This window comes from Gopherus flavomarginatus, chromosome 6, assembly GCF_025201925.1.
Source record: "Gopherus flavomarginatus isolate rGopFla2 chromosome 6, rGopFla2.mat.asm, whole genome shotgun sequence".
NCBI lineage: Eukaryota > Metazoa > Chordata > Testudines > Testudinidae > Gopherus > Gopherus flavomarginatus.
In genome coordinates, this window is record NC_066622.1 from 135,811,194 (window position 1) to 135,955,372 (window position 144,179).

At 43.6% G+C, this 144,179-nt stretch overlaps 3 protein-coding genes and 1 non-coding gene across 8 annotated transcripts in view; 1 reads left to right on the top strand and 3 right to left on the bottom strand.

The window, feature by feature from the left end:
• Positions 1-1,119, bottom strand: part of INA (internexin neuronal intermediate filament protein alpha) — a 13,280-nt gene extending 12,161 nt beyond the window's left edge. The window contains exon 1 of the mRNA XM_050958158.1: positions 142-1,119. Coding sequence (XP_050814115.1) covers positions 142-1,119 — 978 coding nt within the window. The remainder of the gene's footprint in view (positions 1-141) is intronic.
• Positions 1,120-13,935: 12,816 nt separating this feature from the next.
• On the top strand, positions 13,936-102,142 carry NT5C2 (5'-nucleotidase, cytosolic II). Of its 5 annotated transcripts, XM_050958129.1 has the most exons (18): positions 13,936-13,973; positions 41,430-41,550; positions 55,350-55,423; positions 80,046-80,163; positions 82,547-82,642; positions 86,252-86,343; positions 86,600-86,657; positions 88,719-88,812; positions 89,834-89,887; positions 91,130-91,213; positions 92,034-92,075; positions 95,461-95,568; positions 95,952-96,018; positions 96,835-97,005; positions 98,676-98,727; positions 99,118-99,178; positions 99,960-100,136; positions 101,100-102,142. In XM_050958129.1, the coding sequence occupies exons 2-18, from the start codon at positions 41,450-41,452 to the stop codon at positions 101,340-101,342; spliced, it is 1,692 nt and encodes a 563-aa protein (XP_050814086.1). In that variant the 5' UTR covers positions 13,936-13,973; positions 41,430-41,449; the 3' UTR covers positions 101,343-102,142. The 5 variants fall into 5 exon arrangements, with proteins under 5 accessions (XP_050814086.1, XP_050814087.1, XP_050814088.1 ...); XM_050958130.1 differs by lacking the exons at positions 13,936-13,973; positions 41,430-41,550 and adding an exon at positions 49,073-49,170; XM_050958131.1 differs by lacking the exons at positions 13,936-13,973; positions 41,430-41,550 and adding an exon at positions 53,776-53,919.
• TRNAQ-CUG (transfer RNA glutamine (anticodon CUG)) lies at positions 38,807-38,878 on the bottom strand. The gene has a single exon. It is a non-coding gene; the product is annotated as a tRNA-Gln (tRNA).
• An 18,890-nt stretch (positions 102,143-121,032) lies between the features above and the next one.
• CNNM2 (cyclin and CBS domain divalent metal cation transport mediator 2) overlaps positions 121,033-144,179 on the bottom strand; it is a 182,736-nt gene continuing 159,589 nt past the window's right edge. The window contains exons 2-9 of the mRNA XM_050958004.1: positions 143,229-143,372; positions 141,219-141,356; positions 138,945-139,114; positions 135,468-135,561; positions 131,856-131,921; positions 127,132-127,316; positions 123,069-124,956; positions 121,033-123,034 (exon numbers count right to left, since the gene is read on the bottom strand). Coding sequence (XP_050813961.1) covers positions 124,747-124,956; positions 127,132-127,316; positions 131,856-131,921; positions 135,468-135,561; positions 138,945-139,114; positions 141,219-141,356; positions 143,229-143,372 — 1,007 coding nt within the window. The 3' untranslated portion in view covers positions 121,033-123,034; positions 123,069-124,746. The remainder of the gene's footprint in view (positions 123,035-123,068; positions 124,957-127,131; positions 127,317-131,855; positions 131,922-135,467; positions 135,562-138,944; positions 139,115-141,218; positions 141,357-143,228; positions 143,373-144,179) is intronic.

The following is a 144,179-nucleotide window of genomic DNA, read 5'->3' on the forward strand; positions in this document are numbered from 1 at the left end:
TGCCACATGGGGACCAAGGGCCCTGCACGGGGTGGAGGTGCGAGGTGCTGCCCAGGGCGGAGGTGCCCGGCGCTGCACGGGACTGCGGTGCCCGGCGCTGCCCGAGTCAGGGGTGCCCGGCGCTGCACGGGGCTGCCTCACCTGCAACCCGCCCACCTCGGCGCCGTGCCTCTCCTCCATCTCCTGGATCTGCCGCTCCAGGGACTCGTTGGCGCCCCGCAGGCTCTCCACCTCCACGGTGCGGGCCTGCAGCTGGCGGCGGTACTCGTGGATCTCCTCGCGGCTGGCCCGGATGGCCTGGCTGCTGCGCGCCGCCTGCTCGTTGAGGTTGGCGAACTTGGAGCGGTACCACTCCTCGGCCGCCTGCAGGTTCTTGGCCGCCAGCGACTCGTACTGGGCGCGGATCTCCCGCAGCGCCGAGCTCAGGTCCGGCTTGGCCAGGTCCGGCTCCACCGAGACCTGGGCAGCCTGGAGCGCGGCCGCCAGCTCGGCCAGCTCCTCCTCGTGCACCTGGCGCAGGAAGGCGAGCTCCTCCCGCAGCGCCGCCACCTTCTTCTCCAGCCCCAGCCGGGCCCGCGCCGCGCCGTCCGCCTCCTGCTGCTGCGCCCGGGCGCGCTGCTCCGCCTCGGCCCGGCCCCGCGCCTCCTCCTCGCAGCGCGCCCGCAGGCGCTGCACCTCCCCGGCCAGCTGCTCCCGCTCCCGCGCCGCCTGCGCCTGCCCCGCCCCGGCCTCCTCCAGCTGGGCCCGCAGCTGCCGCAGCTCGCCCCGGAAGAGCTCGCCCAGGCGGGAGGGCTCGGCCTGGCGCTGCCGCAGGGCGCCCAGCTCGGCCTCCAGCAGCCGGTTCTGCTGCTCCAGCTGCCGCACCCGCTCGATGTAGCCGGCGAAGCGCTCGTTCAGCCCCTGCAGCTGCTGCTTCTCGCCGCCGCGGCCCAGCGCGGACGCCTGGCCCAGGTCCAGCCACGCCTCGGCCCGGCGCGGGGCGCCCAGCGGGAGCCCATGGCTGCGGGGCAGCGAGGGGCCCCGGGCGCTGCCCGGGCGGGAGGCGGCGGCGGGCCGCCGAGGGGGCTCCCCGAAGATCTTGCGGTAGGAGGAGGCCAGGTAGTGGGGCTCCGAGCTCATGCTGCAGGCTGGGGGGAGGCCGGGCGCGCCCCTGCCTTATACAGCGGGACGGGGCGGGGCGCGGCGGCTGCAGTCCCCCGGGCGCGGCGGAGGCTGGCTGCGGCGCTGCGGGGCCCGGAGCGGGAGGTGTCCGTTTTGCCGCAGTGCTGATGTCAGCCCCGCGCCCGGACTCCCGAGCTGGGGCAGGCTGCGAGAGGCACCAGCTGCTTCGCTCGCAGGGGAAGAGAGCCGGGCGGCCTGACAGACAGATCCACCCCCGTGAAGCACAAACCGCCCGGGGGATTCCCAGGGAAACCGTGACCCCTTCCCTCCACCCTTCGGCTGCACCTCCACCCGGGCTGGTTTACTGCGGTCACCCGCAGCTTTGCATTCCCCTTGTCCCAGTGCGACTTTAACGCAGGGTTTCAAGATCACCCGAGGAAAAAAGCAATCGAAAGACACGCCCTGATCAACTTTAGCAACGGGTAGGAAATGCGGGGTTTGGGGGACAAGGGGAGGTTAGGTGGATGCGCGAATACATCATTAATAGAGCAGATAGAACAAGTGAGTAGCTACTAGATGATTAAATTGGTTTGGATTCGATCAGACTCTGGACTCTGTTAACTGTGTAACTCCTGCATTAGTAAGTTATAAGCACATATAAAAGAAGCACGTTAAAAATCACCTTTGCCATCATCCATGTACGCTGATCAACAGCTGGAATTTTTCCAGAATCGTTGCTTAGTGTTGCACACACATATTGTGCTGAATTCATTCTTGGCAGCACCCCACGGAAGTCAATGGAGTTAAAACCCGTGATGAATTTGGCTCCATGTTGCTTGTAGGAGTTAAAGGGTGGAAAGTGTCCATTCAATGTAAAAACTGTAGCTGATGCCAATGAGCAAATCTGTGTTTTCTACAGAATATTCTTGTAAGGATTTTTCTATAATAAACAGGATTGACTGAGGAGGGAGTGGCAGACAAGCGTTCTGACAGGTGAATCTCCCATATAGGAATTCTTTCTTCCATTATATATAGTGCTAAAATAATATGTAGTTACTTAGTAGGTAGCAACAACAACAGATAGATGTATGTATATCTGGGTGGTAGATGTAGAAATATCAATAGGTATGTGACATGTCTGAATCTGAGGAGGAAACAATTTCAAAAGTGTTACTTATCTTTGCAATCTGGAGAAAGAAATATGTTAAAATGCACAGCTGAAATCTTACAAATTAAGGTCTATGCAGAAGAGATAGGACCTTCAGTTTCCCCTGAAACTTTTATAGGGTAGTGGTTTGCATTGTTGTACCTGACCAAAATTTCCCCTTCCCCCCTTCTCCTCCCTTTTGTGCAATGTGCCAGTCACAGCCTTCCACCCCAGTGGTGGCTGCATTTTACTGGCATTGTATGGATTTAAGTCCCAACCCTGTAATTAGATCATCCAGCATGGATACCACAAGTGGGGGGAGATATGATAGAGGTCTATAAATCATGAATGGTGTGGAGACAGTGAATAAGGATGTGTTATTTACTCCTTTACATAACACAAGAACCAGGAGTCACTCAATTAAATTATTAGGCAGCAGGTTTAAAACAAACATGAGGAAATACTTCCTCATACAACGCAAAGTCAACCTGTGGAACTCATTGCCAAGGAATGTTGTGAAGGCCAGAAGTATAACTCAGTTCAGGAAAGAATTAGATAAATTCCTGGAGGATAGGTCCATCAGTGGCTATTAGACAAGATGTTCAAGGACCCTAAACCTCTGACAGCCAGAAGCTGGTACTGGATGGCAGGGGATGGATCACACAATAATTGCCTTGTTCTGTTCATTCCCTCTGAAACCTCTGGCACCAGCCACTGTCAGAAGACAGGTTATGGGGCTAGATGGACCATTAGTCTGACCCAGTATGGCCATTCTTATGTTCACACACTGAGCTCCACTGATTTAAATGGCAGCAGGGGTCCACACTAATGGATATAATTGCAGGAGCAGGATCACAATACATGTATAAAGTGCTTTGGGATGGAAGGTGCTAGAACAATAGCAGCATAGTTTGTAATGGAAAACAAGCTACTGGTTCTTCTAAGCTCAGAGTCCAAGTGTGAAAAGCTCAGATCATCTTTGAGATCCCCACATAAAAGCTGCCTAATGTTATTATTGTTATTTGTTTGTATTGCAGCAAGGACAGGGGATTCATTGCACTAGGCACTGTCCATACATGTAACGATAAGAAGGTCCCTGTGCCAAAGCGCTAATATGAGCAAAGCGTTATTGGAAACTTTAGAGGAAGGTAGTGAATACTGGCTATAGCCTCAGCAATTGTGGGCCATACCCTGGTGTTACCTCCATAGACACAGATGGTCCCAAACTCCGGGGAAAGCCTATCACTACTGCCCGGAATAGTCAGTCTGGGGAGAGCTGGATCATGGAGCACAGCTCAGCAGCAGTCTGTACACAGGAGGGATGAGGAGGTGTGATGGGACAGGCTGGAAGCATGGCTGGTGGGTCTGTGAACCATGCAGAGGGTAACAGTGGCTTGTGGCTGCTACTTCTACCTTTCCCATCCAGCTGCTGTGGGCTGGGGCTGAGGACTCCATTGCTCAGCCCCATGTGCATATAGATGATCCCACAACCCAGTTACTTAGGCTTCGGGCTCTTTCCCTGGATTTCTCCTTTGCTGAATAACTGCTACCTTCTGAGCTTCACAGGCTGACTTATTCCTGATTTGAATTGCTTGCTGATAACATCTCTTTGCAAATAAATCTATTTGTCCTTCTGTAGCCCATCTGAAGATCTCCCGGCAGTAACTAGCTGAGCTTCACAATACCCCAGTGAGGGCGGGAAGTGATACGCATTATAAATGGATCCACCCACCACTGAAATGCAGCTGTTTCTGGGGTGGACGACAGCAGCTATTAGCTGAAATGGAGGTAAGAGTTGGGAATGGATTGCAGATCCATTGGGCCAGAGATCTCTTTGGTGAGTGACATAGTCCTTTCCCAACATTCTCACCCACCATGGCATCCAAAAGTATATTTTTGGACACCTGTCCTTCCCCCTTTCCTCTATGCTAGTCTGCACCAAAGTGAACACAAAGCAGCTTCCTGCTCTTATAGCCGAATCCTAGAGATTTAAAGGTGCAATATGCATAGAACAATGGTATAACCATTATCTTGCTAAATACACTGGAGAGATTTGTTGAGTTGCACCAGGGATGGAATTGGTCTCATCTCTTTTGGACCTCACAATGCAGAAACAAGATGTAGCTTAAATCTTTATGATCCTCATTGTACAAGGTCCACCTGTTAAACTGTTTGTCCTACTAGCTGCAATCCATCTGGCTCTGCTCAGTGTCTGGTTTTGTGATGAAAAGACAACCTGCCTCTTAGCTACGTATACCACAAACGGGACATGCTTGTCTCATACAATTTTCAGCACACCATTAAACAAATGCTCTAGGTACATGTTTCACCACCTGGCTTCAGTGCAGAAGAGTCACGTGGGAAGGGAATGCCTCCCCTGGTTGCAGAACTGGCGAGCGATGAAGGCAGAAAGTGTCTGCTCAGCTGCTGCCAGCAGCTTTCCAGTGGCTCAGATAGAAGTGAGCAACACCATTTGGAAAAGAAAGGTTGGGGTTTGTCTTTAAGAGAAGCAAAACCTTTAGTGCCTCGGTGATACTGGAAACAAAGAGAAGTATAACACAAATGAACACACAAAATGACAAACACACACATATACAAACACACTGTTATAGATACATTGTTAAACACACAGGCTTACATAGGCACTGATTGTCGCATACAAAGATGCACAAAGCCATGCAGACACAAACAAAAGCTCACAGGCACATTCACAAGCACACAAAGGGGCAGGCACACAAACATAGACACACAGAAACTTGCAGATGCACACACCCAGAGTCGCACACACCAAATCACACGTATACACAATTGCTCATCTGCCCCACAGGTTCTCTTGTGTGGGGTTGTGTCTTAAGGTTCATTCTGTCTCCCCTTCTGTTCCACATGGAGGTGAGACAACTAAATTAGTTGGTGCAGTGCTCTGGCGTTTGTGTGGATGACCTGCAATGCTATGCCTGCTTTCCTTGTTATCCCAATGACGCAGCTTCCTTGCTGTCCCATGGTGTATACCATGGAGTCCTCTGAGGATTGCAAAGGGTGGGAAGTCTGGGATGTTTGGACCTGTAGGTCAGCCAGGGCCTGCAGCATTTGAGTTTGCTGCCTGAGAAGACCCATTATGTTCAGGTGCATCTCCCCTTCCTTTCCCTGGGCCTTTCTCTTGTCTGCTGTCTCCTTCTCCATGCTGACATGTCGGCCCCCCAGGCCCTTTGGTCGCAGTCTGATGCAGCACCAGCTTGCAGGATCTCACTGAACACGTCATCCTGAGTTCCTATTCTTTCTCCTCCCCAGGGTCAGGTATTCTGCAGGGGTGGAGGAGGCACCCTGCAGAGCTGCAGCATCAGCCTCAGATGATAAAATCAGACAGATGTATCACTGGATTTATAGTCACAGGAGAAAGAGAAAGACAAGTTTCAAAACTCCCTTTGCATATTCCTATCAAACTTTTAATAAGACATGCTTGTTAACGTGAGAGCTTTGGAGTGCCATGACACAGCATCCCTCTCTAGCCCCAGCCATGGTGAGTACAGTGAGCCAGGGGCAGGGTGGTGGTGGGAAGGAATTTCAGTTGCATGGCAGTGAACTTTGGCACTGTTTGCACCGGCAATGGCTATTTGAGCTTATATCTTACTCCGGAGGATAACCAGGACACAGAAAGCTCACTACTGTGGGCGTCTCAAAGCTGCCCAGGCCCGTATGTTGCTAGCCTGTTTACTGCAATGATGCCATCTGAATTCAATGCAAAGTGGCATGGGAAAGTACCCTACTGAGGAGGAAAGAATAAGGCGGCCATCCGTAGAAACCTTCGGGAGAGGACTGCAGAGTGTCTCCATGAAAGTTTCATCAAGATCTCTCAGAAGGTTTCAAGGGACAGCCCTGTGTACATAAACAAACTGCTCCGCATGGCCTCCCCGCTCCCTGCCAAAGGAGGGAATGGAAAGCAGATAACGCTACCTCAGTTTGTTGTACCGCTACTTCTTGTAAGAGTAAAACAAGGAAAAGTCAATACCTATGATACCTATGTCTTGTTAGCCTGGGGGTGGGCTAGGCGCTGTCTCTAAATTTAAACATTGTAAAGAAAAATGCATTCACATGCTTACCTAAGGCTCCTTCAAGCCCAAGCCCTGTGGGTCGCAGGACATCACAGTGGCCAATCATGATGCTGGGGAAGGCACCTCTGGTGAGTATACAGTTACAATCAAAGTCCAGTTAAACTCCCCTGTGCTTGCTGCTGGAATTGACTAGACTGCAGAAGATTCTCAAACAGGTCGTGGCTTGTGGCACCCCCACCCCGCTGCCCTCCTTCCTCCCCCTCCGCTGTTCATGGCAGGGGTCTCTGTCTCAGGCTCCAGGGAAGTATCCACTGTAGTCTGTGAGGTGCTTGGAGGGGTCTTTGCTAAGTATTTCATGCACCATGTTGTGAAAGCGGCAGGTCTGGGGCTCAGTGTTTATTACTACAACAACAAAAACAGTTGAAAATGGGTGCAAAAAACTATTAATTTTTCTGGGTAAATATTAGGGTTTATTTTAGTGGACGGAAGGACAGATTTTCATTTTCTTCCCATTTTAGTGTGTCAAATCTTTAAACCGTTATCTGCTAACAGCTTGAAATGTGTACATAGTGGGCATGAGATTCATCAGTATGTTCAGATGTGCATGCACTTCAGAGCTTGCATGTGTCCCTGTTTGTTTATTGTGTGTATCTTCTAGACTAATACATAGCCTTACTTCAACAGGCAGCTTTGCATATACCCAGACTAAAGTATCATCGTAATACAGATATCTCATGCAATGCATTGTATTTTCCCAATAAAACAAGTTTTTGATATTTATTTTAATGATACAAATGTAGGATGAAAATTGGAGAAAAAATAACTTTTTGTAAAACGTGGGATTTTTTTTCAGTAAAAATCAGTTAAAACTGAAAACAAAGGGGTACAGCTCAGGGGAGAGATTCTAGTGGTTAGACAGCTTTGCCACACACACAGGATTCCCCTCTGTCTTTTAGTGCCCTGTGATTTCCTGTTTCACTTCCTTTGCTTGCACCAGCCTCACTCTCCCACACTAGTGAGGCCTGGTCTACACTAAAAAGTTAGGTCGAAGAAAGCCACCTTACATCAACGTGTTAATGTATGTGTCTACACTACCAGATCCTTTACGCCGACCTAAGTCACCTCTAATGTCAACTTCTGTAATACACCTTTGTGAGAGGTGTAGCTCTTAATTTGATTTTCATGGGTCGACTGCGAGGTAGTGCAGACGCAGCGTTGGATAATTCGACTTAATTGGCCTCCAGGTAGTGTCCCACAATGCTTATCTGTGACCGCTCAGCAGATTGTTCTCAAGTCTGCTGCACGGCAGCCAGGCACACAGGAAACAGCTCCTCCCCTGCTAAAGCTCCAGGAATTTTGGATTTCCCATTTCCTGTTTGATCAGCATTGGGAACATGCCAGCTTGAGCATAGCTGATCATGGAGACTACACGCCCTAAACGTGCTCCATATCACTGTGTGGGGAGAAGAGTCTGTGCAGGCAGAGCTCCTATCCGGCAGAAGAAACATTCACATCTATGCAAAGTTCGCTCGCGAAATGGGGAAGAAGGGCTATATGAGGGACACACAGCAGTGCCATGTGAAAATAAAATAACTTCGCCAAGCGTACCAGAAAGCAAGGGAGGTGAACAGTCATTCTGGTAGCTGAACCCCACACATGCCGGTTCTTCAACGAGCTGCATGCAATTCTTGGGGACAACCCTACCAGCACCCCCACGAGCAACATGGATACCTCATAGATGTGTTAGTCTAGGGACAACAAGGACGACGATTTGGTGGATGAGGAAGAGAATGGGAGACAGGTGAGCGATGGATCCATTCTCTTCAAGAGCAAGGAAATATTTTTAACCCTGGAGCCCTGTGGGTCGCAGGACGTCACAGTGGCCGATCGTGATGCTGGGGAAGGCATCTCTGGTGAGTATACAGTTACAATCAAAGTCCAGTTAAACTTTAGCGGGCACCCACATTCGGTGGTATTTCATATTTACTGTGAAGAAAAAGCTGTGGTTCTCTGCTTATAAGAGGCTGCTCCAGCTATGCAGAGGGTGGCCCCCAGAAAAAACTGTTTATGTGGACTGGGATATCCATGGAGGATTCCCAGGCTATCTCTAGGAAACTTTCATGGAGGTACTCTGCAGTCCTTTGCAAAAGGTTTCTGGGCAGGACAGTCTTATTTCTTTCACTATGGTAGGACACTTTCCCATGCAACTCCCAAATTAATTCTGCGAGCATCATTGCAGTACACGGCATAGCAGCATAAGGACCAGGTCTATACCCAGATGCTTGCAGCATCTCCTTCCTTTCGCCTCTGTTACCTTCAGGAGACTGATATCACATAGGGTCGCCTTGAGGAAGTTCTCATTAAAAGTGCTCTTACAAGAAAAAAAGGGTATGTAGACCCACCCAGCCCCCCACATTCCAGATCGCCAAACCACGCGGCTGCTAATGTGTCTTTACTGTGCTTGGAATGGGTCATCAAGTAGTTTAAAGTGGCTGATAGGGGACTGGGGCCCCATATGAGAGAGTCCACAATTTGGGAGTGAAAACATTCCCCCCCCCCGGCCCCATTTGTGGTGCTATGGGGAAGGGCTGTTATTCGACTAGCTACCTCTGCTCCTGACATGAGCCTGCCATAAACTTCATTAAAAGTGCAATCATCCATTGTGATGTTGCCCTCCATATGATTTTATTATAATATGCTAATGAGTGTGAATATAATGTAACTGGAATATACTTCATGCAAAAGGTCTCTTGTAAGGTACCATTACAAAGCTTATAATCTACTGAGTGTGGTCATCCTATTTGTATAAATGTATCATTCTTGTATCTGAAACTAGAAATATGAAATATAATTCTGAGGTCCTATTGTAATTATGCAAAGTGTGGGCCATTAATGGTGGTTTGGAATCTTGATGGCTCCCATTAACCAGGACAATTGACTATGGATGGCTCTGTTTGCTTGCAAGCCTTCCTGTGATTCAGGCCGGGAAGAATGAAGGCTTGGGGTCTCACAGGACATGTGATCATGTCATCTGATACTGGAATCCATCTTAAACCTGGGGCTTTTCCATTTAGAAGGAGGGATGGGGACTAAGAGAGACAAAAGATTCCCACCTTGTGCCAAAAGCTATATAAGGGAGTGAAGCAGAACAAAGGAGGCTGCAGCCGTGAGAAATCTAGCTACCACCTGAACTGGAGCAAGGACTGTACCAGGGGAAAGGATTGGGCCCAGATGAGAAAGGAGTCTAGTCTGTGAAAGATGCTTATTGGAACATCTCTGAGGGTGAGATTTACCTGGATTCAGTTTCTTAAATGTATTAGGCTTAGACTTGCATGCTTTTGTTTTATTTTGCTTGGCAACTTACTTTGTTCTGTCTGTTATTACTTGGAACCACTTAAATCCTACTTTTTACATTTAATAAAATCATTTTTGTTTATTAATTAACCCAGAGTAAGTGATTAATACCTAGGAGCAAACAGCTGTGCATATCTCGCTATCAGTGTTATAGAGAGTGGACAATTTATGAGTTTACCCTGTATAAGCTTTATACACAGTAAAACGGATTTATTTGGGGTTTGGCTCCCATTGGGAACTGGGTGTCTGGTTGCTAGAGACAGCAGCACTTCTTAAGCTGTTTTCAATGACGTCTGTAGCTTGTGGGGGACGTGGTTCATACCTGGGTCTGTGTTTGCAGCAGGATAGCATGTCTGTCTCAACAAAACAGGGTACTGAAGTACCAAGCTGGCAGTTAAAAGAGGCTTAGAGGTACTCTCAGTGCATCAGGTGGCAGTCCCAAGGGGGTTCCTGTGACCAAACCCGTCACATCCATGACCCGGGGAGGCCTACTCACGATGGCTGTGAAAGCAGCAAAGAATCCTGTGGCACCTTATAGACTAACAGACGTTTTGGAGCATGAGCAGCAAAGAATCCTGTGGCACCTTATAGACTAACAGACGTTTTGGAGCATGAGCTTTCGTGGGTGAATACTCATGCTCCAAAACGTCGGTTAGTCTATAAGGTGCCACAGGATTCTTTGCTGCTTTCACAGATCCAGACTAACATGGCTACCCCTCTGATACTTGTCACCATGGCTGGAGGAGGAAAATGGCACAATGAAGAGTTACATTCTGATTATGTTACGGCTTGCACCTAGTGTAATAAGGATTTGTTGTTTTTTTTAATTAAAAAGGCCTTGCTATGGAAACATTTTATTAATGTACAATGGCTCCTTATATTTTTTCCCAGACTGACAGCTGCAGATGTGTCCTTCGGCATGTCATCAACACCTGAAAGCAGACTTTTGCTGATTAGAAGGAGGAGAAAGAGAACTTGGGAGGATAATGTTCACTGGGATAATGAATGCCTCTGGGACAGCTGACACAGAGCTGAAAGCATGGGGGATTTAATTGTCCGAGAAGTTAGACATGGACATGAAGAGCAGGAAAGCTTCCAATGAGCAAGAGTGTGCAGCACAGGATGAGATGCTTCGGCTTATGAGGGACCAAGCGGACATGTTGAGGTGTCCGGTTGAACTGCAGGAACAGAAGCAGGAGGGTAGAGTCCCTCTGCAGACCCTGGTGGATAGCCAGCCAGCATTGCCCGGCAGAGAATAGCAGCACCGGGACCATAGCAGGTATAAGGAACAGAAGGCACCATTCACAGACCTTTGATGGTCTGGAATGCGGTGTTATGTTACACAGCTGAAAATGTTTCTCCCGTTCCAACTTTACAACCTCTTTTCCCCAAGGTTACCTTTTTTTTCTCTGTCCCCCCTCTTTTCTTATGTTTGTTAAATAAAGTAAATGGATTTGAGAAATAAATGTTCTTTACTGAGTAGAAGCAGTGGGCTTGGGCAGGGGGTTGGCTTTACAGGGACAATGATACAAGGCAGATGAAGGTTTGGGAAAGCACCATGCAGACAAGCAGCTCACATTACTGTGACTCATTATTGAAATGGGTTTTCAAAGCCTTGGGATACACAGCACTCCTTGCTGTGCTCTTCTTCTTGCCCCGGTGTCTGGCTGCTCCAAAGTGGCTGCCGTGCGATCTGCCTCAATTGCCCACCTCTGCGGAAAATTTCCCTCCTTTTTTCCACAGATATTATGGAGCACACAGCAGGCAGCTATAATAACCACATTCTCTTCACTAAGGTGCAGCCTTGTTAGTAAACTTCTCCAGTGCCCTTTCAAATGACCAAAGGCACATTCAACCACCATTCTGCACTTGCTGAGCCTATAGTTGAACCATTCCTTACTGCTGTCCAGACAGCTAGTGTATGACTTCATGAGCCATGGGGGCAAGAGGTAGGCTGGGTCCCCCAGGATAACTATTAGGTATCCCAGTGTTGTCAATGTTCATTTTGTGGTCTGGAAAGAAAGTCCCAGATTTCAGCTTTTTTAACAGATCCGAGCTCCTAAAGATGCGAGCATCAGGATCCTTTCCCGACCATCCCACGTTGATGTCAGTGAAATGCCCCAAGTGATCTGCCAGCGCTTGCAACACCATTGAAAAGTATCCCTTTCAGTTTATGTACTTTTTGGCAAGCTGATCTAGTGCCAAGATGGGGATAAGCGTGCCATCTATTGCCCCACTTCTATTAGGGAACCCCATTGCGGCAAAACCATTCACTATGTCCAGCACATTTCCCAGACTCACTACCCTTCATAGCAGAAGTTGATTAATGGCCCTGCACACTTGGAGCACAGCAGTTCCCACAGTTCATTTAACTACTCCAAATTGATTCCCCCCTGACCAGTAACTGTCTATCATTGCAAGCTTCCAAACAGTGATTGCCACACCTTTTTTCACTGTCAGAGCAGCTCTAATTTTTGTGTTGCTGAACTGCAGTGCAGGGGAAAGCTCTGCACAAAGTCCCTGGAAGGTGGCCTTCCACATTCAAAATTTTTGCAGCCATTGCTCGTCATCCCATACTTGCAAAACAATGCGGTCCCACCAGTCAGTGTTTGTTTCACAGGACCAGAAATGGCACTCAGCAGTGTGCAGCTGCTCTGTGATTGCCAGCAGTAACTGTGAATTTTTTTATTCAATGGCTTGCAGGACATCGCTATGTTCTGCGCGGCGGACCCTACTTCGGCTCTGGAAATACTGCAGGAGAAGGCGCGTGATGTTTGAGATGCTCATAGCAAGTGTGCATAACTGAGCAGGCTCCATGCTACTGGGGTTATGGCATATGTGCAGCGGTTTTAAGGCACGAAAACCACTGGGTTGTTTGCCATCGAGCACAGTGCAACACGGGATGCCGACGCAATGTTCCCCTTCTCCCCAGAGACAATGTTTTGATCCTAAGAGGCATTGCACAAACTTCCCAAAACACACTGTGGGAAGTTGCACTTTGGGATAGCTACCCATGATGCACTGCTTTGTGCATCGATGCAGGCATTGCTAGTGAGGCCACACTCCATGGAGACAATGAGCATAGTGTGGCCACGTACAATCGACTTAATTAATTTGGAGGCTCAAGGTCGAATTAGATAAAGTCGACTTAATTTTGTAGTGTAGTCAAGCCCTCAGATAAACATATAGCCACCCCCTGTGCTAACCAACCCTATCAGCTACTTCTCTACTTACCCCATGCTACTGTGTCATCTATTCCCCCATAATCACTCCAACAGGCAGCTGCATCTTTCATCCAGGCCAGAGATCGTGCAGCTTTTGATATTTTACAGCATCTCTCATGCACAAAAGAACCAACCAGCTCTACAGCTGCTTGGCGAAATGATTGTCCCTGATTCCAGTGCAATGGGGCGGCCAGCCTGGCACCATCAGCCCTGGTTGCAAAGCCATTGGGACGGGGAGACTGGTATCGCCAGCTCTGATTGTTAGTGTCACTGAGAAGGGGCACCCTGCACTACCACTCCTGTTGCAGTTATGGGAGGGGAGGAGCATCCATTGCAAGGAGCAAAGACTATTCAGCAGACGCTGAGCAAAAGACTAATCAACCTGCAGAGGTGTAGTGGCACCTTTAGTCCGGGTGGAGTGCTCCAAGCACTGTGTGAACCAAGGGTGTGATTGTTGCAAAGGGCTGAATGCATTACATTGTCTTCTGCACATAGCCCCCAACCCCCCATTCACTTTGGGGCTGATCCTGGCGCCACTCCCTAGATCACCCTCCAGGTGTCTCCAGGAGACGTGCTGGAACAATTTGTATAGCGGGGGTGTTGAGAGCCATTGGATCAAACTGCAGATGCTGTAGATGATGGAAACCACTTTCCAGAGGGTGGCAGAATCCGTATGTGGCTGTATTGGGGCGTTGCACACTCTCCCCGGTCCCTGGCAGGATCCTTGTGCGGCTGTGTTGGGGCGTTGCACACTCTCCCCGGTCCCTGGCAGGATCCTTGTGCGGCTGTGCTGGGGGGTTGCACACTCTCCCGGTCCCTGGCAGGATCCTTGTGCGGCTGTGTTGGGGGCTTTCACACTCTCCCCGGTCCCTGGCAGGATCCTTGTGCGGCTGTGTTGGGGGGTTGCACACTCTCCCCGGTCCCTGGCAGGATCCTTGTGCGGCTGTGTTGGGGGGTTGCACACTCTCCCCGGTCCCTGGCACACTGCCCCCTGTCCCGGGTCTATTGGCTAAGGGGCGGGGAGTATCTCGCGCTTGCGCAGTGTAGCGGGCCCCGCGCTGCAGTTGTGCGGTTTATTTCTTCGCAGAGCGGCGGAAGGTGAGTGTGGCTGGGGGGAGCTCGGAGTGGGGAACCCGCCGCTGCGAGAACCTGCCCCCCGGGAGTGTCCGCGGGCAGCTCCCCCACGCCCCCGCGCGGGCAGCGCCCCAGGGCAGGACCCCCCCATCCCACCCCCCTCGCGCGGGCAGCGCCCCAGGGCAGGACCCCCCCACGTCTCCCCCCATCCCACCCCCCCTCGCGCGGGCAGCGCCCCAGGGCAGGACCCCCCACGTCTCCCCCCATCCCCCTCGCGTGGGCAGCGCCCCAGGGCAGGACCCCCCCCACGTCTCCCCCCATCCCCCCCGCGCGGGCAGCGCCTCAGGGCAGGACCCCCCCACCCCCCCCCCCCCGCGCGGGCAGTGCCTCAGGGCAGGACCCCCTCACACGCCCCCCCTCGGGCCGGCAGGACCCCCACGTTCCCCCTTTTGCGTGGGCAGCCCCCCCTGCTGTCCTGGGGGTGCCCCCTTTTGCCCCAGTCAAGCTGCTCCCTTGTGCTATCGCTGAGGAGATCCTTGCTCCCCACAGGTGACCGGGGGTTCTTCTCAGGGTGGTTACTGAGTGGGGCCCCCCACCTCAGGAGAGGTGCCCCCTTTCCCAGGCAGTGACTGGCTAGAGACCAGCCTAGGACCGTCCTCCCTGAGGCTGTCTTCCCTGCACCCTCCAGGCCTGGGTGAAGAGTGGGCCCCTTGGCTGAGCTGGGCGAACACCCTGTGGTTTATTTCCTCTCATGGATGTTGTGCTGAGCACCCCAGCAAACCAGACTGTGGCTGGACAATTCATCCTCGCTTCGTCCTGGGGCTGGGGATTGAGCAGGGTAATACCCTGTAGAGAGGAAAGCAATTGGCCTGGCAGGATTCAAAGTGTTTTCAAGGTAGCCTTGCCTCAGAAATCTGTTCACTATCACTCGCTTTATTTGAACGGAGTTGGCCTTGGCAAATGGGTCTGTGTCAGGCTTGAACTGATAACCCAGATGGGGCAGGTGGGAACCAAATTAAAATCAGGTTTGCTGTCATTTTACCTGCAGCTTTTTTGAAAGCTGCTACTTCTGACAATGTTGCATTGCAAAATGTACACCGGGGAAACTGTTCTGCCTTAGCTACTGAAATACTAAAGGATTTAATAGGTCCCGTCCATCTCTCTTTTATCTGGTTAAGGCTGTTATAAAAATATGGAGATGATGAAATCCTCCAAAGGTGTTTACATTTAATTGGTTCTAATGTGGATGCTCCAGGATGGTACTTGGCCTGTTCATTCTGGGTTTCATGTTAATGACTATGTAAAAATGGCACCTTCTTTCTCAACCCCACTTGAAGTGAAAAATATATCTTGTCATTAACTAAAATATATTTTGCTGCTTCTTACACCTGTTAGCTCTGGGAGAGGGAGTTATGTTCTATTCTGGGTCATGTATTATGGTGCTCATCTTACTAGGATTGTTAACTAAGGGCCTGATCCTTCAAATACTTATTCACATTACTCATATGAGTAATGTTAAATGTGTATAAATGTTTGCAGGGTTATGGCATATGTTCTGATTTTCAGGATCTTTGTTGTTTGTGATTATTGTAAGCTAGAAAGAGAATGTAGCTTGATTTTTTTTTTTTTGACTTCCATATTGAGTTTGCAGTGGAGTTTACTGTATTTTCAACTGAGCACTTTTGCTCTGGAAATCTTTGAGAAACAATCCTAATAGTTATGTTCTAGAGCAGAACTCCATTGTAGCTAGTCTTGAGGTCAAAAGATCAGCTGGGAATTTATAACAAAAGTTGGAGTTGTCCGAGCGTAGATGTAATTCTGTTATGTACTACAGTACAACTTTTATTTGTATACTATCATCTAAATACACTGTATTCCAAAATGCTCCATGGAGTTGCATACAATTACAAAGATAAACAGTGGTGAAAAATTTTGATTAAGAGAAACATTTTCAGCTGAGGTTTGAGATCAGAAATTGTGCTAATATATTTGCTTTTCTAGCATTACTATTATAAGGCATTTGCTAAAAATCAATTTGAGTTGAAATTTGTCAGGCAGCTTTTCAGTTTAAAAGCAATTTTTTAAAATAAAGCTTGTTTACATAAAGTGTGAAGGATGTCTTCAAATTTAGGATTCAACTCAAATTTAGGTTTTGGAAAAATAAGATTTATAAAACCTAAAACCACTAGAAATATTTACACTGGGCTATTTTCAAACTTCAACTTTAAGTTTTCTTTAAAAAAAAAAAAAAAAAGTCGCCCTTAATGTTTGGAACCTGAACATTGAAGCATTATGCTCTTTGGGAAAACCTCAAAAGTAAGCTTTATTTAAAAAATCAGAAGAAACAAAAGTGAAAATAAATCAGTTTTCATGTCTGTGGTGAGACAAATGAAATGTATTGGGGAGACAATCTCAAATAACATGGAAAAGGAAATGTGGGCTTGTTAAATATGATTTTTAATCTGATTAATAAAATGTAGCTTGTAATAGAAACTACTGTCTAGGGAAGAGCTGGCTCAGGGGATTGGTTATAGCGGTAGCTCTCAACCTTCCAGATTACTGTACCCCTTTCAGGGGTCTGATTTGTCTTGTGTACCCCCAACTTTCACCTCACTTAAAAACTACTTGCTTACAAAATCAGATATAAAAATGCAAAAGTGTCACAGCAAACTGTTACTGAAAAAATGCTTACTTTCTCACTGTTACCATATAATTATAAAGTAAATGGATTGGAATATAAATATTGTACTTACATTTCGAATGTATGTAGAGCAGGTATAGACAAGTCATTGTTTGAAATTTTAATTTATACTGATTTTGCTATTGCTTTTTATGTAGCCTATTGTAAAATTAGGCAAATATCAACATGAATTGATATACCCCTGGAAGACATCTGTGTACCCCCAAGGGGTATGTGTACCCCTGGTTGAGAACCACTGAGTTATGGAGTAGGTTTGTAGTGCTCACAAGTTAGTTTTCAGGTTCAGGCTCAGCTTAAGTTTTGAATTACAGGAGTAACAGATAAACTGCTCCAGAATATGTGCATGGGAGAAAGGTTGACTGTTGGCAGCTCTTCCCTGATTGATGATTTGCAATGGGAGCTAAATTGCCTAGTCAGTTCTGCGGCCTTGTATCATAGAGTGCTGTGGGACATGAGTGATCTGATACAGCAGAGCCTACTGCTACTTGACCATCAATTAAAATCTAGCAGAGCTGTGTAATGACCCAAAGCTGCAAAGAGTCCTGTGGCACCTTATAGACTAACAGACATTTTGGAGCATGAGCCTCATCCTGCCTGATTGAACTAACCTCGTTATCTCTAGCCTGCTTCTTGCTTGCATATATATACCTGCCCCTGGAAATTTCCACTACATGCACCTGATGAAGTGGGTATTCACCTACGAAAGCTCGTGCTCCAAAACGTTTGTTAGTCTATAAGGTGCCACAGGACTCTTTGCTGCTTTTACAGATCCAGACTAACACAGCTACCCCTCTGATACTTGACCCAAAGCTGTTATCATCTGGCAGCTCTTTGGCCTTCCCAGAAGTGAATGATGAGTGGTTTTAGCCCAGTTTCCCATGGCAAGTTCCACATCCTAACAGGCTCCCTGCTTGGCTGTGTTAAAGAGAACAAGGATTGAATGGGCTTTGGGACTGATCTCCTGTCACACTCCTCAGTGTCTTCACTCTCTGTTAGATCTGAGACACATCAGTAAGGCAGTGTCGGGGAGTTTCCACTTTGTCTGCCCTGTATCTGTTCTTCCCCTAATTTGTGATGGTGTGAATTATCAGCATAAAGCTCACTTTAAAAATACTTGAATTACTGGCATCTTTTAAGAAATCCAAAGTATTAGTCTTTGATAATTGGCTACTCTGTGTCTAGGCATAACTTGTTCTTTGGATATCTCCATATTATGAATTTTCATGTAAATTTTTCTTATGTAAAAGACCCACTCTGTGCTACTGAAAAAAACATTATTATGCATTGTGGCTAAGATCCAAGTATTAGTGGCTTGTATTATTTTAATGTTATGGGTAACAATTCATAGGAATGATTCCTAAAATGTTAGGCTATGTCCTGCCAATAGAGAGCACTCAACACAAGTTTATTTTTCTTTTCTTTTATTACCACAAAGGAAGTTCAGAATGTACAATAAATAGAACTGATGCAATATCTGCAAAAAGTTCAGTGTTGTTATTTAAGGTGGCTGCCGTGAGCAATTTATTATCTAAATATGGCTAAATTAGGGTAACCACTCTGCCCTAAACTCCTCATTTTCAGACTGTATGTTGAAGGGTCAGACTGGTACTATGCAAAATATTTTAGCACAGCGGGCTAAGTTAAGGACTGTACATATATCGGCAGTGATATCTTGCCTCAAATGATAGGCTTCTGTCTTACCCTGCCTAAGTCATTCTGCCCATCTGCGAAGCACCATAATCACTTTTATATAGACAGACTTATGACTACCATATTATGTAGTAGAATGTATAACTCTATAATACATTCTGTAGTAGATTTCCTGTGCATTGTCCTGAGTATTAGTTCCCTGACACTTAGTCAGTGCACCCAATTATTTAAGTATAGTACTGAATGTCTCTGTGCCTGAGCAAAGCCTTCTACTGCCATGTCACTTGTTAAAATCTGACATACATTGGCAGTGACTAAAAGTTCTTGCTAGTTTAGACTCATAGATTCATAGACTCTAGGACTGGAAGGGACCTTGAGAGCTCATCGAGTCCAGTCCCTTGCCCTCATGGCAGGACCAAATACTGTCTAGACCATCCCTGATAGACGTTTATCTAACCTACTCTTAAATATCTCCAGAAATGGAGATTCCACATACCCTCCCTAGGCAATTTATTCCAGTGTTTAACCACCCTGACAGTTAGGAACTTTTTCCTAATGTCCAACCTAAATCTCCCTTGCTGCAGTTTAAGCCCATTGCTTCTTGTTCTATCATTAGAGGCTAAGGTGAACAAGTTTTCTCCCTCCTCCTTATGACACCCTTTTAGATATCTGAAAACTGCTATCATGTCCCCTCTCAGTCTTCTCTTTTCCAAACTAAATAAACCCAGTTCTTTCAGCCTTCCTTCATAGGTCATGTTCTCAAGACCTTTAATCATTCTTGTTGCTCTTCTCTGGACCCTCTCCAATTTCTCCACATCTTTCTTGAAATGCGGTGCCCAGAACTGGACACAATACTCCAGTTGAGGCCTAACCAGTGCAGAGTAGAGCGAAGAATGACTTCTCATGTCTTGTTTACAACACACCTGTTAATGCATCCCAGAATCACGTTTGCTTTTTTTGCAACAGTATCACACTGTTGACTCATATTAAGCTTGTGGTCCACTATGACCCTTAGATCTCTTTCTGCCATATTCCTTCCTAGACAGTCTCTTCCCATTCTGTATGTGTGAAACTGATTGTTCCTTCCTAAGTGGAGCACTTTGCATTTGTCTTTATTGAACTTCATCCGGTTTACCTCAGACCATTTCGTCAATTTGTCCAGATCATTTTGAATTTTGACCCTGTCCTCCAAAGCAGTTGCAATCCCTCCCAGTTTGGTATCGTCTGCAAACTTAATAAGCGTACTTTCTATGCCAACATCTAAGTCGTTGATGAAGATATTCAACAGATATTGACAGTCTTAGGGTATGTCTACATTACAGGATTATTCCGATTTTACATAAACCGGTTTTGTAAAACAGATTGTATAAAGTCGAGTGCACGTGGCCGCACAAAGCACAATAATTCAGCAGTGTGCGTCCATGTACCGAGGCTAGCGTTGATTTCTGGAGCGTTGCACTGTGGGTAGCTATCCCATAGCTATCCCATAGTTCCTGCAGTTTCCCCCGCCCACTGAAATTCTGGGTTGAGATCCCAATGCATGATGGTGCAAAAACAGTGTCGCGAGTGATTCTGGGTAAATGTTGTCACTCATTCCTTCCTCCGTGAAAGCAATGGCAGACAATCATTTTGCGCCCTTTTTCCCTGGATTGCCCTGGCAGATGCCATGGCATGGCAACCATGGAGCCCGTTTTGCCTTTTGTCACTGTCACCGTAAGTGTACTGGATGCTGCTGACAGAGGCAGTACTGCAGTGCTACACAGCAGCATTCATTTGCCTTTGCAAGGTAGCAGAGACGGTTTCCATCCCTATTGTACCGTCTGCCATGCAATTGTAAATTGGCGATGAGATGACGGTTATCAGTCGTTCTGTACCGTCTGTTACTATCATGGGTGCTCCTGGCTGGCCCTCGCTGAGGGTGGCTGGGGACGCAAAGACAAAAATGGGAATGACTCCCTGGGTCATTCCCTCCTTTGTTTTATCTAAAAATAGTCAGTCCTGCCTAGAATATGGGGCAAGTGTACTAGAGAACCAGTGTACCAGAGAACCAGAGAGCACAGCCGCTCCGTGTCAGATCCCACAGAAATTATGAGCTGTGTGCCATTCTAGGAGGTGCTCCTTCAACAACCTCACCCGTTGCTTCCCTCCTCCCCCAGCCCTCCTGGGCTACTGTTGCAGTGTCCCCCCATTTGTGTGATGAAGTAATAAAGAATGCAGGAATAAGAAACACTGACTTTTTAGTGAGATAAAATGAGGGGGAGGCAGCCTCCAGCTGCTATGATAGTCCAGGCAGTACAGAAACTTTTCTTTAAACATGAAAGGGAGGGGGGCTGATGGAGCTCAGCCCGCAGTTGCCATGATGAAGACGGTTACCAGCTGTTCTGTACCATCTGCTGGGAATGACTGGGAGTCATTCCTATTTTTACCCAGGGTCTCCTGGCTGACCTCACCGAGGCCAACCAGGAACACTCACAGGATGATGAGGACGGCTATCAGTCATTTTATACTGTACCATCTGCCGGAGGGGAGGGGAGAGGATGCTGCTGCTCAGTGCCGCAGCACCGTGTCTACCGGCAGCATGCAGTAGACATACGGTGACATAGAAAAAAGTCAAGAAATGATTTTTTTCCCTTTTCTTTCACGGGGGAGGGAGGGGGTAAATTGACAAGATATACCCTGAACCACCCTGGACAACGTGTTTGACCCTACAGGCTTTGGGAGCTCAGCCAAGAATGCAAATGCTTTTCGGAGACTGCGGGGACTGTGGGATAGCTGGAGTCCTCAGGACCCCCTCCCTCCCTCCATGAGCACCCATTTGATTCTTTGGTTTTCCGTTACGCTTGTCACGCAGCACTGTGCTGTGGCCTCTGTCTGTCATAGCCTGGAGATTTTTTCAAATGCTTTGTCGTTTCGTCTTCTGTAACGGAGCTGTGATAGAACAGATTTGTCTCCCCATACAGCGATCAGATCCAGTATCTCCTGTACGGTTCATGCTGGAGCTCTTTTTGGATTTGGGACTGCATCGCCACCCGTGCTGATCAGAGCTCCATGCTGGGCAAACAGGAAATGAAATTCAAAAGTTTTCAGGGCTTTTCCTGTCTGCCTGGCCAGTGCATCTGAGTTCAGATCGCTTTCCAGAGCGGTCACAATGGTGCAGTGTGGGATACCGCCCGGAGGCCAATACCATTGATTTGCGGCCACACTAACCCTAATCCGACATGGCAATACCGATTTCAGCGATACTCCTCTCGTCGGGGAGCAGTACAGAAACCAGTTTAAAGAGCCCTTTATATCGATATAAAGGGCCTCGTTGTGTGAACGGGTGCAGGGGTAAATTGGTTTAATGCTGATAAATTCGGTTTAAACACGTAGTGTAGACCAGGCCTTAGTCAAGTTTCTTCTATATAGGTACATCTGTTGCAAAACTCACTGTCACAATTGCTGATATGTAACGTAAGAACGGCCCTACTGGGTCAGACCGAAGGTCCATCTAGCCCAATATCCTGTCTTCCAACAGTGGCCAGTGCCAGGTGCCTCAGAGGGAATGAGCAGAACAGGTAATCGTCAAGTGAGCCATCCCCTGTCGCTCATTCCCAGCTTCTGGCAAACAGAGGCTAGAGACACTATTCCTGCCCATGCTAGCTAACAGCCATTGATGGACGTATCCTCCATGAGTTTTTGAACCCTATTAGTGTTTGGCCTTCACAGCATTCTCTGACAAGGAGTTCCACAGGTTGACTGTGCACTGTGTGAGGAAATGCTTCCCTTTTTGGTAGAGACCAAAGACTAAACGGGTCATTAATCCTTTCTCCCCTATATTTGTTTATACAGTGCTGCTGATGCGCACCTAGGCCATTAAAATTAAAGGTCCTTAGCTTGTGGATCTTACCAGCTAGATCAGACTTAACACAGCAAAGATACGAATAAACAAAGGTGGAGGAAGAGATATGGGGGAATGAAGGTTACAGTAGTGAAATATTGGTAGATGTAATATTGCTATTTGCGCATTTTGTTTCGGTTTTTAAATCAAACATATGAATGTTTGAGCACAGCTTCTCTAACTTGGGGTGGGAATCAGGTAGAAGGCAAAGGCACAAGCTTTGAAGAGCCCGGAAGATGTTCTTTCCAGAACCAGCATGACGGACTTGGGTCTAGTGTGTGGATTCTTGCACTAATACTGCCTGTGCTTTACCCATTCTGTGGCTAAACAGATAACTTCAGCCTCCCAAACTGCCAATCTGGTGCCTTTTGCCGGTACAAATTCATTTGAAAAAAAAGAAGGGGATGGGATGTTCCATTGTGTCCAGCTGTGTCCTGAAGTCATTTCACAGTCAGGTGTAACTTAGTTATCTAACCACAGGAATAATATTTACAGCTCCCAGTTATGCTCAGAATATTTCAAAACAGAGACTTCTTATGCTGAGTGTGTACTTAATAGGAAGATTGTAGGGTGGGGAAAGGAAAAATAAAGATGTAGCTTTCCTTAGGCGCTCCTACAGAATGCTGTGAAATAGTCTCATTTTTCACTGTTTGCTTAAGAGAGCAAAAAGAGCAGGCCCTTGAATTAGCTGGCGTTGGCCTAGATGTTTGTAGTTCTCCACACTGACATCTGTGTAATGTGTGGAACACTTTATATATGAAAACATTCCTAGAGGGTTTAATGAAGTGGAAAAAAATGGAACCCTCAAGTGAAGACATGCTGTGAAAGTGCTATCCATAACAATCGCAGTGAGGTAATTGATCCATCCAGCTCCATTAATTACTAGCAAAAATAACTCAGTTTTGCGGTCAGTTTTTTAAACTCAACTGATAGTTTAGCATATATCATAATCCCTAAACCCAGGTGAGTCTAGTTGGTGTGTTCTGGGTTGACTCAGTCAGCGAACCAGCCCCAGAAGTTCCCAGGGAAAGGGGGCAGAGCAGATCATGTGACAGTCTAGCCCACCAATGACTGAAAAAACAGATCAGAAAATAAAATAAATTAATGGTGCTCGCTTTATCTATAGAAACAAAATGCTGTAACTGCAGTTAAACACAGATATGAATGTCACTTTACCTGTTTCCTCATCTTCCTGTTTGTTCAACTGATAGGTCAGTGTGGCTTTCTTATCACAGGTAAAGTGCTGCAGGGTTACCAGAGTGGACTGAGCAATTAAGGCTTGAACACAGTTCAGGAGATGTATTTTGTTTAAATTCACTGTTAGCATATAATGAATGATACATAAGATACAAAGATATTTTAATCAGTCACCCTTCATTTGGGGAGAGGGTGGATGAGAAAAGTGGATTATATCTATGGGGCATGTATTGAGACCCTCAGTCTGATAGGCTGAGAGTATTGCAGAGGTAGCATGCTCACTCCCTTTGCTAAGGGAGCGTTTCAGGTTCTCGAAGACTAATCCAGGAGTGGTATTGACTAGGGTGGATGCAGCTCGCTCTTGCCATTGTCAGGTGAAAGGCTGGGGCCATCTAATACAGAGCTTTTGGGAGGGTGGAGTGGAGGGAAGAGTTGCAATAAAAAATAAGTGCAAAAAGGAGAACCCCAGAAGACTGATGGTAAGCCAAGTGCCTGTTGTGCTCTTGGTGCTGTATAAATAATAGTACCCCCTAAAAAGAGATCCAACAGGCGCCCATATCATATCTGGTTACTATACTATTTATGGATTTATCTTCACAACACCCCTGTGAGGTAGGGAAGTATTATCTCTGGCACAAGAGATTAAGGGACCTACCCAGGATCACACAGGAAGCTGTGTCAGAGTTGGTTATTGAGTCCAGGTCTCTTGAATCCTAGATGAGTGCCTTAACCACAAGTCCATCCTTTCTCCATTGGACAGATGATGTCCTTGTCAAAAATTCAATGCCCCAGGGCCATTTACTAAAGTGTGAGAAGTCACAATATGTACATCCTTTGAGACTCCTGTAAAGTCTTCTAGTAAAACCAGGAAAGATCAGAGGTGGGCATCTTGCTATTTCTTAAGTAAAATATAAACAGAAAAAAAATCGTTTTAAATACAAATTTAACTTGGCAGTGCAGCTCAGGATTATTTGATCAGCTTGGGATGCTGACCACTATATGTACATGAAGGCTGCTTTTTGCATAGTACATGTTTATAGAGCTTATTACCAAAGAGCAGCCACGTGAAAGTGTAGGTGGATGTCCTGTATTTTTTCCAGGGCAAAGTTGTATAAAATCTGTAGCATAGAAAAGTAAAATTCAGCCTGTTTACCAGATGACTGATGGATAGCTAATATAACACCCATTTTGAAAAAAGGCTTCTGAGGTGATCCTGGCAGTTACAGGCTGGTAAGTCTAACTTCAGTACCAGGCAGATTGGTTGAAACTATAGTAAAGAGAGAATTCTCCAGGGTGGATTTGATTTAAATCAAATTCATTTAAATCCCTAGTCAGGAAGACTCGATTTAATCATGAATTTCTACATAAAAGTGCATTCTTGTTGGTTGTTATAACCTTAACACACATTCTTCACAACTCAGAGATAGATGTAGGTTTCATTTTTAGAAGGTACATACTATACGTTTTTAATCAGTGATTTATTTTGAAAACTTTTCAGATTAGTTTTACAGCTATATCAGAAAATGAATGATTGGTTATTTCATTCACCAAAGGTAATTGAAGCAGATATTTATGAAGTCATTGGGAGGTGAACTATCTCCAATTCAACCGATTAATCATTAATATTTGGAGGATATTCTTGCCATGCTGTATTAGGAGGATAACCTCACCAGACAGACGTTTAAATTGTTTTATTTAACTAAAACAACAATGTTAAGTATTCTGGATTTTTTTCTTCAACGGCAAACATACAATATTTTAACAAAACAAGCATATGAATTTTTTAATTTAAACATTCAAGTTTTTTAAAATCAGCTTTCTTTTTGTTAAAATTGTTTTTAACTAAAATAGTTAAATGAAATATTTAAAAGCAAAAAACCAAAAATTAAATTGACTATGTCAGCCTGGTCAACATGAGAAACTTAAAATATTGGCTTGTACTCCTAACTTGGTCATCTTCACCTTCATTTTCCTGTTTGTTCATAATCTGGAAAAGTAAAAGAAGCTTTCCTACTTTTTTGGGTCCCAAACGATTTCTCAATTTGGAATGGATTAGTCCAAAGGAAGAAAATATTTTCTACACCGGCAGAAGAAGCTATTGCTGTTAAAAGTGAGATTATCACTTCAACAGTCTCTGAATCAAAGTGCTTGAGTGACTTCCACCAGTTCACTGGTGTGACTTTCTTTAAAACATCAGTAAACATATATTTCTTGAATTGTTCACCCTTAGCTCTGAAGATTATTGTAGTTGGCATTAAGGAGGGATAATTGTTGGATGTCCATGTCATAGCCAACCCCTTCAGCAGTTAAGGTGTGACCCTGGTACCGAGTATTGAGAATATATGCAAGAAAATGAGCTGGGGATAGGGCTTGTCTCATTTGCTTTTTTTTAATGCTTATAATTTAACTCTGTCATTGCATATTTCTCTTTTCAAGATCTCACTCAGTTCCTTCCAGATTTCAACAGTGTCAGCAATAAAATAGCCATTTCCCTGCATTTTGTTCAAGGCTACAGAAATAGGCTTCAGGGTACTCAGCATGTGTTCAACATTTCTCTTAAGCCCAATGTTGAGAACTTTGACTGTGACAGTGCCATCTATTTTTTCACGATTTTGTTCACAAATGGTCATCAAATTCTTGATACAGTGCTCAAATCAGTCCACTACTGAGTTCCATCACATGTCTTGTGGGAGAGTTAGCTTGGTTCCTCCCACTTTTTTCAGAGCAGCTGCTGCAAAGTGGTTGTTACGGAATTATTTTGCAATTTCAACAACGTTAGCCTTTATTTCTGTAACACTGAAGTCTTTGGCTAGGAGATGCATCAAATGAGCACTGCAACCATATGTTATTAGCTGAGGACTCTCTTCTAAATAATTTCTTCTCATCTCGGATATATTTACAGCATTGTCTGTGCACAAGCTGCATACTAGACATTTGAATTTTTTTTCACAGTTTACTTGTAAGTATTCCGCTGTGTGTGCATTTCCTGATGTATCAATTGTTTCTGTAAGGAAGACATTCCCTTCTTCTGTTGCCACACTTCATACAACAGGATCATTGTGGACGTTGCTCCGCCCATTAAGACTCAGGTTGACAATTTTACCCTCTAGACCTTTTGCATGCTGCTCAATTTCTCTTTGATACACTTTATCCAGTAATTTGCCTGCGACGTCAGCTATGTTGGGTGGACTGTATCCTAGTCTTAATGACTGAACCATGTTAATGAAGTGTGGGTTCTCAATCCTACAGAAAGGAGAGTTTGTTGCATAAACAAACCAGGCAATTTTTTCATCAATTACCTCTTTTTGTAATCTGCTGGTTCTTATCACAAACTTATCTGTGGTTGTTTCTGGATAATGGAGATTTTTTCTTCTTTTTGCTACAGGTGATATATATATATATACACACTGTTGCTTTGTGACATACATGATGTGACTGAAACACTATTATTGGCAGATAACTCTGAAACTATAGAAAGTGATGGTGATCTTGAAGGTGGATAGTCTTCAGAATCCTGTATGTTGAGGATGGATTCTCCTAAACAAAATAAGTCAATGCAGTTATTTAATTATTATTACCACACTGCTCATTTAATATTACTCATTGCATTCACTGACACTCAGTACTACTTTAAAGGTGAAATTGTAAAAGGAAGATCTGTCTATTTCAGTTGATCCTTTTTTACAACTGCATCTAAAATGATGGTACCATAGAGTAACAACTATATTTTTTGCTCAAACATGAGAATTCAAGAATAGTCCAGAAGGAAGATAGGCAGTCCTTAAGAAAGAAGTATGAAATTAAAAAAGTTTATCAACCTGAAGGTCTTGCATGTTCAGACATGTTCCTTTCATCATCTTCAACGCAGCTTCCTCCTAAGAAAGAACACGTCTCACGATGTTGTTTCATTTGGGCAACCAGGCCCTGTATTTCTTTGTTGCACTGTTTGCATTTTGCACACACGCCTGTCTTACCCGCTGGAACTTCATTAAAATATTGCCAACTGGGTCTCTCTTATGGCCTGCTGCCATCATAGGTTTTCCCTTCTAGTGAGAGAATGTTTCTGCTGGCTGTCCCGCCCTTCTCACATTTATCTCCAGACTACTACTTCTTGTCCAGATCTATTCCGCTCCCTCTTCTATTCATTGAACTTTTTGAAACTTTGCAGTTTTAGAGAGAGTTAAGGGATTGACTCTGTGTACACAAATTTGCAGAGGGACAGTAGGGTTGAGGTCTGTTATTTCTTACCTCTATATATTATTTATTTAAAAATATTTTTGCTGTTAACAAGCATGTTATCTCTGGAGACACACGTCCATAGTTTGAGAACTGCAAAACTAAGCATGGTATTTTCTAGACTGAGCAGTGAGTCCCAATGGGTAGATAGAAAGATTAACCTAAATGATCTATACAGAAGTCCCTGGAGCCCCATAAGATTGGGTCCCTAATCCATGAACTGTTGGAACTCATTTACAAAACTTTTCCTAGACATTACATGAATATATTTGTCTCATACTAAAGAATTAGAATTTATAATCCCTATTCCATGATGAGATATCTTTGAGCTATAATGTATCTTAATTAAAACTCTTTAGATTGCTTTTTGAAGAAAAAAATTTTTTATTAAAAAATCTGTTTTAAATAAAAATCTGAATTTCTTTGATTTAAAAAAAAAAAAGCATTGATTTTTATCCACCTTGCCTAGAGCATATATTTTAGAAAAACTTCTAGTCATGTTTTAAAAATAGTCAGTGATGGAGAATCCACAGCAACCCTTAGCAAATTGTTCCAGTGGTTAATTACTCTCATCATTTAAAAATTTACACCTGATTTCCAGTCTGAATTTTTTTAGCTTCAACTTACACTCACTGGATTGTGTTATAGCTTTCTCTGCTAGATTGAAGAACCTATTATCAAATATTTGTTCCCTATATAGATTCTTATAAACTGTAATCAAGTCACCCCTTGACCTTTTCTTTGTTACGCTAAATAGATTGAGCTCCTTGAGTCTATCACTATAAGACATGTTTTCTAATCCTTTAGTCATTCTTGAGGCTCTTCTCTGAACCTTCTCCAGTTTATCAACATCCTTCTTGAGTTGTGGACACTGGAACTGGACACCTTATTCCAGTAATGGTCACACTGGGGCCTAATAGAGAAGTAAAATAATGTCTCTACTCTTACTCAGGGTTCCCTTGTTTATGCATCCCAGGATTGCATTAGCTCTTAATTGAGTGAGTAGAATAGGTGCAGTATTGAGGGCTCTGACTAAGTCTTGTACTGTAACCATTCATTTACAGTGAGTGGAAGGTTTTTGTGCACTTTGAGGTTCCCAAAAGCAACCTTTTGTCCATACACCGACATTGTATTAACAACTTCAAAGCATTGCCTTGGTTTTGTGGTCAATTAGTATCATTGTAGAGGGCAGGAGTTCCCATTATGAATAGATTAGAAAGCCAGAAGGGACCATTGTGATCAATTAGCCTGAATAACACAGGTCATAACACTTCCCTATTTTATTCCTATTTGAACTAAAGCATATCTTTAGAAAAACATCCAGTCTTGAGTAACAAAATTCCAGTGATGGAGGGTCCACCACAACCTGTGGTAAGTTGTTCCAGTGGTTAATTGCCCTCATTATTAGAAATTTGCACCTTATTTCTAGTCTGAATTTGTTTTGCTTCAGCTTTCAGCCATTGAATCTTATTATACCATTGTCTTGTAGACTGAAGAGCCCTCTGTTATCAAATTTCTGTTCCCCATGTAGGTACATTTGGATTGTGATCAAGTCACCCCTTAACCTTTTCTTTGTTATGATAAACAGATTGAGCTTCCTACATTTTTCATTATGAGGTATGTTTTCCAATCCTTTAATCATTTTTGTGTTTTTTCTCTGAACCCTCTCTGGTTTATCAACATTTTTCTTGAATTGTGGAGACCAGAACTAGACACAGTATTCCAGTAGTGGCTGCACCAGTGCAAATTACAAAAGAAATATAATTTATATTCCTCTGTTTATACAGCCCAGGATCATATTTACCCTTTTGGCCACAGCGTCACACTTAGCCATCATGACCTGCGAGGCCTTCTCAGAGTCACTGCTTCCCAGAATAGAGTCTCCCATCTTGCAAGTATGACCTGTATTCTTTGTTTCTAGATGTATGACAGTACTGTGCATGCATGGTAGAGAGAGCAGAAAATTAGTGTTACATTAACAGTACACCGGGGGTAAGAGGCATAAGTTTGTCAGCTGAGAATGATAAAGCTAGCACTGATGTTAGAGTATAGCAATTCTGCAGAGGATATGGAGATGTAGAAGCTCCATGAAGACTGGAAAATATGTGAATTAACTTATCAGAGGACTCACGGCTCCTGTTTCAAGACAGACAAAGATGTGACAACTATCTGAGGGAGTATGGGTGGTCTTGTGGTTCAGGCACAGGGCCAGGAGATCTGATTTCTGTTCCTGGCTGGAAGCATTGAGTCATGCTGTGACCTCACATTTATCACTTTGTGTCTTTCTGTCTCATTTTCCATACTGTAGAATGGAGATAAAATACATGCCTACTCCACAGGACTGTTGGAAACCTTAATTAATGAAAGTTCCTTGGTTAGGCATTGGTAAAGAAATGCTAAATACAGTAACTCCTCCGCTTAACGTTGTTTCGTTATGTTGCTGATCAGTTAGGGAACATACTCATTTAAAGTTGTGTAATGCTCCACTCTTATGTTGTTTGGCTGCCTGCCTTCTCCACCGCTGGCGGCCTCCCTGTGCTCCCTCACAGCGCCTCCCACCCGTCAGCAGACCCTCTGGATCAGCGCCTTCTCCCTCCTCCTCCTGCCAGCGGCAATCAGCTGGCTTGGGGTGGTTTGGAGGCAAGAGGGAAGGAGGAGGAGCAAGGACTTGGCGCGCAGGCTCCTCCTCTCTCCCCTGCCTCCAGAATGTGGCAAGCCAGCAGATTTCCCTGGGCAGGAGGGACGGGGGAGGACTCTGTGCACCTCCTTCCTCCCTCCCGAACATGGCAATCAGCTGGCTTGCGGAATTTAGAAGGGAGGGGAGGGAGGGGGAAGGAGCCAGGATGCAGTGCAAAGTAAAGGGAGAGGAGTTGGGGAGAAGAGGTGAGTCAAGGGTGGGGGTTTGGGGGAAGGGGTGGAGTGGGCGGGCTGAGGGTTTAGCCTCCCACCCCTGGTGCTTGCAGAGTAGGGGAAGCTGCCCTGGAACCTAACCACCCCTATTTACATTAATCCTTATGGGGAAATTGGATTCACTTAACGTTATAGTTATGTTCTTGAAAAATGTGAATTTAAGTGAGGAGTTACTATATTATTATTAGCAAGCAAAGAATGTTAGTTTTTATCCATGCATCATATGTAGTATTAAAAAAATCAAAATGTCTTAGGTTAATAATAAACCCTTTGATTTAATTGATATCTTTGATGCTATGAAGAATTAATTATCTCCACAAAGGTAGCATAAAAGAAACACAAGTAGCATTTGTTAAAAATATGCCAGAATGTTGTTATAACTGGTAGCTATGGATGTTATTAATACTCTGCTTATAGTGCCTTCTCTGTGAGGATCTCGGCACACATTATGGACATTAATTAATCAAGCCTCACAGCACTTTGTGTTGTAGAGATTAATTACAAAAAATAATTGTGTGTGTTGGTACAGATGTATCGACTTTTGTTTGGCTCAGCAATACGTGGCAGCTCGCCTCTAATTTTCTTCTTTTCCCCAGGTTGGAGTTCCATGATACCCATTTTAAAGGTTGCATATGGTTGCAAGGCTGGCTCTGTGTTTATGGGGCCTTATTCATAAATCATTTAGGGTCTCCATAAGACTTCATCCTTTTCTGTGACCAGATCATCTATTCTTAATGGCTTTGCCGGTGGTACTGTTAGAAGCACCATAGCTGGGTGGTCAGATGTATGGCGCACCGGTCCTATATTACTTTATATTATGATGACCTGAAGGTCCTCATTGATAGATTTTCTGAAGCATCTCAGCTCTTTGGCCTCACCATTGTCTCAGGAAGACAGAGGTCTTGTTCCAACCAGCACCTCATTCCAATGCCCCAGTGCCAGCCATTTTCATCCAAGGCACACAGCTGAAAAATGTGGATTAGTTCAAATATTTGGGCAGCACTATCTTGAGTTACAGTTCCCTTGATAAGGAAATTTCCTCCAGAATTAGCAAAGCCAGACCTTTGGCTGACTCTGAACAAAAGTCCTTAACCTACACAAAATTTGTGTCTCCACCAAATTGAAGCTCTACAGTGCAGTGGTTCTAACATCTTTCCTGTATGGAAAGAGATGTGGACTCTTTATAGACATCACATTAAACTGCTCGAGCAATGTTACCTGTGCTCTTACCGCTCAATAATGAGCATTCACTGGCAGGATGTGTGACCAATATTAAGGTCCCTGAGAGAGCAAGCACAACCAGCATTGAGGAAATGTTACCGAGAAGACAACTTAGGTGGATCAGACATGTCATCAGAATGGAAGACCACCGTCTCCCGAAGCAGATCTTGCATGGGAGCTGAGTCAGGGCAAAAGAAAGAAGAGTCATCCATATAAGTGCTTCAAAGATAATCTGAAGAGCAGTCTCCAGTGGGCTGGAATCAGTCCCAAAGAACTTGAGCAAATGGCTCACTGGTGGTCTCTGAAAAGATCAGCATGTAACAGTTTTGAGCAGGATTGACAAAATCATCTCCATGCTTCACGTGAAAGGCGCCATGTGAAAGAGCTGCACCATCAAACATCATAGATACAGACTTCTCATGCCCTCAGTGCGGCTGACTCTGTGCATCAGGGTTTGGACTTAGGAGTCCTATGTGTAGCCATAGACGAGAACTGTGACAATATTGTCATCATCAGTGATGGACTACCAACAGTATATCTAAACAATAAAAAATGCGATAGCTGGTGCTGATGGAGAGAACCAAGGCAGTCTATGAGGCTGCAGGATCTAGAGGACTGAATACTCACTTTAGGAACAAGGAACTCCTGAATTTTAATCCCAACTGAGACACGTTGTGCACTTTGACCCTATGCAAATTGCTTAACTCCTATGGGTGACAGAAGAATATAAAATGTGATGGTAAAAATGTTGTTAATGGCTTCTCTTCATCTCCCCTCCAACTTCCTGCAGGGATTCCACAGAACTCTGTCACTGATCCCCTTCTCTTTGCCCTGTACACCTTATCTCCAGGTAATCTCACCCACAAACACCAATTCAGCTACCAACTCTGTGCTGACAACTCACAGATCTAACTCCCTACTCCAGACCCCTCTCATTCTGATCCAAGTAAAATTTCAGCTGGTCTCTCTGATATCTCCTTGTGGATATCTAGCCATCAGCTCAAACTCAATATGGCTAAAAGAGAGCTTTTAATCTTCCTCCCACAAGCTCTCCCCCTTCCTTCCTTTTTTGATCACTGTGGTCAACACCACTGTCCTGCCCGTCACTCAGGGGTGTAACCCATTTATCATCTTTTACTCAGCCTGAATGTGAGGACCTAGAGAGAGGACCATGTCTTGATCTTGCTGATTCTTTCTGCATAACCTCTCTAAGATATGGCCTTTTCTAGCCATCCACGCCGCTAAAAGTGGTGTCCACATTCTCCTCATCTTGTGTCTCGATTACTGCAGTGCCCTTTTTCTCTGGCTTTGATAAATACAATCTTGCCCCACGCAGTCTTTCCAGATACATTCTGAATGGTTTATGTTCTTAGCCTATAGCTTTGACCATGTCACTTCTCTTTTTGCATCCATCCACTGGCGGCGGCTCCTCAATCACATAAAAGTGAAGACAAGAAGCTTATGTTTCAACACCCTCTCCTCCACTCCTCTCTCAGCTCCTGCCTCTGTCAGTGAAGCCAGCCATCATCTCCCACCTGTTACATTTTAAAACAAGCAACTCCCATGTTGCTCCTCAAGCCTAGGAAGAGGTCCTTTTAAACATCTGCAAAGCTTCCTCATTATCTTCCTGCAAATCCTGCCTCAAAACTCTCCTTTCCCGGACAAGGGTTATGCTGCTGGTGTGCTGAGACCATTGCCTGTCATGCTGATCAATCAGTTGTCTCCTTATTTCATTGTACTCCCCTGTTGCTGTTTCCATCTGTTGTCTCTTTTCTGACATTTAGATTGTAAGCACTTTGAGGGAGGATCTGTCTTTTTTCCTGGGTCTGTACATTCCTAGCACAGTGGGTATTGGTTCATGACTGTAGTGATACAAATAATTAATAATATTTTGCATGAGTGTCAATACACATTGTGTCTAGAAAAGACATCCAAGTTAACAAAAACTGGTTTGTTTAATTAATAGTTAATTATGCAGCAATTACTATAGCCCCTGTGTGCACTACACAGAGGCTATTTGGCCAGAAATTAAATCACTGTCCATAATAGACCCTGTAAACAGCCTTCTCCTTCTACTACCACACCTATCTAGAAATAACCCGCTGGAGACTATAGACTGTGAACCAAAGTATAACAAATAAATGCATGACCAAGAAATGTTTGACCAGCTCCCTGTGGACTGTTGGCAAAAACATCTCAGCCATTGCAGTGGTGCACAGGGAGAGAGAGAGGCCCTGTGGCAGACATGACCCAAACCACATAGGTCTTTATAGATCTTAAATGACACCAAGAAATGGATGTGAAGCCAGTGCAATTAATGGGGCGCAGGTGCAGTATTATGAATCCAATCATATCTTTTAATATAACTTGCAGACTACAGGGCATATTTTTAATTCAATTCATGCACATCTCCAGTTAGCGTGAACAAGAATTCCTGCCCGTTAATACTGTTTAGCCGTTATATTGCATTTTTCATGCTCAGAGCCATCGAAAAACATTAACTAATTGCTGTGAGTTGAGATTGTGCTAACTGTATCCCTTGAAAATAATTATTGTTACAGGAAGAGGATCTTATTTGCTGTCATCAAAAGAGTTAAGAAATACTCTCAAAGAGGCAGCCATCTAGGAGAAAAATGATTTAAAATGAGGAATTTACTCAAGGCACAAGGCAGGGAAAATACCAAAATAACAATTTTCAGGTTTAGAGAAAGGTGGGTGAGGTGGTATCTTTTATTGGACCACCTTCTGTTGGTGAGAGAGACAAGCTTTCAAGCTACACTGAGTTCTTCAGGTTTAGGTCATTTACAGTCTTCTATGTTTACGTTTGGAAATTGTGGGCTTTCACAAAATTGCTAGAGTTTTAAATATCAGAGGAGGTAGCTGTGTTAGTCTGGATCTGTAAAAAGCTACAAAGAGTCCCGTGGCACCTTATAGACTAACAGACGTATTGGAGCATAAGCTTTCGTGGGTGAATGCTGTTAGTCTATAAGGTGCCACGAGACTCTTTGTTGCTTTTTAGAGTTTTAAAGTAATTGATGTTCTATTTTTTCAAAAGTAGCAGTAATTAAAATGCCCTTCAGAAATGATTTTGTGATTGGCTGATAAACAAAATTATTGGCTGATAAGCTGAGAATGATTTGAATTGGCACCCTACAGTTAGACAAAAAACCCCAAGAAATGTGTAAATGAAGAGTTAAGGGAATTAGTGCAATCCTTCCAAAACAGTGATGAAAAAGGTTTCGGACCAGTGATCCAGGTGATAGTCAGTGGTCCTAATATCTTTATTTATTTATTTACAGTAGCACCTGTTAGCTGCATCCCAAATATTTAAAAATAGTGCTTCCTGCTATAAGGAACTAGCAATCTAGATATAGAAATTAGGGAACATGGAATAACAATAGGCATTTTGGGTATGTCTACATTGTAATTAAATTACCAGTGGCTGGTCTGTGTCAACTGACTTGGACTGAGGGGCTGTTTTATTGTGGTGTAGACATTTGGGCTCAGGCTGCAGCATCTACACTGCTGCAGCCTGAGCCCTGAGAGCCCATCAGCTGACGCAGGCCAGCCATTGGTGTTTAACTGCAGTATGTAGAGGTACCCAATATGTATAAGTTATCTTGAGTCACAGTAAGCAGTGCTGCAGAGGTGGGCCTTTAAAGAGGACTTCAGTGTGGATGAGTTCATTGTAGTGGTACCACACTCTGCATTGAAGAAGGGACTGAGATGATTGAAGCTGGCAAACAAGTAGGAAAAGCTGGGAGCACTGTTGGAACATAGGGGATAACTAAAGGTCAGTGCAGAGTTCGAAAAGGGAAGAAAGGTAGGGAGCGCTGGAGTTGTGTGGCGATTACAAGATGCCTTGTTAATGAACCTGCTAAGATTGAGTCAATCTAAATATTATTTTGGCAAGCAGCATTCCATAGCTGTAGAAGTTTGAGATTTATTTAATACAATCTGTCACTTTCTTAACAGAATTGAACTTCCATACAATGCAACCAATGCTAAATATTAAAATCAGAATACATGTGTGCTTGAATATATATTAAAATATCTCATGCACCCTTGAACACACATTATAATGTCACACAATTATATGAGAGATGTTTAGTCCCGCTTTGGGTATTACAACACTCACAGTGGGAGTGCAATATAATGATTAGTGCAAAGGACTGGGAGTCAGGACTCCTGGCTTCAGGTGCCACCTCTGCTGTTGACTTGTTTTATGACCTCAGTTAACTTCAGTGACATGTGGCTCACCTCTCTGTGCCCCAAGGTCTCCAGTCTGCGAAATGGGGATAACAACACCAATTATCTCAAGGGTGTTATGAGAATTAAGGTTTGTAAAAGGCTTTGAGATCCTGTGATGCCAGGTGCTAAAGAGAATCAAGGTAAAGTATTATGATTCTGTCCATGGTGTGAATGCCTAACAGTAGTATTGACAATTATGTTAGGGATATCAAAACTGAATACATGAGCCCCAAACAGACAAAATGTGCTTGGTCAACTTCTTGTGAGTATCTTAAAACACAGAGGTGTAGTGCTGGTTTTGTTTTCTGTTGTGTAAACTCTCTGAGAATGTACTAGACAAGTGGGATTGTCACTGCTGTTATTTATTTATACTTTTTTGGCATGTAATCCTATGAACTGACTTGGTCAAAGTATTAAAAACAAAATCAGCTGAACTAAGGATAGTGTACCGAAGCCAAATACATATGTATTAATCTGGGATGCAGAATTTTCTAACCATTTGCTGAAAAATGAAAGAAAAATAGCCAGTAAAAGTCCCCCTGAAGGGGAGAATGTCAATGGCATGCCATTCTGTGTTTTGCCAACATTTGCAAAACTTTTCGATGGATAATCCTCTAAATAAGGCATTGTATAACAAAGAAGGAAATCAGTTTATTTCAGAATTTGTGTTAAAAATCCCATGTTCTTTTCCAGACACTCTTGTGTGTCATGTGCTAGCCTGGATCAGAGTTTCACAGCAAGCTTTTTTAAATACATCTCCGAAATTAGCTCTGTATCAGAAACACTAAGGTGCTTAATTATGACTGCATTAGCAGGAACCACAATTGTAATAAATCATAGGGAGATATTTCTAAAGCATCTTATCTAGGCAAAAGTTTCTATTTTTTGTGGAGTTATTTACAGATGATAAATCTCAAAAATAGATTTGTAACTAAAGAAAGATGCATCATATTTCATTTGCTCAGAGTTGAAAGTCTTGAGTGGCCACCTGCCCACTCAGATAGATATTTATCCCAGTAACTTACAAATGGATGGAGTAGTTTAGCCCATCATATTTTTAGTCACTATCCTTGGCATCAATTTAAAGAGGATCTTGTGTTCAGAAAAGAAAAAAAATGAAAACCTAGAGTGGGATCTTTTCACTCTTATTCGCACAAGTAATCTGAATCTACTACTCCAATTTACCAGAGTATATCCATTGAAGTCAGGTGTGGGTGTTTGTGTGAATAAGACTTTCAGGATTGGGGCCACAAATTTGCAATCCTTGTGTCTTTTATCTGTTCTTAATATTTTATCTCAAAGCAGGTACATTGCTATGTGAGCAATACCTACTTAACTGGTGAAGTGCCTGTTAGCGTTTACATGATTATCAAACATTGCTGCATTGGTAGGATTTATCATCATGCAATGTTATCTAAATAAAATTAATGAAATTTCTACTACTTTATGCCTTTATTTCCTTTTGCCTTGGTTGTTGCAGTTCTGATTTCTGTAGCTCCTCCAAATCTCAGCTTTTCAAACTCCAACATGCACAGAATGATGCTGACTGCTTTCTCACATGTTGTTACAAAACCAGACACATCTTCCTGGACCTCAGCCACCTCCATTGGCTCCTCATTCATGTAAGGTTGCGATTAAAGGTGAACAATTAAAATACTCCCACCATCTGAGAAACAAATGGATCCACTGTGTTCCGGAATTCTTTTCGAAATGATACTATCCAACTTTTGGACCATGGCATTGCTGGCCTTTGTAATGCACTCCTACTCAGATGCACCTTTCCACTGTGTCATCATCTTTTTTCAAGATGGCACAAAAATGGCATGAGGCAGTTGAAGTGACAAGATGAGGCTAAAGTAATGGAAAAAGTCTTCTAACTTTGATTGTGGCCTGTCGTTTTTTATGTCTTTGTGTTGTGATGGAGACATCTGAAAAGGTAGATGAGTGAAAATGTTCAGAATGGTTGGCAGGTTGATGGATTCAGACTGCCTTCATGTGGAAAAAGAATCAAATGCTCTCCTTTATGACGTTGCTTTCACAGAGCCCCAGTGGCCATGAGATCTTTTTGAGTGATCATTACCACTTAGTGGCCATATTTATTTCCCGCAGAGTCCTAATCCATAGATGAAAGATAGCTGCTTTAAGATGAAGCCAGGAAAGACAGAGGTGATGTTGGTAGGTTAGGTATGTTGAAGCCTCATGAACAGGGGTTCTCAGACTTCTGTACTGGTGACCCCTTTCACACAGAGAGCCTCTGAGTGCGACCCCCCCCTTACACATTAAAAACACTTTTGTATCTATTTAACACCATTATAAATGCTGGAGACAAAGCGGGGCTTGGGATGGAGGCTGACAGCTTGCGACCCCCCATGTAATAACCTTGTGACCCCCTGAGGGGTCCTGACCCCCAGTTTGAGAACCCCTGCTCTTAAGGAGTTGTGACTGTTCCATCGGCTGACTGCATGTCCACCCCCTTAATCTTTGTGGTTTGCAGTCTCGGGGGTCTTAATTCGATCCATCACTACTTCTAAGGTCCCAAAGCACCTTCTAAACATCACCTGACCTGGAGTTCTTGATCCTTCCTTTCTCTCCACAGACATGTTTGCTTTTTGTCTCCTCTTTCCTGGACTATTGCAATTATGATTGTTGTTGTTTATTATTTGTATTACCATAGTGCCTATGAGCCCAAGACATGCAATGTTCTCTGCTTGTGATTACTCAGCTTCAGCTAGTGCAAAGTGCATTGCCTTTTAAGCAGGCCGGGTTAGTAATTGAATGCCCTGTGTTGTGCACTGCCATCCATTTGCCTTTGGGTCCGACTGAGATTCAAACTCAGATCACTGGATTCAGAGTCCAGAGTGCTAACCATTACACCATGGAACCTGCTGGTGCAGTTGAAGTTGTTGGTAATTATTTATAAAGCCCTAAATGGCCTGGGAATGGGCTATGGCAGAAACACTTTCCCCGTATGTGCCTTGTTGTGGAAGTTGCAGTTGACTGGAGTGTTCTTGCTGTCTGCTCCTCAGAGTTTGACCTCCTGGATGCGTAGCAGGGAATTCTTGGTAGAGAGCTCTCAGCTCTGGAATGCCTTTCCTCAGGCTGTCTGCCAAAGCCTGGTGGCGTTCAGAATGTGGTGCAAATTCATTTGTTAAATCTTGCTTTTTAGTAATTGGAAAGTGATCACAGAGTGCTGAGTGTGGGACATATTTTTGTAACCAAATTGTTTGTCCTTGGTTTGATTTTTATATTGTTTATTTCATGGCAATCAAATAAAATCTAGATAAACACACACAGACTGTCACAATAAAAACTGTCCTCTTCCCTTTTAAAACTATCTATAGATTTTGGTGTAGGGGTTTGAGCCCAGAAGTGGGAACCAGAGCCTGAAGTTCTAAACCTAGCTCTGATGATCACCCCTGTTTGTGACCTTGTGAAAGTCATTCAACTTCTCTGTGTGTTAGCTTCCTAGCTGTAAGGGGAGGGCAGTAAATACCTACTTTACTGGAGAGTTGAGATGGTTAATATTTGACTCATTAATATTGCAAATGTGCCCCATATATTACCTGAGTGAAGCTGAAAAATGATACCAGTGTAAATTATTACAGTCATTTCTTTCTACTCCTCTCCCATTCCCTCTGCTTGCACAGTGCCCCTCTTTTCTGTGGCCTTGTTTTCATTGCTAAAAAGTGTATTTATGCTTTGGGGTAACTGAAGTGTGTGCCTATCCCAAGGTATAAACACAAGATAAAACTTCTGGGCAAGATCAGCACCAGACCACCACCTGGGGTTGACCTCACTTCTTTTACCTCTCTGTAAAACTACAGTGCCTTGTCTATTGTGTGTTTTTTACCCTGTGATAGTTTGTGTGTTAGTTACCCTGAGGTAAAAAAATACTGTTGTTTTTTTTTTTTTAGCAGCAAAAACAAGGCCTGTCTCTAAACGCATGTATGGAAAACCTCTGGAATTCCAGCCCTCTGGAGTTGCCACACTGCATTTCTCTGCTTTATTGACTCTGCATCTCATTTGAAATCTCAGCTAAAAACATCTCTTTTCTCCCTTCCCCATATGTCTTAGCTTCTCTCTCCATCTGCTAATATTTATTATTGACATCTGATACCGCATTATTTAACTCTGGCAAAACATTTTGGGGTGCAGTTTGTATGAAAGATGAGATATATGGTAAAGTTAAATTGGTATTTGGAGCAGACATTGGGCCTGATATTTTTAGTTTGTGTTCGGTGATAGCATTCAGAGAAAAGTGTATTTTCTAGGATTCATATGACTGGAAGTGCAAACACATAAGAACTTAGACATCTCCAGTCACTTCCTTTACGAGTTCGACCTATAAACACAAGTAGTTACAGTAGGCATCATGTCGAATTTTCTTAGTACTCTAAGATCCTTTTGTAATCAGGAAACAGCTATACCAGGGCTCTCTAACTCAAATGACCAGGAGGGCCACATGAGGACTAGTACATTGGCCCGAGGGCCGCATTACTGACACCTCCCTCCCTCAGGCCCACCCCTACTCCACCCCTTCCATGAAGCCCTGTCTCTGCCCTGCCTCTTCCAACCCCTTCCCTGAAATCCCCATCCCAACTCCGCCTGTCCCTGCCCCCAGGGGGTGCAGGAGGGGTGTGGGGTGTGGCAGGGGCACAGGACAGGGAGTTGGGGTGAGGTACAGGAGGGATGAGGGGTGTGGCAAGGGGTCAGGGCAAGGGATTGAGGTGCAGGAGGGGTGCGGCAGGGGGTTGGCAGGGGATGGGGTGCAGGAGGGGTGTGGCAGGGGGCTCAGGGCAGTGGGTTGGGGTGCGGTGTGTGGCAGGGGATGAGGTGCGGCAGGGGGTTTGCAGGGGATGGGGTGCAGGAGGTGTGCGGCAGGGGGCTCAGGGCAGTGAGTTGGGGTGCAGGAGGAGTGTGGGGTGTGGCAGGGGGTTGGGTGCAGGGTGCAGCAGGTGGCTCGGAAGGGGGTTGGGGTGCAGGAGGGGTGCGGGATGCAGCAGGGGGTCGGGTGTAGCAGGGGGGTCAGGGCAGTGGGTTGGGGTGCAGGAGGGGTGTAGCAGGGGGTCAGGGTGCAGGGTATGGCAAGGGACTCGGGGCAGGGGGTTCAACTGTAGGAGGGGCTCTGGCTCAGCGCGCACCGGGGGCAGGGCAGGCTCCCTGCCTGTCTGCCCTGCCCCTGTGCCGCTCCGGGAAGCGGCTGAAATATGGGGATCAGGGGCACAGGGGTGTGTGTGTTGCTGTTGCTTCAGGTACCGCCCCCAGCATCTCCCATTGGCCGGGAACAAGGAACTGGTGGAGGGTAGGGGGGCTGCAAGGAGCTCACGGGCTGCAGAAAATAACCTCGCGGGCTGCATGTTTGAGACCCCTGCTTTACAATACTCTCCTGAAACATGGTGCAGGTTAAGCACATTTCTCTTTTTTTCTCTTCCAGAATTAAGTGATCATTTAAAAATGACAACCTCATGGAGTGACAGACTCCAGAATGCAGCAGATCTTCCTGCGAACATGGATAGGCATGCTCTGAAAAAGTACCGTCGGGAAGCCTATCACCGGTATGTTTTTTACATAATGTAAACTGTGCCCATATTTTGTAGGGTTTGGGAGATAAAATGTAAAACAAATTTCTGATTGCATCTTGTTCACTGGCAGAGACTTGAAAATGACTTCCCCTCACCCATTCTCGAGTTATTTACTGAGCACCATTAGAATGCTATTTGGTATACAACATATAGGTCAACATGATTCCTACCTGCAGGAATTTACAGATGAAACAGTTGAGATACAAGCGGTAAACCCTTATTACTGCAGTGGAAAGGTTAATCTCAGGCCAAATTTTGCAATGGAAACTACCATTCATTTTTTTTCAAGTTGATAAATAGCCAATAGCAAAAATGTCATAGTAATTGTTCCAATTCTTCCATATTAGTCCAATGCAAAGTGGGAAAGAATAGACACTATTTAGACATTGAAGGTTATAAATATAAGTATGGGGGAAGTGAAATACAAAAACAGAGGTTATTTATTTTAGTATTACATCTTATAATATTAGTATCCTTGTTACAGTAACACCTAGAATCCCAAACTCAGATCAGGTAGACACATTGTGGTAGACACTGTACAAACACAGAAAGAGACAGCCTCTGCCCCGACCAGTTTATACTCTAACTAAAGAAGACAATGAAATAAAGGAAATATTACCCCCGTTTTGCAGATGGGGCACTGAGACACAGAGAGATTAGGTGACTTTCCCAAGATCACACTGGATGTCTGGCAGAGCTAGGAATTGAATCCTGATCTTCTGAGGCACAGTTCAGTGCCTTGACCTCAAGATCATCTTTCCTTTCTAGAGGAAGATGCATTCTGTGTGCTAATAAAAGACTTAACTGGATAGAAGTAGAATTATAGTGTGTTTTTTTTTTAATGTAATGACTGTGACAAATTTTGTTGTTTGAGGGAGGTATGTGTAAAAATTTTAACTGTAATTTTAATCAGTCAGTAATTATTTTATCATATTCAAAGAGACTATATGTACCCCTTTTGCACGAGTGAAATCAGTTGTTTTTTAAAATTCTAGTAAAGGAATCAGAATTTGAAAATAAAACAAATGTTGACAGTGTCTTGGAGGGAGATATAGGGCTGATAAAGGAAATGCAAATACCAAATATCCCAATTGATATTTTACACTTGAATGTCATATTTCATTTGTGATTCATGTAGGGTGTGACTTCCTAGAAGGTGTTTTACAGGTTATACATCTTTTATCCTCTAAATGGAGGAAAATACCTTACTGTGCTATGATAGGCAAAGTTTGCTAGGTGAGACATGTAAAGGCAAAATCGTGAAGCCCAAGGTGAATTTCTGAAACGCTGCATTTTACTATTAAATATATTTTGGTGTCTGGCTGAGTCAGAGGCATTAGAATTTAGTTAGGACTCCCTGTTCAAGCTGGTAGGTCAAGATGTGAGGGACTGTCTTCTGGGGTGCCTATGGACAGTAGGAAATCACTATATCATAATCAAACTTTTCTAATAAATGTAACTAAATCATGGTGGTGCAAATATAGCTCTAGGGCCTGGTGTTCCTTTTCACCAGGTTTGTAACTGCATAACTTTATGGGGTGAAATCCTGGCCCTGTTGAAATCACTGGGAGTTTTGACATTGGCTTCAGTGGGGCCAGGATTTCACTGATTGGCTTTACTGTATATTTTTCTGGTGGTTTGTTTGCTGTATAAATGAAGTGTATTTATCACAATTGTTTGCCATGTTGTTGCTGCCATTGTTACTTCCAGTTGTTTAAAATTATTTTAGCATTGATCTACTTTGCTTTTGACTCTTGAAAAACATCAGTATTATTGGCAATTTCCTAAAAGATAAGTATCAAGAATAAAGTATGAATCCTTAAGTTCTTCATTCCTTTTTAAATGCATTGTAGCAAATCTCACAATTTTATTGTGAATCTTGTGATATTTGGTGTTTGTTGTAAAGACCCAGCTGCTTGAGAGATGTGGCAGATAGAAAGAAAGCTGAGATTCTTTCTTTTTTTTTTTTAAGTAAGTTTCTAGCCCCCGTTGTTGCAGAGAAAAGCTTTAAAACATGAATACTAAAAGAGAGAATGCCAGAAGGAAAATAAAAAAAATCCCAGATTTATTTTTTTTTAAATTTTATTATTTTTAACTGATTCTCCTGATTTTTTGGGGGTCTGACTTATGATTTTTGAATGTTTGAGGTTGGTAATACTATAAATGTGACAAGCCTGCCAACTTGGAGCTCAGTATGATAACTGATATTAAGTTTTGATACAGCATGAAGGCTCCATATTGGGTTAAAAGTACACTCATAAAAAAACAACAATAAAAACAACTCTGTTTTTTTAACCTGTTACCAATAATACCTGATTTTATTAAATCTGAAAGAATGTTAAAAATCAAATTTGCATATCACCACTTACATTGTTTGTTTACTTCATGTATTTCATCCATCTAGGACAAAAGAAATAGACCAGGTACACTTTCTGGTTCTCATGAACTAGGACGAAGCTGCAATATTTGACTTGCAAACATTCCAGCGCAAACAAAATCATTGATGTAAAAATGAATTTTTTTTATTAATATTGGACTTCATAAAAATTAGTTTTTAAATTTAAGCCTACATTTTCATTGTAACTTGAAGTTGTCCCTTTTAAATTATATCTTACCATGACATTTGGAATCAACTATTTCAGATGCTGCACTTTTTGGGTTATATCACTCTCTGATGATATTTAACATTGATAGAAATTCCACTCTTGAGACTGGTTTAATTGGTGCAGTATATAGGACTAAGAGCCTGATGACTAGAAGATTGTGGGCCTAAATTCCACGGATAAGAGTGCTCAGAAATCAAACTTGGCTCCCCCCCGCCATCCCTCCCCCCCCAAAAAAGTTTGCTTAGTTATTAAATTGATCTGTACAGCTGTTCAAGGAATTCAGTCCTCTGGATGACGTTACCACATAATTTTTACAGAATACACCAGTGGTCCCCAACCTTTTCGTCTGGCGGGCGCTAGACGAAGGACCGTGGCGGTGGTGGAGCATCCGCCATAATGCCACCAAATTTCTGCGGCATTTCAGCGGTGACGCCTCTCGATGACGTCGCTTGTCGGTAGCAAGTGGCATCATTGAGAGGCATCGCTGCCGAAATGCCACAGAAATTCGGTGCTGACACTTCTCGATAACACCACTTGTTAGTGGGGACCCCTGGAGTACACTGAGAAAAGCTTGAAAACATTAAACCCTAAAGGAACCTGAAGGAAAATACTCCCGTCCCCCCACCTCTGAGTCTTAGCCAAAATATGAGGAATCTGCATGAAATGTTGTCTTTAGTTTCATAGATGGTTGTATCTAAGACATCAGGTACTCTCTCATTCTCAGCACTCATAAAAGTCCACAAGAATGCTATAAAACAGCAACATAAGGAACTATCAAAGCCAATAGTGGCTCTTCATCTTCAGATTAAACACCTTTGTTAGTATTAATATCAATTACAAGCCTTGTTATATGATGTTGTGGGAGCCTGTTAATAAGTGATGCCTTAAGATGAATTAATATAGAGACAGAATTACATCTAGCTTCTGACTGAGAATATGCTGCATTACTGTAAGCTGGTATTGGTACCATAAGTTTGAATGTGAAAATAAAATTGATGTGTCAATACCAGGAAGCTCTTTTTCAATGTGTGCACATTTAAGGCCTCCTTCCCTATCCAGTATTTGGTGACTTATCCAGATTGAGAATAACCTCTAGGCCAATCCCTCTGTTTGAGTACTATCATTTAGCGTGATTGCAATTAGACAACAACTAGATTGAGTGACTGTGAGCCACCAAATTGCCCTAGTGTCTTTTTTTTTCTTTTTTTTTTTTTTTAACTTGGAGCGAACACTTCTGGATTTCCACATATAGTTCTTTGGAGTTTTCAACAGTGTCCACAACTGGCTGAAGTTGAATAATGGAAAAAATTGGGGTTTCACCCACTCTTGTCACTGATAGTTACCAAGAAACAGCAGTCAGGTATTTGCTACTGTTTTATTTTACGTAATTTTGGCTGTGGTTTACCTGAGCAGAAAGATTGAGGTGGCTCTTTCATTAGAAATACAGATGTTGGGAGTTCAATATTTTTTGCCATTTTGAATCACACTGGGTTGTCATTAGTTTTGAAAGTTGTCAGCCAGAGTATAGTTGGTTTATTTTAAATTAGTGGTTAGGGCTGGGAACTGGCAGCCAAGATTTCTGAATTCTACATCCTACTTCTGCCACTGACTTACAATATGATCTTAGACAAGTCACTTCATAATTCTTTGCCTCAGTTTACCTGTATAATATGTCACAGAAGTCATATGAGTTAAATCAGTGGTTCTCATCCTGTGGTCTGCAGACCCCTAGGGGTCCACAAACTATATCTAAGATTTCCAAAGGGGTCCCCACCTCCATTCAAAAAATTTTGGTGTGTCCACAAATGAAAAAAGATTGAAAACCACTGAACTAAATCATTTATGCTGGTAACACGCTTCGAGATCCTCAGCTAGAAAGTAGTATATCATATTAATATGACAAAACAGTGCAACTGCCAAATTAATAATAAGAAAGAAACTCAATTTGAAAATGTTCCATGATGCCCAGCTTTAATAGTTCCATGGAACAGATGGATGTTATTTTGGGATTGAAGTCATATGTTAGCTGCTCAGCATCTAGCTGTCACTTGGGAAGAAAACCGAAACAATGGGAATAAAAATTGACAAAACTAGAATCTTGACTCTGAATTCCTTTGAATTTCAGAGGAAAAAGTTCATATTCATATTTCTGGCTCTTAACCTTGCCCTTGCTATGACCTACCAGGATTTGGATTCAATTGGGATCCAAATTTTCCAGTTTGCAACAACAGTCAGCCCTCTGAGATTTCAAACCCGGATATTGGAAATGTTGTGAGAATAGGTTGAGAGATTTTGGTGTTGTCCAGTTTGACTCGTTCGTCAGCCCCTTATCTGACCCCTTACCTCCACCTAAACCTGACCCAAGTCCAAACACCATCTCCAGAAGAAATTATTAAAAACATGGAAACCAGTTATAAAGGCTTTGTTAGGTTGAAGATGGAATAAAATAGAACTCTGCTAATTTAAGTGTGCCAAAAGAAGAAAGTTAAATGTAAGAAAATAAGTTCCTTGTTGTGTGGAATGGTCAATACCTGCCAAAAAGGACAAGAGCCAGCAAAACCCAGTATGACTCCACTGATTTTTATGCAGTGTTGTTGTAGACATGGTGGTCCCAGGATATTAGAGAGGCAAGGTGGGGTGAGGTAATATCCTTTATTGGACCAACTTCTGTTGGTGACAGAGAAAACCTTTCAAGCTTACACAGAGCTGAAGAAGCGCTCTGTGTAATCTCGAAAGCTTTTCTCTGTCACCAACAGAAGTTGGTCCGATAAAGGATATTACCTCACCTATCTTGTCTCTCCACTGACATTAGTTGTTTTAAAGTTTTGCATTAATCCTTTTAAGGCAGGTGCCAAGGCATCCAGCATGCCAAAGAAAAGACAGGCTGGTTCACATAAATGTTTTTGGGGAACCTGCATATTTCCATTAAATATGTCTGACCTCAGTCACAGGTTAATCTAGTTTCACTGTAACTCCTGGAGGTCGCTGTTTTTGCTGAGACAGAATGCTGTTTGGTAACTTCTGACAGCAGCATGCATCATTTCTATGTCTCCACCAGCCACAGTATACCAGGGGACTAGCTTTCCAGCAATAAAAGCACACCAAGGTCACAAAAAGCAATGGTACAGCAGGCACTAATTTTATCAGTGTCGTCACCCCGTTTAAGCCAGCGAGGGGGAAGCTGTTAGGTTTGATACACTGAAAAAGACACATCCATTCAGCTGCTGCTTGTCTCTCCTTAACTTTTCTCGCCACTTCTGCTAATCATTGAAGATATTTGTATTTAAAATAAAGATGTATCCAAACTCCCAGACTTTGAGGAAATTGAAATCCAGATCCAAATTTTCTGGCTAGCCCCTGTTTCTGGGATGGGTTGAGCCAAAACTAATCACTACAGTCTTTTTTTAAAGTAGAAATATAAAATGTGCCCCCCTCCCACACTCGCCACAAGTGTAATCCCAGTAAAAGCACTACTTTAAATAAACATTGCTTAAAAAGAATATTATCCTTCACTTTGCTCATTTTCTGACATGGTTTAAATATAAGGTTATGCAAGTAGACTACCTCCCTGCCCCCACTGTGTTGTTCTCTTTTGTTGTTCCTTGGCATTGGAAGACATGCCAAGTTCCCTTCTCAGTTGTGCAATACATGTATATTTCACTGGTCATGGTACAGGAATGCTGCATGTTTATTTCATGATTGCTTCTGAGCTTTTGGTTAAATAAAATAAACAGGATTCTTCTTAGTTGTCTAGGCATTCCGTTTCTAGTGTAATGAGGCCAATTCTGAATTTCCTCTCTAGTAAGCAGAGCTGCTCTTCTATTATGATATGAGAGTTTGTATTCAGACACGTTACTCAAAAATCATTAATTTGTTGCAAAGACAAGATCACTTCCTTTGTAATGGTTTACAGCACAGCGAATTGCTGTGAAATGTGCTATGATGAAAGTGAGGTCATTGTAGATTCATCTTCATGTACAGTGGTTCCTTTCTCCCCTACTATGTAGTGTATTTTTCTGTTACTCAGGGTAAATTTTAGAGCTTAAAAGGGAAACAAGCAGTATGGTCACTGTGTTAAAGGATATTCTACTGTAACAAAACTTAAGGGTAACTTTGCGCCTCCTGTGTTTTCTGGCTAGCAATTTTTCCCTTTTGTTTTTTACAACAGCCTCCAGCTCATTTTGAGCCCCCTTTTCTAAGCTAGGCAAGCTTTTCGCGGTCTGTTGCCTGAAACAGTTATAGGCTTCAGTTTCTTCTCTGCTGCGGCCCATCTTTCAAACACTAGTAGCTCAGAAACCAAGTAGCTCAGATGGTGGTTTCCAGTTAAGTGCTGTTACAGGACTTGCGGGGCCCTTATGTCTTTGTGCTCTGGCAAATGACCTACAGTTCTCAAGAGGATCAGGGCAATTAGCTGATTCTGTACTGTCATCTAGTAGAAGTAAACACTTTAATATGTATAAAGAAGGGTTAAGTGCCTTTAATTTCCTTTCTCCTTTCCGTTCCTTGACACCTCAATGTATCACCAGAAAAGGTGGCCTTGACTATTAGACCTTTCATCACGTGAGGAAGCTGAGCATTTGAGAAGAGAGTGAAAACAGTGGTTGACGGGAGCTCAGTTCCAATCATCATTTTCTCTATTGCTGCTATCTTATTACAGAGAAAGGAAGATAAGCTCCTCATGTTAATGTCCTTTAAAAGGAGAACATTGAAAATTGGAGGCTATTTAAAGTGATGGGGACACCATCATCCTATAAGACAGGTGGGCACATTTGGCCTACTCCCTTCAGGGCATGCAAAACTACAGAAAACCTTCACAGTTATATCCCTGGGTAAAGGAAAGAAGTAAGACAAGTGTGTTATATTTATGAAAATGCACTCCTAGGATGGAGAAGTGGAGCTAAGGAGTCAATAATAATAACCCCTGCAAGTCAACTCAGAGAATGATTTTCAGTTGTTGCTACTCTGGTACAGAAGATGTTTTTATGCTGTGAGTATGATCTGATTTGTTTTGTTACTCAGTGTTATTACACTTCCATATCTTATTGATTTTTAACACCAGTACTCTGGTAAAAAAACAACAAAACATCATTTGCTTAATGGAAAAGGCCAAAATTGGTGGAGGTGAAATCAAGATTTTCTGTCTGATTTGAGGAAGAAGAAAGGTGTTTGTTACAACCTCCGATCTCTTGGCATGAAAAAGTTTTCAGTGAGTTTATTTTCAGACTTACTTCTTGACTGTTTAAACTAGAGGGTTTCAAACTGGGGGGGGTGTCACCTCAGCAGGCCATCCAGCCTCTGGGTCAGTGTCAACATCCACTGCCACCAGAGACTGTTGCATGCGCCTTCCCCCATGCTGACAAGCCAAAGGGGGGGCCAGTTATGGTGTTTATTTTTGTCTGGGTTGCGGAGATTGTTAAAGCTGATTCCCAACTCTGCCACTCTGAGTGCAGAAGTGGGGCCTGCAAGGATTTTAAAAAGTAATACTTGCCACTCCAAGCTTGTATTAAACTCCCAAGGTTACAGCTTTTCTCTAACCATGGCTTGGTAAATGCTGCCACCACCCAAATGCAAAAAAACCCCTTTGAACCCAGGAAGGAGCACTTGGGAATTCCTCCCTGTGGAGTACCCTCAAGCTCTTTCTCACACACCCCTCCCCCCCAGAAGAGCTGAGAGAGAAAACAAAGGAAATTAGCTGTGGCTACCAGCTAATTAAACAACATGCACAAACCTCTTAGGACACCAAAAATCCAATCCTGTTCTTTAAAAAGTTAAATTTTATTATTAGAAACAGAAAATACATTTGGAACTTAGGCTTTTGCTAGATTTTAAAAGAGCAATTCCAAAAATCAAGCACCCAAAATAGCTTTCTTGGGAGTTCAGCTTAAAGGTTACAGGCAAACAAAAGCATCTGGGGTTAGCGCAGAGGAGTACACAAGCCAATAAGAAATAAAAGAACCCTAATCGTGTCTAGCTAAACATTCTGATCTACTTACACATCTGGAGTCAGATAAGTAGTTCTAGTCATGATCAGATGACTTATAATCATACCTGGCTTAGCTTCTTATAGCATGGCAGCTCTGACCCTCCAGCCCAGAGAACAAAAGACAAAGGCAAAGTTTCTTTCTCAATTTTAAAAAGTTCCACCTTTCCATTGGCTCTTCTGGTCAGGTGCTCACTTTTTTTTCTTTACCTGGGGGACTTTTTAACCCTTTACAAGTAAAGGAAGTAAAGTACAGCTACCAAGAGGGATTTTACAGCTAACTGGCTGGCTGGGAGTACATCAAATGGAGCTATCTCCCCACTTTATTTATCACAGAGCTACTATAAGGTGGGTGCATAACTGGTTGGAAAACCATTCCCAGAGAGTAGGTATCTGTGGTTCGCAGTCATGCTGGAAGGGCATAACGAGTGGGGTCCCACAGGGATCAGTTCTGCGTCCAGTTCTGTTCAATACCTTCATCAGTGTTTTAGCTAATGGCAGAGAGTATGCTTATAAACTTTGTGGATGATATCAAGCTGGGGGGGCTTGCAGGCGCTTTGGAGGATAGGATTAAAATTCAAATTGATCTGGACAAACTGGAGAAATGGTTTGAAGTAAATAGGATTAAATTCAATAAGGACATATGCAAAGTACTCTACTTAGGAAGGAACAGTCAGTTGCACACATACAAAATGGGGAATGACTGCCTAGGAAAGAGTACTGTGGAAAGGGATCTGGGAGTCATAGTGAACCACAGGCTAAATATGAGTGAACAGTGTAACACTGTTGCAGAAAAAGCAAACATCATTCTGGGATGTATTAGCGGGAGTGTTGCTAAGCAGGATGTGAAAAGTAATTCTTCCACTCTGCTCCGCGCTGATTAGGCCTCAACTGGAGTATTGTGTCCAGTTCTGGGCGCCACATTTCAGGAAGGATGTGGACAAAGTTCAGAGAAGAGTAACAAAAATGATTAAAGGTCTAGAAAACATGACGTATGAGGGAAGATTGAAAAAATTGGGTTGGTTTAGTCTGGAAAAGAGAAGACTGAGAGGGAACATAACAGTTTTCAAGTACATAAAAGGTTGTTAACAGGAGGCGGGAGAAAAATTGTTCTTAACTGCTGAGGATAAGACAAGAAGCAATGGGCTTAAATTGTAGCAAGAGTGGCTTAGGTTGGACATTAGGAAAAACTTTCTAACTGTCAGGATGGTTAAGCACTGGAATAAATTGTCTAGGGAGATTGTGGAATCTCCATCATTGGGGATTTTTAAGAGCAGGTTAGACAAACACCTGTCAGGGATGGTCTAGATCAGTGCTTCTCAAAGCCAGTCCGCTGCTTGTTCAGGGAAAGCTCTTGGCGGTCTGGGCCGGTTTGTTTACCTGCCATGTCTGCAGGTTCGGCCGATCGCGGCTCCCAGTGGCCACGATTTGCCATCCCAGGCCAATGGGGGCTGTGGGAAGCAGTGCAGGCCGAGGGATGTGCTGGCAGCCCTTCCCGCAGCCCCCATTGGCCTGGAGCGGTGAACTGCGGCCAGTGGGACGAACCTGTGGATGTGGCAGGTAAACAAACTGGCCTGGACCGCCAGGGGCTTTCCCTGAACAAGCGGCGGCCAAACTTTGAGAAGTATTGCTCTAGATAATACTTAGTCCTGCCATGAGTGCAGGGGACTGGCTTAGATGACCTCTTGAGGGTCCCTCCCAGTCCTATGATTCTATGGTATATAGGTGGGCACCACGGACGGGAGATGTTATGTTTTAATTGGGATTTAAAACAAAGGTCTTGAACATTTGTAGAGTCATTAAAGGTCACTAGTGGCTTTCACAAGAATAGAGTTATTAATTCTGGTTTCCTGGCCAGTGTTGGTAATTGCCGCTAGAAAAACCATGCTTTATCTCCAGTACCAACGTGAGGTTTTATCTTAAACCCACTGTGCTGTTTGTTAATATTTTGTTGAGCATTCTTAAGCAGATTAATGAAAAGAATGTTGAAGGCTAAAAGGAACTTTCCATCTTTTCTGGTCAATTCCATTGTAACCATAATTGAAACTCTCTTCAGAATTGTGAGGCTCTTCTAATTTTTCTTCATAACCCTTCCCTCCTCGTCAATGTGGCAGACATTCAGTCCTCTTAGCAGGCAAACTCTCCTCCAGGGAGTGAGGCTCAAAGAATGTACAAAATCAAGCCCTATTACTTGGTGTGACGGGGTTGCCCCACTCACCATTGGATGGCACTACTTTCTGGCAGTCCTGGGGATTAGCTTGGTGAGGCTGATGCCTTTTCCAGCTGTTATTACACCTGTCCAGTTTCTCCTCTGCTGCCCCTCTCTCGCTCTCAGGAGCCACAGCATTCTCTGTGACTCAGCCCTTCAGCCAAATCACTATTGTGGTTTCCCTTCTGGGAACGGGAGTATCAAAGTTCCTGCTGTCCAGCTGTCTCAGGCAGTCTTTTGCTTCACTTTCTCAATGTGCCTTTCCCGCAGGGGCTGGCAGCGGAACCTGGGCCCGCTGCTACTGTGGGTTCTGGTCAGTGACCCTCTACACAGCAGCCCAAGTCCATTTCCTGCACCTTGCTACCTTTCCCTGAGCTGCTTCCATATCTATGCCCTCCCCACTCCTCTGGGCGTGCCAGTCTCCTTACTCCTTCCTTCCAGGGAATAACTTTAGGCAACTCAGCTCTGCAGTCCCCCAAACACACCTCCCTCTTCACAGAGAGTTACCACAGACTGCTTCCTTGCAGTCCCCTCTTCTTCCAGTTTTCTTGTCTTTTGTAGAAGTCCTGTCTGTCCCTTGCAGTTGAACTTCTCTCTAACTAGCTGCCTCCAGACTAAAGCTTCCCTGCTTGAAGCCTAATTAGCTAATTAGCCCATCTGGCTCAATTCAGCTCTTGCAGGGCCAGTCACGCTTGGGCAAAAACTATTTCTGACTTTTCCCAGAAATGTGTTATCCCCTCTGCACATCTCTTCCTCCTTGTTTAGAAAGCAAACTGAACAAACTTAAGATCAGAAATATTTTCTGCTTACCAATGTACTTGAATTAGATATTTAGAAGCATTTCTTGGTATCAGAAGCAATAGAACGTAGCATCTCCTTCACACAAAGGCTTCTTTCTTCATGTAGTATCTAGCATTGGCTTGTTCTAAATCTGAGATATCTAAACTTCTTTTTAAAAAACGCCCATGGTTCATGCTGCTGATTTGGACACTTTGTCTCACCACAGCCGAGAGAGCTGATTTCTTTATTTCAAGAGTGAAGCTTGAGTAGTTTATGATCTCCCCTGATATTTTCAAGAGGGATTTCTATTCATAGTTTTTTTTCCTGAATATATCATTGTTTAGATATTACATACATCTGTCAGCAAAGATTGTCATTGTTAACTCCTCAGTCCCATTACATGCCTCATTGTCAGAGGTGGGCAGTTTGCCAGGAAACTGTGAGTCCCAGAGCGCGCATGGAAGGTTAGGGATAAAGTTATACTAGTGCCAAAGAAACTCTATTCCAAGTGGATCTGTGTGGAACAACAATGATATCCAATGACTAGTTAAGTTAGCCACAGATGTGTTTTCCCTAGCACTATTCAAGAAGACATACGGTATCTTAGGGCTTGGTTCAGATATAATGATGTTCTAAAGTAAAATCAGATTCAAGCAAAACTGCATTTGTCCTAGAGAAGCCTGTAAGGACTTGCGTAATGTGATTCAGATGAGTATATGAATCAGACTGCTACACACTTTGCAAGAAGAACGTCTATGAGAGATGAGGTAAGGCTGCTGGCATGGAAGTGTGGTAGTTTGATCTTGACAAGTTTGCTGTTTAAATTTTAGATTCAGTAGATTGACACACAGTTAAACTGGCATGTTATGTAGGCTGCCTGACAGGCCGTAAGTCTGAAGAAGAATCTCAGAATCTTCTGAAACTAGAAGCTTCACGGAATTGGTGCCTATTTGTTTTTGCACTTACCGTTGTCACTGTTTATGGTATCCTTCTCCCCATTACATTACCTTCACAAAGAAGTGTTTCTGAATTAGCCTCAGAGAAGGCTAATTATGTTGGCATCCTGCTGAGGGCAGTGTGCTTGTATCCAGACATAACCTTACTGAGTCCAGAGTGCAGCCGAATGCTTGGGTACTATTACCCTTTCGCAGACATTTCTAGGCAGTTTTTTTTTCTTGGCATATCATCTCTAGCAATACTTGGAATTTCTGGCCAACATCAGCCTTGTTGACAACAAGCTGAGATTCCTCCCTACAGTGGAATCCTTGGCTTTGCTGTTTGCAACTCTAATTTTTAGTTCTCAGATGAGACCAACTCTGGCTAGAAATCAGGAGGAACGACAGATCAGTTATATGGTGGAAATTATGTGGGAAATTTAACTGGATTAGTTAATGTAATAGCTGAAGCAGAATGCAGTTTCTTTTGTGTTTTCTGACCTATTTTATCATCTTGGGTGGGTTTGTTTGTTTGTTTTTTGTTTTTTGGATGAAATGAATGCAGTGCATTGAAATCGAAGTATCAGAGCAATATACAGAATAGATTCTCATTGCAACAAGATTTTGATAGTAAAAATAAAAACTGGAAAATAACACTGTTACAAATAATGTAAAAACTTCCCCTATGCTCTTCGGGGTGAGAATGTATTTTACTGTGTGTTTTGTGGTGTTATATTAAGTGATTAATAATAGTATTGGTCAGATTTTGGTGAAAAGTCATTTTAAATTTTCCTTGAGTTTTCAGATTCATTCAAAACGGGTCAAATAGTAAATGTTTATCCAGGAAACTGCTAATCTCATTCCCTCTCTTCTTGCCTCTCTGTCATATTTTATTTTAATCAGGCAAACTTCATCATTCCTCCTCATCCAGTTTCCTCTTGTGTGTGAGCCTGGGTTCAAGAGATCTTGCATTGCTGTATTTAGGAATTTTTACAGGACTTGTACTAGGGTGTGTGTATGTTTATACACACACTAATTTTGAGAATAACCATGAAAAGTCATGGCTTTGTTGGAAGCATACTGACAGGTAAAGCTGATCTGTGCATTCATTTTTCAGGTGAGTTCTGATTTTTACATATTTAGGATAGTTTGGGTATGGTAGATCAAATGTCACTTGATAATAAGAGAAATAAGTTTACTCCCAAATAAGTTTATTCCAGAAATGCTTATCCCTATGGATTTATTTCCTCTCTTCTTTACAGGGTCTTCGTGAACAGAAGTTTAGCAATGGAAAAGATAAAGTGCTTTGGTTTTGATATGGATTACACACTTGCTGGTGAGTTCCTTCTTGATTTTTATAACTGATTCTGATCAGTGCTTTGTCTCTCACTTGTTAAGAGAAAAATAGAAATTGGTTGCTCCCACTCTAGCTAGGAGGTGCTTGCTCAGTAGGCTGAAGTGCCACCTATTCAGAGTATTTTCATTTCAGATGTTTTAGTTAGATCAACTATCTTGAAACCATATTTGGTCCCAAAATATGTTGCCCTAGTGCAATTTCAAATGATCTGGGGTATCAGAAAGAGCAAAGCTTACACTGGATGTAATTGGTGTCTTAGATCAGTGGTTCTCAACCAGGGATATGCATATCCTTGGGGGATGGAGAGGTCTTCCAGGGGATACATCGACTCATCTAGATATTTGCACAGAAATGTAATTACAATATTTATGTTTAAATTGATTTATAATTTATATGGTAAAAATGAGAAAGTAAGCAATTTTTCATTAATAATGTGCTGTGACACTTTTGTATTTTTATGTCTGATGTAGTAAGCAAGTAGTTTTTAAGTGAGGTGAAACTTGAGGTACGCAAGACAAATCAGACCCCTGAATGGGGTATAGTATTCTGGAAAGATTGAGAGCCATTGTCCTAGATGCCTGTTTGCTTAAAAGTACACCATGATGTGAACCTGACTGTAAATGGTAAACTGATTTTGTTTTTTATGCTGTGAAGATAAGACTGTACATTCACCCAGCATGGCGGGAGAATATGCCTGTGAGAGCCACCATCAAAGAGATCTTAATTAAATTGTGACTAAGTTTCCTTATCTCTCACTCCTCAGTTGGCTGAGCCTGAGTAATAAAGGTCAAAGCATAGGGAATATTTTATGTTTCCGTTGAACAAGCTAGTTAGAAAGCTTTGTAAGTCTCTGTACAGATGTACCTTGTGCAGGGGCTATTAAATACCTTTTAGCTTTTAACATTTTTCATGCTTTACTTCTCCATCGCCCAAGTACAAGGAATGCAAATGATCTGAAACTTAAGGTGGAGGATGGGAAATAAAACTGTTTGTCAAATACATATATAATATATTATCTGCCTGTTATGCAAGATAAAGATAAAAAGCCCATTGCTCATTTCCCAGGTTTGTATTGCAGTGTATATATTGTAATAATAGGCACTGCACAAATTTCTATCCTCTCTTCCCACCACCATCAGTGTCATTGATATAAGGTATATGATAGCGTTTCTACTACACTGGGTACTTTAATTCATAATTGCTATCTATACTCCTGTTCAAGATGAGAAATGGAAGCTAATATGTCAAGGTTGGTTGATAAATGGGTCAGTGCAGGAGGTCAAGTCTGGTAATTTAGTTATTCGAGTGATTGCACATGTCCATTCCATTTCAGGTGTGCGCCTGCCTTGTGCACAGTTGTTGGAGATTTTCCCCTGAATGGTACCTGTCAGGGTGGCACATGCACCCTCTGCTGCCTTGCACCATAGCTTGAAGATATGAAAGGCAGAGCCGACCCTTGCCCTCCCTCAGTTCCTTATTACTGCCTGTGATGGTGGATGGAACATGTGATCTAGCTACTGAAATATCCCCCCCCTTCATATTTGTAGATAGTTGGTACTTGTTTCAGAAGTTTTAATGCCTTAGACTATTTGTTAGTTATAGAAATAAGTTGTATTTTAAAGTGTTTTTAAACACTTCAGTTCCTGTTGCTGGGTACTGGTGACGGGGCATGTCTTGGTCACTGGGTTTCAATCCCTGCCATTCCTGCAAGAAGCCAATGTCAGTGAGTGACCTGCACCCCAGCTACCTGAAGTGTTGCAGGGAGACTCATGTCAAGTATTGGTGTCAAATTTGCAATAACTTTAAGCCAAGAACCAAGAAAGGGAGGCTGGGCTTAAGTTTCTTCTGCTGGAGATGGTCCTGCATTCCTCCTTGGAGACTTTCCACTCAGAGAAGGTACTGAGCACATCAGCATCCATCAGAAGTGCTCCTCTGTTTTTTGACTGACCCTCAGGCCTGGTCACCCTCCCCGCTACAGAGGGAGAGACACTGAAAGATGGCATCTAAGGGATTAATATCCGATAGATCAGGGTCCCTGGCACCAAAGTCCAGCAAGCATGTGGACAAGGATACAAGAGTGTGCATGAGGCTGAGGAGGTCTCTGAGGCAATCATCTAATCAGGAGGGACTGTTTACTCTGGCATTGGCATTGGCATCATTGAGACCAGCCCCTGAAGTGGCTCCATTTAGTTAACAGTAGAGGAGACTATCCTAGTACCATTTACTCTGGAGGCTTATGCTGCAGCACAGGATCTGTGAGTCATACTCCTAGCTCCAAAATGGCCTCAGCAACATTAGTTTTCCACTCTGCTGATCCTCTCATACACAGTTCCATTGCCACTACCGTGGGATGCAGACCTCTTCTCTCAGGACCACGGTCGCCCTCCAACCCCAATCTGAGGCTCTCCTTCTGACTGCCTGGATGCTCCATGGCTAAGGCTTCATGAGGTTTGTTCAAAGGGGGTTTCAGGTGCATTTGTAAATAGTAGAATGCCTTCTATTAGGTTTACTGCAAAGTGGGAGTCTCCATTTTGCCCCAGCAAAAAAGTGCCCCCTCCCCTACCCCCACGCTTCAATCCATCGTGTATAGGACTATTTGTTATACCCAAAACAGCGAGGTCTTACCATTAGTTCCATCAAGGTCCATCTAACAGCTATCTTAGCTTTCCCCCCTGCCAAGTGATAATTTTTCTCCAATCCTATGCCAGTTAGATTTCTGAAGGCTTTGGACCGGATGTACCCCCAAGGACAAGATCCTGGTCACCCTTGGGACTTAAATATGGTGTTAACAAAGCTAGTGAGTCCTCCTCTGAACCATTGGCAACCTGTTTATTGCTCCATCTTTCCATAAAGACAGACTTTTTGGTCACAATTACCTCAGCTGGGAGAGTGGGCGAATTAGAAGCACTAGATTCTGGACCTCTGTATACGGTCTCTTCCAAGGACAGGGTATTCCCACACCCTCATCCGAAGTTTCTCACTAAGGTGGTATCTCAAGTCCACATCAATCAGGCAATATATTGATCAACTTTCTTTCCTAATTAGCATTTTACCTGGAGAGGACTAAACCATTTAGGTTATCATCTCCATTGTTCGTAGCAATTGCAGACAGAGTCTCTTCCAGTCTCTCCTCAAAGGATCTCCTTGTGGATCTCCTGTTGTATTCATTTGTGCTACTGCAGGGCTGATGTATTGCCACTGAATTGAGTGCTAGTGCATTTGATCAGATCTCACACAGTCTCTGTGGCTTTTCTGGCCAAGCTGACTCTTTTGGACATTTGCAAAGTGGCAACTTGATCTTCAGTGTATACTTTTGCCTCCCATTATTCCATCTCTGGGCAAACTAGAGATTATGCCAGATTTGGATGTGTGATCCTTCAGTCATTATTCAGATAGACTCCAGCTTCCAGATTGAACTGCTTTTGAGTCACCTGAAATGGAATAGACATGCAATCTTTTGACGAATTAAAAATGGTTACTATCCCGCTCTTCAAGATGTGTTGCACATGTTCATTCCATGACCCACCCTTCTTCCCCTCTCTGTCAGAGTCTTCCAGTAAGAAAGAACTTATGGGGGTTGAAGGTGGCTTTGCGTTGTGGTGTGAAGCAGGAGTGTGCACATGCCGCCCTGACAGGTATCGCTCAGATTGAATCTGACAACTGTGCACTGAGCACACACACAAACCTGAAATGAAATAGACGTGTGCCACACATCTCAAAGAACATTAGTTACAGAGCAGGTGGGTAACCGTTTTTTACAGTATCAGCAGATGAGTAGTGTGGCAAGGAAGGCCTCAGGGACAGCACTGAGGATTGGAGAAGCCAAAGGCCAGCAGCCAAATTGAGGTCAGGAAAGCCTCCAGTGGCTCCTGGATAATTTATGTTGAGTCTGGCCATAATCCTTGAGTGTCACATGCTTAAGGTGATCATATCTTCAAAATAAAAAAATTGTGGCAATGTTTTTTTTAGAATTAAAAATAGTCATTAAAAAAACAAATAGTTTTTTTTTTCCCTCCAAAAAAGTTTGTGGGTGCCACTTTTGCCAGTTTGTCTCAGTAGCAACAGATAGATATTTCTCAGTGTGGAGGATTTTTCCACCAACTCAGGTGTTCTGAATAAGGTTAGTATGAAATATTCAATGAGTGTTGTTAGCATTTATGGTGAACAAAAAGAACAATTTTGATAGGGTCTATGCTCCTTCAACTGGTCACTCTAAACACTGTTTATCCCGCAGAACATTCATTCCACTGGGCTGTTCCTGGTAAGTGCAGAGCAAATCCTACTTGGCACAGCAAAATGACTTGAATGAGCATGTAGTTATTTAAAAATGAAGTTTTGATTGATGAAATGAAAAATATGAACATTTTAAATGTCCTCAAAGGATTTTCAGGGACACGATATGAAAAACTGAGACTATTCTAGCAAAACCAGGATATAAGGACACTTTCAGCATGCTATGTCTAGTGCAGCTGGAATGGATGTGATACTATGTAGTATGGAAAACAGAGAAGTATGGTCTGAGCAGAGGACTGGGAACCAGAGACATTTTTATTTCAAATTTGACATTGATCATGGCCCCCTCTGTGGCTTTAGGCAAGTCACTCTGCTGCATTTTCTCCAACTGTACAAAGTGGATGATAATCCTTACTTACCTCCGTTATATGGGTATTGTGAGAATCTGATTAATGTTTGTAAACAACTTTGATGATGAAAAGTGCAATGAATGGCAATTTCTAAATAGTATTTTACTCCTCTTTCCTTAACTCAGGCAGACAAACTAATATCATCCATTCATCTTTTTGTATTTCAGCATCATCCTTTGTTCCCCACATGCGTAAATGTTGTTTAACTATTACTTGCAATAAATAGTGAACGCCACTATCCAGCTTATGACACATAAGTAGACTTAGTTATTTGTTTGCAGCAGAAGCTTTAAATGACGCATTTGTTGTTAACTGATGTTGCATTTTTTTGGGGGGTTATATTAACATTTTGTTGTGCATAGCCTAGGAAATTGGTTAGTTTCTAAGATGCCACAAGTACTCCTGTTCTTTTTTCTAGGAACTAATGTATTCCTGCTAAGAAAAGTTAGCCACTTGCATAAATCCATGCCCCTTCACATGGACTTGGAAGCAATCACCAGCTTCTGCTTTGTATCTAGAGAGAGAGAACGTAAAAAGTTTGTTTTTAGTTGAGATTCAGCATCAGTAAATTACATCTTCATGCCAGTACACTGGCTCCTGACCAGAACCCCCATTTGTGTATCTTCAAAGCCTGTACAGGGAAAGAAATTGACCAAAGTGAAGGAGAAGAGTGTGGCACCTCCAAGTCCATCAGCCACTCATCTAGTCTTCTGTTTCTTCAGTTCCAGAAGAGACCACAGGCCTTGTTAAGCTACCTTTTATAATTAAAGTTGCTTAAAAAAATCCCAAACACCCTCATCAGTGTGTTAGATGACACTGAGGCACTGAAAGCCTATACTCATGCTCAAACCTTGATTCTGCAAGGTGTACTGATTGCAGAGTCCTTTTTCCATTCTGTATCCTTGTTGACCACAATGTCCGAAGTAAATTGATGACATTCATTCCTGGCTGGCAATCATTGCCTTTGATAGCTGAGAACTCAGGATTGTTCAGCCAGAGAATAGAATTCTTTTTTTAGAACACCTCCAAATTGTCCATCTTGTGAAGGGGAGGAGGCAGTATTAGCAGCAGAAAGAACTCTACGCACTATTTTCTTCTTTCCTTCTCCAAAAGCAATGGCTTTGAGCCTGTGCCACCAAAGTGAGGAAAGAGGACTTTAGGCAAGATGCTTCTTAGTGCCAAAAAAGATAGGAGAGCTTAACCCGTCTTGAACTTAGTTATTTAAACAGCTTTGCCATCAAGTTCAAAATAGCGTGTCTGTGGCCGGCTCCTTTACTCCAACTATGAATGTCAAGAACATGCACCTATGCACAGTGTACAGTTTAATGATTGGGATACAGCTCATTTTACTGGGAACACAGCACTTCCATTTCAGTTTGTAGTAGCTGTTGCAATATACTTACACTGCAGAGAGCATGTGTTCCCTAACCAGGAAGATTGCCTTATCAGGAACAACACTTGAGAGATGACTGTGATTGACACATATTTGTCACCAATAATCATGATATCATCATGTCACATTATACTAAAATATGATTCCACCCACTGTGTTCTCTAAGGGGCTGCATGGGCAAATAACATTTTCCTTCCTTCAGGCAAGATGCCTGATGATTTCAGCCTTCACCACAGAGAAAAAACTGGTGCTATCATACATGAAACTGTATATTTGCCTTCTCTTCTTGTCTCAAAAATGTGTGGTCACTGTGTTCATGACTAGAGTTAATTTGCCTGCCAGGAGTGTAAAGCAAAACAAAATAACTGTTGGTGCACTTATACTCTGTTTCTTGCCCACTGAGGATCACTGTAGTACTCTCACATGCTAAGATGGAGGGTTCCCACATTTCTGGAAACTCAGAGAATCTTGCTAAGTTCATATGCATGCGACCATGGAGTATCCAGGAGCACATGTCTGTGTAGGATTCTAACTTTACAGGTTATTTATATACAGTTCCTTTCACTGCAGGGAATTATGCATTAGTTTTTGCTTGTATTGATGAACTGTATTATAATATGCAGCAGGCGGCTTTTGTCAGGCTAGAGAGAGTGTGTTTGGAATACATTCCTAAGCGTCAGGGACAATAGTGTGTTTTTATTGTGGCTTGTGTATATAGCATAGGGATCAAGTAGCAGTTTTGGAAGCCTTGATGGGTTTGGGCCAAGCATGAGCTATGGGTAATTTCAGTGGTTACTTCTAGAGAAGATGAACAGAAGTCCATGTGATCAGTTATGTAATCGGCCCCACAGAAATCACTAGTTTTTCCTTCTGACCTTTCTGAATCTCAGTAGGGATCCTAGGGCACTGTTTCTGAATTCTGCAATAGAAACTCTTATATTTGCGACCTTCCTAACAAAGAGATAACATTACACAAGTGTCAGGATCTAGTATCTCCAAATAGACTTGAAGGGCAGCCATTCAATGAGAGCACACGGTGCAAAAACTAGTAATTTTGCAAGATCTTTGTTTAAATCCTTAAGTTAGGGAAATTGGGGATTTATGTTTGTAGCTCCTTTTTGTTTTGTAAACTAGTTTCTTTTATCCATTTTAATGATTCATCTCTGCGTATCCAGTCCAGCTCTGTTAGAAGAACAGTAATAAGTAGTAATGTTACTCCGTTCCTGCCTTCTTTCCTGTTTGTTTAGCAGTGTCAAAACCATCTCTGTCTGTGGTTAATAAAAATGCTGTTGGTGGTAGGTTGACCAGACGGCAAGTGTGAAAAATCGGGATGGGGGTGGGGGGTAATAGAAGCCTATATAAGAAAAAGACCCAAAAATCGGGATTGTCCCTATAAAATCATGACATCTGGACACCCTAGGTCAGTGGTCCCCAACGTGGTGCCCGCGGGCGCCATAGCACCCGCTGGCGCATTTATGTGCACCCACCTAGTGCCCAGCAGGGGAGAGAAGCCGTGGCCCCGCCCCTGACGGGGACAGAGAACTCAAGCTGCGGGTGCGGTGTTCTCTGTTCCTGGCAGTTGCGGGGCCCACCTAGTGCCCAGCAGGGGAGACAAGCTGCAGCCCTGCGCCTGCCAGGGACAGAGAACTCCGGGGCTGCAGGCTGCGGGCGCCTGTTTTCTCTGTCCTCGCGGCTTCTCTCTTCTCTCTGGATTCATATATTATGTAATATTAAAAATGATTTTTTTGTATTATTTCATGTACAAATACAAAATAAGCCTTGAAAAATTGTTGGCGCCCACCACACTCTTCTGAAAACATGAATGTGCTACTGGCCACGAAAAGGTTGGGAACCACTGCCCTAGTTGGTGGTCTAAGCCAAAGATGCACAACCCTTTCTCTACCGCGGCTTCTGAAAATCAGACCTGTCCTATGAAAGAGCAGCTGCAAATAGATTGCCAGACTTTCATTAGCATGGCATTTAAATGAGCCTACATAGTACTGTGAAGGACACTTAGAAATGTGAGAGAGAGCAAATTTGAGACAGGCAAAACTTTACTTGGCTGTTTTCTTCTCAGGGTGAGCTAAACATTTGAGCAATATTGTCAGATCTGGATCCAAGTAATCCGGGAGGCCTTGGCATCCCTAGATCTTAAACAGGGCAGGTTGCATGATGAGGTTACAGAAAAGTGTCCCTTGCTAGAACTTTAGGTAAACAAGTAAGGTTTTAAACAGACTGTAATTTCATACCAAGTCATTGGCAGATGGAGAGGGAATTAGTAAAGACCAGTTACTCAGTCGCTAACCTTACTCTCTATAGTTAGTCTTGTTGAAAGTTTTATCATACCTTTGAGATAAATTATACAGTAGGCAAGATGGTTTCATTCGGGAAAACTGTCCCTGTACTTAAGTCATCTTGCCTCTGTATTGGGTGGGAATTGATAAGCAAGTTGCCATCAATAGTGAAACTGGTTTCAGTGAGAAAATTGAATGGTAAATGAGACTTTTAAATCATTATTTGTGCAGTATGCTGAAAAGAATTAATACTGTATTACCGTGATGGAATTAAGATTGTGTCCCAGAAGCATTACAAGCTTAAAAGTAAATGCTAAGATTTGTTATATTGCAGAGTAGTTACAGAGGGGTTCTCACACTGTAAGTTGTTAGGTATATCAACACTTCCATTCTCATAGCACCACAGATGTTAGAGATGGAAGAGACTTCTTCGGTTGTTGTGAGAAGTTGCCTTTCCCAACCTGCTGTAAAACACAATTATGTGTAGAGTTGGTACTTACTCCTTTCCTAGGCTTAGGCTTTATTAACAAAGAATTAAAATTAATGAAGTCCTTCATCAGGATTGTTTAACTTACAGATCTAGAGAGCTATTACTACTTTCCTGATATCCAGTTGCAGTAGTGAGCCTCCTGACTCAGCGAATCAGGAGCCCCATTTAACCCTTTACCAGCAAGATCAACTCCTGTTAACAGGATGCGGTGTTTCAGGTTAGTGTGGGACAGTTTCCTATGGGATATTGATTTTCCCTGGAGCTTGTGAATTTGCAGTATAAAACTCCTACAGGGTGAATACTTGATATCAGATCTTTCCCATTTGATCACCCATCAACCAATCTGGAATTGGCACATCAGAGCAATGGCCTCTTTTACTGGATATGAATTCCTATGGAGCCCATCTACACCCACCAGGTGGTGATAGCAACTTTCTGTGCTCTGTGTAAGACTGACTGTGCTGCCTCTTCAGCACAAGAATTATTTTGCTGATGTAGCTTATACCAGTTTCCTGAACAAAATATGCTGTACCAGCAGAAGGACTGTTTGGCTGGCATAACTGCAGCTACAGTGCGGCTTTTGCCAACATGACAATATCAGTTAGGGGAGTGATTTGTTCAAACACCTAACTGATATAGCTGTGCCGACAAAACTCTAAACATAGTCCAGTCCCTGGGCTAGCCCATGGAGTGGAGACTTAGTCATTTGAATGGACTTGTCTTTTAAAATGTCACAAGCAGTGGAGACTGGTAGCAACTGAGAGTGGGAATGCAAAAAGGGGCACTTGCCACCAATTTGCACCAGCTGGTACAGTATGTATCTGATTTAAAGCAGGTTAAATCTCACACACACACTCACACACACTCTGATGAAGACCCTCTGATGGGTCTCACTTACATAATAGGCTAATGTTCTGTAAAGTTTCATATGTTTAAATCAAACTCTCGTTGCATTACACATAAAGCTGTCTATTTTTTCCCCTTTTTTTTTACATTTATGTAACTCAGTTAAATTGAATTTGTTGTTTAAGTTAATATGCAACTGGGGTATGCACAGGTGAGCAATTCCAAACCCACTTCCAAAATACATTAAAATTAATGGAGTTTTACAAACCTCTTCTGTGTACACATGTAGGATAGAGTTTTCCAATGAACTTTGATCATGTTTTTTATAAATACATTCAAACTATAATATTACACAGTAAGCTGGAAGGGTGGAAAAAGGAAACTGTCTGGTTGTATATTTAATATACCCCATATACTTGCTCATAAGGAGGTTCATTTGTAGGCTGACTCCCCCAAGATGGATATAAAATTTTTCCCATTTTTACTTAACTTGTTCATAAGTTGACCCTATAATTCAGGGGTCAGCAAACTTTGGCTCCTGGGTCATCAGGATAAGCTGCTGGTGGGCCGAGATGGTTTGTTTACCTTGAGGGGAGGTAAACCTAAGTAAACAAAGTGTCCTGGTGCTTACCCTGATGGGCCGTGACAGCAACTGGTGGGGAAACTTTTTTGGGAGAGAAGCTGGGGGTTAGGGGAGTAAATCCTGTGACCACACCCCACATGACCTCACCCATAGTCCGGGACCTCCACGCTCTCCCCATCCCATCCTTTCCCACCTTATCTGGGGAGGGCCAGGGGAGGATGTCTCTGGCCTGGCTGGAGCTGCTCTGGCAGGCTCGGCAGCGCGGCCACAACCTGCTCTGGCGGGCCAGACCAGGCGGCACAGTCGCAGCATGTTTCAGTGGGCCGGGCCGGACGGCACAGCTGTAGCGGGCTTGGCCGGGCGGGCTGGCAGGGCAGCATGGCCGCAGTGTGCTCTGGGGGGCAGGGCCGGGCGTCACAGCTGCAGCCTGCCAGCCCCGGAGCTGCAGCTGCTTTGGAGCCTGGGGGGAGAGCAGCGTGGCCAACAGTGGAGAGACTCTGGCCCTGCCTCTTCCCTTCTGGCTGTGCTGCCTCTCCTTGCTCCCTCTGTTGAGGGGAGGGGCTGTGTCCCACCTCTCCCTATCTATACCTGTTCATAAGATGACCCCCTTTTCTGGTGCTTCCCTTTTTTACTAAAAAAAAATTTGGCTTATGAATGAGTATATACGGTATGTAAATACCCAGAATAAAGATTTTTACATGCAGGAGAACCTGCTTCTAGAGAGAAACTCCACTAACAGTATAGCATAAAAGGTCCCAATCTGTTTGTAAGGGACACCAGATAAAACCTTCAAAAGCATCTAAGTAATTTAAGAGCCCAAGAATGTTGACTGTTAATGCGACTTTGGCTCCTAAGTCACTTAGGCACTTTTGAAAATGCTGCCCTCAGCCAATTTGAAATCTGTTCATTTTAAAATGAATTGAAAGTAATGTTAAGTCCTACACCTACCCCAGATTCCCCTTCAACTTTTTGTGGTTTTACAATTACATCTTATATTTTAAATGCTTTTCTCTCCCATGTTGGCTATGTCAAAGACCCATACAAATGAAGAAACTGGTTCATTATATAATGTGGTCCAGTGTATATGGTGCTGGATTGCGACTTAGGACACTGTGTTATATTCCTGGCTCTGCTGCCGGCCTAAATTCTTAACTGTAGCCAAGTCACATCACCACTCTGTGCTGCAGTTTCCCCATCTATAAAATGGGACTAATGATACTTTCCTCTTTGGTAAAGTGCTTTGAGATCTACAGATGAAAAGTGATATATAAGAGCTGTATGGTGTTGCTATTACATAGGGAAGACAGTGAACTGACTAGTTACAATGTGCTGCTGAGTATGCATACTAAACAAAAGAGATACAGACAAATATTTTTTCCTCTAATCTCTTCCAAATATTGTAATTTTAGGTGGTGTGTATAACAATCATAAGCAAAAATATTCAGACAAAAGTGTGATATTTAGGTTGATGGTTTCTCTGTAGTTCATCATGATGTAACAGTTGAAAATAATGAAGTTGTTTTGTGGTGGTGTTCAGTTCCTTTCATTGGTTTTTGTACCCAGCTCTCTACAGGTATGTACAACTTCATTTCAGGGTTGTTCTACCTGGGTTTTTTTCAGAGATTATATAATTATAATTATTAATATTGGAAAAGAAACGGGGGTTGCTAGGGAGACTGACTGATACAGTTGAAACTAATCTGGCAAAAGTGCTCCCAAAATTGCATCTGCAAAATCAGATGAATATTTATTGTGTGCATGTAATCAGGTAATTGCACGTGTGCTACTTGTTTGTGCATTCACACTGGTGCACGTGCAGTTTGGCAGGCACAGGTTTTGAGGCTATTTTTAATAATTTAGCAATTAGTGATTTAAAACTAGAAGCAGTTCAAAGCTGTTTCTAGTCTACTTTGGGATGGTTGGTTGAATACAGGTAGCATTACAATAGCCATTTTGTCAGCGTTGTTTCCATTGCTGCTTTTAAGAGTTGACCGCTTAAAGTTGTGTAAAACAGCACAATGGGCTTTGAAGCTGTGGGTTGTAATGTGTTGGCACTGAGAATGGGGCATGGGAAAAGCACATGTTGCTTGTCACCAACTGAGGAAGTGCTAATCTGCAAAGTGTCATTTCTTCAAGAATCAGACTGTTTTTTTTATTACCCATGACTTTTATTAAAAGTAACCATGACAGAATCTTAGCCTTGATTATACGTGCGAGAGCATGGCTGGTACTGGGTGTGAAGAGGGCATCAGGAATACAGCAGAGTGGGGAAGTGAGAGAAGGAAGAAGGGGAGAAATTGGAAAGGGGGATAAGGGAGACAGCCCACCCCAGGGAAAGGGAGGGAGGGTGAGACTGAAAGAAAAAACGTGGAGGAAAGGGAAGGAGTGAAAGAGACTGTAGGAGGGAGGTGATTTAATGCTGTTCTGTTGATTAGAGAGAGGCTAATATCCAGAATATTGTGTAGGGCGATTCATACCCACCCACTATGTTCTGGTCAGCAAGGGAAAGCAAATGTTAGACTGAAGCTGTTGAAAGGGTAGCACTTCACAAAGTACAAGGCGTGGTTAAAAAGTTGCAATATTTTGGTCTTTGTTCTGACAGTCTCAATATAGCTGAAGACCTACATTGATCAGCAGCTTCTCAATATCCAAATAGTTAGGATCTTATTCTTGCTGGACTGGTAGAAATTATGATGATAATACTTTCCGCTTGTAATAGAGCCTTTTATCCAGGGATCTTAAAGCACTTTACAAGCATTAATTATGCTTCTAACACACCGTGGTATAGGGAGCATATTGTCATTTGTAAATTAGAGAAGCCAGAGGCCCAAGTATACTGAAGGCTTGACTTTCACAACTGTACACACACAATTTCCCTGATTATGCTTTGTAAATCACTTATTTTAGCAGACAGTTGACCAGTTATACACCTCTACCCAGCTGTAACGTGACCTGATATAACACGGGTTTGCGTATAGCGTGGTAGCAGTGGGGCTCTGGCAACGCTTTTAAGGGTCCAGGGCTCTGTATGCTCCGGGAAGCCCCAGGCTCTTTAAATCCTGCTGGAGCCCTGCTGCTACCCGGGGGCTGCGGCAGCGGGGCTCGCTGGCGATTTAAAGGGTCCAGGACTCCCCACAGCGGCTGGAGCCCAGAGCTCTTTAAATCACTGCCAGAGCCCTGCCACCCCTACCCCACTATAATGGAGTTTCAGCTATAACGCGGTAGGGATTTTTGGCTCCCCACGACCGCGTTAGAGCGGGGTAGAAGTGTATATGTAACTGCTTATCAACATGTGCAGATTTCTGATTTGTATGTGCAATTGTGCTGATTGTACACACACAAAGGCACGTGTTTGCGCACATGCAGTTGTGAAAATCAAGCTCTAAGTTAGTTGCCCTACATCAAATGATGAATCTAACAGAGCCAGGCGTAGAACCTAGAACTCCTAGTTTACTTTCCTGTATATTGCCAACTAGACATTTGTTTCCATCCAATTTAAAATCTGTGTCCAGAAACAGATTGAGCAATGCCTCAAAGGGGCAGAGGAATAGTGGGGAAAATAACAAATTGCAATTGTTCAGGTGCTAATGCATATGAATGGTGCCGTAGGGTATTGGATTTGGAAGGCAGTTACATCTTAAATTGTTTTCCTTGCTCTTTTTGGATATTATTGAGTTGCATTTGAACATGAGCCTTCTGTGCAACCATTTCTTCCCCCTGCTTAACTCCTTATTGAAGAGCTAAGCCCATACTTTAGTAGGGTGGTTTGTTTCCATGGATACGCTGTGAGGTTTCCAGTTTAGGAGTATGATTCTCAGTAGGCTGCAGCTGGGTAGGATGGTTTGTAAGGAAGGTCTGCAGTTAAATACAAAATGTTTCCATGATGTCGGAATAAACACAAACACTCATAAAAGCCAAGGTGAATATATATTAATTTGACTCTTTGAAAGTGATAAAAATTATTCCAGTTCTAAGAAATGCTCCTCAGACTGTTAAAATGACCAGTTAAAAGGAGGATTCACTAGAAATGCAGAGTTGCCACAGAGTAGCAGCCACTAAGAAGTGGCTTTTGCCCATATGCAAATCTGTACATATTTAGACTTTATTATTACTGATGTAAGCTCAAGCCTGGCATTTTTATTCAAGAGAAGAAGTCTTTTCACCTTAAAGTGCTGAGTCTGTTACCAAGCTCCGACACTGCGAGACATAGCCAGGAAGCCCAAACCTTTATCAGGCCTAAAGCAAACAAAACTCAGTGACATTAGGTCCTTTGATAGGACCATTACCAAGATTACTTTAATAGATTCATTGATTCAGAGGCCAGAAGGGGCCATTATGATCGTATAGTCTGACTAACCTGTATATCATAGACCATAGAATTTCCCTAAAATAATTGGGGAAGGAGTGTTGGGACAAAACACTTTGCAAGAACATTGTTTTGGTGGGGTTTTGTTAAGTAGAAATGCACAGCACTCAAACAATATAGACATGGAACAATACAAAGCCTTGCTGTGTATATGATACCACATTGCTTCTTAACGGATAGGGAGGGTTGGTACAAGATTTGCCTGTTCCTGCATGGCAAAGGGGCATGTATGTGGCTATTAGAAAACACCCTGTGATTCAGCAGAAGGCCTGTTTGCTAATGGATAAAAATGTATACTCCCTAGAGGAAAATAAAGGTACTTAGAAAGCAATAAGGTGAAATATACTTAACAGACCTTTTTGTCACTTATTGGCTGACTGCACTGTGCAAAAAGGTGTCCTCCCTGTTAAAGAAAGAAAGTGATTGATAAATAACCCTGCAGTTTCTTCTCATTTGGGAATGAAAATACAGGGAGTTAAAGAAAAAAATTAAACAAAACATGATTTCATTACTCATTTGAAGATGTTTAGGATTCTGAGAACCAGATTTGATGTAGGCTGAAATATGAGAGATCCTGCTCTGTACAGCTTCATGTGAGTAATAAAATTAGGATTATTATGGTCTTGTGGTTAAGATGGAAAACTAAGAGTCAAGAGAACAGGGTTCTACCCCTGACTTTTCCTCAGACTCCCTGTGTGACCTTGGACAAATCATTTAGGCCCTGATTCAGTAGGGTCCTTAAACATGTGCCTAATTTTAAAAAATTAGATTGAAGCATGTGCTTAGGGTTAAGCTGGTTAAGATATTATGCTTTGCTGAATAGGTCTGTTCATAAACACTTGGTAAGTGCTTTGCTGAATTGTGTCCTTAAATGAGAGCAGCCTGATTTTCAAAGGTTCTGAGCATCCACTGCTTTAGCAGGATTTTTGGGTGCTCAGCACCTCTGAAAATCAGGCCCATTTTTAGGTGCCTAAATATGGATTAGGCTGCAAGTAAGTTTATATTGATATTCTTCACTGAAGCCCCACACATGCAAACACACAAGCCATTTACTCTGCTAATTTTTAATTTATTATTATTGTTTTATTTTATTTGCTGCTGGTTTCTCTTCAGCTGATATTGTAGTGATTTATTCAAGTTAAAGCCCAGATCCTTGCATTAATGCTTCCGCATAAGAGCTCTTCTCCCTTCCGCAGTCACCTGTTGCAGAGTCTTGGCCTGTTGGGCTACATATTTCAAGCATATCTTAATGTGCAGTCAGAAGGCCAATTTTGCCCTGTAGCCCCATTGACTTCAGCAGGAGGTACACCTGGGCCAAGCATGTGTAGAAAACTTGTCAATTGTAATGCATCTCGCATGCAGAACCAGCACCCTTTCTTACACTCCCACAGCCTGAATTGAATGTCATGCATTCAGCTGAGTTCTAGGAAGCAGGAGTGCTTGAGATGCAGGTGATACTTCTGGTGGGTGCTGCTGTGGCACCTGCTGAGCAGGCAGCCTGGGACCTCTCTGCCTCTTCCGCTGTCCGCTCTCTACTTCCCTTGAAAGTTCCCCGCCAACATGGAGCACTGGGGATGAGTGAACAAAGTTTAATCCCACAACATAGTAACCGCGCCTCATCATTCACTTCAGTAGCCCCTGGCTCTTTTCTTCATAGCAGTTCAGCAATTGCACTATCCTCAGGCTCCCACACTTACTCCTGAGTTCGCTCAGAGATGCCTTTGGCTCCCCATAAGCCATACACTCCTATTCTGAGGGTGTGAGGAATAAGGACCTTCTTCCTTGCAGCTGTTCCCACTGCTCCAGAGAACCCTGTATAGGAAATCAAGGACTTGTCATCACTGTTGTTAGTACAACACCTTTTACCAGCACTAAACTCTCTCACAATCATTTTAAAAAAGAACTTTATGGTTAAACACAAATTGTTTACAAGTATGCAAATTAATTCAGTAAATAGTTTTCAGAATATGGCACACATGGAGTGGCACAAAACGTGGAGGTTATGCACAGGCAAGGGAGAAAGCATTTTTTCCCTTTTCTCACATGATCATCTCTGACCAACCCATAAGGAGTGTTGATAGACTCTGGCAGAAGCCATGTCACACCTTCAATGAAAGAATACCTTGGTCTCAACATGGAACCTCTGAGAGTGCAACAGGGGAATAAAGAAGGAAATGTGCAGGTCTTGAAGAGCTTTCTCCTCCTCCCCCAAACCAAATCCAATAACACATCAAACTTTCTTAACCATGCAAAATGGTTATTTAAAGATTATTTTAAAAAAGCATTACTGGTAATGGTATGTACTTTACTGCTCTGGACCCTCGGGCCCTCTTTGAAACCTATTCAAAAGCATTCAGCTTAGTGTTTGGTTTGAATTTCTTTACAAGTTGTTTCTCATTCTTTTGTGCATATTTGTAAGTTGCAGAATAGTTCTCATTCTCTTTACCATCTGTGCTCGTTAACCAGTACTGTACAATGCCATGTAAGGTTGCATGGCACCTTTCATGAACAAAAAGCTTTGCACAGAAAAGCCCAAACTTGCTAGATAAGCCTAGGTGTAAAGAGTAAGATTTAAGCTTTGATGTACATGAGTCAGACTGACTCTGTATTTTAGGTTCTCGATGGGAGGAGATTCCAGATTCAGGGCAAAATTCTGTTCTCATAGCCACACAGTGGCTCTTGACATATATTCTTCCCTGATGACGTGTGGTGGGTGTGAAGGGAATGGAATATCTTGAATGGAAAGAAAAGGCATTAGGCTACATAGTAACCTGCCACCGGATCAGGTATGGTCACTAATGACAGAACCCTAAACACGGTGTTAAGGCTGTTCCTGAGTAGATTATACCTACTTCTGATAGAAACTTGAGGGATCTGTCTCTCAAACACTTTGGCAACACTTGGGTAGTTTGTCATGCCAACAAAATATTGCTGAATTGATCTGAGACTGGTTTGTGAAGTTAAGGCCAGAATTTTGCCTATAGGATGTACAACTACTAACCATGCCTCCTCTGTAAATCAGTTTTGAGCGGTATTGTGGAATAGCCAGCAGACTACCTTTTGAGCTCTTCGGCGGCGGCAGCTCCAGCAAACACGCAAGTCCCAAATGGTGCAGCGCTGTCGCGGTTTTAAAAACAGTTTGATTTTTTTTTTTAACAGGGGAGCCCAGTGTAACTCCTTCAAGACTGGAGTGACACTCTGCATCTGCATCTGCCTCATGTGAGTTAAAATCCTGGCAGCAGCATTTTGCACAAGCTGGAGCCTCTGTAGAGATTTTTTTTTTCTTTTTCAGGAAGGCTATAAAATTGCTACCGTATGTGTCTTGGCAGCAAAGGTAAAAAAGAAAAAAACAAAAATACCCCAACCACCCAAAATCCACGGTAAAGTGCATGAGAATTCCATACCTTACTGTACAACTCCTGCTCATTCCAACACATTCTAACACATACCGTGGAAGTCATCACAGACTTAGAGCCTGCAACATTCACTTATGTGGTACTGCTTTTTAACTATCCATGATGTAATTTGATGGCAAATTATGATGTTAAGGGGAAGCTGTAAGTGCTGTCAGCTGGCTTCTGTTTTCAAAGCTTTGGTGGTTCTTTTGCAATCCATAGTTACATAACCCCAGAACACTATGTACTGACTGCCCTGAGCTGCTGAAGCATTTGCCTGTTGCAGAACACAGACCTTTAAAATAACTTGTCCTTTTGTCATTTGGGACTGACATGTTTGTGGAGGGATGGGGGTCAACTAAAAAAATTTTTTTTGAAAAAGTTGTAATATGTGCTTATTTGTTGTAACTATGTTATAAGTAGAGCTAAGAGACCAACAAAAACATACTGATGATTGAATGGTTGTGTGTTTGTGGCTGTGCATATTTCACCTGTCACACACTTGTGGGTGCTTTGAGGCGGGGGCACTGTCAACTGTGTGGGAGTTCACAGTACAACGGATTCTGCATGGCAAGCATCTAAATCTTTGACATCCACTGTATCCTACACAAAGTCTATAGCTGTGGCCACAGTGGCTAGGGCTTTGGGGGGAAAGTATTTCATTACTTTTTTCTTTTTTTAGTCATCCAGCTGTAGATCTCTCCTTACTGCTAAATTCCTGCACAGATGACTGAGCAGAACAAGATATAAAAACACATCAGCCCTGAGTACACTAATATATTGCCACATTTCCATAGGTTCGGCACTATGCCCTAACTTTTAAACAGCCTCTTGGAGGAACCCCTTGAGTGTGGCAGAGCACCAAGGAGCCCCACTCTTTAGCTTAAGGGTAGGCCTCCCAGCCTCACTGCCTCCTAGGCTGAACCTCTGGGCTCCAGCACTCTTGGCTTCACACCGTGAGCTCTGCCCAGCAAGTCCCATTGAGACAGACTCCTAGTTAGAGACTTATCCACCCTGCAGAGATTAACGCAACTGAGCAAGTATTTGCAGAGACACCAAACACGCTTTTCAGAGCAGAGTAGGATTTATTAGTCAACTGGAACACAGCACTGGAAGTCCTTAGGTTAGCACAGAGAAATAAAAATTAAAACATAGCCCATTCTGGTCAAGCCAAAGCTGTAGTGGATTCCATTTTAGGCTCTCTGTCTGTCTCTGTCAGTCCCAGGGGAGAGAGCAGCCAGCTTCCTCCAGCATCCCACACTTTATCCTCTGCTGATCATGTCTCAGTCCTTTGTTCTCGAGCTGGGGTCTCTGCTTAGCTTCCCTCCTGGGGTGAGAGGAGGTGGAGGCTCCTTCCTCTTGGTCATTGTGTGCTAGGTGTCAATGTTCTGGTCATTGGGCTTTCTTTGGATTCTGCACTGACGTGGGGTTGCTTTCAGCGGGTTCGAGCCAGTTCCTTAATGATCCTATTCACTATGGCCCAGACCACAAGGTGACACCTGAACCTCATGTCCAGTCCTGCCTCCATGAGCAGACTTAACACTTTTCCCTCCACTAGGTAACAATATCAAGTGCAGAGGGAAACTGAGGCACAGAGAGGTTTCATTAAAATATCATAGAAAACTCCCAGTTTGTCACATATGTATGTAGATAGAGATTATGTAATGTGGGTGTTTTCCAGTGTTGTGATACGGCAGTTGCAGCATCACAATCCTGTTCACACTGTTTATCTCAAGTAGGTGGATCACTTGCCTGAAGCTCATGTAACTGAAATGAGCATTTGCACAGCTTGTGTGAAAATGTCAGTAGCTTGTAGCTCATACTGATGATATACTCCATACCGTGGTGTAGTGTGTTGTCAAAATGGGGTGTGGGCGTGGTGAACTCTGAATCCATTCCCAGTTGTCTAATTAAAGGAAAGTATATCCTGGATAATGTCACAGTAACTGGAGAACACTATATATAGTCCATTTTCATCCTCCAAGAGACTGATTTCAAGTGTATCTGTTGATTTCTTACACTAGGAAGAAGACTCTTATTTTCCAGATGTCTTTAGTGATGACATCCAAACAAAATCTTTGAATGAGCTAGTGGCTTATGTTTTAAACAAGGCTGAGTCAAGGAGGCAAGCAAAGTCCAAAGTTTATAGGTGAGAATGTGAATTTTAAAAATGTTCAGGGACAGCCTTGTGGTCATGCCACCTAATCAGAGATCTGGATTTGATTCCTTGTATTGGCATGGCCTGGGAATACCATATAGTCCTTTGCAACAGCCTTTCTTTTTGGCTTTTCAGCTGCTTTCCTAGGCTAGAAGGGAGGTCTTAGTGATGGATGTAGATTGGAGAGGGGAGTGCAGTGCATAATAAAATGGAATAAGGGTGTTTTATGGGTTGTATGATGCACATAGAAAATATGAATCCACTGCCCTTTCCCCTGAAAGATTGTTAGAAAAATAAAGGTGTTATTTGAAAGACAGCATTGTATTAGCTACAGCCACGCTTTCTTGGTGGTGTACCACTGGGATTGATTGTAAATCCTTTCTGTTTATCTAAAAGGGATCCCAGAGTACTCTTCAGATTGTACATGTGTATGTAGGGGTCACTACAGCCATCCCTGGGCTCCAGAAATGACAACTGCTCATGTCTGAAGTGCTGTTATAGCCGTATCGGTCTCAGGATATTAGAGACACAAAGTTGGTGAGGTGATATCTTTTATTGGACCAAGTTCTGTTGGTGAGAGAGAGAGGCTTTTAACAAACTGTTCTGACAGCAGCAACATAATGCAACAGGGTTTTTAGACGAAGGGAATGTTCTGTATAGTTCTGTGAAGTTCTGTATAGAGAAACAAATCAGTTTCCTTGGGAATTTGGCCAGATTACCAAGGAGAAATTGCACAGCAGTGTTAAAAAAAACAAAAAAAATTTATATGGTCTGTGCGAAGAACTAGGAGGGCTCCAGCTTCTTCCTGGTGGGGGTGGGGGCAGGGAGGGAGCTGAGGTGGGGTAGATAGAAAATGGGGGGGAGGCTGCGCTATACATCTTGTGGGCGCACACATTTATTTTTTAACAATACGCACTTAAATGTGTGATTTATCTGTTATCCTCAAAGAGCAATAAAAATATATACAGACACATCAGTTTGAAACTTCGTCTAGCCTGTGAAATGAGCAAAGTAGGAGATTTGGAAGATTTGGAGACTCAGAGCCATAATACAACAACTGATACTGTGGTCAGTCTGGAGCAGGGGGCCTCAGTGCTAGAGAGGGTTAACTAAGCACTGGGAAGTGTTACCCAGACACCGCTCTGTCCTGCATGTGCAGCTTCAGCAGGCACTGTGGCATGGAGCTGCATGCTAGGGATGCGAACCAGGCAGGGAGGAAGGCCCTTGACTCATCAGACAAATCCAGCCCCACAAGGCAAGCTGAACATCGCAGATCTGAGCTCGCTCCCCAGGGCTGGCTGGCTGCAGCCGAACAATGCTCTGCCAAGCCTTACCACCAGTCAGCAACCACCTCAGGAGTGCTATTTCGGGAGGTGCTTCCCAACCCAAGTTTCATAGCACATTATAATTTTACAATTTGTGTGTGTGTGTGTGTGTGTGTGTGTGTGTGTGCGCGCATGCATGGGAGACTGAGTGAAACTGTGTGTGTTGAGAGAGTGTATTTGTTGGAGTAGTGTGTGTGAGAGACTGTGCGCATGTGTGCGTTGGGGGGAGTGCGTGGGAGAGTGTGGGTGTGTGTTGGGAGTGTGTATGAGAGACTGCACGTTCGTGAGTGTGTCAGCACGCTGTCTCTTTAAGCTGAGCATTCAGGAGCCTGATGCTTGTTCAGTGCAGTAGCAACTCCCATGCCTGAGCCAGAGACACCAGCAAACAGGCTCCCTGTCCCCCCACCCCAGCTCAGTGGAGACCTACTCAGGCACGGCCACCTTTAGCATCAGGCAAGTTCCCCCTGCGTCCCGCCAGCCGTCGATCAGCTTCCCAAAAATGGAGAGACTTAAGTATAAACATGAGGCTCACAGCCTCTGTACTGCCTGCTGTACGTCTCTGGCCAAGGCTAGCATCAGCAGAGGAGTTGACTATGCAAATCTCTGCAGCACAGCCAGGGCTGCAAATCTTTCAGGGGATCCCTGAGCACAAAGGGACCGAATGGAAGATGATGATGATTTTCCTCCAGTCTAGCCCAATGGCTAAAGCCTCCTCTCTGCAGATCAGGTGTGTGTGAGGTCTTCAGGCACCAGTCCGTTTCCCCTGGCTATTGCTGTTTGCAGGCTGCGCTAAACAGCAGGGAGAAGTGAGTGTGTCTGCTGCTGGGAGCCTGGCCAGCAGCCACAGCTCTTTCCGCTGTGCCTTCAAAGCTGGGCGGCCGGAGCGCAGCAGCTGTTGGCCGGGTGCCCAGCTCTGAAGGAACCACCACAGCCAGCAGCTGGGAGAGGTGGCTACTGGGTGGGGGCTAAGGCAAATTTTGGGATGACTATAGCCCCCACAAGCCTCCTCAAGTACCGCCCCTGTGAATAACTCAGCATGTCCTTATCCCATGCTGCTTTAATAAACGGGGAGCTCGGGGCATCTGTCTTACCCATCTACAATACATGAAGGTATATTTCTTAGCTTTCCTTCAGTAATTTGCCTTTAGCAGCCCTTCCTCAAGGGAATTCATTTTTTCTAGACTCTGATCTTTCATGATCTTTACTGTGCTCTTTCTATTCTGACCTCCTTTTGCTCACTAGCACTCTAGATCACGCCCTAGGATTTCCTGCACAATCCTGTGCTCTTATTTATATTAGTTATTTCTGCCCCTCATTCTCACCCACAACACAATCAACCTTTCTGTTTCTATTGCACTGAGAAGGCCCCATGCAGCAAATGTCATATAACTTTATTATATGTTTACCATTAGTATAGTAAAAGCTTGAAGATTTTGTTAACTACATTATTACTTTTAGGTATCCTTTACTACTAAGTAAGTTGGTATTATAAGTGTGTTCAACTTACAATGAATTGTTGCTTTTCTAAGTGATAATAGGCCTTTTGTTAAAAATAATAGTGAACCCTTAGATTTCTGTCAGTCAGATAATACCTGGGACGACATATGTTACTATAGAGCTGGGCAAATCTTTTTGGCAAATAGTAAATTCACTGACAAATGCAGTTTTCGGGGGGAACTGAAACTATTTGTGAATTTGGGTCGAATTTGGCAATAGTTTTGGCCAATAAAACCTGAAAACAGAAATTTTGGAAATATCATAACTCATTTTGAAAATGTCAGATCCACTCCACATTTTATTTTGAAAATGTCAGTTTGAATTAGCATTTAATTTGACCAGAACACATTTTTTTTTGGTTTTTCATTTAGTCGAGAAAAAAAAATTCATTTTTGGTTAGAAACTGACCAGTTTTTCCCCCCTGGAAACCAAAAATCACTTTGCTTAGTTCTACATATGTGATTTCTCATGAGTCACAATAATCTATAATCTGTCATGTCTGACACCCTGATTTTCCTTCATGATCTTCCTCCTCTTCCACCTTTTTTCAGTAGTTTCACATATAAGTTTTCTCCTCTCTGACTTGGTCTCTCTTTTCCACAGCATGTTTTCTTACCTGTACTAATTTTTTGGGGACTGTAAATATATTTATTTTTAGCGTTTTTTATGACTTCCACAGAGGTGCTAGGCACCCCACAGAAAAGCTTGTATGTGTTCTGAAGAGCTTACCATGCAAATAGCACGTATGTATGACACACACATTTGCAGCCTCCAAATCATTAGTACAGTGGGACCCACATAAATATACATCTCATCTGTGATGGGAATTATTTGACCTCAGTGCATCTTGGGGCCAGATTCTGTGAGACTGACAGTTTCCATGCAGCAAACCTCAACATACGGTTCACAGAAATACAGTGAAGCCATCAAACGATCATTGAATGAAATTGTTAAATAAGTACATTTTCCCTGTATTGAGCTAAGGTATATTTTATAAATGAAATATTAAAATAATAAACTGGTTTAAAAGAATAATATTTTGATGCAAGAAGGTAACATCTGACAGATTTCTACAGTACCATATAGTTTTATTAACGAAGTATATGCTGACCTGATTACTGTATCTTCTGTGGAAGCCATCATAGCCCACAGCACTTATAAACACTTCCTAGCTGAATTTCTGACACTAATATTAGGCTATGGAATTGTGCCCAGAGTAACAGGTGTAACAGCAGTAAAGAATTTCAGATTCTCTGCCTCTAAGACATGTGTGTACGGGGGGTGGGGAAGGAGAGGGAGATGCTGTTTGGAATATATTTCCTCTGAGGCAAAGAGCTCTGATGGGCTGACTTTTATATTTCATCTGGTGCCTTCTGCTGCTGAAATATGAACTGCACTTCCATTCTGCAAAAGGCCTCTAGCATGATCTAATTCCATGATCACTGTAAGCAGTGGAGCAAGTGAACTTGAAATAGAGAAGGAAAATAATGACAGAACTGAGTGTTGTAGTGTGGAAGAGGGAGGAGGGAGAATGGAAAAATTATTTTTAACTGTCTTGTTTAACTATGAGCTATTTTTGTATTTTCTAACTGCAATCTTATCTTGGTACAGTGTATAAGTCCCCTGAGTATGAATCTCTTGGATTTGACCTGACCGTAGAAAGACTGGTTTCCATTGGATACCCTCAGGAGCTACTCAGTTTTGTCTATGATCCTTCTTTCCCTACCAGGTAAATAACTAAGAGATACTGATCCAGTCTACTTGTGGCTTTGAATGTTTGTTCTGTGAAGTTCATAGGCATGACATTTCAAGTTTTCAGAGGGCACCTTTTAAGCCTGCAGTTGTTCACAGAACTTGGGTAAACATACCCAATTGACTTGCAGTGACTGACTTCACTTGTGCACAATTTTTGCACAAACAGACATGCCAGCAAAGAATGAGAGTGATGTGAAAGAGGTCTGCTGAAAAAGTTCAAAATATCTATAAAGCAAGAACATTAAAGCAACATGTGAAATTTTACTTAAAATCTAGGTTTTGTGAGAATGAATTTTTACAGAATATGAGCCTGCAGGAATGTTGCATAAATTATTATATTTTAATTATTTTGAAATAAAGTATTCCTGCATGGTATTGGAAACTCAAACATTGCAGCAATGTCCTCATGCACAAGAGATATCCTGAAAGTGAAACTGACTGTGAAGAAAAATAAAACTGGACTAGTTAAGTTTAATTGTCCAAACTGAATGAAATGCAGGAAATATGCCTGCAAATATTGGTGCAAAGTACATTTAATTTCTAAAATTCTGACACTTTTCAGAGTCTCTTAGTAGCAGAGATATGGAAGTTTGTGTTTGATTGACGGCTTTTAATCTGATGTGTCCCTAAAACCTTTAAAGTTGTTTCCATTCATGCCTTTGCTGAACTTTGTCTTACTGGCTTCTGTGGCAGTTTCTATGGATTGTTTACCAAAATGTCAGCAGTGGGACTGTGGCTGCTGAGCTCTAGTTTTCAGTCTGGCAGCTCCTTTCCTTTCATTCCTCCTGCCTTGAGTTGCACTGAACCTGCTGCCACACATTCCCATGTCCATAATAGGAAGGTTTCAGAGTGGTAGCCTTGTTAGTCTGTATCAGCAAAAAGAACGAGGAGTACATGTGGCACCTTAGAGACTAACAAATTTATTTGAACATAAGCTTTCGTGGGCTAAAAACCACTTCATCGGATGCATGCAGTGGAAAATACAGTAGGAAAATATATATACACAGAGAACATGAAAAAATAGGTGCTGCCATACCAACTGTAACAAGGATAATTAATTAAGGTGAACTATTAGGTGAGCTATTATTAGCAGAAGAAAAAAAACTTTTGTAGTGATAATCAGGATGGCCAATTTCCAACAGTTGACAGGAAGGTGCGAGTAACAGTAGGGAGGAAAGATTAGCATGGGAAACCAGTTTTACTTTGTGTAATGACCCATCCACTGTCAGTCTTTATTCAAGCATAATTTAATGGTGTCTAGTTTGCAAATTAATTCCAACTCTGCAGAATGGTTGGAATGGGCCATCCTGGAATGGGCCATCCTGATTATCACTACAAAAGTTTTTTTTCTTCTGCTGATAATAGCTCACCTTAATTAATTATTCTCTTTACAGTTGGCATGGCATCACCCATTTTTTCATGTTCTCTGTGTATATATATTTTCCTACTGTATCTTCCACTGCATGCATCTGATGAAGTGGGGTTTAGCCCACAAAAGCTTATGCTCAAATAAATTTGTTAGTCTCTAAGATGCCACAAGTACTCCTGTTCTTTTTTCATAATAGGAAGATGGCCTGTAATGAAGCTGTCAGGAAGGTTACGTTGAGCAGGTTCAGTGAATTCACTCCTCCTTCATGGGGAGGATCAAGAAGGGTTGCCCAGGTGAGGACAACTGACAGCAGCCTTACTACCAATCAGTCTTGAAGAATCTCACTGTTTTCAGCAGTCATGGCATCTCCTTTTCCTAAAGGCTAGTGACTAGATAAATGAGCAGAAACATGTAATGTGGTTTTGGCAGAAAAGAGAGAGCCCTTAAATCGGTAGTGGAGAATGGCACAGCATTTTTTGCAGCTGTGACATGCTATGTCTGGCTTGCCTAAATGCAACAGAGAGATGCACAGGACTGGAGAGGTTCCTTCCCTCAATCAGCTCCCCATTGCAGCCCATTAGAATTCTCAGGGAATCACCAGGGCAGGCGAGAGCCAAATTCTTGACCTTGTGTAGAAAGCTACAGATCTTCCCTGATGAACGTATAGCTAAGCTTTCTAAGTAAAATGAGTAAAATGATCCTGTTTTAAGATCCATAGAGAGCAGGTCAGTTATACATTTCAACCTTGCAGTGCTGGGGGTGGGGAGGGTGGTTCCACAGCCAGACAGAAGGATAGATTAGGACTGGATCAGCACAACCCCACCCCCAGTGTTCAAATTTGTTTTGGATGAGACATAAGAATTGGCTCAAACATTCTACTTCAAATAAGCACACTCAAGCTGATTTTTGATTCCTGCTCTGCGTGTGGTATATTTGGTTACTCCTCAGTGTGTTTCTGATTTCACAACTTAAATTCCTTCCTTGACAGAGGTCTGGTGTTTGATACACTTTATGGAAACCTGTTGAAAGTCGATGCCTATGGGAACCTCCTAGTGTGTACACATGGCTTTAACTTTGTGAGAGGGTGAGTACTGACAACTTGGCCATTCACTGGTCATTGGTTCTGGCGTGACAAATGGCTTAATAAACCATAAGGAATAGCAGACAATTGGTTTATAAAGAGATGCTGCTTTTATATTTTTATAGGGTCTGTTTATATATAAGAAATTGTGAGTGTTCTGAAGTTAATGATATTTCAAAGTCTAGGGAAAAATCAGTGCAGTACAAAGAGGCCTATATTTTCTAGAGCACTGGAAATAAGATAGGACGTGGTATGGGGAAGAGTTTACAGGGCAGTGCGTGGGGCTTTTTACATGTGCTGGCATAGTTCAGTTTCAGCATCCTGTCATCAGGTAAAATAATTCAATTGTGTTAGCCCTTTCTGGAACAGGCAGAAGTCTGCATCGCATGAACAACTGCATATGGTTCTGCTCACCAGTCTTTGCTTGAGAGAGGTGAAGGATTGAAGTAGCCTAGGAGCTGAATTATTGTAGCTTATGGTTTAGGTCAATGGGAAGAAAGGAGAGCAGCAGAATATGGACCTTGGACTTCAGAAAAGCAGACTTTGACTCCCTCAGGGAACTGATGGGCAGGATCCCCTGGGAGGCTAATATGAGGGGGAAAGGAGTCCTGGAGAGCCGGCTGTATTTTAAAGAAGCCTTATTGAGGGGCCAGGAACAAACCATCCCGATGTGCAGAAAGACTAGCAAATATGGCAGGTGACCAGCTTGGCTTAACAGAGAAATCTTCAGTGAGCTTAAACACAAAAAGGAAGTTTACAAGAAGTGGAAACTCAGACAGATGACTAGGGAGGAATATAAAAATATTGCGTGAGCATGCAGGACTGTAATCAGGAAGGTATGTATACAGGTATGTTAGCAACAAGAAGGGGGTCAGGGAAAGTGTGGGACCCTTATTGAATGGGAGAGGCAACCTAGTGACAGATGATGTGGGAAAAGCTGATGTACTAAATGCTTTTTTTGCCTCAGTCTTTGCAGCAAGGTCACTCCCAGACTGCTGCACTGGGCAGCACGTTTTGGGGAGGAGGTCAGCAGCCCTCAGTGATGAGAGAACAGGTTAAGGACTATTTAGAAAAGCTGGACATGCACAAGTCCATGGGGCCAGATGCAATGCATCCGAGGGTGCTGAGGGAGTTGGCTGATGTGATTGCAGAGCCATTGGCCATTATCTCTGAAAACTCGTGGCAATTGGGGGAGATCCCGGACGATTGGAAAAAGGCAAATATAGTGCCCATCTTTAAAAAAGGGAAAAAGGAGAATCCAGAGAACTATAGACCAGTCAGCCTAACTTCAGTCCCTGGAAAAATCATGGAGCAGGTCCTCAAGGAATCCATTTTGAAGCACTTGGAGGAGAGGAAGGTCATCAGGAACAGTCAATATGGATTCACCAAGGGCAAGTCATGCCTGACCAGCCAGATTGCCTTCTATGATGAAATAACTGGCTCTGTGGATATGAGGAAAGCGGTGGACATGATATACCTTAACTTTAGCAAAGCTTTTGATATGGTCTCCCACGATATTCTTGTCAGCAAGTTAAAGTAGTATGGGCTGGATGAATGGACTATAAGTTGGATAGAAAGCTGGCTAGATCATAGGGCTCAACGGCTTGTGATCAATGGCTCGATGTCTATTGGCAGATGGTATCAAGTGGAATGCCCCAGGGGTCAGTCCTGGAGCCAGTTTTGTTCAACTTCTTTATTAATGATCTGGAGAATGGGATGGATTGCACTCTCAACAAGTTTGCGGATGACACTAAGCTGGGGGGAGAGGTAGGTATGCTGGAGGGTAGGGATAGGATCCAGAGTGACCTAGACAAATTGGCGGATTGGGCCAAAAGAAATCTGATGAGGTTCAATGAGGAGAAGTCCAGAGTCCTGCCCTTAGGACGGAAGAATCCTATGCATTGCTACAGGCTGGGGACTGACTGGGTAAGCGTCAGTTCTGCAGAAAAGGACCTGGGGATTACAGTGGACGAGAAGCTGGATATGAATCAACAGTGTGCACTTGTTGCCAAGAAAGCTAACAGCATATCTGGCTGCATTAGTTAGTAGGAGCATTGTCAGCCGATGGAGGGAAGTGATTATTCCCGTTTATTTGGCACTGGTGAGGCCACATCTGGAGTATTGTGTCCAGTTTTGGGCCCTCCACTACTGAAAGGAGGTGGACAAATTGGAGGGTGTCCAGCGGAGGGCAACAAAAATGATTAGGAGGCTGGAGCACATGATTTATGAGGAGAGGCTGAGGGAACTGAGATTATTTAGTCTGGAAAAGAGAAGAGGTGAGAGGGGATTTGATAGCAGACTTCAACTACCTGAAGGGGGGTTCCAAAGAGGATGGAGCTAGGCTGTTCTCAGTGGTACCAGATGACAGAACAAGGAGTAGTGGTCTCAAGTTGCAATGGGGGAGGTCTAGGTTGGATATTAGAAAAAACTATTTCACTAGGAGAGTGGTGAAGCACTGGAATGAGTTACCTAGGGCGATGGTGAAATCTCCTTCCTTAGAGGTTTTTAAGGTCAGGCTTGACATAGCCCTGGCTGGGATGATTTAGTTAGTGTTGGTTCTGCTTTGAGCAAGGGGTTGGACTAGATGACCTCCTGAGGTCTCTTCCAACCCTAATCTTCTATGATTCTAATAGTAAAGCTGTGTGTAATTTTCTGCAGTCCCCATTAGCTGTTAGCATTCTTCTTACCTCTATGAGTAGAAAATTTAAATAAGAAAATGGGGGAGTGCAGTGCTAGATGCAAAATTTGACCAAATAAATTCTCAAATCCATAATATGAGGCTAGAGTTGATGGAATGGAGGAACAGTTAAGTTCAGTAGCAACTGAACAGGAATCCCAGAGGCCATCAGACAGGCCTTCTCATAAATTCATCTCAGCTAGCAAGTCTCTGCAGTAGGAAGTAGAAACCTTAAAAAATGAAAGATCAAATGTGTGCTCAAAGCTTTCATACGTATATGTAGTCTTCACAGACTCCAGTGGGGTTGGATAGGTATAAATGTGCCCTGAGTTTGGTCCTGCTATGTATATAATGGATGCTTTGAATGCAAATAGCATGATTCTGGCAGCGATCACTTAAAAAATATCTTTTAAGAGAATGAGAATAATTACTTTTTTTAACATTGCCACCCTGCTGTTTAATTGCAAAGAGCCTCATTGTAGCCTGCAGTATAACAGCCTTGCACATTGCTGATGAAAGCTCCATGTGGGTGTTTAAAAAAAACACATGAAAACTAGGGGAAAGTTTAATTAGTTTAAACAAACAATGAAAATGCAGTGGATTTAAGTATCCCCTGGCTATCAGCTCAGGGATTAAGGTAAGGCTGTGGTCTCAACCATTCTGCTTCCCTGTGTCAGATTTGTTCACTTTACTGACCAACCATGGATATTTTTGCCCTGCTAGAGCCAACACAGCTATGGAGTGTGAAGTGGATTCTGTTTTTACTTTTGTGTCACCAACACACTGTTAATTTCCCCTTCAGCATGGTAAAACTAGGTGTTGTTTAAGGCTTGAGGGAATCTTGAGTTAACTGGCCCTTTAATGATCAGATTCTAAGAACTATAGAGTATGCTATTGTTCTATTCAGTTTTTCCCTTTACTATCTTGTTTTTCAGGCCAGAAACTCGGGAGCAGTACCCAAATAAATTTATTCAAAGGGATGACACAGAGAGATTTTACATTCTGAACACGCTGTTCAATCTACCAGGTACTCCTGTTCTTTTTGCAGATACAGACTAACACGGCTGCTACTCTGAAACCTGTAGTTAGCTACTGTAGGGCTTGATCCTTCATCATGGAAATGAATGGGGGTTTTGCCATTGAGTTCCTGACAGCAGATTGGGACCTACGCTGGTGTGCTTTGAGTTACATGAACACCTCTCTTCCTCCAGACTCCTACCCCAAAAGTTATTTTAATTTATGATGTTTCTCTTGTTTTAAATTTCTGTTTTGTTTCTTTGCAGAGACCTACCTGTTGGCTTGCCTAGTAGATTTCTTTACTAACTGTGACAGGTATTCTAGGTAAGTTTGCTGCCTGATTTTGTAAAACTAATGGTATAGTGCAGTCTTGAATATATGTTTTAAATAATGGATGCAGGGTACAGCACAAAGCTGCTCTACCGAGGCCCAATCTCCCACTAATGTCAATGTGAATCTTTCCATTGACATCACTGGGGCTAAGATCAATCCTCTTTAGCTGTTTAATATAAAAGTGAATTCCGTGCTGATGTGAAGTGTCTATTAACATCTCTGAAGGTCTAAACCAATTGGATGCAGTAAAGACATTGGCAATGCAACTCTTCCCCCATACTGTGTAACTGTCTCAATGCACTGGTTGCCACAACTTTGCTGTGGAGAAACAACCTCTAGATACAAACCGAGTGAATGGTTAGTTTCCATTTCCACTCTGTTCTTGGCGCCTCAGCTAAGACTCCAACAAATAATGCCAAATGAGTTGGAGATTTGATGTCATGGAAGTTTGTGATCTGAGACCACAAACTTACTACAAACACAGTGGCCACCAAACAGCCCTCAGATGTCTATTTTCAATGCCTACCAGTTAGACTTTTATTTGAACCAGTAACCTAGAGGCAAAACTCCCAAGGCCAATTACCAGAGTCACTTAGGTTCCCCTTATAGTAGTTTTAACATTTTCATGGTTAAGAACCTCATTCACTCAAAAGTGAAATATGCTAATGACATGGGTTTGATTTAAAAAAACCAGATTCATTTAATGAGAGAATTGTCTAAAATACTAAGTCTGGTTTTAATAACTTTTAAAGGATACATTTCCCAAATTTTTATAGCAATTTTTTATTTACTTTTCATAGCAAGCTTTTTGAAGCAGGAAATGTACTTGTTTTCTTTTTCCTCCATCATGTATGTGCATCAGCACCTGTTACCGTGGAGTTGCCCATGAGTGCTGTGCTGTCAATGCTTTTTGGTTTAGAAAAGGAACATTGAGACATATGGGATTTTGGGGGGCTAGAACATCAATATTTACATGGGCTTGCAAAGAGGTGTATGTTTAAAATGGTAGGTTACATTTTAAACTTTAACCTGGATGCAGCTGCATGAATGATTCACATGCTGTGAAGTGATACCAGATATTACACTCTTGGAAAGTAAAGGTTAAACACATATACAGTTTTGCCTAGGGACACAGAAATTGCCATTCTAGATCAGATCAGTGTCCAGTATCCTATCTCTGAAAATGGCCAGTACCCTTTAATGGACAATTATGGACTAATTTGCCCATAATAGAGTTTCTTCTTAATCCGCATCTGTTAATGATTGGCTTATGTCCCAAGGCATGAAGTTTTATATATAGTATAAAATCCTTTTTTGAATCTATCTTATGTAAAATCTTGGCCTCAGTGGTATATTGTGGTGGTGAGTTCCACAGGATAATTATGCACTGTGATATAAAAAAGCAACATTACCTTTTTATCAGTGTTAAATGTGTTGACTTTGAATTTCATTGAATATCTCCTTTTTCTTGGGTTATGAAAGAGGATAGCCAGCATCACTTAATTTATCTTATTACGTTCATCTTTTTGTATACCTCTATCCTGTCCTCTCATTTATCAGCTGTTTAAACTATAGTCCCAGTCTATCAATCACTCCTAAAATGGAAATCTTTCCACGTCCTTAATCATTATGTACTTACCATTCCATTAGTGTCGGGAGGGAGAGACTAGAGTCCCAGTCACAAAAACCTGAAATACCACATTGCTGGTGCATGATCCAGAGACAGGAATCTGCTTCCTGAAGTTCTGAATGAATAGCACGTTTGTGTAACAAACACCTCTCATGCTGCTGTATATACCAGGTCTGTTCAGATAGACCCTGTTAACTGGAAACTATTTACGGGGCATTCTCTCAATTCCAGCACACATGAAGAAATAAAAGAGGAAACAATGAATACAAGTTGGTAATACGAGCTTTGTCTGTCAGATATATTGCACTATCTTGTCCCCTGGTTGCTCCTTAGTCACAGAGGTCCTGTGGCACATGCACACTTCTTACTGGCTGTTGTTCTTTATCTAACATATCTGATCTCTCTCTTCTTTCTCCTCATAGCTGTGAAAAGGGGTTTAAAGATGGAGATCTCTTTATGTCCTTCAGGAGTATGTTCCAGGATGTCAGAGATGCTGTTGACTGGGTTCATTACCAGGTGATTGGAACTCCTTGGGATTTTTTCTTGGTCATTAATTGAGCTACACCTGTCTTTAACTCTTTGAAATGGAAGCAGTTAACATGTGACTATATCCCTGTAAAAGAAATTTGTTTTGCCATTTAGTGACCAGATATGTGAATGGTGCAGGACTATGCCCTTTGGGACAATGATTATCTCTCTCATTAGACAGGAGAGTCCTTCAGTCCTATCTCATCCAATCCTCATTTTCCTTAGCTATAATTAACGAGTGATTTAAAGATTGCACCATGAACTGTATTTGCATTTTATACCATGTATTGAAGTTGTAGACTATTAATTTTTGCAATATTGATTTTATTGTATATCTACTCTAGAGTATTAATTGCTTCATGCTGTTAGGAATCTGTTTGTGCAGGTTGGAGAATTTCATAATCGGGCAACCCGATTTTATATACACAAACATATATACCTATGCTATTTGGATTTCCTGATCAATAATGTTTGTAAATATGGCAGCTGAAGGCCTGATTCTGCTCCCCTTAACCCCAGGAAGAGTCCCATAATGAGTAGGATGGAGCACTTCCATATTATTTGATCACATTTTATGCTTCAGGTTGTCATCTGGTTTCTACAAGATTCAGAAGGGAATTTTTCATATAGAGTTTTGCACAATTGACCAGGTGCTTTGTGGTGGTTTTGCCTTCTGTCTCCAGCAGTGACCATAGAGCTTCAGTAGGAGATCAATGGTCTGACCTGGTATGGCAACCTATATTAGTTTCTGTTTCTATCACATTCTTTCCCGAAAGGGTTGAAATGGTCTTAAAGTGGAATGTTCACCTCTAAAATTACCACCAGAGTAGGGGACTGCATGGCTCATAGGATTTGTGATAGCTCATGCTCTCTCTCTGAGTCACCTGTTCAGATTCATTACTGGTTTGTATTTTTACAGGGCTTTGACAGCGTGGAAGTTGGAGATAATCTGATGTGTGTTAGATTGTTAAACCCAGCATCTCATGGAGTTCTGTTATTTCTATTTCAGGGAACCCTCAAGGAAAAGACACTTGAGAATCTGGAGAAGTATGTGGTGAAAGATGTAAGTGTGGAGTTACTTTGCTGTGCTGTGCAACATACTGTACTGAGAACACAGGCAGGAAGCAGGGGGAAGGAGTAAACCCGTTGATTTGTTTTACTGAATTAGAAAACTGATAAGTGTGGTTTCTCCTGTAATAACCAAAGACAAAGTGGGAAGTTCAGACCCGGCCTGTGTCCCAGCCCAGTAATCCACATGGCTTAGTTTTCATCCACACATCTATTAAACAGATCATAAAAGCTAGAGGAGAATTTAACACATTATGGAGGTGATGGTGTTGGTGAGGCACATGCAGACTCTACTGGTGGGGAAGGGGACTGTTTCTTTTACCTGGCTGTTCTGTTAGCATCATAAACCACAGTGATGCGGCTCTCTTGACCTCAGATTCAGAAGAGGCTGACATCTTTTCCAGACAGAAGTATTGATATAGCCAGCCATTGAAAGAGGCATGAGGGGGAGGGGAAATTTCAAGAAACCTTCCAATCTCTCAGACATCCCTCCAAAGTGAGTGCAATGTCTGACCTAGGAAAGCTGAAACTGTGCATTCCTTCCTACTTTGGGACTGCCTTTGAAGGAAGTGTGTGAGCTGCAAGTGAGCATTCCGCAGCCAGTCTCCATGAGTAGGCCCCATGTACAGTAAAACTTATCTGAATGTCATTTGGTTTAAAGTACTGATACCAGCCAGTCCACGTTATGGACTTATTGCCTGCCTGCAATGTTTCATTTTAAAGTAATTAACCAATCTAGTTACCTGTCTGCAAACTACTTTGGAAACTTCTGTTTTGGGGTAGGATTAGGCTGAATTAGGATTTATAACTCGTTAATAAAAACAGCTCCAGCCTCAAACTCACTCTAACTTTGGTGTTTGAATTATGACACATCCCTACCTGTAGACATGGGTGTTCAAACCTTCTACCAAAGGGCTCATTTTGGTAATTTACCAGGAGCCCACGGGGCCACATCTAGGCTGTCTGAAGTGGAGCTGGTAGTGGGTGAGCATGCTACAGTGTATGAAGTGCCACTAAACTATTTAATATCCTCACGGGGAGCCCAGGGTCCGCTAGCACCCGTGGACACAGTTCGTGATTCCTATTTACATTTGTTCCACTCTTTTCATTTCTGCATGCAAGGAAGTTTTCCTGATGCTGTTGCCAGTTTAAAATGTGTTGTCTTGCAAGCATGATTTTAACTGAGCCTTGTTTTTTCCAGTGGTAAAGTGTCTGTAATCCTTGTGTGTCCTTTTAGGGGAAAATGCCATTATTGCTCAGCCGCATGAATGAGGTTGGAAAGGTGTTTCTTGCCACAAACAGTGACTATAAATACACAGATGTAAGTGCTGCTGAAATACTTGGATTTGCGTAGAATTTAATGAAGAAAAAATGGATATTCATTTTCATACGTTTTCTGGTTTCACTATGACAACATTGAGTGTATTATATATACTTCTGAGTGAGAGGTAGTATGATTTAGGGATTAAAGCAGAGGACTGGGCTTTAAAACTCTGATACTAATTTATGCCATGACCTGGGGCAAGTCAGTTACCTCATCTATGTCTCAGTCTCTCAGCACATGAAAAGTGCTGAATAAATGCAAAGTATTGTTATTTTCAAAACCAGTCGCTCCGAAAATGCAGAACTTTCCCTATAATCAAACTGTTCTGATGCATACATGAAGGCATCAGACAATCCTGAATCTGTGATCAAGTGACAGTCCAATAACTTTTGAATCATCAAGGCTAGAGGGCTAGAAATTGGTGCTTTATCTGAGTGGAGAGAAGCTGGAAATTACCTCTTTTTAGTGGTGCAAGACGTTTGTTGAAAGTCCTGGGAAATCGCAAGATATCACAGCATTATTATGGATAGAAAGCTTACAGATCATTGTAAAGATCTCAAAAATATATTTGAAGTAGTGTGCAGATTTTGAGGGCAAATCTATTCTTTGATTAGAAAAATTACTGTTTTAACTCCAACTGATGTTTTATTAATTTTGTTCCCAAATTGCAATAAATCTAATGCCAAAACTGACAGTAAATTGTGAAACTAAAAAAGTTATGTAGTCTGAAAAGGTGGAGACTGAGAAGTATGTTGTCATAAACTACATAAATGTATATTTTAAAGTCCTGTAAATCATTTCTAATTTTGTCTTTCAGAAAATTATGACTTATTTGTTTGATTTTTCACATGGACCAAAGGTATGTGACTCTAGGACTGCTGTTTTACTAGAAATTAATGCACATAATTATCTCTGTGTAGCATTATTGGATTGTAATCCTGGTTCATAGACTGCAAGAGGATTAGCAGGTATAGTTAAAACACAGTTGCTATTTACAGAGTAGCAGCTGTGTTAGTCTGTATCCACAAAAAGAACAGGAGTACTTGTGGCACCTTAGAGACTAAGGCCTTGGCTACACTGGAGAGGTGCAGTGCTGGTAATGGCTTTACAGCGCTGCAACTTACTCCCCGTCCACACTGGCAAGGCACATATAGCTCTGTGGGTATGGCTACATTTGGAATTTCAAAGCGCTGCCCCGGCAGCGCTGCGGGAGCGCTGCCGCGGCAGCGCTTTGAAGTGTGAGTGTAGTCAGAGCGGCAGCGCTGGGAGAGAGCTCTCCCAGCGCTGCATGTAAACCACATCCCTTACGGGTGTAGCGTGCAGTGCTGGGAGCCGCGCTCCCAGCGCTGCTGCCCTGATTACACTGACGCTTTACAGCGCTGTATCTTGCAGCGCTCAGGGGGGTGTTTTTTCACACCCCAGTTGCAGCGCTGTAAAGTGTGAGTGTAGCCAAGGCCTGTATCTCCCTGGCTACAGTGCTGGTTGTACTCCACATGGACAAGAGGAATAAAGAGAACGGAGTGCCAGTGTAAACAGTGATTAATCTTACTACACTGTAACTGACCTCCGGAATTTTCCCATAATGCTTTTAACTAAAGAACTCTCTTTGTTTTGTTATGATGCCTCTCTTTGTTTTGTTGTGAACTCGGGCTCCCAGAGCTACTTATCTAAAAAACAAACACAGCAATTGTTTGCTCAAGCAGAGGCAGGCAGGGAATGTCCACAGCTAGTGTTTGCTTGAGGAGAGAAACAGCACTGCGGGTGGGAGGGAGTCCGTAGGAGTAGCAGCGTATCTGGTCTGAAGGCTATTTGCATTTAAGACTGAATGAGAGAGGGGTGGGGGAAGTGGTCGGAATTTGCAAGGCAGCTGCTGACACAGTATCGGCTCCAAAAATCCACTCTCCCCCACGCTCCTTGTCACACTCCACCCCACCCCTGTCTTTTGAAAAGCACGTTGCAGCCACTTGAATGCTGGGATAGCTGCCCATAATGCACCATTCCCAACACTGCTGCAGATGTGGCCACACTGCAGCGCTGGTAGCTGTCAGTGTGGCCACACTGCAGCACTTTCCCTACATAGCTGTACGAAGACAGCTTTAACTCCCAGCGCTGTACACCTGCAAGTGTAGCCAAACCCTAACAGATTTATTTGAGCATAAGCTTTCGTGGGTTACAGCCCACTTCATCGGATGCATGTAGTGGAAAATACAGTAGGAAGATAGCTAGATAGATAGATAGGTACACACACAGAACATGAAACAATGGGTGTTACTATCACCTTAACTGATCACTCTCATTAGTGTGTGTATGGCAACACCCATTGTTTCATGTTCTCTGTGTATATATATATCTTCCTACTGTATTTTCCACTGCATGCATCCGATGAAGTGGGCTGTAGCCCACGAAAGTTTATGCTCAAATAAATTTGTTAATCACTAAGGTGCTACAAGTATTCCTGTTCTAGTTGCTGCTTAGTTTCCTTATTAACATAGGATCAAATTCAAATAGAAATAGAACATTTAGAGAGAGATGATGTCAGCTGTTTTAAAACAAAAATCCTTAATAATAACATAATCTAATAATGTTGCATTTTGCAGTCAAGATCAGTATGAAACTGACAAAGTTTAGATGCCAATAAGAAATCTTATTGGAGCACAAAAAGGCTTTGTAAATGGAAAGGAATATCTAGGGCCTAATACTGATCCCACTGGTGTGACTCAACTGACTTCAGTCATGTTAGTCCTGATTTACGCTGGTACAAGTGAGGGCAGAGGTAGGCCCTGAAATGTTTAAATGTAAAACAGTTAGGAGCTCCAAACCTTTGTCTACTTAGTACATTCAGCTTAATTGATTACTTTGTCAGTCACACAATGCGTGGCTCAGCTCCTGTTTCATGGAGTTACTTAATTATTTTCATGTGCCTGTCAACACTGCACCTGAGCACATGTCACAACTGAAAACCAATTTGCTAAATTAAATTCCCCACAGTAAGTGAAACAAACAGCCTCATCTCTGAACTGCTGCCACCTCCTCAGTGACGATCTATAGTCAGAAAAATCTTTTGACTCAAAATATGTGCCTTTGCGCCATGCTGTGAAGGTCAATAAATTCAAGCAGGGGTTATTTTCATAACGGGCACCCTTCACTCACTAAAAATACTTCCCATCCTTGAGAATACCAGCTAGGGACTGTCGGCAACCCCTGCCTACATCCCACCCTCCCGGCTGATTTCAGCAAACTTCAGAGAAAGGTGTGCAGCATAGATAAATGCTGATGGGTGCTTGTGCCTCTGATGCGTGGCTTTGGTACAGAGCGGTTATATGTGGGTAGGAGTCCAGGCTGTTTCCTACCATCTTTGAGAATGTTCACAAAGCCAGATACTGACTTCACAAGAATCCAGTGTTTGCAGTGTGGCTGTAGTTGTGTTGGTCCTAGGATATGAGAGACAATGTGAGTGAGATAATGTCTTTTTTATTGGACCAACTTCAGTTGGTGGAAGAGACAAGCTTTTGAGCTTCACAGAGCTCTTCCTCAGAATAATCCAGTGAGCATGGATCTATGCAGGGTATCACCTTTATATGCAAACTGGTAGCTATGTAATTTACAGTATCCTTCACTGCAACAGCTGATCTACTATCTTACATGTTCAGTGCAGTCATTTCATCTCAGCCTATGTCATCAGTCTCCCAAATCAGGCTGGACTTAGTCAGTACTGGATGGAAACCTCCAAGGAAAGTAAAATGCTTCAGGAAGTGGTGCTGGTAATTCAGTACTTTCCCTTCTGAACCATTACCACAGAATGGTGCTAAGGGCACTATCCTATTGGATTTACCCATTTGACAAAAAACATATAGATTCCTTTTCAGGAACTATTCCATTGCACTTCTTGCAGGATTATCAGTATCAGCCCCAGTCAGATTCCACTGTGGTTTATTTATAATCTGCTTTTCTAAATTCCTCTGCAGTGGAATTTCTCTTGGATGCAGTATTTTTTGCTTTCTCCTCTAAACTGTAGGGTTTCTTGATGATGTTAAATTGCTGTCATGTTGGACCCAGAGGTGGCTGCATTTCTGCAGTGTATGAAGTGATTCCTCGATATATAGTTTATGAAAGTGTTCTGGGATCCTTCGGAATGAAAGGTGCAATAAATATAGGACCTTGTATCATAAAATGTATAAGTGATTTGAGAAGAAGAGGCTGAAGGCAGCTGATGCTTTTATGGTTCTTGTTTCTTCCTTCCCTAGCCTGGGAGCTCTCATCAGCCGTGGCAGTCATACTTTGATCTAATCCTCGTGGATGCACGAAAACCCCTCTTTTTTGGAGAAGGCACAGTGTTGCGTCAAGTGGACACTGTAAGTACTGCGCACTTACCCACATGGTTTCTTTAGGCAGCTTGGAACAGGAACTGGAACTTTTCTAGATTGGACTCTGCATTGAAATTCATGGAAGGCATTGGGCTGGAGTTTGCTTTTCGTTACACTCGGTGAGCCTCATTGCTATCAGAGTTGTGTGTGTCACGGGCAGAACTTAGTCCTTCCTGGCTAAATTAGAATACAACAAAGTGTATTTTGAGAAGAGTGAAACACAAAACCCCTCCATGTGAGTGAAAGCTGCCTCCAGTCTCCCAGGGAGGAGCAGGGGTCCAAGAGAAGGAAGAATTAGGAAAAACTGGACAGAAAAGATCCACTACACCAGTTGCCTGTCACTAAAGTTATTTCTTTCCTCTTCTGCACAGGTTACTGGCAAGTTGAAGATTGGTACCTACACAGGGCCTCTGCAGCATGGCATCGTCTATTCTGGTGGTAAAGCAAGAGCAATCTCATGTGTATTGTATAACGAGCCTAAACAGAGATTTAGCTTCTCACCCTACTGGCATAATCGGGGGTTGTCAGGGTAATCGGTGGTGGTGTTTCTGATAGGCAAGTCCTTCAGTGTAACCTGGTGGATCTGCTCATCATCCAGTATTGTGCAAGGATTTTAAAGGGCATGGCAGAGCTGTGGCTGGTTTAGCACACTTGGGACTTGGCCAGGAGTTCTCAGCTGTTTTCATGCTGCAATGCCAGGCTCAGCCACTTGCCAGGTGCACCCCAAATCCTCTGCTCCTGTTCACATGTTGCTTCAAAGGAAGGGCAATGGGAATGAGGGTGATGGCTTTCACAGCTCTTCTGACACATGAAAAGGATCTGGCTCATTCACTTCGGGGAAGATGAGAGCCCGCACTGACCACCCCACATACTGCCCACAGCACAGAGCACTTTGTGCAGGCATTCCTGTGGTGCAAATAGTTGCAAGTGCTTGGCTACTGTTGTGATGTGCTAATATGGAGCAGACTGGGGCTTTGGGGAGACCCCTGAAGAATGCTGCTTTCTGGCCCAGCAGAGACAATACATTTGGCAAAGATGGTTTCTGGGAAGAGAGAGCCAACTTGCTGTGTCTGTAGCTCACAGCTCCCTGTGTCTTGGCTGTCAGTGTGTGCTCTGTGAGTAGCTGCAGTTACTGGACACTTGTTTTTGCACTGCAGTGACAGGCATGTGCCTGAGTTGTGAGTGTCTGAAATATGAGAAATCTTTCCCTGCAGATCACAATTGCTGACCCACCCTGTTTTTATTCCCTCATAGGTTCCTCTGATACAATCTGTGACTTGCTGGGGGCTAAGGGCAAAGACATTTTATACATAGGAGACCACATCTTTGGAGACATCCTAAAGTCCAAGAAACGTCAGGGTTGGAGGACCTTCCTGGTGATTCCCGAACTAGCCCAGGAGCTGCATGTCTGGACTGACAAAAGCTGTACGAAACTAGGCAACCACTTTGCTGTCACTTCACTGGTGCAGCAACATTGACCTCACTGTGGCTGGTCAAGTGTAACTGGGGGGAGATTTTAGTGCTATTTTCTCAAGATTGCATTGTTTGTATGTTGTCAAGGGGAAAAGCTGGGGCAAGGTTTGGAGGGGCTCTGTGACAGTGTGCATCTGCTTTTGTTTATTTTTTTCCTGAGATCTTCCCCTTGCTTTTGGCATCTGTGTTGGGCTGATGCAGTCCTGTTACCCGAGGGAAAGGATTGGAATACTTGCTCAGCCTTTCAGACCACAGTCCTGACTGTTGGTAACACTGTCATCTCTTAGCGAGGATGGATCTAGGCCTTTTGCATTTGGACACAGTGATTTCCAGCTGCATTGTGTATTAAAATAAGCTCTACATGGCATAGATAGAAGCTGCGATCTGATGGGGTAAAGTGTTCCAAACCCATGTAATTTTTTCCTAATAAGCCATACCTCTTTCACTGACTGGATCAGTACGTCCCTCCATCAAACAGTCACTTCTCAAAAGCCCTGTTAGAAGATGGCTTGTTATTCATTAAAAAGTATGTTAGCAGATTATATTCTTCTTATCATGGTGTCTGATCCACTGATGTGGTCCCTCTCTGGAGGGAGTTCCAGTTAATTAAGAGTGAGGGCTGCTTTCTGCAGCTCACCTCCTCATGCACGTCTCTTCCTCCATTGGCATCTGTATCAAAGTGATGCCTGAATCCCATCCTGAGGCTCGAGCACTAACAGATCTCCCCTGTCACTGGGCTAGCCCCTTCGCTGGTGAGCTGCTTGTAGGGCAGTAGCAATGAGGATCTCATTTGTTGTGTTTAATTGTGTCACTGCAGAGTAACAGCAGAACAGCCGTGCTCTAAAAAGCTTAGAGACTTAGTGTACTTATTCAAGATGTAAAGTTGCAGGGCAGATGAGGACAGGGAAGGCAGGTGATAGGTGGGGTGTGAGGTCAGAGCAGTGGGATGTCTGAGGTGAAAGTAGCTCCCATGTTTAATCCCTAGGATAAGCCAAAGATCCCATTCTCCCATGCTGGAACACAGCAGCTCACCAGTATTAGCTGGTGAGGAATTAGCGTGGCATTAATTGCAGTATTGGACTAGTGAGGTCACCTCCCTCTGCTGTCAGCCTTCACAGCATTCCAGTTTTCATTTCATTTAGCTTGTTTGTTCATTTGTTGTTCTATTTTTCACTTCATTTATTTGAGACCCAGCTTCGTTCCATTCAGCTGCAGACAGTGGCAGGAATCACAACACAGGACCAAACTGCCTTCAGTGTAGAACCACTTTAATGGCCCAGTCCTGCAGCCCTACTCACCAAATTGCCCACTGATGTCAAAGAACTTATATAAAACATGGAGGTGTGGGCCCTAAAGCAAGAGGGATCAGTCCCAGAAAACAAGTCCTGATCCCTGCCAGGCCTCCACAGTGTGCATTCAACTCTTTATCTGAACCATCTCTTTATCTGAAACACCTGTTTCTTGGCATGTCAGCCCTAGCAGCTGTGCACTCTGCTTTATTTTCCATTCCTGGCCACAGCTGCCTCCTATGAGAAGAGCTGGAAATGTGATGCTTTTGCTTTTGGCACTTCTTCAGTTTTAGCACTCTAACCCTCTTTCTTCTCTCTTCTGGAATTGTTCAGCCCTTTTTGAAGAGCTGCAGAGTCTGGACATTTTCTTGGCGGAGCTGTACAAGTGAGTATTCCAACGTTCATATAATAATAATAATAATAATTTCCCTCCACCACATAGCAGCTGCCATTTGAGGATCTTAATGCACTTTTGCAAATATTAGATAATGAATCCCAACAAATCCCCTGTAAGTTAAGTAAGCAGTATCCCCTTTTTACACATGGGGAAACTGAGGCATGCAATGGTTATGACTTATTCAAGGTCACATAATGAGTCTGTGTTACAATCAGGAGTTGATCTCAGGAGTCCTGGATCTTAATAATCCTGGGTTCTACCCACAAAGCTAGCCTTCTTTCCTCTATTTCTTCCTAACCAAAAAATACCCCACCCCTAAGCCTCGTCGTTTCCTAAACATTTTCAAACAATGTTGTGTAATTTTTCTTCTATAACCAGGCATTTGGACAGTAGCAGCAACGAACGGCCTGACATCAGTTCCATCCAGAGACGTATTAAGGTATCAATTATAAAAACACCTTTCCACACTGAAGGATCCCAAAGTGCTTTACAGTCTGATACACAACCGTATATTGAGATCACTTTCCTCAGCACTAAAATGCAGCCACCTTTGGGGTGGAATGCAGCAGCTTACAGCATGCATACCTCACAGCAGCATTACACAATAGCTTTCTTAAGCAGGGAAGTAAAGTATATCCCACTCAACTGAAATTAAAAAGGAGCTTTAGGTAGACAGAAGGTTATTACCCCAGTTGGAATTTGGCCAGGACATTGGGGTAGCATGTGCACTGTTGGGAAGAATGCCATGGTCAAGACCTTGGTTTTATGCCTGATCTAAAGGTGGCACTTGCAGAAGCATAGTGCCCCTTGGTACCATTCTGGGGCATTGATTCCATATTGATTCAGATGGGCCATCTACTGGCTTTCTGTCACCACTTCCTGCAGCATTCTTGGTGTCCCCTGGAAGTTTCCCTTCTACTGATCAGGCAAACCCTGTTCAGATGACATCACAGCCTGGCAGGATGGCTGCAGCTATGATGAAATGTCATTGATTCCAGTACAGCTTCCCCCCATTAGATATGAATATGGACTCTGTGGGGTATCACTATTAGAACACACACAGCCTGTTAAGTGCCTCTCTATTCTGAACCCCTGCAGAATCTGAGCAGCCCAGGAACTCAGAATGTCCCAGTTACGTGACAATCTTTTCCCAGTCTCTCTGTTTGAGTTTGCATTGCTCTCTGTCCAGCCAGAGCATTTAATCTGCCTTTTGCTTGTAGAAAGTGACTCACGACATGGACATGTGCTACGGGATGATGGGAAGCCTGTTCCGTAGCGGCTCACGACAGACCCTCTTTGCCAGCCAGGTGATGCGTTATGCAGATCTCTATGCAGCATCTTTCATCAACCTCCTGTACTATCCGTTCAGCTACCTCTTCAGAGCCGCCCACGTACTGGTGAGTTGTAACCCACTGAGAAACCAGCAGTGGTCCTAACAGGCAAATGCCATTAGAACTGTTTAGTGAGTGGTGTTGGCAGAACCAGATAAACACTATTAAGGACTCGGGGATATCATTACTGTAGTGCAGAAGAGAGAGGAAACTCACATTCTCATATTATGGCTTGGAGACGCTTAAGCTCGTTATGGAGGTGTTTGAGCTCTTTAGTGGAGGGTGATGGACTCTTGCTAGGATGACATTGGCCACCCCCAGAAGCTGTCCACCTTCGCAGCCAGAGACAGTAATGATGGCTGCTCAGTGGGGATAGGAGGAATTATAAAAGAAAAATACTGGTGCTTAGAATAAAGGACATGCGGCTCATCCTCAGAATCACATCTGGAACAGCACAGAGTTGGGGATGCATGCAGTGATGCGAGAAGACATACAGAAGGATAACACTGGATTTAGTTACCAGTTTTGCTGTCCTCCACACTGGCTTTCCTATGGGGGAGTCCCATAAGCTGTAATGGGACTAATTATTGGCCCTCAGTACTGATGTTGATGTTAATATTAATGTCAATGTCACCGGCTTGTGCTATCTCAGGAAGCTTCAGGTGATAACAGGCCAATTTGTTCTGAATGGATAGCATGAAAAGTCATTGATCTTCTTCTGTAAGGAGTTATGTGCTTCAAAGAGTAGTGAAAACTATTTCTCTAGGGTCAGCTTCAGCCCAAAGCCCCCATGCATGCCTGCATTTTAGTATTAGTTCTGTAATGCTACAAGCACAGGATGGTGGGGCCTGTCTTTCTGGTCACACTCACAGGGGTTCCATGTCAGTACAGCAGACTTAACAAACTTCAGATGCTTTGCTTTTCACTAGTATCTGCATATATTGGAGAAATAATGAGAGCATCTGTTACAGAAGCATTTCTCCTGGGACAGTTAAGACAGGTCCAATCCTCCCTCTCGTTTTTGTATAGATGCCACATGAATCGACGGTGGAGCACATTCATGTTGACATTAATGAAAAGGAGTCACCTCTGGCTACACGCAACCGCACCTCAGTGGATTTCAAAGATTCCGACTACAAACGGCATCAACTGACCCGGTCAGTCAGTGAGATTAAACCCCCTAACCTCTTCCCCCAGACTCCTCAGGAAATCACACATTGCCATGATGAGGATGATGATGAAGAAGAGGAAGAGGAGGAAGAAGAGGAGTAGGAAGGAGAAATGGAAGCCTCTCTGAAGACAAAACATGATTGTGGCAGTGATAAGCGGGAGTGGATTCCCAGTTTTGGTTCCAGGAGGAATGGGTGTGATTCTTTCAAAGGCACATTTTGAAAGTTTCCAAAAACTTTTTAAAATTACCTAATCAGAAGGAGCCCCTTGTTTTTAATTTTGCGAATCTGCTCTTTGCAGACGGTTCAAAATGCCAATGGATTCTGCACTACGGGAGAGTCTAACAGTGTATTCAGACTGGACTGCACACAAGTGTTGTCTATAATGCCTCCCCTGTTACATATTAGGGATGCTGCATGGTTTTTCTCTTTTTCTTCCCATTGGTGCAATTCATTTGGTTTTCATTGAACGGTGTCTTATGAACGGTTTGGAATTTGTACAGTCTCCACAGAGAAGGAAGGATGCAATGTGCCCTGTAGCAGACAAAACGGTCTGACGAATCCTCCTACTGCGAGTTGTGCCACTGTTCTTAACTCTCAGCTTTTTTGGATACAAATTCTCCCCCTACCAAATACTGTATTGTATCCAGGGAAACGTTATGGCTTCCAGCATTGAATTTACCCTCTGCTAAGCACAAGTTTCCCCTTATAAGCGCGGTTTAATGTTCTACATTACTCTGGCAATATCTGATTTCAGTGGGATTGTGGTACTTACTAGCATTCAGTAGTTTTGAGTTTGTCAGAAAGTCTGTTGTCCTCCCCTTGGTGGATGAAGACTTAATTATTTCATCATTGGCATGTAATGCATGATTTCTGTTACATTTATAAAACAAGTGACTCTTGTGCCATGCTCTCATCTATCCCCCCTGCTCAAATCCCCCTATATTTTCAACCAGCATTATTAGCAAAGGAGCTTGAAATTGTATCTTTACATTGAATGTTAGTTATTTTTTCCCTAATTTCTGATATCTTTTTCTCTGCTCTGCTTTAGGAAAGGAAAGGAAAGCATCAAAGTATCCCAAAGATAGAAAAGCCAAACAGCATTTGGAGTGGAAGTGTGTGCTTGGGCCACCCATCCTAGCTTGAACTTGGCCCACACTATAGAATCATGGGAACGGAATGGACCTTCAGAGGTCACCTAGTCCAGTCCCCTTGCACTCATGGCAGGATTAAGTATTATCTAGACCATCCCTGACAGGTGTGTGTGTACACACACACACACTCTCTCACTCTCTCTCTCTCCCCCCCACCCCATGGGTGGTCCAATTGTGTGACCCATGGAAGAGATTTGGCTCAAGATAGCTGTAGTCTCCAGGCTCCTGTGCTGGCCCCTGCAGTTGCTGCAGGCTGTACCTCCATTTCAGAAATGAATATGGTGCAGTCTGCTTCATTTGTCCTGCAAACAGTTCTCCGTGTCCTGTCTGTGCCCTTTGGACTTCCACCTGGTGTTAACTTGAACGCAAATCCCTTGTATGTTACCATTCCCTGTAAGGCGTGGTGTGCAGTACAGCTGTGTTAACTGTGCAGTGCCATTTACTACCTGTCTGGGGACGGTGTAGCTTATTCTAAACTGCCATTCATTTGTGAAAGGTACAGAACAGGGGGCCTGATTTTAAAGAATTACACCTTTTGGTTCAGTCTCGTAATTGCGTTTGATCTTATGTCAGTGTAACATACAGTGAAAAACAAATCAGCAGGAGGTGCTATTGTTGGGAGGGCAGGCCTGCAAGTCAATAAACCATGATGGTTCTAGTATTATTGGCCTATCCCTTTGTTTATGCATCGTTGTTGGAAGGTGTCCTTGTCACATCACAGCTGAACAGGGTGAAGGGGAGAGATTTTGCTAGGTATTGTGTTGGCGAGCCAGGAAACCATCAGAGTGTTTGGGTTTTCAGAGATGTTGTCCAGCACTTTTGTCACTAAGTTTTAAGGAGGACAGTATCCAGCCTCCTCCTGAAAGAGACTCAGAAGACGTGTTCAGGGAAGTAAGATGGTAACTTGTTTGATTAAAGGGCCCCAAAGAGGTGGGAAATGAGTTTTGGTTTAATTATATTTTTTCAGACCTTAGAGTGTACGCTGGGAGCAAGTCCTTGCATACAAAGGAGATGGATTCTGGCCTCATCCACCATTGCATCTGTGCATAAATCAGCTATCCTACACAGGGCACACCAGTCAGAGCAAGGATGAAAATCAAGAGTAAGCCATTGCATTCTGTAACGGAGATGTGATATTGTGTGAAACTATCAAGTCAGCTACACGGTTTTTTTGGCCTGGTTGGAGGAGTGGAACAGGTTCACAGTGAATGGATTTAGAAACTATTTTTAAATCCCACCAGCAGCTACACGCAGACCACCCCTTCCTGCAACCGGGTCAGACATTTCTATGGCACTGGTTCCCCTCCATCTGAGGTTTCACCTGTTCTAGTGAGTATGATGGGGAGAAGGACACACGTCTACCTCCTCCCACCACCACTGCTAAACACTCCCCAGTGTTTGTCTAAGACCAGGAAAAGGCCATCAGAGCTGGTACAGAACCTCTTGCGGTGTCCCTTGAAGCCACATGAGATTTAAGGGAAAACAGGGATGTTTTGGTGGGGTGGAAGGATGGGGATAAATGTTCCTGTTGGAAAAGCTGGGGCAGGATCAGGGGTGTTTTTCCCAATTGCTCCAGCAGAGCTGGGGATTTTACCCAGATTTTAACGTAGCACAGATCAAATGTGTTGAAGTAAATTTTCAAGTTAAACCTTCATAAGGCAGTGCCCTCATAGTGACACTGTTTTCTCTTGGTTTGTGGGAGTGAGGATGATCCCATATGGCTTCAGAACAAATCAGACAACTGCCCGTTGATAAGAAATAAATATCCTACCGGTGCAGATTATCTGATGCTTTCTTTTCCTCCTGTGAAACAGAATTCAAAACTTAGCCTAAATGAAAGCAAAAAGCCTGTTCGCACTCTGGATTCAGGAATCACATCACTGCACGGTTGTGCAGTAATACCTCAGGAAGATTAGCTCATCTGCCGTTGGAGTTCAGTGATGGTCTCATTGGGAAGTGCAACATCGCCCCCTCCAGGAAATGAAGTTTTGTAATTATTTGTATTACTGAGCCCTACAATGCTAGAACTGATCCAGCAGGTTAATGTTCCCAGTTCATGTAATTATACAAGTTGCTTTAAGTTGAGCTACCTGAAGCCTCTTTCATGTAAACCCTATTGAGGCTGTCTTTTTCTCTTTGAGTGACCAACCTCCATTGCAAGCAAGCCCTGAAATCTTCCTAGAGTCATCGTAGCTACTGAATAACTGTAAAAAGTACAACTGGCTATAGTAGTGTAGATAGAACTCACCCTGTGCCTGTAAAGAGTTTTCTATACACATGCACATCTACTGAGCATATATAATCTTATCCCCTAAAGAGTCTGTTCACAGAAGAAGGTTGTGAAACAAACCCCAAAACTAAGGGCTTGTCCCTGCTTCCTTCCATTACTGTTGGTTCAATTCCAGTGCTGGTGGCACTAAAAGCAGCGTGGCCACCAGCTGTGAAGCAGACTAACAGAAGAGGAAAAGCTTCCCCCCGACTCTACTTCTGCATTAGCCTCTCTCCTTGTCAGACCTTCTGAGGAGGAGCCCTCCAAGACTGTAGCCTGCTGCAAAGGAGCAAGACAGCCAGGAGTTACTCTCATTTATTGTCGCTCAGAACGAGCAAAGGACTAGATCCACAAAGAGGATGTAGGCTTAGTGTTTCACACCTAACTTTAGGTGTCCTGCCCTGGTGTTTGTACTGGCTGCCAGGACAGCAGGTGTCTTCCTTTAGGTGACCCTAAACTAGGGCCTGGGTATTCTCAAGTCAGCTGTACAAATGACAGGCCCAGACCAGTGCAGCTGTTTTATGCGCATGCTTTGGATGCCAGCCAAGATTTCCCTACTGAGAATCCTGTCCCACCCGTTGTCCCTGCAAATTGGCCAAAGCTGAGGCAAAGCTCTCTGCATGGAAGAAAGGGCTCCACAGCGAGCTGAGGAAGGTGCCACCTAAACTAGCCAATAGGAAAGGCCAAGGACAAATATCCCTCCTGCAAGAGAATTAGATGCCTATGTCCAGGCCAGAGGGAGGCATGAACCAGCTCCTGGAACATTGGTGCCTGAGCCCCTTCTGATGAACAGGAGGAGGCGGCAGTTCCCTTTAGCCCAGAGGTTAGAACACTAACCCCTCAGGTAGGAGATGCAGATTCAATTCCCACCTCTGCCATGTGGAACAGTGCCTTGAACACACACACTCCCCACCTCCCTGTGAGCTCCCTAGCCCTCAGACTAGTCTGTCTCACCCGCTAGTCCAAACCCTTATGTCAAGTGGAACAGGAGCGATGGACAGAGATCTGCTGAAGAATACACCAAAGGCCAGCGTGCAGGAGACCAGCGTTGAATCCCTACTCAGCAGGCCATGGAAGGAATTGAACGTGGGCTTCCTGGAGGCTGGAGTTGTGCTTCTAATCCCTGAGCTAACAGAAGGCAGCAGTGAAGCCAATGCAATGAGGGGTGTTTGAGGCAGGACTCATGCTGTTAGGCAGCCTTTGAAAACATGGGCTCAGGTCTTGCACATGGGATACACAGGTGAGGCTCTACTCTGGGTCTTAGGCCCCAGCTATGAAGACTAATGTGGCTGTGTGTATGATCATTGCCAGACACTTAGAAGCCCTGGGGATTTTATTGACAGAACTTCAGGCTAGGCAGCAGCTGAGCAGGGAGGCTGAGGCTTGACACTTTGAACGTACAGCTCTGTAATGTCAGTACCTCAGTCCCTTTGGGGTTCTAACCTCAAGGGAATTGGAGCAGACTTTGTTCATCTTTCTGGGACAATGGCTCCCAGGTGGAGGGAGCTCACAGAATGGCCAGGCAAAAGGTATGATTCTGTCCACAGCAGAGAGCAGTATAATCCCCCTAATATAATTTACATCATACTCCCCAGTGCACAGAACCCAAAGGTAAAAAAGGATGACAAAACTAAGTCAGCACCAAATTCCTATCCTGGACCACTTCAATCAAAGCAGACCCAGAAGTACTACAGGCCAACACTCCCCTTCCCCCACAAACCAGGGGGCCTTTCTCTTGCTCAACCAACAGATGCAGCAAGAGGAGCCCTGCTACACCACCAGTTCTTCCTGTTGAAGTAACTTCCTGACTAAGGTATTTACTCACCATTATATAAACTCGTGCAACAGAAAGTCAAAACTGAGTCCTCAGGTGCATCCCGTTGCTTTGCCAAAGCAGTTCTTGCAGACAACCCTTGCATACAGTTGTAAGCAATGACATGGGGAATAAGTCGTTACTACTGAGTTTTTCACTCTACCAGAGCAAGGAATGTCATAATCCAATGGCTGGAAGTTGAAACTAGACCAATTCAGACTGGACCCAAGGCATACATTTCTGAGAGTGAGCGTAATCAATTATTGGAACAAGGGGGATTTGCCATCACTGACAACTGTAAAATCAAGCTTGGCTGCTGTGGTAAAAGAGCTCCTCTAGGAATTAGTTTGGGGCAGTTCTATGGTCTGTGCAACCCAGGAAGTAAGATTTGATGATCGCAATGGTCCCATCTGGTCCTGGAATCTATTGGCCAATCTTCCAGCCAAAAGGAGTTGGGAGAAGGAGACGGGCCAGACAGAAAGTGTTCCTGGTCATGCAAGCACAGCCGTGGCCCAGCTGATTTTCAGGGTTGGTCCTTCTTTTTGTCAGGGCTGGATCACAGTCCCACACGTGTGCACATCTCACACTTTGTACCTGACCCTGCCATACCACAGTGCAACTTCTTTGTCCACATCAGTCTTAGCCGTACAAAGGTCACCCCTGCCTCCCTGCGGGCTGACTTTGCTCGGCCTTGTTTCAGACCATCAGTTCAGTGGCCCATTGAAAAGTCGGGATATCAGCTCAAGTAGGCACCTCATTTAGACAAACCCCTGCGTAAGCAGAGTCCTGCATGAGCTGTGGTACTGAAATTCTCTCTCACCTTTAGACATAGCTACCTACCCCCCCCACCACCCCCAGCAGGGATGTTAGGAAGCAGACAGATAGGGCATATGGCAGTCTGTCACCCTTCAGCCCCACAACCAACTCATTAATCTGTTACTCTGCTGCCAGGCCCAGTCACAGGCCCATAAGCTGCGGGATGTGTAATTAGCACAGCCTCAGTGTGTGGGCAGTGACAATTCATTGAAAGTGGAAGAGGTGGGATAGCCAAGTGAACTTTTTTGGGGGGAAATGACACCATCCCTCTGCTGAAAAGAAATGGCATGTAGGCTGAGTTCTAGGACAAAATAGCTGCCAGCAGCCTCCATCTCCATGCTCACAAGATAGCTCTGTTATCACTAGCTGTCCCAGTCCTTCCACAGGCTGCAGCAGACAGTTTAGGCAAGGTCTGATTCAGCTCCAGCGGCCACAGTGGGAAGAGGGGTCTCCCGAAAGGAATTCTGAAAGACCAGTGCCCTAATACAGACCATTCCTCTCTCCCTACCATCTGTCTGTCCACAGTGAGGGAGGGGCTTCCATTCGCTATTGGCAGAGTTGCCCTTGGCTTCCTCTTTCTTTGACCATCCATGGACGATTTGGTTCCTCTGGTCCTGCTTTTCGCTGTGTAGGGTTCTTGGGCATATGCTGCCCCCTGCTGGAATTCCACTGGTCTTGCTCTAAACCAGAGTCAATTCTTCCATCTCTCATTGATCTCTCTCTGCCAATAGGTTGCAGACACTGAGAATTCTCTTGAAGGACAGAATATAGCACTGTATGGCAGCTCAGCGGTTATGAAAGTCACAGCCTGTGCATCCACACCTGGTGTGTTGGAAGAGAGGGGCAGGATACATTACAGTAAGTTGTGCTGTGCAGGAGAGTGGGCCTAGCCAGCTGGTCAGTTCATGAGTAATAAAATGGAGCTTGAGAGGATTATGGCCTTCAGATCGCTCACAGAGTTAACAAGCAGGCTCCTGGGGAAATTACATTATTGGAATGGGCACTTGAGCCAAAGCTGTTCCATCTTTCTATGGCAGACGTCACGTGGCTGGCCTGGAGGATCAAGGCCAGCTTGCTCTGATGTTAGGCTACTAGACAATCTTGTAGAAGATACAATAACCTACTGCTTCAGCACTTTCCTACCTCACCCAGAATTGGGGCTTCACATGCAGCAGACTGAGGAGCCAATCCAAACAGCAGCTGATCTTTCAACAGCTTCTGTCTGAAAGGCAGCTCTTGACTGTGATAAGCTTAACCTGTAGTGCTGTGTGTATGCTGGAGCCAGGGTCACTTAGTGCAGTGGGATTTCTCCAGCACCCGCAGCATCTCCCCCTCCTTTTCATACTACAGTAAGGAAAGCCAAAAACATTTACACTGACATCCTACTCACCCCTCTTTTTGCTTCTCAAAGTAAATCTTACAGGTGAGAGCAACACAATTGCACTCAGGCTCTTTAGTACCACTGGCTGGTTAATCATAGACCTAAAAATCCAATGTGTGTATTCATATCTGAACACTCCCTAGGTCACCCAATGGGCTGAGCCCAGGTTCTTGGCTCACTCTTCTAGCCAGTGGTTCTCAACCTTTTATGGGCACAAGACCCATCTGCAAACCTTGATGGCCTGTTGCCCCTGCCAATAAATAGCTTTAGAGACTTAAATATGTCTAAATATAACATACTAAATATGTCTGACCCATGCTATATATTAGACACACTAACGTACTAAGTACTCTGTGCAGACCCCAGTGGTGACTCCTGTCCTATGGCACTGGGTGGGCTTACCTCCCTGCTCCAGGTGTTGCGACCTCCAAGGTTGCAGTAACACTCAGTAACATTTGACTGGGCCCCCATATGGGATGCTGGGCAGGTCAAATTTGTGAGAGTGGGGACACAGTGCCACAAATTAAGCCTGGCTGGAACGATCCTTTGACATATTCGGTACCCCAAATTTTGGGACATGACCCATGGATTGAGAGACCATGTTCTAGCCGGCGGATGAGAATCTTCCGAAATGCCACTGACAAGCTGCATCATCCAGAGGCGTTGTCACTGAAATTCCGCCTATTTTCGGCGACATTTTGGCAGCGACACCAGTGGATGACACTACTTATCGGTGGCATTTCAGCGGTGGTGCCTATTAACGTTGCCGCTTGTTGGCGGAATTTTCTCGGATGCTCATCCACCGTAACGGTCCTCCATGGCTTGTCGTTTGGTGCCCACCAGACAAAAAAGATTAGAGGCTTGCAAATGGTTGAAGTAACTCCAGTGCTGTAAGCAAGGAAGGTTTTGCTCTGTATTTCAGAGAGAGGCCCGTGCCCCGCTTAGCTCATGTCACCATTATCCTGGCCTTGGTTAGCATGGTTTCCAGGTTCCTCACCAGTTTACCTACTTGACATCAATGGCCATTTAAGTAGCTGACTGATGTTAATGCAACAGTACGATTCACCTTGGTATTGTTATGGGTGGAGAGTAGCTCCTGCATTTTGAACAGCTTTCCCTTTTAAAAGCAGCAGCTGTCTCACGGCAAAACTAACAGGGAGCCCTGGCCCAAGCCTAGTGAATTGTGCTGCGGCATAGCCAGCAGAGGAAGTATGAGCTGAGAAACACAGTTCAAGCCATGTTGCTGCCACTGATCAGGCTGGGACAAACTGACAAGGTAGGTTAGTTTCAGGGGGCATGAGGCTGGGAGAGGGGAAATCACAATCTGTCCCATGAAAAGCAGTGAGAAGTTTCACAGATGGTGTTTTGCAAACTGCTTGGATGGAGCATTTCCAATATGCCAGGCTGTGGGTGGCGATGTTGCAGCACCTGCAGTTATTAAGCAATGCTGCTGCCTGGATACTGCTGTCAAGTCAAGGGTTACAGCAGTTTTTATAGTCAACTAAAAGCCAAGCCCCCTTTCTGTGCCCTCTGTGGCAACTCAAGTCTCTTTGTTTCTTGGGTATAAGGTGACTCAAGATCAAATCTGGGGCTGAGCTCAAGGTTGTAGGAGGGCAAAGACCCAAGGACAAATTCACCTGGAGAGATCAGAGCAGCTGGGGTGCAGGCTGCCTGGGGAGATTTGGTACCAAGATGTGTGAAGCCATATACAGAGTTGGAGGAAAGAAACAGGCACACCATACAGGGAATGTAACCAAATGGCCATGGCACTGAAGTGAGCTTATTTTCACCTTGTCCCCTTAAGTGAAATCTTAACACCTGCACCAGGGTAGAAGTTGAACTAGATCTGACTTTGGGGCTGGTCCATAGCTGCAGAATTGGTCTAACAAGCACTATGGAGGTTGCATCTCTCCCCTTTGCTTTCTGGATCCAGATCCAGCCTGTGTAGGTTAGGCCCATGGAGACTCCTGACAGTCCTTTTCTAGTTGCTGTGGGAATCAGGAGATGTCTGGGAGGGGCTCTTCTTGTACCCCACTCCGACAGATCCAGTAATTCCCAAGCTTGAAGATATTACAAAAAATAAAGAGTGAGCAAGAAGGATTTGAAAGGTCACTGGCCCTTTCAAGATGAGGCCATGGCAGGATTTATTATGTTTAAAAGTTGTTCTCCAAGTTCAGACATTTGAATTTTTTAAGCTTTAGCGCAGCAGATTGAGAGTCCCTGAAGTTTTCCTGGGGATGATGGAACAGCTTAAAATATTGCGTCTTTCAAAATGCTCTCCACAAATAGCCCACTTCCAAACAACAGACTATTTATGAGAAGCCTCCTCTAGGAGCTGGAGTTATGGAAACTATTTGACCCTAACTTGCTGCTGGGAAAGTGGCGGGAAGAGTCAGACGAACACCCACAAAGTGACTGCAGCTCAGATCCCTCCCTGTGTGACAAGAAGTTCTGCTCTACTCCTGCATGTGCCATAAAGTTCCAAGCTGGCTGAAGCAGCTTTTCATAAACCCAGGAAATGAGCAACTCTTTACTCTTGCTCTTCAAGTCCTTGTTTGCTTGATGCAGTTTGGCAGTCAAGCAACCCTTTCCCAAGTAAACTAGCTCCTGGGACATACATCTGTCTATTCCAAACGCCTCCAAACTCCCCTCGCTCTGGCCTTGTTTGGAGATTAAGCTGCAAGATGGAATTCTTGCCTGAAAAGCATTCGCTAGAATTCCCTGTGATGAAGCTGGGCTGGAGCCGAGAGATGCTACTTTTGGAAGTGGGCCTTGTCACAGCTCAAGTCTACTGCCTGGGCAGTGGTCAGCCAGAAGAGCAGATGAACAGCTTTCCCCAGCAGGGCGATCTGATAGCTGGTGTAATATGCTGCAGGAACACAAACATGCTCCTAAGAATGGACATGAACTACAGCCCGATAGGGTCAAGATGCCCTGAACAAGGTGTCTCCCGTCTCCCCGCAGCCAGAACAGGAACATTTCTCCCGATGCATACGAATGCTATAGTGGGCACCATTCAAATCTCAACATTAACACTGCAGACATTAACACTGCACAGGGAAATGGTCTTGTCTCTCTGCTACCAGTGGGTGGGAACTACTGTATATGGGCCAAAAACCCCTCTGCCACGCATAACTAGGGTATCTTACCGTCATAAAACTAGTAAGCTGCATTGAATATGCATTGAAGTGGGGCCTCCTAAAGCCTAGGTGAGGATCCAGAACATTCGCATTCCATGACCAATATAGGACAACCTGCCCGATAGGTTTCTGTCATCTTTGGTTTTATGACAACTGGGCAGCTGATACATCAATTCTCCTTCAAAAATATACCTCTTGCTGGTGCCATGATCACTGCCTCCAGACAAACTACCATCATCCCACAAAGACACAGACAGGGCAGGCTGTAGCAAGATGCCTCAAAGCGGCCATTCAAATCAGAGGCCAATGTGAACGCCAGACACACCTCACGATCCCGCAGCATTAGGGTTAAGCCAGAAGGTATAGTGCAGAGGAGAAAACATCTCTAAACACACCAGAGAGACAGTGTCCTTACTGCAGGTGAAAGAGCGTTCAGATTAACTTAAAACCAACAATAGTAGATTGTTCCCCCCCAGAACAAACATTTGTCAGTTTTCATTTCACTACAATGCTGGCTGTAAATAACTCAGTTAGGTGCTTGCTTCTCAGTTAGCTCCACTGCTAGCTCCAGCTGCAGTGAACTTCCTGCAGGTCCAGCTCACAGTAGTGTCTAGACTAAGCTAGAGTGCGTTAGCCTTTTACTGCACACAGCTGGGCCAAGAACCCGAAACAGCCATGTGACTTTCCAGGCTTTGACTCAGTGACATTACAATGCCGTGCACCATGGGAAGAAAGTGATGTTGCAGTGTAAGTTTCCCTCCCCCGCAGATACTTGGAAACAAGATTTGCCAAGCAAACTCCTAGGGGTGTGAACATGACTGTGGCCATCTTCCAAGTCACAGCAGCACCTACATACGTGATCCATTAAGGCTACAGCCAACAAAGTTCTTTGGACCCTGTTGAGGATAACCAGAGATGTTCTCAGATCATCATCATTTCCAGGAATAAGGAAGCTACAATACAGCTGCACTACAAAGAAAAGGTGATGCTGACCTGTGTTAGGCCCAGGCCCAGATCTCCAAGTGTATTTAAGCTCCTAACTTCCACTGAGATGAATGGAAGTGAGGAGCCTAACTACCTTTTTGTGGATCTGGGCCCCAATGTCCGTGCCACACATTGTTCCACCACCTGCATGCTGCTCACAGCGGTGGCTGAAAGCCACAGACCTGCCGTCTTAGGGGATGCTGCTTCTCCACTAGTACATGCGAGTTGAACACTGCCATTGCAAGACAGTCTGGCTCCTGTGCATTTGACTGTCATGAAAAGCCCCTTGATTAAAAGCCAACAACGGGCTGTCACCCCTTGGTCTGGATACAGTACCCTTCTTTTAAGAATTAGAGCCTGTATAATTCTGGAGGGTCAAGCAGCGACGAAGGCCAGTCCGTTTCACTCAAGCAGAAGGCTGAATGCAAAACAGTCCTTTGTCTGGAGCGATTAGCAGCCTCCCTCCCTCATGTGTCCTTGGGGATGTTCAGCAGAAAGTGATGCATGCAGGCACACAAAGGAATGCAAGGCCTGTCGGTTATGAAGACCGGTGGAGAAGGAAAGTTCTGAAGCCAGCTGAACTGCGTTTAGCAGCCATTAAGCAGCAGTCAGCTGGCTTTAATTATAACTCATGTCTATCAAAGTCATCCCTTTTCTAGAGTATAAAATGACAGTTACCGGAAACCAACTCCAGGCCCCGCAACACAAACCTGTTTGTTTAAACCATGGAAACTTTGCTGATGATTTTGATACCATCAGTTGCAGTACCAAGGGGCAGGGAGAGCGGGAAGTAAGGCAGGGGCTTATTTGATATACCAACAAGAAGAATGGACGCACATCATCAAGATAATGCTATGGGATGGACTGACAATTCAGTGCATGAAAAAAGGGAGAGACAACTCCAGGGCAGCGTTACTCTCCTTCCAGTTCAGTAGCCACAAGTGGGTGAAGGATATTGCACTCGAAGAATTAAAACAGCCTCCACTAAAAAGAAGACAATCCAAATGGGGCTGCTTGAGAATTTCTGTCCTGGTCAGTTTTATTTTGATGTTATTAAAAAAATGGTTCCTGGGAGGTAAGAGCGACAGTCCTAAATACTAGAACTTGGCTAAATGATTAGGGAATGTGAGACACAGGGAGCTGAGAGGCATGAGAACTAGTCACAAATACGAGCACTCACTGAGAGCGAGCACCAAAGCTGGTGTGGAGCAACCTTCACCTGAACATCATCTGATAAATCAATATGATGGCTCCAGGGAAGAAGCCAAACAAATGCCACCTTCTTCAGCAAACAGAGTCCAAGTAAAAGCCATTTCTGGAGCAGTGCAGTGTGGAAAGAGAGTTGGAGTGTGGGCACAGAGAGTAGCCACATGCACCATCTACCTCAACTGGAGACCTGGGTTTGCACAGCTGAAGCTTCTATGGAATTCTACCATCAAACCTTGTTCTGCAATCTAGGCAGAGATCATGTGAATGAAGTCTGTGAGGTATAACAGGCAAGTAACATGGTAATTCACTACTCTACATACACACATCTGCCCGAGCAGCTGTGCAACCCATCCCAAGTCCCTTGGCTGGCTTTCTAGATGACATTAATGCAGAGCCTACAATGTACACAGCGTAAGGGGCACATTACATATCACTTATATTTAATGACAAACAATCTGTTATACTGGAAGAAAAGGCCACTCCTGCTAGAAGTGTCCCGATGGAACATTCCACCAGGAGCTAGTCAGCCTGTGTTCAGTGCCATCAACTCCTCAACGTTCTGACAGACAGGAATGCACGAGTGGGAGTCTTTTCTGTCTCTAGCTCTGGGCCCAATCCAGTCCCACAAGAGCCGGTGGCAAGACTGACTTCCGTGGGAGTGAGATCAGGCCCTCTGACACTCTTGGCAATGTTAGAGGGCAGCAGCAAGCTGGGGACGCATTCATCATCATCTGTGATCAACAAGGAATCCTGATCTGCTGCCATCACTGGATTCCAGGTGCTCAGCCCCGCTCATAATGAGGAAATTATCAATCTGTCCTTTAAATAAAATAAAAATGAAACGTGGAGAAGGGAAAATGCATAAACTGGAATGTTCAACAGAAAAATCATCATTTATCTAAAAAGAGCAGGAAAAAATGCTTTAAAACAAAATCACAAAATATACAAATAAATCAGGTACAAAATAAATAGAAGAGATTGGAAATCTACAACACAATTGGAATAATTATAACATTCATTCATATGACAATTGGTTTATGAAACGTATACACTTGGTTCATGGATTTCATTTGTGCTTATTCGAGTTTATGTACACAATTTGAAATACTGTAGTCAGAATACTACATCTCTGATAAAAACTGGAGTAATGTACAATATGATACAATTAGTGAAGACCACATATGATGGAAAATAAGACATAGTGAAAAGGCCTAGGAATAGCAGCATAATCTAAAGACAATTGTGTGAGTTTAAACAGTTGTGAATATACATTTTAAAGGTGAACTTCAAAGCTTTTCGGTGGAGAAAAAAGTAAAAAAGTTTTATGAATGGAAGTCGAAGAAAAACAGTACAGACTTCAATATGTAGTCAAAGGTAAGACTTAAATGCAGAGGAATGGCTTGGTTTTAGGGATTAGGAGATGTAGCTGCTGTTGCAGAGAGAGTGCTGAATGTTGAACCAGAGGTCTTGGGCTGTTAAGTGACAGAGGAGCATATTTGCCAATTGTTTGGCTTCCAAATTAAATTAATTTGCCACGGAGACATCGGCACCTTGATTTAGTTACTGATCTGGGATCTCAAGTAGTGTTAAGAACAAACAAAAGCTTTGCAGTTCACCCCTTAGGGCCCAACCCTACAATCCTTGTGCCCCTTAAAGTCAGCAGGAGTTCTGAGGCCAGGAAATGCAGGATCGGACTTGAAGGGTATGCCTGCATGGTGTTCTGGAGCCTATGGCAGCGAGCTTCCCAGCCTGGGACGACAAGTCTTGGGCTTGCTGGCGCCCTAAAAGTAGCCGTGTAGACAGCACTTTGAAGTCACAGCTTGGGCTAGAGCTCAGACCCTGAACTCCACCATGGCTATTTTTAGAGTGCTAGCACAAGCCCTGCTAGCCTAAGTCTATCTACAGTTATTGTGGGGAGAAGATCAGAACAGTTCAGTCAATTACAGCCTTCTGCAACTGCACGTGGCTAGATGTGCAGCGTTTCTTCTCCTTCCCCCTAAACTCAACCAAAGTCGTGGGAGGACGGCAGGGAGCTAGACAGAGTCAGAGCAGCAGCACTGTCAGAATGCTACGTCCACGTACCAAGAGACTATTATCCAGAATGACAGAATGCATTACCTAAGTGAGACTCCAGCAACAAAAACCTTCCCAGCCTAGCCATGGAACATGGACCCTAGCGAGTAGGAACTGTGTTGGAGATTCTCTAGCTACCACATGTCTGTTGCCTTTGTAAACACATGCTCACAAACCTAATTAACTTCTTACTGCTGGAGGTACTGACCTATGGATGGGCCCAGAAGGCATTAATGCAAGTATCTACGCCAGGGGTCGGCAACCTTTCAGAAGTGGTGTGCCGAGTCTTCATTTATTCACTCTAATTTAAGGCTTTGCATGCCAGTAATATATTTTAACGTTTTTAGAAGGTCTCTTTCTATAAGTCTATAATATATAACTAAACTATAGTTGTATGTAAAGTAAATAAGGTTTTTAAAATGTTTAAGAAGCTTCATTTAAAATTAAATTAAAATACAGAGCCCCCCGGACCGGTGGCCAGGACCCAGGCAGTGTGAGTGCCACTGAAAATCAGCCTGCATGCTGCCTTTGGCACGCATGCCATAGGTTGCCTACCCCTGATCTACACTTTCAATGGTAGGTGTAAAACCCAGGTTACCTGCCTGACACCATCTACCTGGGTTCTGCAGTCACTCCAATTCACAACGTCCCCCGCATGCTGACACACTTCTGCACAGAATGGGGCACTTGAGATCTGCAGCACAGAAGAAAACAAATTTTTGCTCTAAGAGGAGCAAATCAACCAAATGCTGCTAGCCAGCCAGACTTAATTTGCCCTATGTCCAAACACTGCCTCACAGACCTCCAGAGATACCAGCACATCCCAGTAACTCCTTGAGCATCACAGCTGCTTGCAGTCTCAGATTTTGTTCACTTAGCCTCTTTGCCGTTGCTGACGTTATGGCTCTGACTTTCCATTACTAGCGTCTATAAAAATCTCAACCACCACTCTGCAACAGCCAGGTTTTCTTCATAACCCTCCAAACCATTCTTTAGAGAAGAGGAAAAGGATTGACTCAACAGCAAGCACTTGGCTAAAACTGAATTAGATTTTCTTAATAGCATTTTCACAGCAGTTGGGAAGGCACTTTACTCTGTAGAATTCCAGCCGCCAGCCCTGGTCAAATTTAAAAGTCTCAGGAGAAATCACGAACAATAGGTTTGGGGTGGGGAAGGAGAATCAGAAATCCCAAGAATCCTATCTCAGTGTGAAGCAATGTTATAATGGAATCACACCGGAGGGATGCAAAAATGACTAACAGTCATCTTGGCTTGCAGACAAAGATATGAAGAACAAAAGCAAGCAATGGAGTTTAATCTACTAATATACACACACTATAGGTTTTTAAGGATTTGATCCCATCCATAGATGAGACTTTAAAGCAGCATGTGAATGGGGGTGGGTAGGACGGAAGAGAGGGCTCCATGTGACTCTCAGAAATTAGGTGTTCAGACAATGTCTAATGTGTCTTATACCTGAGCCAGAAGTCAGTGCTAATGACAGGTAAACATCTCAAACCAGGCTTCTTCACTGGGCAAGAGGCTGGATACATCACTTTAGTTCCATGCCTCCTACATTCACCTTCCCCAGCTCAGGAGGAAAGACGCTGGGATTTCCTGCATTGCTGAGGTCTTTCCCTTTCTCCCCTAAGGTATGCTCTAGCCACCCCAAGCTCAGCTTCCCAGGTGTTAATGTAGAAGAGCAATAAACACATGAAATCCAAACTGAAAATCTAACCTGTGCTATTTAGGAGAGGGAAGTACCATAGCCAGGATGCGCCTCGCGCTGAACATGCCCTCATGATGTGGGCAGCTAGCACAGCAGGGAAGCAAAAGGCGGAGAGATTAAACAGAACATGAAGAGTGGCCTTTTGGAGGAGAGAGGCAGAAGCAGGGCAATGAGTAGAAACGTTGATAATAATTTGGCGGAGGGGCGAAACGAGGCAAGCCTATGTATTGCTATTAGGCTCCTCAACGCCAGTCCTCACTTGCTACATCCAAGCTGCCACATCATGTCCGTGTGCCATTGGGATAGCAACACTTCAGAAGCAGCTCTCCCCAGAGAGACCACAAAGGGGGGTGCACCAGGACTAATGCGCAGACACACAGCACAGCAGTGAAGCAGTTTCACTAGTTACTCATTTAAGATCTCCCACACAGGTGCTCATTTTGCCCCATAGTCAGAACCAGACTAAGGGCTACTTTTTGCAATAATTCTGCCAGGATAAACCACTTGGCCTTTGGCATCACTTATCAAGGTGAGGCCTCATCTGGAGTACTGTGTCCAGTTTTGGGCCCCACACTACAAGAAGGATGTGGAAAAATTGGAAAGACTCCAGCAGAGGGCAACAAAAATAATTATGGGGCTGGAGCACATGATTTATGAGGAGAGGCTGAGGGAACTGGGATTGTTTAGTCTGCAGAAGAGAAGAATGAGGGGGGATTTGATAGCTGCTTTCAACTATCTGAAAGAGGGTTCCAAAGAGGATGGAGCTCGGCTGTTCTCAGTGGTACCAGATGACAGAACAAGGAGTAATGGTCTCAAGTTGCAGTGAGGGAGGTTTAGGTTGGATATTAGGAAAAACTTTTTCACTAGGAGGGTGGTGAAGCACTGCAATGGGTTACCTAGGGAGGTGGTGGAATCTCCTTCCTTAGAGGTTTTTTAGGTCAGGCCTGACAAAGCCCTGGCTGGGATGATTTAGTTGGGAATTGGTCCTGCTTTGAGCAGGAGGCTGGACTAGATGACCTCCTGAGCTCCTTTCCAACCCTGATATTCTGATTCTAAGATGATTATTTCCCTGTCAGAAGAGGCCAAACCCCTATTCTTTCAATCCAAGGATCAAATACTTCTTTGGATCCTTTTGAAGCCACACGAAGGACAGCCTAAAAAAAGAACACACACAAAGCCAAAGCAGCATGATGTACAGCAAGTCCAAGGTCTGTTTCACACAGTGCTATTGAGCAAACCCCACTTATGGCATCAAAGTCTACAATATACAAATTTCTATATAACATATTAATGCCAGTCAGACACCTTCACTATAAAGTCTCAAGTTATAATGTTAACAAAGATACTGTAATGGTAACACCCACCCCTCCCCAAGTTTGCTAGTTCTAAACTAATCCAGACACTGGATAACGTAACAGCTGGTACACCAGGTACTAGTTTTAAACCAATGATTTGTGTATTCGATATCCTATAACATATGGTACATATATCACATGGGAATGATTTGTGTCTATTCTATATCAGCATGAGGAAGTTGCATTTCCCAGCAGGTCCTGGAGAACTCGGTCATCCCCTCTGTTATATGGGGTAGTTACCTGGGATGCTAGCGAGGAGACAGTGCTGCCATCTGCCATTCACAACCACTTCCCTTGTGGCTGAGCTCCACAGAGATCACATGAAGCACCATGGCAACCGAAGGAGGCGGAGCACTGCTGCTGTCCAATCAGCCACTCCATTTTCCTTTGAGCTGTTCAAACAGAACACAGAAGCAGCTCCCTACAACACCTCCTCCAAGGCCAAATCCCAGCCTGCTCAAGTGCCTGCCCATTGCGGGGTAAGGAGCAGCACTGGGAGATGTTAGTGAGTCTCCCAGGTGCCATTCCCTTTTTCCCCTCCCCACATGCCTTCTCCCCAGGAGAGGTGAACGCCAAGGGCATATGAACAGGAATGACCGCCTGGAGGAAATGTGTGCATATGGCATTACCACCACACTGCTAAATGTGGAGCCAGATTGACATATGGAAACAATACTGGGCAGCACCCTGAGCTCAGGATAGGCACAGTGACACAAAATGGTTCGGGAGAAGTCAGAGAGAATTGTATGGGAATGAAAGCAATGACCAAGGCAGGGAAGTACTGTGCAAGCCTGCCCCATCCAGCTCTGCTGATGCACCTCATCCCTGATCTATAGTACCTCCTGCTATCCTGGGTTCCCCACTTAGCTTTGACAATGCACATCAATCTCAGGCTGCACCGGCTATGCCAGTCCTGGGCTATCCCACCACCTCTGCCAATGTACCTTAATCCTGGCCTTCATTCTCTGCTATAACCCAGTCCTAAGCAATCCTTGGGGAAGGGCCTCCCACGGTGCAGGGATTTTGGGATGCAGACATGTGGCAAGTAGAATAACAAGGGCCCTGCAAACTCTCACCTGTGAGTAGGGTCTGCAGAGGGAAAGGTTATATGTTAAATCCACCTCCACACTCAGAGCTTATGTGCTTCATCTGATCTCCGTGCCACCAGAGTCAGTCTTGTTTGGAGAGAGAGATTCTCATTATAAAGTAAGAACATTCCTTCACTCTTTACAAAGATTTGGCAATACACAGAATTAAAAATCATGGTGACAACAGATTCAGGTTCATTTCATACGAACAGGATTCACCCAACAGGAGTGTAAAAATTAATTCACAGTTGTGCATTTAAGATACTAGTGTTGAAAACCTCACTTCAAAGAACTTTTGTGCAAAAAGTGTATTGACATAGGAAACGGTGGTGGCATGCCCTCCTGCCTCCCAGAGACCACCAGCTAATGAGCTGGATTGACATAGGAAACGGTGGTGGCATGCCCTCCTGCCTCCCAGAGACCACCAGCTAATGAGCTGGATTGACATAGGAAACGGTGGTGGCATGCCCTCCTGCCTCCCAGAGACCACCAGCTAATGAGCTGGATTGACATAGGAAACGGTGGTGGCATGCCCTCCTGCCTCCAGAGACCACCAGCTAATGAGCTGGATGGACATAGGAAACGGTGGTGGCATGCCCTCCTGCCTCCCAGAGACCACCAGCTAATGAGCTGGATGGACATAGGAAACGGTGGTGGCATGCCCTCCTGCCTCCCAGAGACCACCAGCTAATGAGCTGGATGGACATAGGAAACGGTGGTGGCATGCCCTCCTGCCTCCCAGAGACCACCAGCTAATGAGCTGGATGGACATAGGAAACGGTGGTGGCATGCCCTCCTGCCTCCCAGAGACCACCAGCTAATGAGCTGGATTGACATAGGAAACGGTGGTGGCATGCCCTCCTGCCTCCCAGAGACCACCAGCTAATGAGCTGGATTGACATAGGAAACGGTGGTGGCATGCCCTCCTGCCTCCCAGAGACCACCAGCTAATGAGCTGGATTGACATAGGAAACGGTGGTGGCATGCCCTCCTGCCTCCCAGAGACCACCAGCTAATGAGCTGGATTCTGCACTTTGGCTTGCACTGCAATGCAGGCGGGAGAGGGAAACAATACAGCCACAGGAGCCAACGCTGAATGATGCCGTATCCTTTCTACAAATCAAAGCCTTGCAAAGGGTCAAGGACTGAAGTCAAGTCCAATGGTTCCCAAAGCTTTCAGCCGGTGCCTTGTTTCATGACAGTGACTGATTGACAGCTCTGCTTTGGGTGTGCATGGCACTGTACCGTAGCATCTAGAACCTGAGCACCCCTGAATTTGGACAGCCAAGCAGAGACTCACATAGCGCTATGTCTGCTCTGGTAGGAAGCTTACAGCATAGAAGCAGCTCTGGGGATTTCCACTGCAGCAGGAACACTATTTCTGCAAACACGGGTTCAAAAACTAAGATTGGTTCCCGAGTTGGGCGTGTCGTCCCTCTGCTTGCACTGGCACCTGCCACATGCCCCGGTAGCCATTCTCCTCAGAAGCCCATCTCTGCTGGGTCCCCCTTCACATTTCAACAGCCCCATGTACTCTTACAGCAGAGAGACTAGCTTTTTCTTTTTTTTTTCCCACAGAAGCCAGGCTATGGAGAGACAACATTCCTTGTCCCTGAAGCCAATTTGTGGGAGCTCCTGTCCCCCTACCAAGGATGTCCGTTTTCCGTAAAAATCACACCCATGACCAACTAGCTTTATGAAAGTTACTTCACCTTCTCTTACCAAATTTGGAAGAGTGAAGGGAAAAGTTATGCAAAAACAGCCTGGAGAGTTTGGACAGAGACAGGAGTTACTCGCCTTTGGGATGACATGGCTTTTGTGGTTTGTGTTACAGGAGAACAAATATTTTCAAAAAAGTCACACTGCAGCATGAAAACCAGAAATCCAATCAAATTAGAAATCTTCCCGGCAGAGAATTTCTTCCGTTTGAATCCTGCCCTAACTCAGCAGGTTTGACATGAAGCATACTGCAGCCCAGGGTTACCATGCTATGCATCTCTGTCAACAGTGGTTCCCAATCAGGAACATTAGGGCACAATGGCAGCTTAAATGAAAGCGACCAGAGCAAGGAAACAGATCTCTCTTCTATGTGGGTTAACATCATAACATTTCACCCCTCTGCTCTGGCAGAAAAGGTGCAATGTTAGCAGCCCTCCTTGAGACAACTAAATGGGGGCTGCTGGGGCTAGACAATCCAGTGCTGTCAATAACCTGTACATTGCCAGCTCCATCCGAGACATGTGTGGCACATACGTCCACAGGTGGCTGCAGTTCTCTCGCAGCGCTGTGCCAGAGCCAACGGGTGGGCCAGAAAACGCTGAAGGAGACAACAGGCACATCGTTTAAAAAGAAAAAGCAGCAGCATTTTTTAAGATACAAGGGTAAAAAATGAGAGAGTTAAGTTTCGGGGCCGAATTTCCCAGTCTCATGGTTCCACATGTTAAATACCATGCATGGAACTTCCATTCCCCCTTGGAGGACTTTACCAACTGCCCTCCAAAGGGCTAGAGTGCCTTCTGTGAAAGGGGCCACGAACTGCCTTTCCCCATGCCATCTCTCCTTGAAGGGCACAGAGGACCCATCTATGGCCCCTTCTCAGAGGAAACAGCAAAATGCTTCCTAAGGCCTAAAGCAAATGGGACAGACCCCCATGCAGCAGCCACATACTCTGGCTTCCCACAAGGAGCTGCTGCAGTGAAATATTGCACCTTTTCAAAACACGTTTGCACAGATGTAACTATGGAGTCAAACTTGACTCACAACCACAGAGGAGGTGCTTCCCACCTGGGCTAAGGGAAGGGGGAGGCAGCACTGACACCGAGGATTCTGCGACTAGGCTTTGCTTTTAAACTCAGTCAGGTAAAGCTTATCTGAGCATAAAGACAGAAAATGGTACATAACCATCAGGCCACGGGAGGTTCTTTGAGCAACGCAGGCTGAAAGTCAACAGAGAAACCACCATGCAGCATTTGCTCACTGACAGACTCTGCATTTTGGGGGGTTTACAATATACAACACAATGACCTCCCAACGAACGCATTTCCCCTCCACTCTGAGGCCAGGCTCCGGGATGCCTGGGATGGGCAGGTGGAGTGGCACTGATGGCAGTCATGGAGGATGCTACTGTGGCAGCTAGAAGAACAGTAGATAAAAGGGATGAGGGAAGGAAATCCAGCATCTCCTCAAAAATAGGGGAATCGCCTGGAGACTAACCTCTCCAGTCCCTGAAGTACAATATGCTCCCTCAAACTCCCTCCACAAAATACAGATCAAGCTTGTAGTGGAAGTTCTTGGTCAGTCTTTGGGGAGATCAGGAAGGCCCTCACTCCACCATGAAATCCATCTTGCAATGGCAAAGGTTTAGGAGCCACCTGGAGGATTTGCTTTGGACATTGTTGTAGCAGCATCTTTTGTCTTAACACGAACAGTAATACTGGGGGAATGGTTTGTCCTGAATTCTATCTCAGTTATTTAACATGCCCTGCAAATGTGCTTTGGTTAAAGCAAAGGGCACACAGACTACTTCGGTATGTTAGAATCTGAGATTCGACATTTTGGGGTTCACGCTTTCAGTACAGCAGGGGAGGCAGGGAACTTGACCATGTGATTCCCAGTAACATTAATGCAAATTCCAGGGGGACAAAAATTGCCCAGTACACTACTAGAGAAATTTATCCCAGTCTGTAATTTGACGAGACTGCAGTTATGTCAATTAAAAACCCACCTTCATGTTCAAAACACACATCTGTGGAGGTTACAAAACTGTAAATGTAACAATCTTTTTGTTTGTTTTACAAGGAACCATCTGAAATTTCAGATATTATGAACACATGCAACCAAAATAACTACCCCTTCCTTGAAGCTCAACTGGGGAGAAAATAATGCCCATTCCCCCAAACTTCCATACTGCTAAGCCACAAGTTCCTTGAAGTCTCATCCATTCTTTGTTCTCAGGACACAAATACATATGGGTACCAGTTGCTGTTTTAACAACAGGGCAACAGACAGGACCAAAAGGAGGGGTGGAAACAGGTCTATGACAATGGAGCTGATTCACAAAGTCACAACAGAGCCTATTTGGGGGAGGGGAGGGACAGCAACCATTTAAAACTCTGCAAAATTCTTTTTAAAAACATGATCTCTCTTGAAAAAATAATCAGAGCAGTTTTAAAAACTTCTCTGCGCATCTAGGAAGGAGGGGCAACCAATGAGGGTCAAAGATACGGCTGAAAAAATAAACACGATTCTACTTTGCGAGGAAGAATCCCATCGTTCTCCAAAGGGCACTCAACATGCCCAATGTTTGTTTGGTTTTTGTCTTGCTGTGTTCTCGTTTCTTCCTCTTCTGCTCCTAGGAAGGGCGCTAAGTCTTTGGTCTCAGAACACTGGATGCAGCACAGCATTGCAAGCACATACTAAGAGCATTTGCAGTCAAGAAGGAGCGATGACTGGTCCTGCTGAAGTGATGGGTGTGAAAGGATGCAGATTGTTAGCTCCTAGATGGAGCCTTCACTGTGCATACTGTGATTGGACTTGTTGTGTGTCACGCAGTTCTGTTCATTCAGCAGGTTTGCCGTCTCATCCGGCAAACCATCATGCAGCTCCGTAAGAGTCAGTTCGATTTTAGTGTTTTCACTGTCCGAGGACTGAGGTGTCTTGTCCATCCGGGATGCCATCAGGGCATTTTGGTACTGCTGTCTTGAGATCTATTTCACGCACACAAGGGGGGTGGGGTGGGAAACACACACAAAGAAGACACAATAACACTTTGGTTTCTAATGCTGGTGTCCTATAGGACACACTATGAACATAAACTCTCTCCTCTTACAAAATTCTCCTTTCAGCCCCGTTTTTCATGGGATCATTCCACTTTCTACAAGACAAGGCTGAGTTCTGCAAGCCTAGCAGGATAACAGAGAATCCTAACTTAATATCATGATGTGGTAACAATTCAACGTGACACAACATTGTGATGATAATGTTGCCACGTGGTTCTGTCCTGTCTCAGTGTTGTGATGCATGGATTTGTCTCACTGGATATACTCTCAAGAGGCCCAAGAGATTTTTAGTTACTCCTAGCTAAAAGCCACTGATGTTGTGTTGCAAATTTTGAGGGCCTCATCCAAAGCCCATTGACGTCAATGGGAGTCTTTCCAGTGACTTCAATGTGCTTGGGATCAGATTCTTAGAGCCCTTTGTAGGAATTGAGTAGTGAGTCAAACAAGGTTTACAATTCTGATATAGTTCAGCAATTCATGGTCTCACATGCAGCGTGGGTCAAATCCTGAAGTCCTTGCTCTGATGCCAATGGGCATTTGCCTGAGTAAAATCTGACCTTTGGGCCAACATCAAATTAGCCAGCTTTTTGGTAAGCTAACAGGAACTTATGGTTTGCTATACTGGAGTCAGCATATAGGTCAAATATTTCAATACCTTGTCCTGGTACCTGATGCTCCAGAGGAAAGCAAACCCGCTAACCTCACACTATACCTGATAGTAGTTCCATGCTACACATGGGGAAATGGGAAACTCCTTCCTGACAATAGCGAGCAATCCCCTTGCACTGCGTTGGATTCACCTTCCCAGTTAGATCAGCTGTCGCTGTCTGAAATGATGTAAGTGTAGAGATGACCCCAAGTTCTGAGCAGCAACAACTGACTGACATGGGGGTTGGGGAAATGAAGGAGGTGGGAAAGGAGTTCTGCTTCTCACTCACTAGGATCGTATCTCACAAAGCAATTTCAAGGCATGTGGATGCAACGTAACCTTGGGTTGCCTCTCAATACAAAGAAATAATTGGCCATTGCAGTCTATAACACAGGTCTGTAACACTGACACTGAATTCTCAATTCACCCTGGCCAGTATTAAACCCTTATTAATGTAAGTCTGTAAGACTCAGTGCATCAGCTGGTTGGAGCGTGTGTCTCTGTGTTAAGACATCACCACTTTTAAATCTTATTCCCAGTATATCTGGGACCATAATCAACATCTCCACCATTAAAAAGATTTTATTCTCTCTTATTTAAAGAGTTTTGAATATCTGATTAACTGCAGCAAAGGGCAAAACAAGTTAAAGTGCACTGTTTGAGCTGTGTGCTTCAAAAGAAAGTCTCAATGTAAGTAACCAATTGAAAATGTTTTTGTTTAAACTAAGCACCATGATCATTCTGGGATACCAGTTTCCCTTAACTAAAGGGGGATTCAGCTAGGTTTCAGTTTCCGGTTCCATCACATTGGTCTGCTCATCCCACAAGATCTATACTCATTTCAGCACCTTGCCTGCTTATCACGATGGGACACAGCTGAAGAACAGAGCAATACGCACGTGCCCAGTGGTGGTTAGCACAAGAGGTGGGCCTGACATGGGAAGTCTGGATGCAGAGATGAAGTCAAGACTTCTCTAAAGTTTAGGAAGGGGGACAAGCTGGGAGGCAGGCTGGATCCCAAGTTACATTCTGGGCCAGTTTTTAGTTAGAAATGAAATGAATCAATTGTACCACCAAATTCTTCATTCTTCAACTACTGAGAGCTGATTCAGATTGTTCAAAAGGGTTTACAAAACTTCACAGCAATAGATGGGCTTTCAAGACTAACTCCAGTGGAAAAGATTTTTTTTTTTTAAAGCTTCCTCTGAAGTGCTGGTAACCAGAAAGTGAAGTGACCAGTCCGATTTCACTGTCCAAACCGAGCACTGGAGGAAAGTCAACCAGCAGCAGAAACCGGGGAAAGCAGGCAGTTTAAAATGACTGCTGCTTTCATAATTCTAGTTCCTCTTTGCAACTCAAGGACATAACAGATCTGCCATCTCCCTCCCCCGCCTCTCAGCTCTGCAAGGTAGCGCAGCATTTCTGAGAGGGAACCTGGCTGTCTCTTTTCCTACCTTGACAAACTGAATATCTGAGAGTGCTTTCACTGAGTAGTCTGGGACGTACACCTGAAGGAAAGATGCATTCAGCTGGTTGTTGCTGCTCCCCAACGTGGGTGTCACCGCTTCAATACGATCACCTCTATTTAGAGAGTCCGAATGGTTCAAGCCACAAGGACGAGGGGGTGACTTGTTTTCAGCTGAAGAATAGGAAAGAAGAGAGAGAAACTTTTTAAATAAAGCAGGAAACGGTTAGTAGCTGGTTCTCAAAGACATCTGTTAACCCATGAAATAGCATGGAGGACTGCACCGGTACTTAAGTCATTGAGTACACAAAGTACAGTTCAGCAGCAAAATTACCATCAGAGTTAGGACACTTTAAATCCCAAGCTAATTTGTGACATCACTATAGTTAGGATAAGCTGTTAATGATTATGATCACTCACAGTGTATAGTGCCTTTCATCCAGGGACATTGGAGCCATTTACCAAGTTTTACTTCATTATACCATTTAGTACATTTCACCTACATCACAGGGGAGGCCTCTACTATATCACAGCTGGTTGCTTCACAAGGTAGGGTGCATCCACCTTTAGAGGCCGAGGGAATGCTAAGTGATGGGGTTCTGAATGGGCCAAAGTGCTCTCTCTTTATTTCATCTGTTTCTGAAATATTTTCCCTGACACCTGCCATGGCTCAGGGTTTGAAGGGATAACTTGGGCTGATGCAGTATAGAACCTCTGTCAGCCAGGTGACACAGTGCAACAAGCGAATTACTCTACTCTATGGAGAAACACCCAGATTCCAGAAAGGCCTTGGCATGCTTGCTCCCTGGGTATGGCAAAATCATGAATGATCAGCTTCTTGCTCTCACTGAAAAAAAAGTGCTGAGCCTCACTGGCCTACCAAAGCATTGTAACCATCCCAGGAGGGTGCCCTGGCCATCATTTACCTACTGTAAAGTTGTTTTCAGTAGATCTGATGATCCCTTCTGGCTTTAAACTATGAAAATACTAAAATGCTGCTTTCCTTGTAAAATGATGTTTGCTTCCTTAAGTTTCCACCAATTCAATGCCCTACATGGATTGGGGCCCTCCAAGGTATGTCTACACAGCAACAACAACAAAAAACAATCCACAGCAGTGAGTCTCAGAGGCCACGTCAACTGACTTGGGCTCGCACAGCAGGACTAAAAATAGTGGTGTAGATGTTCAGGCTGGAGCCCACACTCTGAAACCTGACAAGGGGGTTGTGTCTCGAAGCCCAGACCCAAACAGCTACATTGCAATTTTTAGCCTTGCAGCATAAGCCCGAGTCAGCTGACCCAGGCTCTGAAACTTGCTGCAGAGGGGTTTTTTGCTGTGAAGATGTGCCCACAGAAACACATTTCAAAATCACAGAATATCAGGGTTGGAAGGGACCATGTGCTGATCAAGATACAGATTACCTACAGGATCTGTGGGTTTTTTGTCCGTACCAGACGCAAAGATCATCAATTCCAAATCAAAGCTAAACCTGGCTTGTTCTGAAGAGCTCATTGGGTAGCCAGTGCACCAAGAGAGAGGTCTCACTTTAAGATGTCATGGTGAAAGCCTTTTTGCATTGACTTACCATCCAGCAGAACAGCATCTTGACAGCTGGAGCCTTTCTACAAAGGAGCTTTGGTCTTAAAAGGTTTCACAGTGCTCTAGGCACTGTCTCCTTCACTTAATCATAAAATTCTTAATGCCCTCCTTGGCAGCTGGACACAGATCTGCCTTGTCATGGGCAGCACAGCCCACTCTCTGCACTGGCCACATGGATATGCAAACCATGCCATCCTTGCAAGAGAATGAAATGTGCTTCTTCACTTCTTGTGTTCTTTTACCTTTTATCTTTTTCTATAGTCCTAGCATCTCAGACTCCTCCTGGCTTATGATGGAATTAAAGTGACCCTCCATTTGCCAATTGCTTTTAAAATCCAGTGGCTACTTTACATCTTTCTTTTCAAAATAGCAAGGAGGAAAATAAAGGTTTTGAGAAACAGGCAATTCTGTGCTGCAATTTCCATCGGTGGGGCAATCATTTTGGCTTCTAGAAGCAATGCCAAGCTTAGACTCAGATTTCTGTCAGCCCTCCGTGTGGATACCCCCTTGTTGTCTTGGGAAATGACTATAAGGCTATAATGGCTATTATCAGAAGCAACCCAACGTTACTAAGCATCTTTCTTCACAGAAAGTAGTCTGACCATATACCATCATTCTGTCAACAGACCAAATCAGTCAGCCTTTGCTTTCCCATACTGATGCACAAAATGCCTATTTTGTGGCAAGAACAGCACCTTACTAGTTTTTGGAAGAAAGTTTTTTTTGTGTGAAGTAGCTTCAGGATGAGTGTGAATCTGACATGGACTCCTGAAATCCTCATTCATCAAGGGTAAGGATATTATTAGAAAAATATGGTGACTGAAGGGGGGGGGAAGGGAATGGAAAAAGAGTGCATGTGCGAAAAACATGGAGGGAGAGGCCAGAACAAGAACAGCCAGCATGCAGGAGAGCACAAAAAGGAAGGGACAGAGAAAGTATGGGGACAAGTGAGGAAGAGAGGGCATGCAGGTGTGCATGTGCAGAGGTTTCTGGGGGTAGAGGAGGTGTGCATGAAGAAGTAAGGAAATAGAAAGCGCATGAGACAGAAAGAAACCAGACAGGTCCATGTTCTCTGAAGAACAGTGCATTCCCCGCCCCCTCCCAAGCAGGTCAGCTCATATCTAGAAAGCTTGGGTCTTCCCAGATTCCTACAGAAAGGCACAAACCACAAGCCAAACAGCTTTTGGGATTAACACAATGGAGCGTTTTTCAGAATGCTCCAATACCACAGCTGAGAACCCTGGTACAGTCTCCTTTGTACCACATGTTCAGCAACACAACTGACATGGAGCTGCATTGTCAGTTGCCATAGCAACCAGGGTTACTATATGATTTCATTTCAAGTGGTATATTCTCTCCCCCTCACCCCCCATTATTATTTTCCATTATTATTTTATTTCTTTCAGTGGGAAAAATCTAGGAAAAAATGTCTGGCATTTATACTGGAAATAGTTTGCAAGTGTGAGGGGTATAGTTCATTTGTAAAATGGAAAAATAAAAAAAAAAGATGATCTGGGCACAGCAAAATAGTTGAGCAAAAAAGATAATCAAAGCTGCAGAGTTTCAAGGAAAAAAAAAAAAAGCCATCAAACAGTTTAATTAAAGAAAGATTAAACTTTTTTCCCTTCGATTTTAGTGGCTGGAAACTTTAACTGGGCATGAAAAAAAACCCCTGCAGGGCAATAACCTGTAGTTTGTTTGGAATCTGCGTAATACTAATTTCAGGACAGAGGGTAAAATATAGCAGAAAGTTTAAAAGAGAGAGGAAAAACTCAGGGAGTAGATGCCACAAACACCAAAAGCTCAGGAAATGGCCAATGCCTCCTTTCATAGAATCTCAGGGTTGGAAGGGACCTCAGGAGGTCATCTAGTCCAACCCCCTGCTCAAAGCAGGACCAATCCCCAGACAGATTTTTACTCCAGAATTGGCCCCCCTTAAGGACTGAACTCACAACCCTGGGTTTAGCAGGCCAATACTCAAACCACTGAACCTATCCCTCCCCGCTTTTGGTTTGTACATTAAAGTTTGGGGGAAAGGGGATGGTTTTGTTTTTTAAGAACACACACATTGTCCTGTTCATGTTCCAGTCAGAGGCACAAAGAGACAGTGGCATTAACATGAACAAGGTAACCTCATGGAAGACAAAATTTCAGCACAGCTCAGCCTTTGTTGAGGAACAGTTATTCCAGTACACTCTGTCATTTCCCTCGAGTAACATTTTCATTTATCTCCTAACCAGGAAAGGCACCCATGGTGCTCACTATAGGTAAGGCTGGCTTTCAACTTCCATTCTGGATTCCTCTCTTCCGTTTCCAATCATTCACAAATGCCCCTAACAAGTTCTTTTTGGCCTGACACATTCCATACTTGGTCTCAACCCTCAAGTGAAATGTTTTGGGGAAGTTTAAGCAAAATTAGTTCAAGTTCAGTCATCTGAGTAATACATGGTCTTAAAACAAACAAAAAACCCAATCCCCACATTTTTCCCATCTCTCTCAGTCACACATTAAGTGTATGAATAACTTATATACCACTATTGGGAGAACTATCAAATTTGGCTTTATTTATAACTCTCCATGGAAATCTGTGAAATAAACCAATTTTGAAGACGAGTTTTTGAGCATGTGAAACGGGATATTCTGTGTATGAACAATAAATTTAAATTTTGTTTGGAGATAAGATACCTCTTTCTCAGTTAAATTTTATATTTTTGGCAGTTCAGCAGTATGCTTTCCTCCATTTTAACTCCATCTTCTGCAGAATTGAGACATTTTGTACATTTTTACATGAACCCAGGCTAGGGACCAGAATATTATCTTAAAAAAAAAAAATTCACCCTGATACGGCGTCAGTCAGTATAGGAGTAAGAGAAGCAAGGACCTTTTCATTACAAAATACGTTCTCTTTAAAAAGTTATTACTTTTTCATTTTGACGTGTCTGCAAGTTTGCTACTAATTAGTCATAAATGAAAGTTTGGGATACTTACCTGTTAGGCATATCTCTTGGCTGAACTTCTCTCTAACAAGTAAAAGGGTCAGACAAATACAGACTGCAACTGGCTTTTGGGTCAGCGCAGGCACAAGAATGATGAAAAAGAAGCATGCGGATTTACCTGGAGAACCTGCTGCTAATAATTCTGTTCTGCTGACAACAAAGGTACGAGACAGGGACAAGGGAACTAGAAGAGGGAGAGAAAAAGGGTGAGATCATGACTGGGCAGGGACAGTTCTCCACACTTGCCAGGGGAAGAGTTAATTCACACTCTTGGAAGAAACCAGAAGCACAAATCAATTGCAGAAAAGAAAAGGGGGGAAAAAAAGCTGATTAGGCAATTTGTAGAAATAATTAAAAATAAATCAATCAGCAAAACTACATACATTCCACTTGGTAATCCTAAGTGCCATTCAATACAGAGCTCTCAATTTACATTTCAAGACCCATTCATTCAAAAACAGTACACAATGCAAAAAGCAACCACTTTAGCCCAAGAGATGAGGAATAAAAATGAAAACCCAGCAAGTCATCTTGGGGGAAGACCCAACTGGGTAACTAAATACAGAAACAAAAACAGGATCAATTTCACCATTTTTCAAATTCTTTTTATCAGACCATCAAAAAGAGCCTGCAATTGTCCAAGTTTAGCCATTTTAGGGTGAAGAACATAGGAACAGCCATACTAGGTCAGACCAATAGTCCACCTAGCCCAGTACCCTATCTTCCGACAGTGGCCAGAACCAGATCCTTCAGAGGGAATGAACGGAACAGGCAATCATCAAGTGATCCATCCTCTGTCACCCATTCCCAGCTTCTGGTAAACAGAGGCTAGGAACACTTCAGAGCATGGTTTTGCATCCCTGCCCATCCTGGCTAATAGCCATTGATGGACGTATCCTCCATGAATGCATCTAGTTCTTTTTTGAACCCTGTTATAGTCTTGGACTTCACAACATCCTCTGGCAAGGAATTCCACAGGTTGACTATGCATTGTGTGAAGAAATACCTCCTTTTATTTGTTTTAAACCTGCTGCCTATTAATTTCATTTGGTGACCCCTAGCTCGTGTGTTATAAGGAGTAAATAACACTTCCTTATTTACTTTTTCCACATCAGTCATGATTTTATAGTGATAATTTGCACTTATGTAGCACTTTCCATCTACAGTTCAAACTGGACTTTACAGACATTTAAGCCTCAGCACCCTTGTATTGTCGTCACTTTCCAGAGGGGGAAACAGCGGCATGAGGGCTGTTAGGGATTAGGAGTCTTAAAGAGACAGGCAACAGCACCTACTCTTGCGCTGCAGTGCCTCTCTCTGGCTATTACCCAGAGTGCTGAGGGGAACAGCTTCCAGACCTACATGGAGCAATCCCAGTCATTTTATTTGTAAGAGTTCATCCCGCCAAAGCCGAACTCTGGATGCCATAAGACATAAAATCTCATAATGAAATGTACTCTCTTGACATACAGAAAAATGCACCCACAAACTAACTGCTTTGCTACTGGAAAAGGGACCGTAGGGAAAGTAACAAATACAGAGCCACTAGTGGTCAATTTAAAACAACCTCCAGACGTATGCACTTGGGAGTTTGGTGAGGGGAAGACCAACACACAGTTCAGAGTAGAGGGCCCATCCTGGGAAAGGTACAATGACACGATCTATGGTAGAGTGGTGACGTCTGAGTGCAAAAGCTGGACTGATGAAAGGAAGAACCCAGAGCATGCCATTAAGACAGAACACTAGGAAGTTCACACTGAATAATACTGGGAAAAGGAGTAGCTGTGAAAGATTTTCCAGTGTAGTGTTGGTACATGTCAGATGAGCCTTGATGCTCTGGCATCCCCCAGATCCAACTGTATTGTAAGAGCTGAGCCTCAAAATGGAGAGAACAGGAAGGGTGTAAAACACACACCCACACACAGAGGACTGTTTCTAGAGCACAGACAAAACTCTTCCAAGGATCTGTGCTTTAGCAAATCTGCTGTTCAAAAACCTACAGGGTGGCAGTAAGATCTATTTAACTTTAGCACGCGTAATCAAGGACAATTGCTCCCTACTTTGAATGTGAAATTGCTAACATATATTCAGAAAAATGTCAGCTAAATGGCAACATAGGTTACTGCTTACATCACAAATGTTCCAGAGAATTGCTTGTGTCTCTGGAATTTACTCTAATCATATGCTGTTACAAGGAAATGATAATACCTTATTTATATATAGTACTTTTCATCCTAAAGGCTTTCAAAGCCATTTAACAATATATACTGAGATCATTAACCCACTTTTGAATTGCAGCTACTTCGTGGGTGGAACATGGAAGGCATTCTGCTCCTGTAACACCAGAAACAAATTTCTGTGTGAGTGAAGAAAAACTTCTCCATTTGAAGCCATTCAAGGAATTTTAGGTTGGCAGAATGTAACTGCAAGACTAACCCACCAATATTGGTGAAAAGTGATGTGTGATTTCTAATTACTTCAGCTGATCAGAATCTTGGTTTTTGATCTCTACCTGAAATGCAGCATTTCCAGCAATAAAATACGTCCCCTGGTGGTGGCAGTGGCTCAATACCGTCTAAGATGGACAGGTACCATCCACTGAATCACTAATATCACTTTCTGCAGCACTTGAGATTTCTGGGAGGTCTCCCGTTAGACAGTGAGCCAGCCCAACCTGGTTTAACTTGTGAGCTGTGACAGAATCACAGTCCAAGGTGGTATAGCTGTAAGAGAGCAGTAACTGAAGTGTTACCTTTACTTCTTGTAATCAGGGTTAGCCCACAATGAATGTCTAATACATGCTTATGTGATGGAGGTGGCGGGACAGGGTACCTTGCTCACAAGATTATGGTTTTTGTAATGAGGATTTGCCTGGGTCCCAATTAGCTTTTCTCACTGCAGTTGCCTATATTTTTCTTACATATATTTTAAAAAAGATACATTTCTGTGCAAGTTGGCTGTATGGGCTGATTTTCAGCATCTTTGTGTGATGGGAAAAATCTCTCTTCTTCATTCCAGTATAATTGATAATTCTCAGGCTTGTTTCAGAAACTTCAGATTTGTCTACATGACAAGTGATTGCCTCGCAAAAGGAGGATGCCAATCTACAGTGCACCAGCTTGCCACGCAGTATCGCCCCATGTAGACACTGCTATACTTGGGGGCTTTCAGTACTCTGTAGCAGCGTCCACATGGGATGTTACTGCGTGGCAAGCTGGTGTGCTGTAGATTTGCACCTGGGCTTGCTGCACAGTAACTTGCCATGTAGACAAGCCCTACAATTATCAGATGCATCATTATTGTTTTCTGATAAGAGTCATTTTCATTTGACAGCACCATATGTCTTTCTAGTACTTAGTATTACTTATCCTGGTCCTTCAGTCCCTATTATGCTGCTTTTAAAAACAAACCAAAAAAAAATCCCCAAACCCAACTGTCCCTGTAGTCAAACACAAAAACAGATCACTAGCTAGCAGACTTCTTGTCTGCTCACAGCCTGCAATCTGGCAAACTTGCAACAACTGGTCAGATTTCGTGAGTTAACACCACAACCAGTATCAATCACACCTGGCAGCTAGTTAAATTGGCAGGATGCTACCATATATTGTGGATGCCAGCCATATCAAACACCACAGAGGTCTCTCCTACACAGCTCACTCCATCCACATTAACAGTGAGAGGCATGCTTGGGCATGAAAGAATTTCAAAAGCAGAAGGTAAGAGAACATACCTGGCGATGCTGTGAGGGCCATCACCCCATAATAGGAAAAAGCACCAGCTTCAAACTTCATTCCCTCTTTCCCAGCCTCCACTTCCACTTTCCCCTGTTGAGGAAAACGAGAGAGCCATAATTAAAAGGGGCCTCAAGCATCCCAAAGGTCCAGAGATCTTAGAACAGACTTGCACCCTGAAAGCGGCAGCCTTGCCCGAAGTGGAAATGTAGGGTTAATTCCTGCCTTCTGCTGAAGTCTGTAAAAACGCACAGAGAAGGGTAGAACTTACACCTCAAATCAGTCCCAAAACTTTCCAGCCTCATATCTGCTCCAGCTAACTTAACTCAGCAAGGTAGGTGGGCTCACCACTGCAAAGAAATACAGTAGCTTCTCAATGGTACTACTTTTTTCCACTTCCAAAGAATGTTTGTGCACCACTAAGCCATTTACTACAAACTGAAGGGAAGGAGTGGTCTCCAAGTCTGAGAAAGCCCATACTAAAAATGGTTTCTGTGTCAAGACAGATCTACTCATTTCAGGTAACTGCCCAAATTCACATAAGGCCCTTCTGAATACAAACAGGAGATCTCAACTGGGAATGGGAGTAAGCTCAACATATTTTGGGAGGCTGAAGTTAAGGTTGTATGCTTTCCCCCACAGAAAAGAAATCCATAATTCCTGAGGGAGTCCTGAGTCCTCTTTCTCAAGGTTCTTTTGAATTAGGTGGTTTCCAACTGTTTTACAAATTCCACATCCCTTACTATTTGATACTGACATTTACACAGGATCTTATCAAAGGATCCCAAAACACCTTACAAACTATACACAAGTACACCACCACAGAAATGCAACCGCTTCTGGTGTGGAATACAGAAGTTATTTAACAGCACATAAACACTCTACATGAGTCTAAATACAGAAAAAGAACAGAAGTATCTATTCTAGAAATATATTTTTAATATTCAAAGTATAAAATTAGAAGCTTCAGGAACCACCTAGTGGGACCCTATTTTCAACTCCATTACCAGTGCAGTGGCATCACTAGTGGATTTTGGGAGAAGGGAAGAAGAAATCTGATTCCGTATCAAGCTGAAACTATATTTTGCAGGACGAAGGAAGGGTAAACAGAATTTAATTAATTATTAGCGGTGTTCTCAGTGTCTGCTGGGCTGGAGAGAAGGAACAGACTGGGTCCTCCCTCATATAATAGATAAATATGCCATTGAATGGATAGCCAGGTCAAACTGATGCTAAAATTTAGGTTTTGTAAAAACAAGCTTACACTAAACCTAAGACCAATATACATGTTTCCAAGCGTTTTTTTTCAGTTCCATTAAAAACCATTTTAAAATAATCAGCCTTACTCATCAGTATTTTCAATCCAAACTATGCAGCAGTGTGTTAGTGCAGTAAAGTGCAATCAAATTATCTAGTCTAATTGTCCAAGATGAGAGTAGTGCAAAAGGGAATCCATCAGCATAAATGTGTCAGAAGTACGTTTGATCTTTATAATTATTTCAAAAACATATTGTTCGTGATTTGTTCAAGATATGATGTTCGGCCTCGTAGACTCAATTAAGTAATTACTGGCAATTATTCATCACATAGTCATAGACTCCAAGCCTGAAATTAGATGTATGCAGGTGGAATCCTCACTTGGGAGTCCCTTTGAAGTTAATGGTTGAAAAGTTTTGAGCTGGCAGTTAGCTGTAAAAATGGGCCCTCAATTCTGCGACCTGGTTATTTCATTAGTTACAAACACCAAAAAGTCACCCTTGCCAAATCTGGGCCACACAACAAGCAGGCAGCATGCTGAGCAGCTTGATAGCTGAGAATCAGGCAGCAAAATTCCACATGCATGATACTAGAAGTGTCCTGCCACACTTTACAGGTCTGTGTTTGCATTTTTCCCAAGGTTGTTAAATGACACAACATGGATTTGGAAGAAAAAAAAAAAGTTACAAATTGCCACATAATGTATTGGTGTAGAAGAGATGAGCCTAACCAGCGGAAATAAATTACATTTCAGAAATCAGTAAATTTGACTACTGGAGATTAGATTAAATTAATTTATAGAACTGTACATTTGTTTTCTTGTATTTTTCCTATGTGAAGAGTATTAATATACCTTGGGACATCCAGATCAGAGACTGACTATATTGCAAACCAAAGGCAAGTACCTACTATATGCTGATACTTGTTCTGGTAGAACCAAACCTTAGTACCACTTTTACAGCATGTGTCTTTTTATACACTCACTTTCAGATGTGACATAGGCATGTAGAAAAGTTTCTTCTAAAAACAGCATGTTAGTTTTTACTAATCATATGCTTGCTTATTACAAGATGGTTTGTTTGTCTTAAAGTGTGCTCTTTATTATGCTCATGCAATACTGCATCCTACAGCACTTGATCCATTATCTTGCCTCCAGTGTATTTCAAGCTGCAGTGATCTACTGCAGAAGTGTGGGAGTTTACAGAGCTGCCAATTCCTCATGGAAAGCAATCCATATTAACAAAGCTCAACTGGATACACACCACCACCTTTTTGGTTCTCCTTTCATTCTTTATTACTAAGATCATGGAAAAATAAAGACCTCTTTATGTTTAATGCCACATAAGAGAGTCTACAACCCTGGTTTACAGCATAAATTATATTACTATAATGTTGTTTTGAAAGCTATTTTGTAAACACAACACATTTGAGTTTCAATCTCAGTGTGGACAAATATTCCTATGCTCCTGCTGCTTATCTCCTGAGGAGTAAAGCTCAGGAGATGAACGTTGAAGAAATCAATGTGAAAATATACTTCCTAAGCTCAAAGACAAAAAGTATTTCCTCATCACCTTGGCCTGTAATCTCATTAGATCACACAAATTAAGCAGAGTCAGGCCAGGGTTACTGCTTGGATGGAGGACCTCCAGGAAAACCCACAGTGCTGGAGAAAGCGACGTTGGCAATTCAGTAGGTGGCGCTCTTCCCTAAATTAATACTAAACGATTGTTCCATGATACTGGAGGTACAGACTTTCAAACATAAAAAACGAGTTTTCGATCAGCTATCAAACAACCCATGGCACTTTTTGCAAGAAAAAATAATGCATTAGCTAGAGTGTCCTGGCCAAATTTCAATTCCGGTCATTAAATTTTGCCTACCAATGTTTTCTCAACCGTTTCAATTGGACACAAAATTCTTCTTCGCTGCCTGCCCAAATAATACTGGCTGCGCTTCTGTTGCAATTTTCAACAGATGATCCTTTCTGAGAAGTAGGGGCCTATTATCCACACTGTACAGAAGGTTTAAATTGAGGCTGTGAGCAGTTGAACGAGTTGCTCAAGGTTAGCAATTTAGCAAGGGAGTCAGGAAGAGAGCCCTGGTGTCCTGGCTCCAAACCTTAAGAAGACGATTAATATAACTATTTAAGTTTAGATATGGAAGGGAAGGAGTAAGGAGACAGATATCATGATACACATATATCTAGTCACGTGCCTGACCTGTAAAATGAGAATGAAGTAGTCGACAGGCTTGTTTCTCTGGTAGAGGTAGTATTCTGGGGCTTTCTTGTTCTTCTCATCATATTTCAGCTCCTGGATGACATTAGGATGTTTTAGGAGCCTTAAGAGGATCTTCTCTGACATCTGGGATGGGCCAAATGCTTCTACTTCTATAAACACAAGACACAAGTTGGCATTACACTTCACGTTCATGGGAATGAATTGGCATTAGTTGTTAAGAAACATGGAAGCAGAGACATATGTTACAGAATTGGAGTTTTCCTGTCTTTTGAGCCTCTTAGGGTTCATCTATACAGGGATAAAAGACCCACGGCACGATCGCAGCTGACCCAGGTCAGCTGACTTGCGCGTAGGCTTCGGGGATAAAAATTGCTGTGTAGATGGGCCACCCTCAGCTCGAGCCTAAACATTTAGACAGCAATTTTTCAGCCTGGAGCCAGAGCCCAAGTCAGCCGATCTGGGCCAGCCACAGGCTTTTTACGTACCCTGTGGCAGATTTTCATGGAGAAACAAGAATACTCCAGTTCTCAGATATTACAAATGTATTTGCCCTCCTTGAGTTAATAACATATGTTTCAGATGACTGAGAATGATCTTCCCAACATGAAGGGGAAAGGAATTTGCTCATCTGAGAGCTCAGAAAGCCATAGTTGTTTGGGCTTGCTTGCTCATGGACTGTGAAGGGAATGGGTTTACAGTTGGGGTCCCGAGGACCTTTCAGTTTCATTTTGAAATGATGTTACAGTGGATTCATTATTTATTGCATTTGTTTCTAAAGGTCTCCGATTGTTCACAGACCTAGAAAATTGCTATAGATAGGCCCACTGTGTAAAGCCAAAGAAGAAATAAAGGAAAGGTGCCACAGCCCACATGGGGACAGCGGCTCAAAGTGAGAGGCAGAGTGCAGGCAAATTCACACCAGTGGGATTAATGCATAGCACACAGAACACACCTTATAACCTCTTGCTCTTACTGTTCAACCTTCCCAAGAAGAACTATTTGAAGTGAAAAAACCCAGCTTTTTATGAAGCGGATTTAGGCAAGGGACACTTGAAGTAGACATGCAAATTGCCAATACCTGCTACTGCTGGTTTCAGGACAGGACTCTGGAGACAGAGGACTGTCTGCAGATCCTGGTCTGCATTTGGAACAACCAAACTGTAATGTTTGACTTACTTAGCAATGCTCTCACAGCCAGACTTGGATTTAAATTATAAAATCATTTTACATTTCCTAGACAAGCACAGAAATAGCACCTGCAAATTAAGTCAATAAAAATCCGACAAGACGGTGTTTGGGAACTTCCACTGAACTTCATGCACATAAATGAACCAAGTGTTATTTGTTATAAAGCTGCATTTTCCTGTTGAACTGTTTCCTTTCACTTGAAGTAGCAATGATGAAAGGTGCTGACTGAAAGGCCTGTACATGGAAAGCCATTGCCTACACACCAAACCGGTGCAGCATGAGCAATAGCAGGTCAAGCTTCACACACATTGCTGCTAATGGGTCTTATCTCTGATGCAGAGAGACCAACTCTATGATGAATAGAAAATCCAGTTCCTGTAGCCTACGCAATCCATGGGCTGTCTGCAAAGACTGCCCAGAGGGGGACCAACCATCATGGTGATTTGAGAATGCAGGCATCTGCCCACTGAAAACTGGACTGAAGCCACCAACTCATGCCCCATAGGCCAACAAGAAATCCATTTTAAAAATACAATCCCATAACCTGTTCAATTTGCATTTAATTTGCAAAGAGAAGTTTTCATTTGGAGTCAAAGTGCCATGGAACGAACAGGTTACACTTTCCCCCTGAAGTCTAGGATCTCTTCCCAGATGAGCCACCAAAGGGGAATTTCAGTCAGCACTCCAGTAAACTGGCCAGTTGGCACAACATCCTTATTAGTTTGTTCCCTGAACTCTCCCTAATGAGGTGTACTTGCTAGTCGTTAACCTGACTGCCTCTATACATGCAGTGTGGCACTTGCAGTCAACCTTACCTTTCAGACCAATTTAAAGTTACTGGTCCACCCCTGGTAAATGTCTCAGAGGGTTCATGCCGACACTGAACACAGGAGAGGAGAGAATTTAAAAAGAAAACACAAAACACACAAAAGTGGCATTATTTGTCACCCCTTTGTCCAGCCTCCCTCCCTGCCAGCACTGCCCACCGGCCTCGCCAGCCTCCACTGACAATCTAATCGCTCTCAGGCATTTGTGTGATTGCAAGCTGCAATAAGGAGTACTTGCCTGTTGCCAGGAAACGGTGCATTGCCAGGAGCAGCTGTGGTGATATTTTAACTTTCATCTCACTGTCTGTCTGTTTGAAGGCAGAGAAGTCCTGCTTCCTGTCCCGATGGGCTACTTTCTTCTTCGTCTTGTTATCAGCTGGGGAAGGGAGGAAGCAAAGTCTGTTAGAACAGGGTCCAATAGGAACTGCACTGAATGTAGTCACCTGATGCCTTGTCTACACTACAGGGAAAAGTCGATCTAAGCTATGCAATTTGAGTTATGCAAACAGTTTAACTCAAGTGTACATAGCTTAGATTGGTGTCGAAGGGGAGCACGAGGTTCTCCGGCGAGATGCCAGTGTCGATCTGGAGGAGAACTTCCTGGTGACAGAGAGGAAAGGCAGCCACGATCCCTTCAACCTGCATAGCGAATAACATAGCTGGAGTCGATATACCTTAGGTCGAGTTACTGTAGGGTCTACACCATGGGAGGTCGATGGGAGAAACTCTCCCATCGACTTACCTTACTCTTCTCGTCAGGGGCAGAGTACAGGAGTCGACTGGAGGATCAGTTTGGTGGGTCTTCACTAGACCCGCTAAATCAACCACCAGTAGATCGATCTCAGAGCTTCAATCCCAGCCGTAGTGTAGACCTGCTCTCAGTTCCTTCTTCCTCGGTGGCTCCTTTTTCCATTCTACATTCCTCCCATGGGTCCACCTCTTGTTCCCTGAGCATTTCAATCAGATGTTTCCTTCTCAACACTGCACAGGCTCCTCCATGCTAGCAGGCCTCACTGAGAGCATGGCAGAGACAGACTCCCTGCTCAGGGGGAGGGGAGGAAGCATGACTTGCACAAGGTCACCCATCAGGTGAGAACCAGGAATAGAACCCAGGTCTCCTAAGTCCCAGTCCAGAGCTCTATCCACTAGGCCACACTGACACCTTAAAAAATACACTTAAGGTAAGAATATTATGTCTTTAAGGATTGTCATACAGGAACTTCCTGACACCTGAATACTCGTAAAATACTGACAAACTGAAAGTGGTTCAGAGAATTATACACTATTAGGAAGCTGGAGAGATGGACTTAGGAAAGATTCACCTAATATTTACAGAAGGGGAAAGGAACAATGAAACAAAGGATATCTGAATAGCCTAGGGGTATTTCAAATGATTATTTGTATTGCAGTCATGTTTATAGGCCCCAATGTGCTAAGCCCTAGACAAATACACAGTAAGAGACAGTGCCTGCCCCCAACCAACGTAAAGAACATTTAAGACAGATAAAGGATGAGAGAAAAAGAAGTACTGTATTTGTAACCCAGTTCTACAGGTTGGAAGTGGGCAGAAAGAGAGATTAGGTAACTGGCCCACAGTGAGACAGGAAGTCTGATGGAGCTGGGAAGGGACCCCAGATTTCCGAGGTCTCAGTCTAGGGCTCTAACCATGACACCTTCCCTTCTTCTCAAAATATATTAACATTAAGGAGGGAAAGGAATTGTATTAAGTGGTGCAAGGAGAAATAATTAGGGGCTGAGTAATCACAGTGCTCTTAAGGAAAGGAAGTCCCTCATCACTACTGTCTCTCTACCAATTCACTGCCAGTGACCAACTCTAAAGAGAAATCATCCAACTTTCCTCTACCAAAGAATGAGAGTGGTACTGAGAGCTCTCAAGGGTGACATGGATATTAATCAAGGAGAAGCACAGAGATATTGAGAGGCGCAGTAAGGACACAGAATAGGATTGTTTGAGGTGGGGAAATGATAACTGAACAAAACTGAAGTTTTGCTCACATAACCTGTTGGGATTGAAGGATTCCACAAAAAAGCTGTCCTGTTTCAGCTAGAGAGTCATGCATAGAGGGGGCCATATTGCAGAAATGACAATGATAACAGCCAGCTTGTAGACTTGTGTGGAAATCTGACCTTCTAGATCTTAAGTAAAACAAAGTAGCTGGACCAAGAACAGAGGTTGGAAGAATTCTCTTTGATGTTTAAAGAAAAAGCACAAAATACTTTTACTCACTGTACAAATCAGTTTCATCTAGAATCTCAGACTTGATGATTTCTTCAATCACATCTTCTAATGTGACAATCCCCAGGACTTCATAAAAAGGGTCTCCTTCCCCTTCATTGTTGACTCGCTGTACTATTGCCAGATGAGATTTGCCTGCATGGAGAAAGATTAACAATTATGACTTTAGACTCAGAGATTAGAAATGGAATTATGAGCAAAGGATAAAAATAAGAGACTCATAAGAAACTGTGCTTCACACATTCTAGAACAGAGCTGAGCAACCACAGTCCAGTAGATGCTTAAAGGGATACTATCAGCTTAAAGAAAAAATAAATCAGATTTCCATATGAAAATGCTGTTCCTGTTGCTATCACAAATTGCCTCTAAGATTACCAGAGCTGAACAGTTAGACATATTGAACATTCCTCCCAGTCTGTTTACCCTGTGCATATGTCAGCACTTGGTGTCAAGTCCATTTCATTGTTTTGTTGATGGTCAGCTTTACTTCCTGTCTTGTACACCAGCACCAGGACATCACACCCCTACACTGCTTTGCACAGAGCTCCCATACATGCATTTCCTCACACTCTGTAACATTAGCAACAAAGTTGAAATTGAAGTAGCAGCAGGCAGGGGTGTGCACAGGGAGATGTGGGGGAGGAGAGGTAGGTCCGATTGTGTTTGGTGGTGGTGGTCTGTCTCTGCCTTCTCTGCCCACCACCAAACAAGAGATTGGCAGGCAAGGAGACAAGCCCATAACATTATAATTTTTTTTTAAAATGTAAGGCATACTACTTAAAGGGAGTTCTTTCAGAAAGCAAGAGTATTTTGAAATTAGTCCATAAAAAAAAAAAATTCAGGTTGCCGTCAAAGTATGGTTAATTAAAATGAAGAAGATAAAGCTGAAATGTGACATGCTAGTGGCAATGAAGCTCCCTCCGATGTCATTTCTGTGCTTAT

What these genes read in the sequence shown, in the direction of transcription:
- NT5C2 (XM_050958129.1), top strand. Translation starts at nt 41,450, where the DNA reads ATGACAACCTCATGGAGTGACAGACTCCAGAATGCAGCAGATCTTCCT. An exon ending in TGGCATCGTCTATTCTGGTG is followed by an intron (nt 96,019 to 96,834) that starts GTAAAGCAAGAG and finishes ATTCCCTCATAG; the next exon opens with GTTCCTCTGATACAATCTGT. An exon ending in TTCTTGGCGGAGCTGTACAA is followed by an intron (nt 98,728 to 99,117) that starts GTGAGTATTCCA and finishes TTCTATAACCAG; the next exon opens with GCATTTGGACAGTAGCAGCA.